We start from the raw sequence: 144,179 nt of genomic DNA on the forward strand, positions 1-144,179 counted from the left end.
AATTGTTAGGGGCGAACCCAATCTTGAACACAAACTTGAAATCAAAGGTTACCGCAAGGTTAAAATCTAAGTAGAGTGCAAACTTTAAATAGAAGTCGAACGCGAAGTAGAACTCAAAACAATTGTTAGTAAAACTTATACATACAAATAAAACATGTTAGTTAAACATGTTGTAAAACAGATAGATGTTAGGGTCAAACCCAATGTAGAACGCAAAGTTAAAATCAATGTACAACGTAAGCTTGAGCGCAAAATTGAAATTGAAGTTAAATATGAAGTTGAACAAAGTCGAACTCAAAACATTTGTTAGTCAAACTTATACATATAAGTAAAATATGTTGTAAAACAGAAAAATCGCAGCAAAACCGGTTACATACAATAGAAACATGTTATAAAATAGAAAAAAAATGTACATACCACGCAGGGAGTCCTCAGTCTTCTGTGTGGGAGTCCTGTTGTGATGCCAGACTTCTCTGAGTTCAGTTCCTTTGGTCCATCACTGAGTCAAAGCCGTGTGGAGTCAAAATTAAATGCGGAGTCAGACGCAAAGTTGAACTTGAAGTAGATCGCAAAATTAAAATCGAAGTTGAACGCAAAATCGAACTCGAGGTCGGATGTAAGGTCGAACTCCAAGATGAACGCAAAGTTGAAATAAAAGTTGAATGCAAATTTGAACACAGTCGAACTCAAAACAATCGTTAGTAAAACCTGATACACACAAGTAAAACATGTTATTGAAACATGTTAAACAGGAAAATGTTAGGGACGAATCAAATGTTGAAGGCAAAGTTATAATAAAATTAAAGAACTTTTAAAATAAGTTGAACGCAAAGTTGAAATGAAAGTCGAAATCGAAGTAGGAAGAAAATTTGAACACAAAGTCAAATTCAAAACAATCGTAAAACCTGAAACATTCAAGTAAAACCTGTTATAAAACAGAAAAATGTTAGTAAAACTTGATACATACAAGTAAAACATGTTAATGAAACACATAAAACAGGAAAATGTTATGGAAGAACCAAATGTTGAACGCAAAGTAGAAGACAAAGTTAAATGCGGAGTCCAACTCAAAGACACAAAGTCAGAGTTGAAGGAGAATGCAAAATTAAGTCGAACCTAAATCTGAACGCAAAATCGAACTCCAAGATGAACGCAAGGTCAAACTCAAAGTACTAAAAATCGAATGCAAATTTGAACACAGTGAAACTAAAAACAATTGTTGATACCAACAAGTAAAATATGTTTGTGAAACATGTAATAAACAGAAAAATGTTAGGGTAGATCAAAATGTAGAACGCAAACTTGAAATAGAAGTCGAAAGCAAAGTAGAAAAATGTCAGTAAAACCTGTTACATACAACAGAAACATGTTATAAAATAGAAATAAAAATGTACATACCCCCCAGGGAGTCCTCAGTCTTCTGTGTGGGAGTCCTGTTGTGATGCCAGACTTCTCTGAGTTCAGTTCCTTTGGTCCATCACTGAGTCAAAGCCGCGTGGAGTCAAAATTAAATGCGGAGTCGAACTCAAAGATGAACAAAAAGTCGAACTTGAAGTAAAACGCAAAATTAAAATCAAAGTCGAATGCAAATTTGACCACAGTTGAGCTTAAACAATTGTTTGTAAAAGCTGATAGACCTGTTCAGGGTCGAACCCAATGTAGAACGCAAACTTGAAAATTAAGTTGAACGCAAAGTTGAAATCCTGGATGAACACAAGATTGAACTCAAAGTAGAACGCAAAGTTGTAATGAAAGTTAAACGTGAAGTTGAACAGAAAGTCAAACTCAAACACAGGGCAAAGTCGAACTCTAAACAACAGTTAGTAAAACCTGATACACACAATTAAAACAGGTAAATGTTAGGATCAAACCCGATGTAGAACGCAAACTTGAAATCGAAGTTGAACACAAAGTTGAACACAAAATCGAACTCGAGGACGGATGTAAGGTCGAACTCCAAGATGAACGCAAAGCTGAAATAAAAGTTGAATGCAAATTTGAACACAGAACTCAAAACAATCGTTAGTACAACCTGATACACACAAGTAAAACATGTAAATGAAACATGGTAAACAGGAAAATGTTAGGGACGAATCAAATGTTGAAGGCAAAGTTAAAATCTAAGTAGAATACAAAGTTGAATGCGGAGTCAAACTCAAAGACGAACACAAAGTCGAACTTAGTCAAATGCAAAATCAAACTCAAGGATGAACGCAAACTTAAAATCGAAGTTGAAAACTTGATACATAGAAAATTGAATATGAAGTAGAACAGAAAGTCAAACTCAAACACAGTGCAAAGTCGAACTCGGAGTAGAACGCAAAGTAGAAATCAAAGTCGAACACAAAATTAAACACACAGTTGGGCTCAAGGATGAACGCAAAGTCAAACTCTAAGTAGGAAGAAAGTTTGAACACAAGTCGAGCTCAAAACAATAGTTAGTAAAACCTGATACACACAAGTTAATTATGTTGTAAAACAGAAACATTTTAGTAAAACATGTTATTTAAATATGTTATAAAACAAAAAAATGTTAGTAAAACCTGATAGACACAAGTAAAACATGTAAATGAAACATGTTAGACAGGTAAATGTTAGGGACGAACCCAATGTTAAAATCTAAGTAGAACGTAAAATTGATATCGAAGTCGAACCTAAAGCTGAACGCAAAATCGAACTCGAGGACGAACGCAAAGTTGAAATGAAAGTTGAATATGAAGTTGAACAGAAAGTCAAACTCACAACAATTGTTAGTAAAACATGATACAAATATGTAAAACCTGTTATAAAACAGGAAAATTATAGTAAAACCCCGATACACACAAGTAAAACATGTTAATGAAACATTTTAACAGGTAAATGTTAGGGACGAACCCAATGTTCCCAACGCAGCGCAAAGTCAAAGTTGAATTCAGAGTAAAACTCAAAGTTGACTACAAAGTCAGTTGGTGAGTTGAGTGAAACATGTTGTATAACAGACAAATGTTAGTGAAACCTGATACACATAAGTAAAACATGTTAGTGAAAGATATACAACAAAAAAGTTAGTAAACCTGAAACAAGTAAAACATGAAATAAAACAGTAAATTGTTATTAAAACCTGATACATCGACCTAACACATGTTATAAAACAGAATAATGTTAGTAAAACCGGACACATCCAAGTAAAACATGTTAGTGAAACATATTATAAAACAGACAAATGTTAGTAAAACCTGAAACATTGAAGTAAAACATGTTAGTGAAACATGCTATAAAACAGACAAATGTTAGTGAAACATGTTATAAAACAGACAAATGTTAGTGAAACAAGCTATAAAACAGACAAATGTTAGTGAAACCTGATATAAAACAGACAAATGTTAGTGAAACATGTTATAAAACAGACAAATGTTAGTGAAACATGCTATAAAACAGACAAATGTTAGTGAAACATGCTATAAAACAGACAAATGTTAGTGAAACCTGATATAAAACAGACAAATGTTAGTGAAACATGTTATAAAACAGACAAATGTTAGTGAAACAAGATATAAAACAGACAAATGTTAGTGAAACATGCTATAAAACAGACAAATGTTAGTGAAACATGTTATAAAACAGACAAATGTTAGTGAAACATGCTATAAAACAGACAAATGTTAGTGAAACATGCTATAAAACAGACAAATGTTAGTGAAACATGTTAAAAAACAGACAAATGTTAGTGAAACAAGCTATAAAACAGACAAATGTTAGTGAAACATGCTATAAAACAGACAAATGTTAGTAAAACCTGATATAAAACAGACAAATGTTAGTGAAACATGCTATAAAACAGACAAATGTTAGTGAAACATGTTAAAAAACAGACAAATGTTAGTGAAACAAGCTATAAAACAGACAAATGTTAGTGAAACATGCTATAAAACAGACAAATGTTAGTAAAACATGCTATAAAACAGACAAATGTTAGTAAAACCTGATATAAAACAGACAAATGTTAGTAAAACCTGATATAAAACAGACAAATGTTAGTGAAACCTGATATAAAACAGACAAATGTTAGTAAAACCTGATATAAAACAGACAAATGTTAGTGAAACCTGATATAAAACAGACAAATGTTAGTGAAACATGTTAAAAAACAGACAAATGTTAGTGAAACAAGCTATAAAACAGACAAATGTTAGTGAAACATGCTATAAAACAGACAAATGTTAGTGAAACCTGATATAAAACAGACAAATGTTAGTAAAACCTGATATAAAACAGACAGATGTTAGTGAAACATGCTATAAAACAGACAAATGTTAGTGAAACATGTTATAAAACAGACAAATGTTAGTGAAACCTGATATAAAACAGACAAATGTTAGTGAAACATGTTATAAAACAGACAAATGTTAGTGAAACATGCTATAAAACAGACAAATGTTAGTGAAACATGCTATAAAACAGACAAATGTTAGTGAAACACGCTATAAAACAGACAAATGTTAGTGAAACATGCTATAAAACAGACAAATGTTAGTGAAACACGCTATAAAACAGACAAATGTTAGTGAAACATGCTATAAAACAGACAAATGTTAGTGAAACATGCTATAAAACAGACAAATGTTAGTGAAACCTGATATAAAACAGACAAATGTTAGTGAAACATGTTATAAAACAGACAAATGTTAGTGAAACATGCTATAAAACAGACAAATGTTAGTGAAACATGCTATAAAACAGACAAATGTTAGTGAAACACGCTATAAAACAGACAAATGTTAGTGAAACATGCTATAAAACAGACAAATGTTAGTGAAACCTGATATAAAACAGACAAATGTTAGTGAAACATGCTATAAAACAGACAAATGTTAGTGAAACATGCTATAAAACAGACAAATGTTAGTGAAACACGCTATAAAACAGACAAATGTTAGTGAAACATGCTATAAAACAGACAAATGTTAGTGAAACCTGATATAAAACAGACAAATGTTAGTGAAACATGTAATAAAACAGACAAATGTTAGTGAAACCTGATATAAAACAGACAAATGTTAGTGAAACATGCTATAAAACAGACAAATGTTAGTTAAACATGCTATAAAACAGACAAATGTTAGTAAAACCTGATACATCCAAGTAAAACATGTTAGTGAAACATGTACAACGGAAAGTTAGTAAACCTGAAACAAGTAAAACATGAAATAAAACAGTAAATTGTTATTAAAACCTGATACATCGACCTAACACATATTATAAAACAGAATAATGTTAGTAAAACCAGACACATCCAAGTAAAACATGTTAGTGAAACATGCTATAAAACAGACAAATGTTAGTGAAACCTGATACATCCAAGTAAAACATGAAATAAAACAGTAAAATGTTATTAAAACCTGATACATCGACCTACCACATGTTATAAAACAGACAAATGTTAGTAAAACCAGATAATTATCAGTAAAACATGTTAAAATACAGAATAATGTTAGTAAAACCTGAAACATACAAGTAAAACATGTCAGTGAAACAGAATAATGTTAGTAAAACCTGAAACATACAAGTAAAACATGCTGTAAACCAGAAAAACATTAGTAAAACCTGTTGAACCATTGATTTGTGACCCTAACACCCAGGGAGTCCTTGGTCTTCTGAGCGAGTCCCTTTGTGATGCCACATTTACAGAGTTCCATCTCTTTGGAAGGGTTTTACATTGTGAGGTCATCATCTGAGGTATTTCGTTTCCTTAGCAACTACAAAAACAATATTTGAATGTCTACTTCTACAATGGTCAAATTAAATTAGACTCATGAGAAAAGCCATGCACCTTAACCACAGTTAAATATACCGATCAAGAATGAATGAGTGAATCAAATGCATCACTTTAGGAACAGATCTCTCTCTGTAAACTGAAGTGACTTGAAGCCGATGCCGCACAAATTATCAGAGATGCTGTATCTCTATGACACATTCGATTTTCAAGTTGGAAAATAGACCCAGGACCAGGTGAGAGATTAGATCTCCACACTGGCCTGGGAACACCTCAGGATCCCCCAGTTAGAGCTGGTTAATGTGGCCCGGGAAAGGGAAGTTTGGGGTCCCCTGCTAAAGCTGCTGCCCCCGCGACCCGACCCCGGATAAGCGGTTGAAGATGAGATGATGAAAATAAACATGTCTGAGCGCAAATCTAAATAAAATGCTTTAATTTTTATTTGCAGTTTCACTGTTCAATCACAGAAAAGAAAACACAACTGAAGAAATGGCCACAACATTCATACGGCATTTAAAAGCATACAACTATCAGGCAACTTCAACCATAATTTAAAGGGTTATTACCCAAACAATGTTGGCAATAGACTGAACACTAGACAAATACTGCACACATCGACCCCCAGTATGATAAAATATATGCTTTGCGTAAGTCCAAGTGGGACTAGGTTGTTTAATAAGTGCATCGGTTTTCAGCAGGTCATTCATTTCTGCATAGTTAGAGTATATTAAAAAGAGATTCAGAGCACAGAAAGCATGAAAGCACTACAGCAATAAAGTGTCCTCTGCTGCTTCTCCCTGACTATGTGAAAAACAATAATCACACAAACTTAAACGCAGGCTTGGCTGTAGCGTTAAGATTCAATGATGGTTTCAAACATCTTGATAAACACTTCCACAGCCCATTTTCGTGGCACGTCTCCTTTCCTTGGAGTGGTTTGTTTAGCTTAGATTATTAGATGACTATTAACTTCACCTCCTTTGGTGCAGACAGGGAGCATATCTTCACGTCTTACTCTATGAATTAAGGGTTTATTAAAACTAAACCAGAGTTGGTGATTGTTGGAACACTGTAAAGACAAACTCAAGATGTGTTCGCTGAGTGTTTTTGTTTCTGTCCAGTTTGAATGAAGTTTGTTTTCATGAGTTAAAAAGGTATTTAAAGCTAACATGGACTAATGTATGTTTGCATTTTTCTGTTTGATATGGAAAGTAAGCGTAAGAATGTCTTTGAAAGTTCAACGCATCTCCACGCTGACAGGGGATGGTAAGGTCGTCCCCAGCGATGCGCACACACCTGGGCGAGTATATTGGCAAACGCTGGTTGCTGGGCTGATGCTGGCTGGTTGGAAAATGTTTTAATATGTCGCCCAACTCCAATTTGGCTTGAACCAAACATCTTGGACGCTAAAGATTACTTTGTCACACTGCATGTGTTTGTGTCAGAGCTTGAGAGATGTGTGTGCAGACAGTTATATGAGCAGTATTTCAGGCTCTGGCACAGCGCAGTAGAGCATGAAGCCCATCTGGTCCACCTGGTCCTCTGATAAGCCTTTCAGCAGATTGACAGCAGGCTTAAAGTAACTGTGTAGCGCCCCTTGTTCGAGGTAGCCAATGAGCTCTGTGATACACTGCTGGAATCTCACGTCCAGGCTGTTCTCGGACCAGTCGCTCTCACTGTCACTGAGGTGCAGGATGAGATTGGCCAGAGGGGCGGCTGTGAGCGACCGCAGGGCGGGGTTCAGTCTGCAAACCGCCTTGAGGATTTTAAATGTGTGTCTGCGGTATCCGTTGTCAGCGGTGTCGAGCTGAGTCAAGCGCTGAGTCTCCCACGGGTAGAGAGACAGGTGCCAGGCGTTGACCCAGGGGGAGGTGAGCTCAGGCTGGGCGGTCAGGACCACGTCTACTTCCCTCAGCAGAGGCAGCATGGAGATGAACAGGGACTGATCACTGCTCACTGCCCCTTCTCCATTTCCAGGCCTGAAGAATCACAGCAGGTGAAAAGTTTATTAGAAAGAGCACGCACATCAAGTTTCTCACGCACAAATAAAAAGGTTGTTGGCATCGAACAGCCTCTATAAACCTCTAATAAATTATATTTGTTTACAATAAAAAATAACAGTTCAGTTCAGCTTTATGGAGAACAAAGTGTTTCTTTTCGCACCCTGTTTACCCAGAGGATTTGAAAGGGCTTTTTCTTTAATTCCCTTTTTGATACTTTTAAATGCAAGTCTGAGGGAAGGCTTTTACGCATCAGGGACACAGTTGAGCAACAGAGATAGATAACAGGTAACAGAACTGTTTTTGCATATGAACAGCAGCTTACCTGAAACTGAAATCAGAACCTTACATTAGTTAAAAGCTGCATTGACTTTTAAATATCTAGAACCTTTCACACAGATTATGCAACAGAGCCGCAATGCCGGCTTTGTTTATTCACACACAATTAAGCGAAGGCAGCTCAGTGTGTGATTTCACAAAGCAGGCGTATGCGCCAAGGGTGGATGCAATCTGATTTGCACCGTTAATCAACCACCGTTAATCGACTTGTGCATCATTATTGCACGGAGGCAGGGCACAAGGTGCAGCAGCCCCGAAACAAACAGGCTGTGTGAAAGAGGCTATTGTGTCCCCACTGCTCTCTTTACTTCAATGATAAATTATAAATACTAATCATAAAAAAACAAGCACTTCATCTTAACACCTGAAACAACACTGAAGAACAGACACACACCGAATCTCCAGTTTCAGCTCTGGTCCTCCCAGGACAGGTCTGACGAGACAGTCCATAGTGCTGCTGATGGACGGCCAGTTTATAGTTTCCATGACAGCTTTACTTAACATGTTGACAACAGCTTCTGCAGACAGGTAGCCGCCCACCAGGTGCCTACAAGACATAGGGACAGACTGGTTTTAGTGGATGGGTCATTTTCTCCAGTTGAATGTTGCTGTGTCTGTTACTGCTGCTTTGATGCACGTTTAAAAAAGGCTGGTGTGAAAGCGTCACATCTTTACGCTTATATTGTTTAACTCTCCTGCTCAGTGATTTAAAACTACATCAGTGAGTTAAAAGAGGCTGAACGGCGCCATAGATCTGTAGGATGAACTCTGTGGTTTCATCACTGTCACTTCTTATATTACACATTTCAATCTGATGTAATGGCAGTATAGAAAATACTGATTAAGACTTTTTTAAGAATCCTGTCTGTCAATGGCTGTAATGTAAATGAATGTAAACGTCGACTGATGGAAATATAATCAGCAACTCTACTTTTAGTCTCTTGATCATTTCAGTCATTTTTCTAAGCAAACAAATGAAAAAATGCCAAACATTCTCCGATTCCAGCCTCTCAAATTCGATGATTTGATGCTTTTCAGGATGTTAGGTGAAAAAAAACAACATTTGAATGTGTCACCTTCTGCCCTGCAAAGTTTTGATGAGCCTCAGAAAAACAATCAGTAGATTGATAGATAATTGTTATTTACAGGTCTAGGCACAATCATTTTCTTTCTACTTCTGCAATATTTATAGTGAAAAGCACACTTGATGATCGTTGATGCCGGTGAAGAAGACGAAGTACCAGAGTCCTGGATGTCTTATGCTGAAGGAGTTTATTTATACTTGATCAAGGACAGAAGAGTCGTCAACACTTATAAGTTTGTGAGGCCACCTCAATTCTAAGGCTCAAAGCTCAGATTCTTACATAGAAAGGTGGACCGAGGGGAGATGTGTTAACCAATTGGCTATAGTGTTACCCAGTGATGGTGAGCGTTACCATCTAACTCTACAGCTGTGTCTGCAATCTGCGTGAGATTGCAGACGCCAAGAGAAATCATGGCCTTGGCATGTTCCTCAGAGAGTTTAGGGCAGATAACTGACCCCAGCAGTAATCTAACAGAAAGTCTTGTAATTATAGCTTTCCATTATAACACAGAGGGATTGATCATTAGCTACACAAACTGTCTAGGGAAATAAAATTATTATTTATTATTACCAGTAATAATCTTCTAGTTGCACCAGCTGACCTGACTTATTTATACAGAAACACCTAAACGTTGCCTGACAAAAGAAAAACATCTTCTAAATCTGTGTGCGATCACCTGTCCCAGTAGCTGCGTCCCCTGGGGAAATATTCCAAATTGACCCGTCGGACCATCCAGTGCAGCGGGTGTGTGAGCAGCGTTTCCTCTCCCGGGATGAGACGCCACAGTGAGGCTTCGAGCTGTAGAGGCACCAGCAGACATGCATGGTCCGCACTGACCACCTAAACACACAAAAAATAAACCCGGGCGGTTTTCATCTAGAATACAAAATCACTGAAGGGGGGAAAAAAAGGAAATTATGTAAAAGTGTATTATCAGCCGGGAAAAGAGTACAGATTGTGTGTGTGTACCTGCAGGTCATCCAGTAGAGAACCTCCGAGGCTCATTTCTCCCAGGGGCATGTCAGGAAGACGGCTGTGCAGAAAGCCCTGGATCTCAGTGCAGATGTCCAGAGCTAGTGACTGAGCCGTCTGGATCTCATGTGGAGGCAGTGCTGCCCTCGTGTGATAGTAGTGCTGCAGTCGCTCCTGAACACATACAAACAGTATACATACAGTTTTCAAGTGATGCAGAGCTCAGGCAGAGCTATGTCCATGTAAGTGCATCCTTCAGAGAGACAACAATACTGTGTTGCTGAGGTAACAACTCTAACATGAAAGTAACAGGACAGTTTGGGAGTTTTTACACTACCACTGAGAATACACACACACACACACAGTCGTCTCTTGAGTAATAACATATTCAAAGTCATTTTGTGCCTCCAAGCAGACTTAAGAACTCTAACAGGATGATACTTTGCCAGTTAAGTTTGCTGCCAGGAGGAAAAGTAGTAAACAGCAGAGGAACAATACTGTGTGCGTTCTGTTTCTGCTGTTAAAGACGGTGATGAACAGTTTCATAGCGTTTTAAAGCTCTATCCATGGTAAAACATGACCGGATCCAAGAAGCTTCTGAAACAATGGATGCTGCCTGCCACGGAGAAATGCACCGCGGATTCTACTGTGGCACCTTTACAAAAACAAGTCATTTAAATCCCAATACCAGCCAAAAAAAATCCAATTTAATGCTTCCTTTCAGGTGTTCCTACACTTCCCAGTCAATTAAGATGTGCAGCTATTCATAAAAGATACCATTTGCATAAGCTTTATTTAAAAGCAAATCCCATTGTTTCAAATCCCCTCTTATGTCCAGTCATGCGCTTGCAGCCGCTGTACTAACATTTACCGAACAAGTAGTGTCATGTAACTCATACACAAAAATCCACAACATTTCTGCTTATGTGGATGTTCTGCACACTGACTCAAAGCCTTTTTCATGCTTGTTTGACTTCTTCTATACAGCCAGTGCACACAAGTACACAGTATTTTGATTATGCAGGGCTCTCGGGGGCTCTGTGCAGCCTAACCAGTGCATAACAATGCATATCCCCTAAGCACTGCGCTTTGCAAAACATGTTACACACGCATAAATGAATGAATGAGCCAACACTTACAGCAGCTGCTAAGACTGAATGCATAATCTACGCCTTCAGGAGGTGAAATGTCAGAGCGTACCTGCAAACTTAGGGCGCAGAGCTGGAGCCTCTTGGACTTTGACTCAGGTTCAGACTTAACCTCCTGAGAGGACGTCTCAGGTTGTTGGCACAGGTCAGCTGATTTAGAGAGAGGGTCACAATCAGGATTAGAATCTATTTTTTTTTAAGACACTTAAAGTCTTATATCTTGGCACAAAGATGTAATTTAGCAGTCAAATATTCAATGCCGTGTTGAACATGTCGACCCAAACTGACAGAACGTATTCGTGATATTTCTGTGTGTCTTATTTGCCAGTTGAACAGTTCAGTTGCTGAGATGTAGCACATACCTTTCTGCTGTCTGGCTGCTTTGGCAACGTGTTTCATCACCACGCCCTTTATGCCCTTCTTTATCAGTGTGGGGGAAGCAGAGACCAAACTCAACTCCTCCCAGCTCTCAGCCATCTTCTGCTCCACCTTTTCATCATCGGCTGCACGGCCCGCACGCTCGATCAGCTGCACACAAAACAATCGTCGTCACTATATGACTGAGAACACACTGTCTAAATATAGAGAACACACACTGCCCTAAAACTACAATCTACTGTACAAAGTTTACATTACTACTGACCGATGTCCAAATTCATTTTTCACTAACACCCTGCAATCCAGGGAGTAGTAGATTTGATTAAATTTCACTACCAAGCAAAAATCAACTTAAAATGTATAAAAATGTTAAATTTACCTAGTGTAGACAGGGTACTTTATTCAGGGTTCCTGCACATTTTCAAAATTCTGGACTTTTTCGGACTCAATTTTTTTTTAGACTTCTCAAAGGATTTTTCAGTCAATATTAAACATCTGAATACCAAATGTCAGATGCTTATTCCAATAAATGTTTTTAAAATCCAACTTTTAACACATATGTTCATTTCTGACTATGTATGACATTATGTTGCCAAGTGATTACAAGACATTTTACATACATGTTGTAGCTCATAGTGAATTACTCCAAACCGAGAAATGTTCAACGCACAGCATTTTATTCAAGCTAAATGCTCAAAGAGTACAATTAATAACTGTGACCCTGTGACCTCTACAGACAGGAACAGTAGGGACGCACAATTAACCAGGGAACTACAGCAGAGAACAGAAGTCTGTGCTTAATTGGCTTTAGATGACGTGAACATATTTGTAATCAATAAAAATAAATCATGAATAAATGTAGACGACACGTATGGAAAAAATTAAATAAATGAGAATCGCAGTCGCAAGGCGAACAGCAACCAAGGTAACCTGACACCATTCTACAGGCAGCTTGATTAGTGTCATATCATCTGCAGGTCGGCTTTGTTGCGTTAGTAAACTTGTTCTGATTTGTATATATTGATATTTTTTATTTGAGAAACTGAGCTAACAGTCATGAAACAACACAAACAAGTTTTTCAATACTTATCCAGACCTGGAAATTACTCAAATTAAATGCCATACTTTTAAATACTGCGTAGAAACCCTGTTTATTACAGGCAGCATTTTCGTTTTTGTCAACTTTAACTGATCACAGTAGCTGACAAACACACAATACTCTCAAGACTCAGAGTCGAGCTGTAAAATTCTGATTCAGACCCAACTTCTGGATTTAACGACTGCCCACATAGTTTGGTAATGCGTTCAACATTTGTAGTCTTAACTAGAAGTCGTTTTGTACGATATTCAACAAAAGATCCAGGATTAACTGACAATATATTTAGATGGACAGCTAAACATATGACTCGATGAACAGGATAGTGCTAGTGCATTAAAGATTCATGGAGAATCCACATCTTTACCGCTCTTTTCCCCCCGGGTCAGATTTTTATCAGTAATGAGTTCCTCCAAACCCAGATGAATGAAGAGTGCATGAACGATGCACTCATGTGTTACTAACAACCTCAAAACCACTCACCCGTTTCACTGCCAGTGTGGCAATTCCTAGCATGGCAGCCCCACCGACACCCAGAACCAGCCGGGCATTAGACAGCAGGAAGTCAATCACCATGGCGATGCCATCCTCTCCTCGCCTCCGACTGCCCTGGAAGTTCATTGCTTCCTTTTTTGGTGGTTAGCCTTGGGAACACATAACAGATTCAGGTAGGCAGAGAGTAACACACCACATGACTGTCAGGTAAAGGGAAACTTAACGCTACCTGCAGCTGTCTTTAGTTCTAGAAATGATGGGTTTGCAGCTGCACTTCCACATGAATGTCACACTTTATTTTACTTTTTTCTTTCACTCGTCACCTCTGTATGTCTGTAGTTTTCATTTGCATCAGCAGAGCCTCGGAGCATTAGTCAAGATCAATAAATATGTTTTAATCTTCCTTAGAACAACAAGCCTTTTACTAGTGAATCTGTCAAAACATAATAAATAAACCTTGTTATTACTTGTTATTGAATCACGGTGAAACCTTTGTTTCCACTGTGGACGCCTCATGCCCTTCATAGAAACAGACTGAATGCTTGTAAAGTGTAGTTTATGATTCACAGAAGACACAAAGAACATTTTCTGTTATTGATTGTTTTTGAATCTCATGCTGTTCAGGTTGTAACTCCCCTGTGAGGCTATTTTCTATACTGTGTTATAGAAATGTAAGTGAATTTTCCTATTAATTAGTATAATTTTCCCATTATTCATAACTTTGTTCACAACTTCAGTTTTGGGGAATCATGCCGCTCTATTGCCGTCTCTTATCGGCCTTTAACGCAGTGCATTCTGGGTCATCTTTTAGTCCTTTAACCACCATGATGATTCTCACTTATAGAAAGAGGAAGCTCACAGAATAATCATTGACATATATTCTCCTTATGGATAAGGGGAACCAGGCTGTTTCTCTTGGCTGCTCCTGTGCCAGAGAAGTTGACGGTAGACACTAGGTCTTTTTTTAAAAGGAGACTTTTTGACTTTTCAAAAGAGGAAATTCACAGCTGTAATTAATAACATTAACAACAATTCAGTTCCACTATAGGGCATCGTAGGCCTTTCCAGTGAGTTAATGTAGCCATTATTAATATCATTAATTATGCCTGATTTTCTTTCTGTGGCGCAGTTTTATGGGTAGAACAGCGACCTGTCGGACCTGTGATCGAGGGTAGTAGGAAGCTGTAGAAGTGGAGTATGTTTCAATGGTGAGGTTATTAATAATGGGAAGCATCATATGAATTTGCTTTGAGATAAATACTGTGCACAGATAATTTAAGCCTGCTCATTAGTGATCACTGTCAATATACATTAAATGCTTAGTTTGTACTTGAACGTGTGCAATGTGCTCATCATATTTAGCTCCAGGAATAGCCACAGGACATCACTCTCAACCATTTCAACAGATTATGAGTTACCTCTCTTGCCAGAGGTACAGGCTCCCAAGAATGTAGACATGCTCTATTTATAGACTCAGAACATGCCTGAGTCACACCGGCTGGGTCAAATATATAACAGCTTTGCTAGTCAAGTTACAGCACAACAAATGTCCGCAGCAAGTGCAGTACTGTGACACTTTCAACGTCAGGAGAGCGCAGTTTTCTCTTTGAGGTTAGTTATTTTACCGTCCGGTCAACCAAAGGACCCCTGATGTTGACAGATGTTGGTTGACTGATTATAGCTTCAAACTAATTCAGCAGCAGATAAAATTATACATCAGTCAGTTAATAATGTTATTAGCCGATATGTTGTTTGTTGTTTCTAGCAAACAGAGTTTATTCTACAATTTTAACTTGATGTATCTAATATTTAGTAATACAGTGAAAGAGTTGTAGCATGAGCCGCATCATACACCCCCAGGTTGTTACTATAAATGAGGGCACAGGCAGCCTCACTACATGGGACAGTTAAAAAGCAATCATATAGATCAGAGTTACTGCAGGGGGTTTGCCAATTTTTTCCAAAAACATATCTGAATATATACATATATATATATATACATTAACATGAATGCAACTTATTATTAGCAAAGATTAAATCAGTGAAAAACTAAATAAATACATTTACAAAACCTTGGTGATGTGGTGCAAGGTAGCCTTAACTAAGGAAGACATGCAGATACATCTGAGCTGAAGGATTCAATGTGCCTCCAAATGTATGTGTAACATTAACATATGATGTGTAAATATATGGATATGTTAATAATGATCATTGCATTATTTTAGTATTGTATGCAGCATACAAAGATGTGTGTATAGGGTCACCCTAGGTGTGAGGCCCAATTTAAAACAATATTTGTAGTGGGGGGTCCGTGATTCATCTCTCTTTCAGCTGAGGGGTCCTTGACCTAAAACATTAAAGACCCCTGATCCGGATAGAAATGCTTTGTTTGTACTGTTTTCTTTTGCGTCGTCTGACGTTCCTGCCTGTTAAAGGGAAGGTTTTCGTTGCCACTGTGTACTCAAAGGGGGTCTATCACTAATGTAAATCATAAAAGTCATAGAGGTCTATACGTACTCTATACGATAACTTTTGTTATGATTTGGCACTTTAAATAAAATTGTACTGAATTGTTTGTGGGCTACTGTGCTGATACTTATTAACTTACATATTAATTAATTAACATTATTGATGAATTAACATTATTACCTCACATTAGCTAAAGCTGCTGCCCCCGCGACCCGACCCCGGATAAGGGGTTGGAGATGAGATGAACTTACATAAGGGCACACCAGAATAAAAACACACTGACTTCCTACAATGTTTATTTTATTAGATAGATATAATTATGAATGTCACCCTTCAAAAAATACATTCAAAAAGCTGTAATTATAATTAAAGAGACTACCGGTAGGTTAAAACCTGTTTGATTCTGTTATTTGATTTTGCCATTTATTATTATTATTATTATTATTATCATTTATTTTATTTCATGTCAGTTATTTTTAGTTTATTACATAAAAAACATGCTACTACACCTTTGTGTTATGAAATGCTACTATTTCTTAACTGCTCTGATAAAACCATGTGTGTGGTGCTTTATAATATTTGTATGTGTTTCTCTTGGCCCACCGGAAGAATAGTCTTCATTACGGTGATGACTAATGGGGATCCTTAATAAACTAAACTGCCGACATGTTCAGCTTATTCATCTGCTGATTAACATGATTTCTGCTTGTGACGGTGACACCTCCTCTGCAGCGTCTACAGATGTGAACCGGGGGGGACGGGGGGGAACGGGTCCCTGGTCAGAGGTTAAGATTAAAAAACAGCAGCAACTCAGCTTAAGTTAAGATTTCTTTATCATGGTGAAGTAAGAAAGAAAGGAAATGTTTGTTGGTGATAGTTTTGTCCAGGAGGATCATTCTATTTCCTGTCTTTAGACTTTTTGATGTTAAGCTGATTCAACACTCTTGCAAGGTAAACGTTGCTTCTATTAATGTTACTAGCTAATAATAAGGTGGACTTTGCGGTAACGTAACTGACAAAGGCGATCTGACACCAAAAACAGTATTTAAGATGATTTTGAAAGAAGCTGATTTTTCTATTTACTTAACTCATGTTACTTGAATATAAGTAGCATTACACATCTCCCACATCTAAAGGAGTTAGTCTGTTTTTGTGTATTTCCCTTGTTCTTGACACTGACAGTCCCATGAGTATTTTTCTATACGGCATTTCCGAATGATTGTAAACAACAGGCGTCAAGATACTTTGGGGTGGCAGAATATGAGCAGCTTCAACTGACCCGAGGTGATCCAACCAGCTACTGTAAACAGTGTTACAGAGTTAAAAATGAGGTTTTGTTTTGTGGTTGCGACGCCTGAAATACAGCAAAAGGTGCAGGATTTGATCAATTTCCTTTAGAAAAAAGTAAATTTACCAGCGGGACCTGTGGGTGAGGAGGTTAACACGAGTGGACGTCATTAAAAGTAACAGTGCTACAGAGAAGATCGCAAGACCGCATGGTGGAGGAGGAGCCTCTTCTAACGGGGCAGACTGGGAACAAATCTCCATCATCGTGTTTGTGGAGACGTTTTCTCACAGAGACGAGATCTGAGTCTCCAGTCGGACAGTTTTGGGCTAAAGTCTATCAAACTTTCTGTTTGAGCTACAAATATAAATGCTGATGTAATGTTTTGGGTTAATTTAATAGAGATAAACTAAAGTCGAACTTCTTATCTTTGTAACTATCTATATATTATTTTAACGGCCTAATTTAGATTTGTGTTTACACGAGTCGTCAAAAGGACGCTAACACCGGTGAATTAGCCGTGTGCTCCTCTCGGCCCTAGCCTGACACCTCGGACTCCTCGCCGTAAACACTGGGAGCTGCTTATCGTCCAAATTAACATCAATGCTGTCAAAACATTCGGGACCATACTTCAGTCCTTCAAAATAAAATGACATGCTTTAACAGTGCCAAAATACACCGTAAAATCTTCTTCATTTCCATCTTTAATGTAAACCACCACCTGATCGTCGTCCAAACATTCTTACTACTTTATCTCATCAAGGTCACTTTCCTGTAATAATGACATGCTAATGTTCATGTACAAATATAAAATTTCACTTATAGATTCTTAAAAGTGTGTAAATAAATTTGACTTCCACTTCGGTGCAGATCATACAGTAATTCAAGCCATTTACTCTGGTGAAATGAGGGGTATGATTACTAGCGGTGAACGCGAAGAACGCTTTGGCTTTTGCCAACCCGCAAGAACGAATATTGTTGCTGTGATGTCACGGTGAATTGTCTTAAACCTTATTCATCTCCACTGCTTTCATTTTAGAGATCAGGGCAAGTTCAGCTGGAGGGTGACGCAGGGAGAGCCATCACTGCAGAGTTGCAGGTAGGTGCTTTTAGTTTGTTGAACATGATAAGAAGTGAACACAGTGTAATCTCGGAGCAGCAGGGGCGGTGTTGCAGTCGCTCTACCGCACCGTTATGACGAAAAGAGAGCTGAGCCGGAAGGCAAAGCTCTCGATCTACCGGTCAATCTTCGTTCCTACCCTCACCTATGGTCATGAAAGCTGGGTCATGACCGAAAGAACGAGGTCGCGGGTACAAGTGGCCGAAATGTGTTTTCTCAGGAGGGTGGCTGGAGTCTCCCTTAGAGAGAGGGTGAGAAGTTCAGCCATCCGTGAGGAACTCGGAGTAGAGCCGCTGCTCCTTTGCGTTGAAAGGAGCCAGTTGAGGTGGTTCAGGATCATCTAGTAAGGATGAACCCTGGGCGCCTTCCTAGGGAGGTGTTCCAGGCACGTCCAGCTGGGAGGAGGCCTCGGGGAAGACCCAGGACCAGGTGGAGAGATTAGATCTCCACTCTGGCCTGGGAACGCCTCAGGATCCCCCAGTTAGAGCTGGTTAATGTGGCCCGGGAAAGGGAAGTTTGGGGTCCCCTGCTAAAGCTACTGCCCCCGCGACCCGACCCCAGATAACAGGTTGAAGATGAGATAAGATTTCAATATGGCACTAGCTTTACCAGAAGTATTGTTCTATACCTTATTCTTCTTCAGAGATCAGATGAAGTTTTGCAGTGTAGTTAATTTATGACATATCTCTGTTCAAACTTTAACGGATCTGTCAGGTTTCTCATGTGTGTGTCCCCCTGAATATTAAACTCATTCCTACGCCCCTGGTGAGAGATGTGTGTAACGTGACAGGTAGCAACGTAACTATGAACGTAACACGATAAATGTCCATCTAGCTCATCTATTGACCAACTAAGTTAATGTTTGTCAGCAAGAAGAACAGCATCAAACAGGTGAACTGCTGCCAACTCCTGCGTCGGTTAACCGTTGGTGAAGCTAACCGGCTAACGTTAGTGACAGTTATCCCTCCACTACTGTTGAAATATACTCACCACTCACTGCGGAGACAAATATAACAGTCCGACTCCACACCATTAGTGTTTTAAAATTAAAATCCCTATTTAAATACACTTTAACGACTAAGTTTAAAGTGACTTTACACCATTCACGGACAAAGTAAATATAGCTCAACCACCTAGCTAACAGCTGTGCTTCTTCTTCGTCCCTTTTTAATTCCAGTTGGCATCCGTCGTTGAGGTGCAGCAGCGCCCCCAGGAGAACTTCAGGATCACAGACGAACTACACCAACAAGGTGCATTTAGCAGTGATGGACGGTACCGTTTACTCAAGAACTGAACCCTACTTAGAGGTTGATCATGGAGAATGAGCACAACACCGCCATCTAGTGTCTCAAGATCGTAGTTGCAACAACAAAATATTATTAAAAGCAGTCAGGTTGCCAGGTTGGAATGCTTGGCCTATACATACTGTGGTTTTTGCCCTTCTCCGGTCACTCAGCTGCTGAGACAAATAAGCAGCTGCAGGATTGACAAACTCGATCTCACCCAGTGCCAGGCTACAGTAGCTGCACCAAACAACAGACAAACCTGGCAACCAGCAATGTCCAACGCTATTGGCAGCTACAATGTAAACAGAACGTGACAGAAAGTCATTGACAAACAAAATGTAAATGTTAATTCAGACAAAATATATTTTTTTTATGGAAAAACAATACTTTCATTCTGTACCCCTCAAAACGCCCCGTGGGTGTATTATTTAAAAAAAAAATTTAAATACAGCTTTTAATAAAGATTCTACATATTCAACCTTTAGTTAAATATATATGAAGTAGATGTAAAGTAAAATTCACAGAAGATGAAATCAGATAAGTGAAATGTAGAGGAAATATATAAGATATATAAGCAGCGGTACAAACTGGTTTTCCTTTATCTTCTCCCTTTGAGTGAAAATCTCCACTTTATCAACATGAAACGTAAATTAACATTCATCGATGAAATCATTTCAAAGCCAAAACTCTAACAGCGTACCTTCCTGCTCAAAGTGGCCGACAAGACAAAATATTCCCCTTCTTCGGGAGTCTCCACTGAATTTAAATTGAATTCAGTGAAGGGCGTCTGAGCTTAGGCCGCTGATCTGTGAAATCCCCCCAGGATGAGTTCCTGTCTGAGTGGGGTGAGAAAAGACCCTGAATGATTTAGACGACACGGGCCTTCAAGAGGACAGAAAACCTGGAACATGCCGGAGTAATATACATTAGACCAGGGCTGCCCAACCCTACTCCTGGAGGGCCACTGTCCTGCATGTTTTAGGTTTCTCTCTGCTCCAACACACCTGAGTCTAATGCTCTGCTCGTTATCAAAGCAGCTGAAGCCCGTGACAGGTTTGAAAATCTTTAGACACAAGTGAAACCTAAAACATGCAGGACAGTGGCCCTCCAGGAGCGGGATTGGGCAGCCCTGCATTAGACTGTATTGGTTTCACAAAGCTGGACACACGCCATGTCACTGCTTCTCAAGCTCCAAACTTGAACAGAAAAGTCATTGGTTAAAGGGAATTTTTTTTCTAATTGAGAATTGTGGGGGAAAGAGAAACTCTGATACTGTGGAACATTATTTGCTTGATCCTTTAAAATAGGTCAACTTGAATATGAATCCAGATGGATCTTTAATAACATGAGTGACTTCTGCTGCTGCTGACGGAGAGGACACTCGGTGTGTTGGGGCGGCAGTAGTTCAGTCCATAGGTGACTTGGCAGGGAACCGGAGGGTCGCTGGTTCGAGTCCCTGGGTGGACCATGAATGGAGCGTGGACTGGTGGCTGGAGAGGTGCCAGTTCATCTTCTGGGCACTGCCGAGGTGCTGTTGAGCAAGGCACTGACCCCCAACTGCTCGTGGCACCGGTCACTGGCAGCCCCCTCGCTCTGACATCTCTCCATTAATTGCATGTATATAGGTTCTGTCTGTGCATGTGTGTGTATTTCGGGCCTGTGTGTGTGTAACATGAAAAAAAAAAAATAGAGTGAAAATTGAATTTCCCCATTGCAGGAAGAATAAAGGAATTCTTCTTCGTCTTGTTCTGAACAGCCAGCTTAGTTTAGGGACGACCCTGATTTAAAGGGGACATATCATGAAAAACCACTTCTTCATTGTGTGTGCACGTACAAAAAACTGTAAAGACAACCCAATAAGTTTTTATGGGCCGCTTAGGGCAGAAATAATGGGATTCAACAAGCCGTTAAGATTTGGCTCAGCTTCCTGTGTCACATGCAGGCCCATTAAAATATACCGCCCCCCTGATGCAGTGACTCAGTAGGTAAAGCTGCAGGTATGCACTGTTTATTCCAACTTCTGTCTTATTTGTGTCTCATTAGGTTATTGTACACACAGTATTGTGCATCTTTCATCTGTGGACATGTTGCTTCAGTGTTCAGCAGCAAAAATTACAGCATAATTAACTGTTATCGGCTGACATTGCTAACAATAGCTAGCCTGTTAAATATTACGCTTTTCCGAATTCAGAGGTTAATGTAACGCACCGCGAGCGTCTCCACCCACCGCTTGAGAAACACTTCTGCAAAGGTGCACCATGCAGTTAATCACAACAGGCTGCACAGAGAGTAAATACAGGTATACTCAGACAAAGTATGAAAAGATAACGTGTTTTTAGACCTTTAAAGTATGTAAAAGTGCTTTAGTAAAAAGTCAAAATACAAGTATGAATAATTTGTCCCCTTTAATGAATGTCAGGTCAACTCTGTGGAAAGGATTTCAGTTTTATTTCAGTCAGCCAGCACATTTTTAACAAAACGAATATTAAAGTGACCAGTAAAACCCATGAAGGCACCTCATGTGCCACCACTGTCCACATAGTTAGTGTCCCATTCTGTTTGAAGAGCTCCAGGATTTGCCTCTCGCATTTTATTTCTTTTAACTTTTAGTAACATGTTTCAAGTTGACCCCAAAGAAATTTAAGTCAAAAGCAACTGGACTTTGTTATTTGTGTAGGAAGACGTTTCACCTCTCAGAATTCATCAGTTCATGTACGCATCTGACCAGGCTGGGACTGGACCAGGACCAGGCTGGGACTGGACCAGGACCAGGCTGGGACTGGTCCAAATGTCTGATGTGAGGATCCAGGTGTTTAACCTCTAGTGAGGGCGTGCACAAGGCCGATAATGTCACTGGAACCCTTTGAGCTACAAGTGCCAACGACAGTCGTTGGTGGGAAGTTGGAAGTTTGAGGTAACCTCAAACAACAACTGTTCACAAATGACCTCCAGTGACGCCAACGACTGTCGTTTTTACCCAGTAGAGCACTAACGAAGTCGAAACCAACTTCCCTCAAAACGACTGTCACTTCGGCAGTCGTTGGCACTTGACATCATCGGCCTTGTGCACGTCCTCACTAGAGGTAGAACACCTGGATCTCCACACCAGACCTTTGGACCAGTCCCAGCCTGGTCCGATGCGTAAAGCCTCTTGGATGAGAGTAGAAACGTCTTTCAAGACAAACAACAAAGTCCAGTTGCTTTTGACTTACATTTCTTTGGGGTGACGGTGACCTTATGTTCTAGTTGACAACTGTAGTGTTTCAGAAGAACATGAACACAACTCGGCCTGCTTTTAGAAGGTAATTTCTCCTCTGAAGCGAGGTTATTTTTGTTCATGTGTAACTCCAGACTAACCCAGCGGAGGGCTAATAAGTACCTCTGCCAAAAATGGCTGACTGGGAGCAAGAAAACGTATCCGTGTGTACGCAGCAAATGGCAAGGACAAATACATCTGGAGAATTGTTTCTTTTCAGCCAGCGTGTTTAGACACAAGTTAAACAAGACACAATGGGGTTGGTTTAGTCCTGACTGACCCAAATATCACCCGGTTTAAATGAGGAAACGTTTTGATTTAATACAGAACAGCAATAACATTGCATCTGTCTCTAGATAAGGTAAAGCAACTTCAAACTTTAACAGGAGTGTAAAGTAAAAGAAGGCCTGAGTTATTCACCACTCCATAAAACACCAGTTTAGTTGAACTTATTGTGACCGTACAGCTGAATCAAACCAAAACATAGAAAGCATGGCCGCACATCTGCCGGTTGCTTCTTCGGCTTAAACTGCATCAGGAAGGCCGACGTGAACGAAGGTCTGGGATGGCACAGTAAAGGGAAGGATCAGAAATGTAGGTGAAAAAACCCCAAAATGTTTCTTTCTGCATAAAAGTTCCCCAATCAAAGACTATACAAATGTATTGTACATTATAACAAGTTAGATTACAGCTCAGGTTCTCTTTTGTACAAGTCCATACATACATCTCTCTTTTAGCTCTTAGCTCGGTCTGTACATCTTGGTTACAAAAAATACATGCCATTCAGAAGTATCTATGGACATAGAAACAAGAAACGTTCAATTAAAGGTAATTTAACAACAGAGCCCGACTGTATTAAGTAACTTGAGGTTCTGTACTGAGTAGCAGAGACGCCAGCTTCATCTGCCAGAAACAAATAATGCACTCAAACCGATCCAAATCAAAAAACGCAGACAACATGATGACTGCTCCTTGTGCCAGACTCAAACTGGAGCGACAAAATGATGACCGACGAAAGAATGGTACAATATTGAAATACATAAAAGAACGGCTATATTTGTGTGTGTGCACGTGTGTGACGGAGGGAGTGCTCAGTGGCGTCTCATTTTGACTTTGCGTCCCGAACTCTCCCGGTGTTTGTCGGAGTCTTGACCGCGTCTCCAGTAGTTCTCTGAGCTGATGCTGTGGCGACGGTGACGGGAGTGTGACGGATGTCTGTTCTCCTCTTTATCCATCTCCAGGACTCTCGGCCTGGTGGAGGACACACATTGAGATCCCAAGTCAGATTTCAATCCTCATTTATCCCATGATAATTCATTTCAAACAGTTTCATTAAAGCAATTTACGACCAATTTGACAATAAACTAAACATAAAAAAAGAGTGCGTTTGCTCTGCGTGTCCCAGCGGCAACCGCATGGCTGTTTTGTTGGTTCTATTATCATGAACTGCGTGATGTTACGGCGAGAGGCATTCAGTAAAATATTAAAAAAAACTAAATGTTACTGATTATTTTGAGATTTGAGCCAAATTAGGTCAGAAAAAAATCGTAAAAAATCCCATTTGCCACGTTTTAACATTTTTAAGACCTTTGAAAGTTTGATTTAGGACATTTAAATAACGGCCTTGTTTTTAGATTAGATAATTCGATGACTTTTAAGACTTTTTAAGGATCCGCGGGAGCCCTGACAACGGACTTCTTTCTGTTAAAGTTATTGCCTTTTTGTCATTAGCTGACATTAAAGTGTAATTCCGGCACAAATTCATACCATAGTCTTTTTTGGCACTTACATACATCGAATAAGCCATCGAGACAGTTTTTTTCATGTAACAACTGTTAATGGAGAAATCCCGGACAGTCGCTTACAGCCAGACGTGGCTAACACTGATTAGCTTGGGGCAGTACGGTGAAGGCTTTAAAACGACTTTTTTAACCACTAATACTGCTCAAAATAACACCAAACCTCTGCAGCAGCATGAGAAGAGTCCTTACACATTAAACGAAGCACCAACAATGTAGTTAGTGAACCCGGAGTTTATTAAAAGAGTGTTTTGAAGACTTACCAACTGGCCCCTGTACCAGCTCCTCTCATAGTGAAGTCCATTCAAGTCAGATTACCAAAGTCTATCACGACTCTACTGGATTGCTCCGTTAATAGTTGTTACACTTGATGTATGCAAGTGCTGAAAAAGACCCTGGGATGATTTTTGTGCCGGAATTACACTTTTAGTCAAAGTTCCTCATGGCTTCATTCAAACATGACGGCACATTTACAAGAGCATGAAAGGGAGGAGAGAGTTAAAAACATTACATTAGTGAGAAAGACGAGTTCTTTCACAGGCTGCATTACTGGTGGATTTTTAATTATTTTGCCTTTGAAGTGTTAATTAATGATCATTGTGGGCTTGAGGGACACTCGCCACCACTTCCATCAGCAAATCCAATGACACATTCTCACCGTTTAACATTATTAGAGCGAAGCCCGACAGAACAAAAAGCATCGACTGAACACGAACGTTGAGTTGGGACTCTTTTTAAAAACCCTATTCGCTCCTGTGTTGAATGTAACATTTAGCTAGATGTTAATTTATTTATCTATCCACTCAGTATGAATGAAATAAGGTAAAAAGAGACTGTTGGTCAGATTATTACTGTGGTTGTACTTTTATTATTTCCTGCCCTGGTTCTACTCCATAGTTTTAGATCTGATCTGAAAAGATTGCACTTCTCAACTTCACGCGTAAACTTCATTTACCTCGTGCCTTTATGTTTTACCCTTTTAATCCAGGTCTGCATCATTAAAATGGGTAAAATATCCCTTAAATTGCATTCAATTTAGACATGTAGAAAGTGCTGTTGGGACTTTTACATAAAAGTGAGCTGGGTACTCATTCAGACATGAAACTGACATGTTCAACTGCCGTCAGATTCCTGTCTGTCAGAGAATTGATTTCAAAATACTTATGTTGGTTTACAAAGCACTGAAAGGTTTAGGACCCAAATACATTTTAGATCTTCTGCTCAGCTTAGACCAATCCAGACCTATCAGATCCTCTGGGACAGGTCTGCTCTGTGTCCCAGAGTCAGGACTAAACATGGGACAGGTCTGCTTCGTGTCCCCAGAGTCAGGACTTAACATAGGGCAGGTCTGCTCTGTGTCCCCAGAGTCAGGACTAACCATGGGACAGGTCTGCTCTGTGTCCCCAGAGTCAGGACTAAACATGGGACAGGTCTGCTCTGTGTCCCCAGAGTCAGGACTTAACATGGGACAGGTCTGCTCTGTGTCCCCAGAGTCAGGACTTAACATGGGACAGGTCTGCTCTGTGTCCCCAGAGTTAAAACTAAACATGGGACAGGTCTGCTCTGTGTCCCCAGAGTCAGGACTAAACATGGGACAGGTCTGCTTCGTGTCCCCAGAGTCAGGACTTAACATAGGGCAGGTCTGCTCTGTGTCCCCAGAGTCAGGACTAACCATGGGACAGGTCTGCTCTGTGTCCCCAGAGTCAGGACTAAACATGGGACAGGTCTGCTCTGTGTCCCCAGAGTCAGGACTTAACATGGGACAGGTCTGCTCTGTGTCCCCAGAGTCAGGACTTAACATGGGACAGGTCTGCTCTGTGTCCCCAGAGTTAAAACTAAACATGGGACAGGTCTGCTCTGTGTCCCCAGAGTCAGGACTAAACATGGGACAGGTCTGCTCTGTGTCCCCAGAGTCAGGACTAAACATGGGACAGGTCTGCTCTATGTCCCCAGAGTCAGGACTAAACATGGGACAGGTCTGCTCTGTGTCACCAGAGTCAGGACTAAACATGGGACAGGTCTGCTCTGTGTCCCCAGAGTCAGGACTAAACATGGGACAGGTCTGCTCTGTGTCCCCAGAGTCAGGACTAAACATGGGACAGGTCTGCTCTGTGTCCCCAGAGTCAGGACTAAACATGGGACAGGTCTGCTCTGTGTCCCCAGAGTCAGGACTAAACATGGGACAGGTCTGCTCTGTGTCCCCAGAGTCAGGACTAAACATGGGACAGGTCTGCTCTGTGTCCCCAGAGTCAGGACTAAACACGAGACAGGTCTGCTCTGTGTCCCCAGAGTCAGAACTAAACATGGAGAAGCAGCGTTCAGTTTTTATGCTCCACAAATCTGGAACAAACTTCCAGAAAACTGCAGGTCGACTGCAACTCTGAGTTCTTTTAAATCAAGACTGAAGGCTTTTCTGTTTGCCGCCTCTTTTCAGTAAACTCCACTGTAACTTCTGTGACTGTAACCATCTTTTATATGTTTTAAATTACCTCTTATGCGTTTTAAACCTTTTATGTATTTGTTTTTCCCAGTGCTTTTAATGTTTTATGTAAAGCACTTTGAATTACCTTGTTGTTGAATTGTGCTATACAAATAAACGTGCCCTGCCTAACAACGCAGAGTAATCCACCAGGAATAAGCGCTTAAACTGGGGCGGCCTGGAGCTCACCTGGTAGAACGGGCGCCCCACACACAGAGGCCTTCGGTCAACTCTGACCTGCAGCCCTTTGATGCACCTCTTTCTCTCTCATTCCCTATAAACTTTCAACTGTTTTGTCAAATAAAGGCGTAAAAAGCCATTAAAATAATCTGAAACATGCGCTACGACATATCTGACTGGCCAGCGCAGACCTTTGCTGGATGAAGTTTCTGCAAAAACGTGAACGAGCTCAACGTGTATTTTGGAGGGACCAACCTGGGGGTGTCATTTGTCTCAGCCCTCTGAGTTGGTATCTCTGAATGTCAACATGACTTCAATCAGATGAATGAGAGGGCTCCATTTTTTAACACAGGGCTGATACCACTGTGGACCTAGCTGATCTAATCATCATCATGACATGTCATTGCAAGAGAACAATGTGGTTTCTGAGGTGAAATGGAGAGGGTCAACTGGAAACTGGAGGGGACAAAATGAAATGTGACGCTACTCTTTTCGACCACAGCTGCGTGTTTAGGGGTTGTGCGTGGTGTTGCTGACAGTGTTGGTATTACGTCTCAGTTTCTGGGTTTCCCTGAAGCGTAATAAGGCTACCATGTCTTCCAAAGTGTAACAATGTTCCTCTGACGTTGAAGTGGCTCTTTCTATCAGGCGCAACTATCCTCAGGCCTGTTTTTCAGATTGATCGACCCCCTGACTGTCCTAAGAACCCTTTCAGGTCAGGTGCTCAGGTTTCCACAGGACCTGGACCCACACGGACCTCTTCTCCTGTATGTGGGTGTTTACCTGTGAGCAGCATCAGGCTCCGCTCTACGATGAGAATGAGAGCGTTTGGCTTTCAGAGGAGCAGGTCTCTCTATGGGAGAAGATTTTAACGGGCTGTCAGAGTCCAGTCGAGGAGCATCTGGTCTGGTCCTGGCAAACACAGGAGGGAGAACAAACTGTTTAAAGGCCAGATTTCACACTGACAATTACTTTTTAGATGATAGGATGATGCCTCACTTTCTAAGGATGATAACTGCACGCCTCTCCTTGATGTCCTGGGGCCTGATGCAATGGGTGATTTCGTCAGCAGCGTAGCCACTGAGAGAGAAAGAGACAACGTCAGTCACACAAGAAACAAGCAATGAAACCGATGCATGACAGCAAACACAGGCATAGTCACCTGAGTACTGTGACGCTCCCTCTCCTCACAGGCAGGACAAACACCGGCTCTGAAACCCGGATCGGTTTGAACTGGAAGCGGCAGCCGAAGCAAAGCGCGCTGTCACTGAAGAAGGACACTGAAACGATGGGGCGTGCAAAGATGTGCAGGGGGTCCACATGTGACACAATGCAGCCACCTGGTTGATAATCATTGATGACTGCACTGTTCACAAACCCTTCTGGGACCACTCCACTGGACACCAGGCGCTTGATCACCAGCTCGTGGACCCAGCGTGGGATGTCATCCACCTCTCCTTTGCGGTACAGCCTCTCCTGACCCGGTCCACGCTTCTCCAGTTGGGATCCATACGTGTACCCCTCCCCAAAGAAGTACTTGTTGCGGAGGGGCGCCCTGTCCACGGTGTGCTCCCGGTAGAGTCCGGCCTCTGCTTTGGCCACCACGTCGTCGATCTTCTCCTCGATGAGGGCGCACTCCTCCGGTGTGAAGATGCTCTTCTGCAGGGTGCTGCTCCTCACCCGGCTGGCCTCCTGCTCCCGGTGGTCCGCGCTGTCATCGCTGTGTTCATACTCGTCGTCGTCGGACTCTCGGAATTTGCGCTTCGGGGCTTTCCCGCTGCCGTTACTCGTCCCGTCCGCGTATTTGTTCCTGAGCTCGTCCCGGTGAGGAGTCATGGACTTCAGCTTCTCCCTCAGGTCAGAGTATCCGCTGGCTGCCATGTCAACCAAAACAACGTGACGACTGAAGCGTTAGTGCGACGTGAGCTTAACAGTTAGCACGCATCAGCGCTGCATGTCAGCACTGCTACTGACTGTTGAATGTGACGGACGCGTACAAACAAGCGGAGCTGCGATAAACGTCGACACGACAACACCAACGATGCAGCTATCCGAGCTACTTGGCTACAGGCTAAGCTAGCTTGAGCTAACCTGGCTTGGTCTGTCCGTTGCCGACTGGAAATACCGACAAACCACGCGGCAGCATCTCACGTGCCCCCGTTAGATTCCTTTACCTCCACGAGTCCGGTGATAACATTGTTTTGTTCACCACGCGCTCAGTTACACCACCGTAAACCGCGACACCACGGTAAAAAAGAGGCTGAAAATAAACTCGTGTAACCTGCTACGGATCCGCGCATGCGCAGTGGTGGCCGGGCTGGGAGGGACCGGTCACGTGACCTGAACGGAAGACACGCGTCCATTTTTGGGAGCCCTGAGGGCACGCGCAAGACGACTCGGGCTAATTTTGTCCTTTTGTCCCACTAACCTCAGGATTATTATAAAGTGTTATTTATGGTGGTGAGGCCTAATTATAAATTATATATACTATATAATAATAATAAATAGTCTTTATTTATATACAGTATTTAATTCATATTTACTTGCTGTGAAAAATGTGCAAATATTGTTCACAGGTTTTATGAGATTTGTAATTTGTAATGTAGTTATGTGTAAATAAATTAATAAAACATTTATATACTTACCTACCGTGGAAATATAAATATTGTTATAAGTTCAAATAAAATATATATATTTATTGTTTTAAGTTTTATGCAGGGTTTGTCCAGAATTGCTTGAATTTTAATGTGTTTCCAAGCTTTGATAAGTGCTGGAATTTGGGATAAAGTATTTGAAAAGTGCATGAATTTGGGATAAAGTATTTGAAAAGTGCTTGAATTTGGGATAAAGTATTTGAAAAGTGCTTAAATTTGGGATAAAGTATTTGATAAGTGCTTGAATTTGGGATAAAGTATTTGATAAGTGCATGAATTTGGGATAAAGTATTTGATAAGTGCATGAATTTGGGATAAAGTATTTGAAAAGTGCTTGAATTTGGTATAAAGTATTTGAAAAGTGCTTGAATTTGGTATAAAGTATTTGAAAAGTGCTTGAATTTGGGATAAAGTATTTGATAAGTGCTGGAATTTGAGATAAAGTATTTGAAAAGTGCTTGAATTTGGGATAAAGTATTTGAAAAGTGCTTGAATTTGGGATAAAGTATTTGAAAAGTGCTTAAATTTGGGATAAAGTATTTGAAAAGTGCTTGAATTTGGGATAAAGTATTTGAAAAGTGCTTAAATTTGGGATAAAGTATTTGAAAAGTGCTTGAATTTGGGATAAAGTATTTGAAAAGTGCTTAAATTTGGGATAAAGTATTTGATAAGTGCTTGAATTTGGGATAAAGTATTTGATAAGTGCTTGAAACTGCATCTGCATTTCTTTCACAACAAAAAGCTGTAGAATAGAAATGTAATTTAATAACTTATCCTTCTGGTGTTACAAAACATACTTTTAGTTGTTTATAGCATAAATGTCATTTATCGTGATTAAAAAAAGAGTGAAATAATCATTTTCAATATGTATGTATTTGTAGAAATATGGTGTTTAACACAGCTGTGAGGTGCTGGAGGAGCTTGAATTTGACCTTTGAAAAGTTGTAAGAACCCTGTTTATTAAGTTGCTGCTGATTTAGTCCCACTAACCTCTGGTCTTTATTATAGTGGTATTTATTGTGGTTATGCCTATCTAATGATATAATAATAATAATCCTTATTTATAATAATAGTCCTTATTTATATACAGTATTTAATTCATATTTACTTCTTGTGAAAATATTGTTCACAGGTTTTATGAGATTTTCATTCATAATATAGAATTATGTAAATAAATAAATAAATAAATAAAACATTTATAAATGTATTTACCTTCTGTGTAAAATGTGAAAATATATTTATTTATATATTACCATACTTTGGAAATTGTGCAAATATTGTTCACAGGTTTTTTGAGATTTTTCATTTGTAATGTAGTTTTGTACTGAAACAACTAAAACAAATACATATCTTTATTATATTCACTGCTTAATATAATATCTTTACAAAACGGGTGTTTTAAGCACAAATCTTTACATTTGTGCATTTAACGGTTTCATCCTGTAGAGACAAACCGTCAGGACGCTTATTTAGACAAATGTAAATCTAACTGCTGTGCACTGAACATGATTTATTTATAATTTAGATCTAAAATGATCGGTCAATTAATCAATTAGTCGATTCAGTGTAAATTATTCAGCAACTGTTTTGTTTTTTGCTCGTAATTTATCATAATTTCTGTTTTATATGATTGTTTTTATTGAATACTTTTGGGTTTTTAACCGTTATTCAGGACGTTTCCTTGGGCTCTGTGGAATTAATGGTCTTGTTTTTGGCCTTTTTACTTTTTTGACATTATTATGCCAAACAATAAATCGATTAATCAGGAAAATAATCTACACATTAATTAAAAAAATAAATAAAATGCCAAAAATTTAAATTTACCAAAAAATAAAATGACATTTAAATTGCTTGTTTGGTTCAATAAACGCCCCAAACACAAATATATTCAATGAAATATCAATAATGACAAAGACAAACAGACAATATTCAGATTTTTACAAGTTTGGTGAAGAGATTTGAAACCAACTAAATCACACATTTTTACTATTTTCAGACATTTCATAGATTATTAACCAGTTAGCTGTTGAATGCAAAAACAAGCAATGATGAAAGGATAGTTACCTGCAGTCCTGCCTGAGACACTCGTCATTAAAATAAATGTTTTAGGTGCTTTGTTGTTTTTTATTTTAGATCGGCTCCAGCCCCCCCCGACCCCGACAGGGACAAGCGGTTGAAGATGAATGAATGAATCTATCAAAACATTCACTCGTGCCATTTTATACTGATACCTCTGTCATGTGTGACGACGGAGGATACACGGAGGAGGGGACCCAAATGCAGACACGGAACTCAGGAGACGGTATTAACAAATGTAATAAAACTAATTTACAAAAGTTGCACTAACACAAAGGAAAAACACGAAGAGAACTGATACAAACTGATACGATGAATGGACACAAGGGGACAGGTACACAGGGAGACATCAGGGTATGTTGAGGGTATGATCCGGCACCGAGTGAGGCTCAGTACCGGGTTAATATACAGAGTGGCAGGTGATCAATGTTAACAAGGATCACCTGCCAGGAAAACAAACTCAAAACCAGAGAACAGAAAGGGAGCACATACAGAAAAACACCGACAGAGGGAGACAAAAACAACGATTAAAAAGGAGAGGCAGAGACTGTCCAGAACCAATCACAACAACCTCTTTCTACCAAATACTTGTTTAATAATTGTAACCACTCATTGCACAAGTGCTCATATCTCTCGCTTTAAAATAGTTTATTTTATTTTCATAAAATATTCTTTACAAAAAAATGGATGCATTAATATTGGTTGAATACAGTTGTGTACACTATCATCATTATTTCTTTTATTACAGTAAACAGAATCAATAAAAAAATAAAAAACATGTTGAGTTATAAAACTTTGTGATGACACGGCACGGCCTGACGCCTCCTCACTGTTCATTTACAGTTTCTGTACATTTGAAAACATCTTTAATATGAATCAATTAACACTACGGCAGTAAGTGCAGTTATAAAGGTGTCAACCTGAAGGAAACGTTACGTAATATTGACTTTTCAGTGCCTTCAGGGTGCATTTTGTTCAGTTAATGCAGTCTAATAATCAAGTTAAAGTGAATCTGACTTCAGGTACATTTAAGATTCACATATAATATTAGAACACCTGAAGGACAGAAGAGGTAGGTTATTTATAAGGGTTTCCTCTACATGTGTGTGTGTGTGTGTGCTTACAATAAAACATGAGTTATAACAAGGTGATTTCGCTGGGTGGCAGGGTGAGTCTCCTCTCCCGCGCTGACATCATGTTTTGCACCTGCATGGCGATGACTCGACACAACTCCAGGCCCTGCGGACACACACCGCCGACGTGAGCACAGAAATGTAGCACTGAAAACGATCGTGTGTGGCCTCTCAGTGTCCTTGTCTGTGTTTGCGTAATACCTGCTCCAGCTGCAGCTGAATGACCCGCTGTGTGTTCATGTCCCCCAGGGTGAGGTCTACATACGGGTAACTTGTCCCAGCACTGGGCCTCTGGGTGCGGCTGGATTGTACCTCCACCAGGGGGACCAACGCCATACGCTCCTGCACCACAGAGACCACACATTATAACACACGACTGTCTGGTGAACTGTGTGACTCTACTTCTGGGCTCACGTTTCAGTCATGATGAGCTGCGTCATATGAGTGCATGACGACTGTGAATGTGTGTGAATGTGTGTGTGTTTCCTCACGTGTGTATTTTTGTGCAGGAAGTGGAGTCCGTGTTGACTGACAGCAACAATACAGGGGGCGTAGAAGGTGGTGGAGCTGCTGCTGTGGATGTAGAAGAACGAGGAGCCGAACATGGGGAACGCACTGATCAGCCCTGCACGCACAAAGACACAGAAGTTAACAGGAGTGAGTGCAGATTGTCACATTTCTACTCTCTGAAGAGGCTTCACATGAAGTTTGAACTTTTTTAAAAGGGGCAATTCACAGCTTTAAATCATCAAGTTCAGTTTATTCATTATGAGGAGTCTGGGAATAATGTTGTATAATATCTTCTGTGGCTCTAGTGGAACTTTGTCAAGTCTGCACAGAATCTCGGCTTGTTACACATGTAGAGAAAACAGGTTAAAACCGACCAGTTTCGCCAAAATCACAGTTTTCCTCCTCAAAGTATAATTCTGGCGTAAAATCATCCCATGGTCTTTTTCCGCACTTACATACATCAAATAAACCATAGAGACAGTTTTTTCTTGTATAAACTATTAACAGAGAAATCCCAGAGAGTCGCTGACGTGGCTAACACAGATTAGTTCGGGGCAGCACAGTGAAGGCATTAAAACGTCTTTTTTAACCACTAATACTTAAATTAACACCAAACCTCTGCAGTAGCATGAGAAGAGTCCTTATACATAAAACAAAGAACCAACAATGTAGTAAGTGAACACAGAGTTTATTAAAAGAGTGTTTTGAAAGACTTACCTACTGGCCCAGGTACCAGCTCCTCTCATAGTAAAGTCCATTCAAGTTGATTACCAAAGTCAATCCAAAAGGAAGGAGCCCATTGGTGCTTTGTTTTATGTGTAGGGACTCTTCTCATGCTGCTGCAGAGGTTTGCTGTTATTTTGAGCAGTATTAGTGGTTAAATAAGACGCTTTAATGCCTTCTCTGTACTGCCCCGAGCTAATCAGTGTTAGCCACGTCCCACTGTAAGCAACTCTCCCGGATTTCTCCTTTAATAGTTTATAAACTGTGTATGTATGTAGGTGCTGAAAAGGACCATGGGATGATTTTATCAATTACACTTTAATGTGAACAGGAGCTCTTACCCAGGAACTGTGCTCTGGCCTGGTGCGGGTTCAGGGTCTGCACTTGCTGCATGTGCTGCGTCACCATGGTAACCCACTGCTGGGGTGGCTGCTTTTTGAAAAGCGGTGCGGCGATGTACTCTGATAATTCATGTCTGGAGGAGAGAAGAAGATACAGGAGTCCGCTTCAGTCAGTGATTTCTCAGTGAGCCGTTTCTGTTCTGCTGTCGGCTGAGGTTGTGTGTGTGTGTGTGTGTGTGTGTGTGTGTGTATATAGAAACGGTGATAACAGTAGGACACAAGTTTTTACAGCTGAGAAATGTCACACACTTTAAACACAAAAACTACTGACTGCATTCTCTCTTTAACAGTGAGTTTCTGCCTGTACAGTTGTTGAACATCAGTGCTAAATGGAAAATTTGTGTAGTTGATGTTTTGTATTACATATAAATAATAAAATATACAACATTTAACAACATAACAGGCACTTTAATCTAATGTGCCCAAACAAAGACACCGTTTAAAGTTGATTTTCCTAAAATATTCCACCTGCAGGTTAAATGAATTTTCATGGAGAAATTTATGCTAATGTCGCTTTTATATTTTGGCCGTGGTAAATGTTAAAATAAAATTGTTGTTAATATGGAAATAGGGGAGGTCAAATGCATCCTGAATGGATAAAAAGTGTGAATATTTACTTAGAAAAGAGAGAATAATTGCTAGAAGAATCCAGAGGCTAAAAGGAAGCAAACAAAGACAAATGGGGAAGAGCTACTGGAGCAAATTAAAAGTACGGCGGCAGTTTATTAAAACACGTTGGGCTGAATGGAAATCTTTGATGAAGTGGATAAAATGTGGTTTGTGAATGTTTGCATATGGTAAATTAACTTGTATAGCACATTTCTAGTCTTCTGACCACTTAAGGTGGTTTTACACTACTTGGCACACACGCACACACACACACACACACGCACGCGCACACACACACGCACACACACACACACACACACACACACACAGTCACACAAACAATGGCAGATCTTCCAATTAGTGGACGACCACCTGCTCTATTGCCACGTATGTATGTTTTATATTGAGCACTGTATTATTGCATGACACTGCATGAAATTAATGTATTTATGTCAATTAATTATCTGTATTAGTGACACATAATTTTATTTCTCTATTTTTTCAATATTCTTGTTCCAATCACAACTATTCACTTTTTATGATAAGCGTTTGTTCTGCTACACACTAAAAATGTGGTGAAATAAGGGCAATGACCCCAGCAGTATGACTGATACAGTGAAATGGAAGACAATAAGACAATAATACAATATAAAGATAATCTGTGAGACTATTTTACCCCTTGATGACTAAAAGTAGAGGCTGTATTGTCAAACATTGTTTGCTCACATGCTGGGGATGAAGATGATGTCTTTGGCTCTGTGCTGCAAAGCTGCCAGTTTGGTGATCTGATGGAACTGTTGATCGCTCACTTTTCCATGTGGAAGAACATTTAGCAGGCCTTTACGGTAGTCTGGCAGGATCTGAATACGCACACAACAGTTACATACGCAGGAAACATACTGTATACTGTGTGTGTGTGTGTGTGTGTAACACCACCTGTCGTACCTGGTTGTAGTGCATGGCCACAGAGAGCTCATTCTCAAACCTGAGCGGTTGAGTCCAGACGACTCGTCTGAACCAGAAGCTGTAGTTGGTGTCGACTAACTCTGCCTCTGTTGCAACATCCAGGATGTACTCGTGTTTGTTCAGAGGACGCACACTCTGACCTGGACACGCCAACATACACGTTATGTCATTTATTACACAACTTAACTTAACCTACACAGCTAAAGTATTAGTGATTGTGAGGATTCAGTATCAGTATGTGACGGTTATTAGCAAACACTAGTTACAATCTCACAGTCAATTAAAACTAATTGGCATAAATTCCCTGAAAAGTCTGTTAATACTTGTGTAGCCACATGTTGTGCGAGCTGCTGTGCTTCTGAAAATCATGAGTGATAGCAGTTGCCAGCTGTTATCATGTGAATACATTTAATGCTAAGGGAAGAAAACAACAACAGAATGGAAAGAGTCCTGTGTGAGCGCTTCAAGGGACGAAATCAGCGTCGGAGCTTTCGGCGTCGAAAATCTAATTAGACAGAAGCAGCAGGAGCGTTGTGCACAGTTGAAAAAGCAAAAAGGAGCTTTGTCTTCATTTTATGAGAAAATATAAATAGGCAAGTTCCTTTGAAAATGGTTAGAAAGAGTTATGAACTATGTATTTATTCACTAATGGGATGAACTGCAAATGTTTGACAATTTGTGTTTTTAAATACATCAATATAGATACACAGTGTTCATTAACATCTTAGTAAATAATAAAGAGAACAAATATATTGTATATTGCACTGTTACTGGCAGAGATAGTGGTTAGTGGATTTGCTTTACTGACAGTGACGAGAAGAAGACTTTGTTCGCTAATACAACGGTTCGAGAGTGTGAGAGAAGCAGACGTCTGTGAGCGAGCGCACCTCTGTTGGTGACTAAAAATATGGCATATTCTTCCATGGCCTCCAGTTTGTGTAAACCCATCTCATAACACAGCTCCTCAATCACTTCCAAGGCAACCTGAAAAACACGACAACATTAAAACGCATGCAATATTACAGCCCTCTCCTCATGGACGCCACTGGTGCTGAACTGCTAACAGTGGCTGAACACTTACAGAGCAAGTTTTGATTTTCACGTGACGTTCGATGCCTCCAGGAAAGAGAATCAGTTGACGTTTTGAGCTGCGTCCCGCCTGAGGAAGTACAAACACACACTGGTATAGTTTATATACTGTACACACAATGGACATGTTGGAAAATGGCCGATACTTTCAAGACCATAACACTCATAAACTCAAATATGTGCTGTACGGCTTTGAGATATTTGTCTTTCAAATTTTACGGCATCAGTTTATAAAATATGATTGTTGTTAAACTACACAAGAATATATAAAGTAGTTAAAGGATAAGGATGGTGATAGTACTTTTATTGTCAAAATGTCCTATGAAAAGAACAAAACCATCACATTTTTATCCGGTCTGTGATCCTCGGCCCAGAGCCCACTGGTGTCTAAATAAATCTTTTAAAAGCCACTTACATCGTGCACTTGTTGGGGGATGTTTCCAGGCTGCAGTGCCCATGTTCTTTGTAGTGAAATGACAGTCAGTGCAACAGTGTGGCTCCTTAATGTATTTTAATTTTTTAGACTTCAATGGAGCTTTGTGGCACAGAGGGAGAAGCTTTGGATACACAGACGGTACTTGTTGGTTTTGGTCTTTCCATGAGATGTTAACAATTAGCCTTGCCCTTCAAAATTAACTGTAATATGACCGGCTACCACATTCACTTGCTGCTCAGTACATAACCTATACAACAACATATTACATACTGTATCTATAATATTGAGAAATAAAATGAGGCACTGACCATCACAGCCTTAAGCTCCATGCTGTTGGGTGAAACAGTACGGCCTCCGTACTGGAACGTCTTCTTCAGGTTCTGCTCACATGCTTTGGCGATACCTAGCACATTGAAAGAATACATTACATATTGGTGGCGTTGGTAATGTGTACAGCAGATTTACACTTGGTGATAGTGTGTGTGTTTTTTTTTACCCTGATACTGAGCCCCAGCGCTGCGGGAAGCCTGCTGCAGGTACTTCATCAGGAAGGGCTTGAGGACTTCAGAGCAGCGATGGAAAGCAGTCAGGATGTACAGCAGCCTCCAGCCTCGTTGGCAGCTATCACTGTACGACACAAATACAGATACGCTCAAGATGACAGGCTCAGGAAAGGAAGGGGAGCGTAGTGTGGGGCGGTTTGTTGAGTGTGCGTTGAGGGGAAAGCAGACTCACGGTTTGGAGCTTGTGTTAGCCGTAAGCTGTTTGAGGAGTTGGCAGTAAGCCTCATCCCTCATCAAGGTGAACTCGCCTATGAGCTGAGGGGAGGACACACACACACACACACACACACACACACACACACACACACACACACACACACACACACACACACACACACACACACACACACACACACACACACACACACACACACACACACACACACACACACACACACACACACACACACACACACACACACACACACACACACACACACACACACAGATTAGTAACTATTGAAGACGAAATAGCAGACTAAAAAATCGAAACAATTGTTTGTACTTACCTTCAGGAAAGTGCTGACCACTTCCTGCTCTGTCGATCCTCTTGACTGAGAGTCGCCCATGAAACGCATCACCGCTGCACAAATTACACAACCAGGACACACACACAGGTCAACAATCTGTTAGTATTAAATAGGTTTAATTCTATCTTTTTTGTTCCAACTGACCCTTTTTCCCAGCAGATATTTTGAATGCTGTGCATGCTCACTCACTGACATGGCCTAAGGGGCTAATTAATGGACTGGAGCCGTTGTTACTTTGATTATTTATACCTGCTTTGTCAGGTCAAAATGTCTGCTGTGAAAAGGGTATATAGGGAAAGTGAATTTTGTGGTCAGGGCTCACATAACACAAAACAAAAATAGCACTATCAACGACAAATCAACACAACAGAGCCAGAGCAGAGAAATGGAAATGTATACAAAGTGCACATGTACAAGAGTGCAAGGAGTGCAGTCAGAGCGCTGTTTGTTATTAAGCATATCAATGCCCCGAAATCCCTGAAATAACATCCTGGAGGCAAAAGCTCAAACTCCTTCAGGAGCGGATGATCCTGGCAGTCATATAGCATTTTCCATTTGAAGGTCCTGCCTGTAATAAGTTGAAGAGCTCGCACTGACACCTTGGAAATCTTAATTAATCTTTTAACCCTTTTTATACATTGATCTATATATTGCTGCTTATTTATTTAATAAGGATGTTGATGCCACTGATATTTCTGTCATTAATGTATTGTCCAATCTGTGTCTATATACTCCATGTTGTACTTCGATGCAGCAACGTACACTGTGTGCCCATGATCGCATCGTATCTTATCTTACTGGCTGCTTTATCAAGATTTTAACAATAGCAGCACTTGGAATCTGATACAAGAGCGTCTCATTTTAACAGAAGTTGGATCGGCGCCCAGGTGTAATAAGAGTAAAGCAACGAGATGATGCAATTAAAAGGAAAGATGAGAGAAGGTGAGAACTTACACAGGAAGAGATCAGCTGCCACTCTGTTCATGGCCGGGTCCGTAAACTCTATCAGAGACTCGTTCAGAGGAATCTGCAAAGGAGAAAAGTCACTACGTAGAACATAGCCTGTGAATGTTCTCATTCGTCCAGGTCATTGTTATCCTCAAAGCAATTTCAGTCAAAAGCAACTGGACTTGGTTATTTGTCTAGGAAGACGTCCCAGGCTGGGACTGGTCCAACTAACTGGATAATACCTGGATCTCACACCAGTTAGTTGGTCCAGTCCCAGCCTGGTCCTGGTCCTGGTCAGATGCGTACATGAACTGATGAAGCCTCTTGGATGAGAGGTGAAACGTCTTTCAAGACAAATAACCAGTCCAGTTTCTTTTGACTGAAATTGCTTTGAGGATATGTAGAATATACATCATGAGAAGATAGAGTGCTAAGATGATTTGAGTTATTGGAAGACGAAAGGCACCTTAGAGAACTTTATCATCTCAGACGGTTCTCTGGAGTCTCTCTTCTTGCTTTTGTTCCTCAGGGAATCTCTGAAAACACAAATCAGTCACAAAGTGACGCTTTTAGAGTCAAACAGTGTTTGTTACTTCAGTAAAAGTAGCAAAACCACACTAAACAAATACTCCCTTATAAGTAAAAGTGCTGCATTCAATATTTAATTGAAAAAAATTACAAAAGCTTTGACACAAACCTTATTCAAATGTTCTCATTATGCAGATCTGTGTCTGTCAGTATCTTAGTATTTTAATATTCAACTTTAATAAGTAAATAGAAACTATAGCTGTTAAAGTAATGTAGTGGAACAAAAACTACAATGTGTCACCCAAAATGTATTGGAGGAAAAGTATCATTCAGTAATAATAATAATAAAAAAAATACATTTGATTTATTACATAGTCCTTTAAAATACACTCAAATCTGCTAAACACAAAACAAACACAGAAACAGTCAAATAAATAAAGTATACCAAACTATAAATAATGGATCACTGATTAAAGTGGATTTAAACGGGTGGTTTTGAAAGAAGGGAGTGAGGCACAATGTGTTGGGGGAGAGAGTTCCCTCGTCCCCTCAGGTCCGGGGGTGAGGTGTGTTGTGGGTTGGGATATATCGGTCCAGGAGGTCATTGAGGATTCTTTGTAAAGTACCTCAACATCGTACTTATGAACAGTACTTAGGATCTGATATAATCTCTGTGTGAGGTTCTTCAGTGTGTTTGTGAGGACTTCAGTGTGTGTGTGTGCACTTTTCTTTCTGTGTCTCACCCCTTCACGTTGTCTCCCTGTCTGAAGTACTTCCTGGCGAACTCCAACATGTCATATTTACTGTCCTGCAGGATCATCTCATCCAGATCTCCTTCAGCAAAGCCGTCGAACGAATCCCTCTGAAAGTAAAATGTAAAGCACTCTCACTCGCAAGATCACTTTTACGGACTGAAAGGGAAAAATACTGTATGTGAGTGTCTGTGTACCTCAATCGTTTGATCTATCTCATGTGCAGCCATGGTGGATGCCACAGCAACAGCGATGGCTGATGATACAGCAAACTGTCCTGCTCCTCCTCGAGGTTCTGCCTTACGGTCCAATGGCTGCAACAGGAAGTCAGGGGGAGCGACGGGATGGACGCACTCGGCCGGGAACGCACCGGAGCGGCCGAACACAGCACCAAACTTCCAACCTGAAACACAGCGCAGAGGGATTATAGCACCCAGTCATTCAAAAGCACACACATACACAAGAGCTGTGTGCCTCTAAACAACCGATCTGCTGTAAGTCCTGATCCTTATCTCCCTCTCCTCTAACAGCAGGTCAGCTTTTCATTCACACAAAGTCAGATCTGTATCTGCATGCTTATCTTTCTCATTTACAAGGCCTGCCTCCCCCTCCCCGCTACGGTGATAACCTGCCACAAAATACAGCCTTCAGCCTTATTATAGATACTACACACACAGGGACTTCTGTCTCGTGAGGACTTCCTTTTGACTCACGTTAATTTCCTGCAGTTACCCTAACCTTAGACAACCACCAATGCTAACCCCAAACCTTGTCATAACCTTCATGTTGATCTTTTATTAACCCTAAAATTACTAAAAGCTGAACTAGTAATTACCTTTGTAATAACAGGGCATAAAATTACTCCATGTAATGTGGAAGGAGTCTCTCGTTGTGATGAACCCACAAAGTGTTCAGTTCCCCTCAGCTTTAGTGTCTTTCAGCTCATTGTTTTTTTTTTTTAATCCACATCTTTACTGTTTTCTTTTTCACAGCTTTCATCAACTTCATTGCCAGCAGCAGCGACAGCACGCAGCTGAGGAACAATACGTCCCGCCCCCCTGCAAGACACTCTGACAGCACTGAGCGGCTCCTTCAGCAACTGGCTGCCTGACCCGCGATGTGCAAAGGAGAGATAATGCAAGTACAAATGCAACATCAATGTACACTAACTGTGCAATATCTCCTCTGTGCAGCCTGCCAGTCTGTTGTACTGTTAACTCTAAGTACTTGTTAATTATTACTATTACGATTAACCTTTTACTCTTTACATATTTATTATATCTTGCATTTTTTTAGTGACACTTGTGTTATTTGCACTATCCTCTTTGCTGCTGTAACACTGAACCTTTCCCCACTGAGGGACTAATAAAGGATAATCTTATTTGATCTGTTCACCAAGAAAAAGCTCAGATAAACTCACTGTAAGCGACCTGCTCAGCACCAAACAGCCGACAGATAAAGTTAAGAACTAGCTGGTGAACATAGAGGAAAATTTAGCAGGTATGTCAGTTGGTGGAGACCAAAACAGAGCTTAAAAGGAGAGTGGGTATTTTACTTATTTTCATCAGTTCGCCAGAAACACAACTTCCACTGGATGTGTAAGTATGCAAATATTTGCTAACATGCTAACTTTAGTTTGGTGATGTATTAGCAACTTGTTCTGCTGCACCAAAGTGGGGACAAGCTTTTTATCCCCACAATGTGATGCAAGAACTCACAAACACAAGCTGTCCTCCCAACACCCCTTGAGTTTTTAATACTTATGTAATGAGGCGCAGATCTTACATTCACATTTAATACGATTAAAGTTCACATCTTTAGAAAAGCAGCATTTTATCTGATTAAAGATGATAACAGATCTCAGTGGATTGTGTGGTGGAGAATGGATTCAAATTCAGAAAGAAATGACCACAGTGTGCTCTGTGGGGTTCATTTAAGGACGGTCGTGAAGTCCAAATGTCCGAACAAAAAATTAATACAATGCGGTAAACTACAAAAATGTGTGTGAAAGCACACACTGAGTTTGTCTCATCCAACATCTGTTTAACAAAACATGACTTCTCCTCATCTGCCATCTCATTTCATCTTTCGTATCCTCAAGAAATGAATCAATAAATCAATAATTTTCAAATTGCATCGCCATCTTCCATCTGAAAAACAATCTTCTGATACAATATTGAATTTCAAAGAGAGCTGTGGGAACCGTCGACATCACTGCACCGATTTTTTCTTTGCCTTAAGACACCATCACGCCTCCAGGGACACAGACACAGTCCAGGATAGTAAATCTCTCAAGAGCTGTCAGAATGAGTTGTTGCTTTGTTTATTTTGAGGCCCAGGCCATGACGCGAACACCTGGTTATCAAATGCAAAAAGGTGGAGTTTATAGATCTGATTTAGGTTTAGATAAAAAAATAATGAACACTCACCAAAGTCTTGGGTGTCTCTTTTCAGCTCCTCCAAAAATACGACCTTTTTCCTCACCACACAGCCGTAACTGTGACCTGCAGGACACACACACACACACGCACGCACAGACACGCACACGCACACACACAGATGCTCGGATCATAGATTCACTCATTAGATAACAGGGTTTTTACTCCATGTACCTCCGTGTCTCACCCTTTTCCAGCCCGTCCATAACCTGCAGCCTGATGACGTCACCTTTGTGAAAACTGAGCATTGAGCGGTCGTCTGTCACAAAGTTTCGCTCTGCAATCACATAATCTGAGTCCTGCAACCAAGAAAGACACAAGTGGATTCTCTCACACTGCGACGTTACTGTTATCTTGCATGTACAGTATGATATATAACTGATGTTTACCCGTTACCTCTATTTTTGCTTCAGTCACTGTTTTTCTACATCTTTCATAAAATGTACAGAAAAGGTTTTTTCTTTAGATTCAGTGTGTGAGGATGATGTTGAGTAACTGAGATAAAATCACCACTTTAATGGCGCCAGTGATGATTAAAGTAGAGCTGCAACTAATTATTATTTCATTAATATAATGAATATAATGATTATCGATTAATCTGTCGATTATTCTCTTGATTAATGGATTAGTTGTTTGGTCTAAAAATGACAGAAAATAGTGAAAAATGTCAGCCAGTGCTTCCCAAAGCCCAAGATGACGTCCTCAAATGTCTTGTTTGTCCATAAGTCAAAGATATTCAGTTTACTGTCATAATGGAGGAAAGAAACCAGAAATATTTACATTTTAGAAGCTGGAATTGTCAATTTTTTTCCTAAAAAAATGACTCAAAACGATTAAATGATTAATAAGTCCTTTTTCCTGTTTACCTGTAACTGTTTAGGTTTCATCATGACAGGAAATGTACATCATTACCACCCACGACGCTGGTATTGGTTTCACCGTGTGAGTCTGTGTGTGTGTGTGTGTGTGTGTGTGTGTGTTACCATGGCAAAACGTGGTCCTAGAGACACCTACTGTAGCAGTTACTACAACAGAAGTGGTTTTGAGTGGCTATGTGTTCATATGTCTGTCTGTCTGTGGTCAGATTGTGTCACTGTTAAACTTTACAGGTGTGTAGTTGAGATGAAAAATCAAGACGGAGTTCAAAGATGGGTGTAGTCCGAGCACGGGCGCCAGACGTAAGGGGCAAGGAAGAAGTGAACAGACCATTGCGTAACAACTTATCACCTCTGGCCCAATCTGGCATCACGACCGGTGTGATCCCTTCATAAGATGATCTCTAGTTAACATGTTTATGACAAGGTTGAAGCCCTGATTCATAAACTTTGTACAAATGGAAACATTGCATCAGTTCATGCAGGACACAGAGGTCATAATCATCTGACACCTCGCTGCTTTAATTATTGTTTCTATATAAGTCCCACACCAGTCACAGCCCGTCCTCACACAAGGCAGTTCATTTAAAATATGACTTTTCCATCACTGATCTCAACTACACCGTTACACACACTACTGCTGCTGCTGCTGCTGCTGCTGCTGCTGCTGCTGGCAAAGCTTCGCCTCCTCCACCACAGCCTCCACCTTCCTATTTCAGAGTCCTAACATGTCTCAAAGATTAAAATGGATTGCAGTGTCGTGCTTTGGGCTCACTCTTGTACACCCATTGGGGCTTTCTGCAATGCGCTCGCTGTCTTCTTAGCAATACAGGGAGCGCATTGTGTATTGAGTGTGTGTGTCTGTTTGTGTGTGTGTGTGTGTGTGCTTGTGTGTGCCGTACCTTTTTGATCTCATTGATGAAGGTGTCTATGAGATGTTTGACTTGCGGGGCCTTGGCTGAGAACAGGATCAGTTTCTCGTTGGTCAGATTGAACTCCAGCATGTTCTCAGAGGGGATGGTTACAAACAGGATGTCTGCGTAGCTGCAGGAGACACAGTGCAAAAGGTGAAATGATTCAGGAAAGTGAAATATAAACAGTAGAAGCTCCTAGCTATTATATAAAACAAAGCTACAGAATTAGGAGAAATAGTGATCAAGTATGAATAATGATGAAATGAAACAATTCAGCCAAGCCAAAGTGCTTTAAATAAAACATCACAGAGCAAAGAAAAACTGTTTTCAAATAAGTGATTATTCAATAGGGTGTTTGAACTACCTACATGCTAAAAGTGCTAAATTAATATCATAAATTATCATAAAAGCAAAGTGTTTTCTATAATTAATGAGAATCCATTATTTATGTTATTTTGTTTGTAAAGATTTCACTCTAATGAGAACTTCTACTGTGAAAGCAGTGTTGTTGTCCACGTTGTGATCCAGTAGAAAGGTGATTTTACTTTCTGACTTATAAGGATGTAGTTCTTTTATGTTTGTGTGTTGATCCAAAGGCCTGAGCAAAAACAGCTCCTTGACTTATACATTGGCTGATATTAGCCTCTTTAGCGTATATGGCAGCTGATTAGTAACAATAACACCCAATATGAGTATTATATCGCCTCAAAAATCAATCTTATCCTGTATAGTTAAAAGAAAAGCAGAGGAAAGTCAAGATCATAGACCATTTGTTATATTTGTCTGTGATTTACAGCTCACCTGACACTGACTCTCAACTGTTAAACACATATATCTTTATCTCTGAACAAGATAAAGGAAATGCCAATAAGAATTTGAAGACCTAGACATAAAAACCCCGCACGTACGTGTAGGGTCTCAGGACTCTGAAGTAGTCTGGAGCTGCGGCGCTGCTTTTTACGGTCTTCAACAGCTTTATACCGCTGTGGGACACGGACAACACCTGCACACCTGTTCCTACACTACCCTGCAAACACACGAACGCACACACACACACAGACACACACACACAGGTTCAATAAAATGAAAATAACACACAGTAATCATTGTCTCTGTACCACCCTTACCGATGCAGGGAAGAGACGAGAGAAGTATATTTCCCAGGTTTCCCTGGCAGCCGTCACAATTGTTTTCTTCACATGCTCCTGCACCGGATCCATATTCTGTTCAACCCCGTGTTTAGCTGTCGTTCACACAAACAGACACACAAACTCATGAACGTCAGCGAGATGTGTTTGGATTACAGCATACGGCCTAAATAAATGTCTGCAGGAAGAACAGACAGACTACCGAAAAGAGCCTTCATTTTCTGCCTTTCATCCCGGGTGATGCGAACACACGCCTCTGACAGAGTGTCGTTCACTATCTGCAGGAGACAACAGAGGAGACGAGAGGTGATGTTAGAAAGGATTTAGTTTGATCTTTCTATGATTTAATAAGAGACAATAAGATAGAAATAAGATAAGACAATGGGCCCCCGGGCACACGACATGCAAAGACCCCCTCATCTTTCCTACACAGGAGCAACAGACAAACCTTATTTTTGCCTCTTTGTGGTTGTTTTGTGTGTCTTTGTGGTCTTTTTGTGTGTCTTTGTGGTCTTTTTGTGTCTCATTGTGAGTCTTTGTGGTCTTTTTGTGTCTTTGTGGTTGTTTTGTGTGTCTTTGTGGTCTTTTTGTGTGTCTTTGTGGTCTTTTTGTGTCTCATTGTGAGTCTTTGTGGTCTTTTTGTGTCTCTGTGGTTGTTTGTGTGTCTTTCTGGTTGTTTAATGTCTCTTTGAGGTCTTTTTGTGTCTCATTGTTGTTTGTTTAATGTCTCTTTGTGGTCTTTTTGTGTCTCATTGTTGTTTGTTTGATGTCTCTTTGTGGTCTTTTTGTGTCTCATTGTTGTTGTTTGTGTCTCTTTGTGGTCTTTTTGTGACTCATTGTGTGTTGTTGTGGTCTTTTTGTGTCTCATTGTTGTTTGTTTAATGTCTCTTTGTGGTCTTTTTGTGTCTCATTGTTGTTTGTTTAATGTCTCTTTGTGGTCTTTTTGTGTCTCATTGTTGTTTGTTTGATGTCTCTTTGTGGTCTTTTTGTGTCTCATTGTTGTTGTTTGTGTCTCTTTGTGGTCTTTTTGTGACTCATTGTGTGTTGTTGTGGTCTTTTTGTGTCTCATTGTTGTTTGTTTAATGTCTCTTTGTGGTCTTTTTGTGTCTCATTGTTGTTTGTTTAATGTCTCTTTGTGGTCTTTTTGTGTCTTGTTGTTGTTAATGTCTCTTTGTGGTCTTTTTGTGTCTCATTGTGTGTCTTTGTGGTCTTTTTGTGTCTGTTTATAGTCATTTGTGTTTCTTTGGGGTCATTTTGCATCTCTTCATGATTGATCATGTGTCTCCCTCAGTGACATTTTTAGGTGAAGTAAGGGGGGCCCTGACACTTCAATCCATGGATGTGAGGTTTAAAAGGTGAATGAATGAATTAAGCATCTAATTAAATGTAGATTAAAAACAAATGCATTTATCTGCTGATGCTACCTCCATTCATCATGCATTAAGTCTAAAGTCGTACCATCTCTTCACTTACCTGTTTGAAAATGAGGTCGAGCACCAGAGGATTGTTGAAGCTGTCTTTGGGATAAAAAACCTGCAAAAGCAAAAAAAAATTCTCACAGCAGCATAGAATACAAACATTTTGACAGTGGATCATGAAGTTTGTGTTTGTGTGTCTGTGCATGCACACACCTCCTTCCTGAGGTACAGTTTCCAGGGAACATTGGTGTAGGTGTAGTGCTCTTCATTGGTTCTCTGGTGAAGTTGTGTCTGGATGGTTTCAGTCTCCACAGGTAGCTCTCTGGAAACTGCAACAAATAGAAGAAGAAGAAGAATTACTTTATTAATCCCGCAAGGGGAAATTCAATTTTTTCACTCTGTTATTATTCATGTTACACACACAGGCCGGAAATACACACACATGCACAAACAGGACCTATATACAATTAATGGAGAGATGTCAGAGCGAGGGGGCTGCCAATAGCTCAGCACCCAGAGCAGTTGGGGGTTTGATGCATGGAGATGAACTGGCACCTCTCCAGCCACCAGTCCACACTCCATTCATGGTCCACACAGGGACTCGAACAGGCGACCCTCCAGTTTCCAGCCAAGTCACCTATGGACTGAGCTACTACCGCCCATAGGACACATTACATTTTAGTTTCACCTTGTGGCAGTGGGGTGTGGTTAAGGTGTCGACTGCTGGAGGAGAGGGAGGAGTGGCTCAGCCGGTGATCAGACAGCTGGGCAGAATCAGGTAATCAGTCAGCTACATAAGCATGTTTGTAACCTGGTTCTGCCTCTTGCAGTAGGCTGGGTCCTGTGAGAGGACCCGAGCGGCGACGACCCAGAAAGAGGCAGCGGACACCTGACCACGGCCGTCAGAGGGACGGCTGCTCGTTTGTGTAGTTTGTTTTATGTTGAGGAACGTTGGGGAAAGCCCGGAATAAACGGTTAACCACCGACAACGCTGTCTCTCCCTCATTTCCCGTCTGTCCTGTGAGCAGTGAGGCTCACATCTGGCGCCTGAACAGGGACATGACGGAAGCCCAAAGTCCGCTGTCGCTGGCCCTCCAGCACCTCGCCGCGATGCAGGAGAGCACCACCGCTCTCCAGCAGCAGCAGTCCCGTGCCCTGGCCGACATCGTGGCGGCCCAGAGGGAAGATCGTGCTCTCCTGCAGGAGCTGCTGCAGCGCCCGGCCACCCAGCCCGACCCGGAGCCCAGTCGCGGCCGGCCTCCGCCTGTTGCCCTTCAACGGATGACAGCAGAGGATGATCCGGAGGCGTTCCTGGACATCTTCGAGGGCACGGCGGAGGCGTGCGGGTGGCCGGAGGAGGAGAGGGCGGTCCGGCTTCTCCCCCTTCTTACCGGCGTGGCGCAGCTGGCCGCGCACAGCCTGCCGGCGGCCTCTCGCCACGACTTTACCCACCTGAAGAGAGCCATCCTGGACCGGCTGGGCAGTACGCCAGAGGGACACCGGCGGCGGTTCAGGGGGCTCTCTTTTGAGGAAGCCGGCCGCCCCTTCGCCTTCGCGCAGCGGCTCCTCGATGCAGCGAGGCGCTGGCTCCAGCCGGGGACCCACTCCGCCGAGGACGTCGTTGGACAGGTGGCGCTGGAGCAGTTTATCGCCGGCTTACCCTCGTCCACCGCCAACTGGGTCCAGTGCCACCGTCCCCCCACCATCGAGGCAGCGATCGTCCTCGCGGAGGACCATCTCTCCCTTCCCCGGCGGAGCATGAGGGAGGAGGCCAGGCCAGCGGCGATCTCCGCGGGCCGTCCCACCCCGGCCCCGAGGAGGAGATTCCCGGCGGCCGCTGCACCGCACCCTGCCCCGCACACACACACACACCCGGAGCCCGGTCCGCTCTGGCCCACTAATAACACACTGCCTTCTGTTCCGCAGGGCCCAGCCTACGTGTCTGATCGACCGGCACCCCGGGGGGTTCCTCAGACGCCAGGGCAGGGGTGCTGGCGGTGTGGGCAGCCCGGCCATCTCCGGGCGGAGTGCCCCCTCATGGAGGTGGGGCAAGTGGTGCGGGTTGCGGGACCGCCAGCTCCCTCCCCCGGTTCGGAAGGGACGTACCGTATACCGGTATGTATACAGGGGGGTACACACCAAGCTCTGCTAGACTCTGGTTGTGAACAGACCATGATCCACCAGCGCTTGGTTCGACCGGGGGCTTTGCTAGAGGCATCGTGGGTGAAGGTGAGGTGTGTGCATGGGGATATTCACGATTATCCGGTGGTGGCTCTAGAAATTCTTTTTAGAGGGAAAAAGCATAGAGTTAGGGCTGGAGTTAGCACTCGCCTCACGCACCCTCTAATCTTGGGCACGAATTGGCCGGGGTTTGCTAGCCTAGCAGGGGAAACTATGAGGGTGCGGTCACGTACGTCAGGGAAATGCGGGTGGTGTGCCGTGCTTAGTGGTGAGACGGGGGTGCCGCATCCCGACGCCGTCGGGGGGGGCGTGGGGCCGGCGGGGCCAGCACGGCTGGCTCCGGGGGCCCTGCAGATAGCCCCCATGGAAGATTTTCCACTTGAGCAGTCTCGGGATGAGACCCTCCGTCATGCCTTTAACCAAGTGATGAAAATTGATGGTTGCCAGGTCCACCCTAACACAGCACTCACTCACCCATATTTTATTGTCATTAGGGACAGGTTATACAGAGCGAGTCGTGACGTTCGAACAGGCGAAGAACTCACCCAGTTGTTGGTGCCCAAAAGCCGTCGGGAAACAATTTTCCAGGCGGCTCATCATAACCCCATGGCGGGCCACCTAGGCTATGACAAAACACTGAACCGGATCATGGCCCGATTTTATTGGCCGGGCATTCGCGCAGATGTAAGTCGGTGGTGTGCATCATGCCGCGAATGTCAGTTAGTCAATCCGCCGGCCACCCCAAAAGCGCCGTTGCGCCCACTACCACTAATGGAGGTCCCATTTGATAGAATTGCCATGGACCTCATCGGGCCATTAGACCGGAGTGCACGGGGATATCGCTTTGTGTTAGTCCTAGTGGACTATGCAACCCGATATCCCGAGGCGGTGCCTCTGCGCAATATCTCTGCAAAGAGTGTTGCACAGGCACTGTTTCAAGTTATCTCCCGAGTTGGGATCCCGAAAGAGATCCTGACTGATCAGGGCACATCCTTTATGTCACGTACACTACGCGAACTATACGAATTACTGGGCATCCGTTCAATCCGGACTAGTGTGTACCATCCCCAGACCGACGGCCTGGTGGAGCGGTTTAACAAAACGCTAAAGAACATGATTCGTAAGTTCGTGCACGAGGATAGCCGTAATTGGGATAAATGGTTGGACCCTCTGTTGTTTGCAGTGCGGGAGGTTCCCCAGGCCTCCACGGGATTTTCTCCCTTTGAACTCCTGTTCGGCCGAAAACCACGGGGTGTCTTGGACCTGGTCAAGGAAAACTGGGAGGCGGGTCCAAGCACCAGCAAGAACGAGGTGCAGCACGTCCTGGACCTGCGAGCAAAACTCCACTCACTGGGTCAGTTATCACGGGAGAATTTGCTCCAGGCCCAGGAACGTCAGCAGCGTCTGTACAACAGAGGGGCAAAACTTAGACAGTTTTCACCGGGAGATAAAGTGCTTGTATTGCTACCATCATCTAGCTCCAAATTGCTCGCCAAGTGGCAAGGGCCCTTTGTGGTCACACGGCGAGTGGGGGATGTTGACTATGAGGTTGTGCGTTCAGACAGGGGCGGAGCAACACAGGTTTACCACCTCAACCTCCTTAAAGCCTGGAGGGAGGTGACTGCTGTGTCTCTGGCTACTACGGTGATCGAGAGAGATGAGTTGGGGCCGGAGGTGGCAAAATCAAACTATTCAGCACCGGTCCCCTTTGATGACCATCTCTCACCGAGCCAGAGAGCAGATGTGGCCTCGTTGCAGCAGCGTTTTGCTGATGTGTTCTCGCCCCTGCCAGGACGCACAGGCCTCATACACCACCACATAGAAACACCCCCAGGGGTGACCGTGCGTTCACGACCCTATCGGCTGCCAGAACACAAGAGGAAAATTGTTCTGGCGGAGCTTCAGGCCATGTTGGAGATGGGGGTAATAGAAGAGTCCAACAGTGACTGGTGTTGCCCCATTGTGCTGGTTCGCAAGTCTGATGGGTCAATACGGTTCTGTGTGGACTATCGCAGGGTCAATGAGGTGTCCAAATTCGATGCCTATCCAATGCCCCGGGTCGACGAACTCCTGGATCGGCTGGGCACGGCTCGCTTTTTCACGACACTGGATTTGACCAAGGGCTACTGGCAGATTCCCCTGTCGCTGGAGTCCAGGGAAAAGACGGCCTTCTCCACTCCGTACGGTTTGTACCAGTTTGTCACACTTCCGTTCGGGCTGTTCGGGGCCCCAGCTACTTTCCAGCGCCTCATGGACCGGGTACTGCGGCCTCACTCTGCATATGCTGCGGCCTACTTGGATGATGTAATCATTCATAGTGAGTCCTGGGAGCAGCATATGCAGCAGGTGGGGGCGGTGCTCGAGTCTCTGAGGAAGGCGGGGCTCACGGCCAACCCGAAGAAGTGTGCGGTTGGACGGAGGGAGGTACGGTATTTGGGGTACCACTTGGGGGGCGGGCAGGTGCGGCCACAGGTGCAAAAGACCGCAGCAGTTGCGGCCTGCCCAACACCCAAGACAAAAAAAGAGGTCAGGAGGTTTCTGGGGCTGGCCGGTTACTATAGGAGGTTCATTCCGGCCTTTTCAGAGCTGACCAGCCCCCTCACCGACCTGACCCGAAAGGGTGCCTCAGATCCGGTCCAGTGGACGGAGCCGTGTCAGCTGGCGTTTGAGAGGGTGAAGCCTCCGTTCCTGTGGTCGCCGCCACCTAGAGGTCTGTATTGGTCTGTACTGGTATTGGTCTGTATTGCATTGCTTTGTACTGTCTACGTCACCTACACATACGCATGCGCAGCGTCGTTTGAATTCGTTTGAATTCACCGGGTTTCCCGCCACCTCGGCTCCGGAAAGTATTGTTTTTAACTTAATTAATCGATTTCATATTTGCAATCACTCGTGCCCAGCTTCTATTGTATTAATTTCTTCAACCGATCGACCGAAGCATTTAACGATCGGGCCTGTGGTTGCCTCTGATCACACCGGAGAAGTAAAACACGGAAGTCGTGACGCCGAATCGCACTAGCGAGGCGCCAATTTTTAAACATTTCTTCAACTCAGCGGGATCTAAAAACAACTGGTGAAGTGGGCTGCCTGCCCAGGAGTAAAAAGGGATCTCCCGGAACTTTCGGCCCAAAGGCCGTAACGTAATTTCATTTAACTCTCCTACCTGTGACGGTACTGTGCCCCGGGGTGACGGATCCACAGCACAGACTGCACAGGCTGCGACATGATGGCTGTGTGCGAGTCCTGTCTCCCCACGCTCTCAAAGCTGAGGGAGAACGTCTCTGGACTGAAGGCTGACCTCATGGAGAAGAACAAAATCCTCCTGGAATTTTCCAACGTCGCCTCAACTCAGGCGAAGTTCCTCGCCCATCTTAAGGCTTCCGGCGCTGGTGACCGTACCATGACGGCTGCCGACAACACCACCCTGCCATGGACTGGCTCCATCACCACCGGAACTTCGGCACCAACACTCACCGAGTCCCGCTGGCAGCAACAGGGTGCCAGGCCCAAGTCATCGGCGCCCTCCTCCTCCTGCCTTCTCCCCGCGGAGTGGCAGTGCTCAGCCAGGGAGAACGGAGTCGCGGCCCCGGGCCTGGTGAGCTCAACTCCACTCAAGCCGAGGGAACCCTGGTCGAGGGTGAACAGGGGCACTGGGGCTCGCCGATCTCTCCCCCTTCCGCCTCCGGATCTACCACTGGATAACAGGTTTGACGTCCTAAGCCTGCAGGAGTTTCCCCCGCTCGGTGCGCGCACCAGCTCGACTCCGGCATCCGCCCACAGAGTCAGTCGTGGCTCTCGCCGACCCAGGAGCCGGGGTCCGCTCGCCCAAACCAACCCCCCTGCTCCGCCCCGGTTAGGAGCAGCCGCGAGGCAGCGCATTTCCCCTCCCGTGCTGGTTGTCGGAACCTCGATGGTCAGACACGTGAGGGTGCGCTGCGGCCAGACTTTCTGCTACCCTGGAGCCCGCGTCAGGGACGTTGAGTGCTCCGCCCTCCAGCTGTGTTCACAACACAGGTCGGCCTCCACGCTGGTGATGCAAGCCGGCACCAACGACTTGAAGAAACGCCAGTCCGAGGTCCTCAAGCAGGACTTCAGGTCCATGGTGGACCACCTGCTGAACACAGGGAAGCGTGTGATCATCTCCGGCCCGCTTCCCCCGCCCCGTTTTGGTGACGTCATGTACAGCCGCCTCCGCCAGCTTCACCTGTGGCTTAAAGGACACTGCCTGGGGAAGGGCATTCCATTCGTGGATAACTTCACGACTTTTTTTAGAAGACCCAAGCTTTTTAGACGCGACGGCCTGCACCCTAACCAAGAAGGGTCAAGACTTTTGTCTGCAAACATTGACCTGACTATCGAGTCCTGCACCTCCACCACCTCCTGACAAAAACCCAGTGTTGGGATCAGGATGCAGAGTCAGAGTTTAATTCACCTCTCTGCGCTGCCCATACCGCAAGCACACAGCAAGCATAGCTGCAGTCTTACACAACTCTCCGCGAGCTCTGTGGATCACTTTACAGCTCAGTATCCTATACAAACGCTGTGTGCCCCACGATCATCTACATTAATTAAATCAAAAATGAACAGAAGAGGAGCTATACAGAAAAACTTGATGCAAATCAACACCAAATCTGCGATAATGCAACAAAATCAGAGAATAAAATGTGGACTTTTAAACATCAGATCTCTGTCATCTAAAGCTGTATTAATAAATGATCTGATATCAGATAACCATATTGATGTTCTCTGTCTGACTGAAACCTGGCTGCGTCCCGAAGAATATGTTAGCCTAAATGAATCCACTCCTCCCAGTCATATTAATACTCATATTCCTCGAGGCAGTAGACGAGGAGGAGGCGTCGCAGCGATTTATGACTCAGGCCTATTAATAAACCCTAAACCTAAACTAAATTATAATTCATTTGAAAGTCTTGTTCTTAGTCTTTCACATTCAACCTGGAAAACTGTGCAGCCGATTATACTCGTTATAGTGTACCGGGCTCCCGGTCCCTACTCTGAATTTCTGTCTGAATTCTCAGAGTTTCTATCAAATTTAGTCCTTAAATCTGACAAAGTAATCATTGTAGGAGATTTTAATATTCACGTTGATGTTGTTAATAGCCTTAGTACTGCGTTTATCTCTCTATTAGATTCGATTGGTTTTAGTCAGTGTATACATGAACCTACTCACTGTTTTAATCACACCCTCGACCTTGTTTTGGCTTATGGTGTGGAAATCAATGACTTAATAGTCTTTTCACAGAATCCTATTTTATCAGACCATTATTTAATAACTTTTGAATTCATATTACAGGACTACTCACCTCTGGGCAAAAGTTTCTACACTAGATGTTTATCTGATAGTGCTGTAACTAAATTTAAGGAAGCGATTCCATCTGCATTTACTTTAATGCCTTATCCTAATATTCAAGAGTCCTGCACTAACGTTTGTCTCTCTGAAATTGACCATTTTGTTGACAGTGTTGCTTGCTCACTAAGAAAAACACTCGACTCTGTTGCTCCGTTAAAAAAGAAGAAAATAAAACAGAGGAAGTTAGCTCCGTGGTATAACTCACAAACCCGTGAACTAAAACAAATATCGCGAAAATTAGAAAGTAAATGGCGCTCTACTAAATTGGAGGAATCTCACTTAGCTTGGCATGAAAGTCTAAAGACATATAGGAAGGCCCTCCGTAATGCCAGAGCTGCCTATTACTCATCTTTAATAGAGGAGAATAAGAACAATCCTAGATTTCTTTTCAGCACTGTAGCCAGGCTGACAGAGAGCCACAGCTCTATTGAGCCATGTATTCCTATAACCCTCAGTAGTAACGACTTCATGACCTTCTTTAATGACAAAATTATAACTATTCGAGACAAAATCAACTCGCTTGGCACCAATCTTTCATCAAACCCAGGAACCTTAGAAACAACTGTACGACCTGATATATTTTTGGGCTGCTTTTCTCCGGTCGACCTTAACAAATTAAACTCTACTATTTCAGCATCAAAACCTTCTACTTGTCTCCTAGACTCTATTCCAACCAGGTTACTCAAAGAAGTGTTACCTTTAGTTGACACTCCTGTATTAGATATGATTAACATGTCTTTATCAGCAGGTTATGTACCACAGTCTTTTAAAGTAGCTGTAATTAAACCTCTTCTTAAAAAGCCCAGTCTTGATCCTGAGGTTCTAGCCAACTATAGACCTATATCTAACCTTCCTTTTCTCTCTAAGATCCTCGAGAAATTAGTTGCCAATCAGTTGTGCGACTTTCTACATAATAATGAGTTACTTGAGGACTTCCAGTCAGGATTTAGAGCAAATCATAGCACTGAGACAGCACTGATAAAAATTACCAACGACCTTCTAATAGCTTCAGACAAAGGACTTGTCTCTGTGCTTGTCTTACTAGATCTTAGTGCTGCCTTCGACACTATTGACCATCACATCCTGCTACACAGACTGGAGCATCTGATCGGCATTAAAGGAACCGCACTGAGCTGGTTTAAGTCATATTTATCAGATAGATCTCAGTTTGTACATGTTAACGACAAATCCTCCATGCACACTAAAGTTAGTTACGGAGTCCCACAGGGCTCTGTCCTTGGACCGATTCTATTCTCCTTATATATGCTTCCCTTAGGAAATATTATAAGGAAGCACTCCATACATTTTCATTGTTATGCTGATGATACACAATTATATTTATCGATCAAACCAGATGAAACCCATCAGGTAGATAAACTTCAAATGTGCATTAAGGAAATAAAAAGCTGGATGACCTGCAATTTTCTGATGTTAAACTCAGATAAAACTGAAGTTATTGTACTTGGCCCTGAAGGCCTCCGAAACTCAATAGCTACAGACATTGTTACTCTGGATGATGTTGTGTTGTCCTCCAGCACCACAGTAAGGAATCTGGGTGTTATCTTTGATCAGGATATGTCCTTCGATTCCCACATAAAACTAACAACAAGGACTGCATATTTTCACCTGCGTAATATTGCAAAAATTAGGAACATTATGTCTCAGAAAGATGCAGAAAAACTAGTCCATGCATTTGTTACTTCTAGGCTGGACTATTGCAATTCCTTATTATCAGGCTGCTCCAATAAGTCTGTTAAGAGTCTCCAGTTGGTACAAAATGCTGCAGCTCGTGTACTAACTAAAACAAACCGAAGAGAACATATTTCTCCTGTATTAGCTTCTCTGCACTGGCTACCTGTAAAATCTAGAATAGACTTTAAAATCCTTCTCCTTACCTATAAAGCTCTTACTGGTCTGGCCCCGTCGTATCTTAAAGAGCTCATAGTACCGTATCACCCAACTCGATCACTGCGCTCAGAAAATGCAGGGCTACTTGTCGTTCCTAGAGTCTCCAAAAATAGAAGGGGAGGCAGAGCCTTTAGCTACCAAGCTCCTCTCTTGTGGAACCAACTCCCAAGTGTTATTCGGGAGGCAGACACTGTCCCCATATTTAAGAGTAAACTTAAAACTTTCCTTTTTGATAAAGCTTACAGCTAGGGCTTACGAGCTCTCAGCTGTTTTGCTGTTGTTATTCTTAAAGCTGCGTCCGTTCAGTTTAATGATGCTGCTATAAGCCTAGTCTGCAAGGGGAAATATTACCTTTCCTAATACTCTGAGATTCTCTCCTCTCTATGTCATTCATGTCTCATCAATGCATGTTATTAATTCAACTTCTTCCCCGGAGTTGTTTGTGCTTTGTCATCTCCGAGGTCTCTGCTGATCGTGGTGGTGCCTACTGCCGTAGTCCTGTGGGTCACTGCTGATTTTGGTAGAGCCTGCTGCCTTGGTCCTGTATATCAGGCCCCTGCTGATGGGGGTGGTGCCTGCTGCAGTGGTCCTGTGCGCTAGTCTCTGCTGGTGCTGGTGGTGCCTGCTGCCCTGGTCCTGTGTGTAGGTCTCTGCTGACAGTGGTAGTGCCTGCTGCCTTGGTCCTGTGTATCAGGTTCCTGCTGATGGGGGTGCTGCCTGCTGCCCTGTTCCTGCGCGCACGTCTCGGCTGATGGTGGTGATGCCTGTTGCTGTGGTCCTGTGGTCCTGTATGAAGGTCTCTGCCGATGGTGTTAGTGCCTGCTGCTGTTGACCTGATTGTTGGTCTCTGCTGATCGTGGTGGTGCTTGCTGCCGTGGTCCTGTGTGCTGGTCCCTGCTGATGGTGGTGATGCCTGCTGCCCTGGTCCTGTGTGCAGGTCTCTGCTGATCGTGGTGGTGCCTACTGACGCTTCCTGCTACTTCAATAACTATTAGTCATTTATTCTGTCACTACTTTTATAAATTATAAAATCTGTAGCCATAAAAACACCATCAGTGGTATGTCTTGCTGTATCGTAGCTGCTATTGCCCCTACTCATCATTTTGTCATAATTATTTTCATTTTCATGTTCTGTCACCTTGGATGTGCGTGTTCCTGCTGTTCTGCTATGCAGACTGCCATAACATGTGGGTCATGTTCACATTACTATAGATATTGTTATAGTTACTGTTACTCGCTGGCTGCTTGCATCTCTGGAAGTGTGTCAGTCTCTCTGTCTTTTGTCTATCTTTGTGTTTCTCTCTTTCTCTCTCCTTTTCTTCCTCCCCAACCGGTCAAGACAGATGACCGTCCTCCACAGAGCTGGGTCTGTCCGACGTTCCTGCCTGTTATAGGGAAGGTTTTCGTTGCCACCGTACTCTATGGGGGAATTGTTGGGTCTTTACCTACTCTGTAAAGTGTCCTGAGATAACTTTGGTTATGATTTGACACTATAAATAAAATTGAATTGAAATTGAATTGAATTGAATTGAAGCGAGCCCTCTGTGGGAAGCCACTCTTATACACTCCTAACTTTTCTCTCCCTTTCATCCTGCAGACCGATGCCTCGAACAGTGGGCTGGGGGCCGTTTTGTCCCAGGAGGTGGAGGGGATCGACCGCCCCGTACTGTACATTAGCCGAAAGCTGGCTCAGCGGGAGGTGAACTACAGTACGGTGGAAAAGGAGTGCCTCGCCATACGGTGGGCGGTCGGGGCCCTCCGCTACTACCTCCTGGGGCGCTCATTCACCCTCTGGTCGGACCATGCCCCGCTCCAATGGCTCCACCGCATGAAAGATGCCAACGCGCGGATCACTCGCTGGTATCTGGCATTACAGCCTTTCCGGTTCAAGGTGATCCATAGGCCGGGTAACCGCATGGTCGTGGCTGACTTTCTCTCCCGCTCCGCGGAGGGGGGGGGGAGTGGGCTTGCGGCCGGTGGGATCCCGGCCTAAGTCGGGCGGTGGGGGTATGTGGCAGTGGGGTGTGGTTAAGGTGTCGACTGCTGGAGGAGAGGGAGGAGTGGCTCAGCCGGTGATCAGACAGCTGGGCAGAATCAGGTAATCAGTCAGCTACATAAGCATGTTTGTAACCTGGTTCTGCCTCTTGCAGTAGGCTGGGTCCTGTGAGAGGACCCGAGCGGCGACGACCCAGAAAGAGGCAGCGGACACCTGACCACGGCCGTCAGAGGGACGGCTGCTCGTTTGTGTAGTTTGTTTTATGTTGAGGAACGTTGGGGAAAGCCCGGAATAAACGGTTAACCACCGACAACGCTGTCTCTCCCTCATTTCCCGTCTGTCCTGTGAGCAGTGAGGCTCACACACCTATTTAACGTCCTTATTTGGACAAAACTGCGCTAAGTGAGCATGTTAACGATCTCTTGCTCCACTCTTTTACACTCAAATTCCCATAAGACGACAGGATGCATTTTCAGAATCTGCATATCAGTAGTATCATATGGTCGTGGTGATTCAGTGTGTCTCTGCACTTCTTTACTCCTGACCATGTCTGGAACTTCCTTATTGTTAACAAATAGGCCTGTAGTACGTCAACAAGTTACTCAATACAGTAGTTAACATCAAGGCAGAATTTACGCTGAATAATGCGAGATGTCCTCTGACAAAATGGGGTAAAAATTTTGATTTTGCTCTCTGCTACATCCTGCACAGGAGTGACTAATCATAAGGAGACAATTTTTACACATAAGCTCTCACCATCTACACGCTGGAAAGCTACTAAGTGAGTTTTGGTTGAAGTAAAACCTGCAGAGCTATGCCTCCAATTAGGCAAATTAGGCTATGCTCTGTCTTGTTTGTATTTCTTTAAACCAATCACGGTTGTCTTGGGCTGAGCAAAGCGGACAGTGCCCTTTGATGGATTGATAGCAGAGGGCCTAACATTTGGCCACACGCCTGACATCAGAGCAGACTTTTGTCCTGTAAAATGTTCAATGTTTAACTGTTCAATAAGCAAGAAATCCACAACAGACGTTTAACTAAGATGTGGCCTTGTCTGTATTGGAATATGTGTTAATATAAGTGTATACTTGAGTGAGTGTGAGTACCTGGAGGAGGTATGGGAAGAGGGTGATCAGGTGCTCTTGTCTTCATGCTCTTGGTGGGTTTAAATCCTGTGTCTTTCACTGCAGACGCAGATGGTGCGGCGGCCACAGGACGTTTGGGCTAGATAGACACAAAAAACGTAACCCTGCATGAATGATTTCTAGCATTGTTTAATATTGCATTTGTTCTGTATAAACTCATTGTTTTTAGGCATATGTGTGTGTGTGTGTGTGTGCGCGTGTGTGTGTGTTTGTGTGTGTGTGTACCTGTGGAGCAGGGGGGTTGTCCATCTGTGGTTTGAGAATCTGTAAAGCTTCATCACGAGGGGTCTGCTTCCTCTTAAACTTCCCCTCTGGTCTACTACACAGTGTCAACATCACACATTACAGTTCGCAGATTTTTCTCAACAACAAATGTATTGTACTGTATAATCTGGGCTTATTGTGTCTATCTTTTTCATTTTAAACAGTCATGTTTTTAAATACTTTTCATTATCTTTATTGTAAATTTGAATTGTTAGATCTCACCTCTTGTCAGCTGGCAGTGGGGCTCCTGGTGGAGGTGGGGAGTTGTACCTATTGATGATGTCTTTGAAAAAAATAATATAAACCATGTGAGAATTACATTGATGTGTCTGTTAGAAATCAAGAAATAAATAAATTAATTTAATTTACATTCATGTGACATAGACATTTTTTAATCTTTTTAAATTCAGATACCTTTGATATCTTGGCTGGGGAAGATGTGATCTTTTGTCTGAGCCGTGTACTTCACCACCTCTCCAGCAGGGGGCGGATGAGATGTAACCACTGGGGCTAAAGCAAACGCACACAAACACACACACACACACACACACACACACACACACACACACACACACACACACACACACACACACACACACACACACACACACACACACACACACACACACACACACACACACACACACACACACACACACACACACACACACACACACACACACAAAAAGGCAATAAGGAGTGATTCTCTCTTGTGTGAAACTCTTAAATAAGAGTTCTAGTTAAACGGACTGAAGGGACTTTCTCTCTCTCTTCTCTTACCAAACTTCCTGACTGGTGTATCCTTGTTTATGGGGATCCCCGGAGCCTTCCTCCGAGAGACGCTGTCCTTACCTGACTGAACCTGAAAAGGCCACACAGACAGGACAGAGTTTCCAGACACAACATTTTGTCTCTTGAGATATTTGTTGCAGCCCGGAGAATGTCAGAGCAGAAAAATAGAATGGGATAGAATTACTTTATTGATCCCGAGCTGGGAGATTGCAGAAGGACGTTACTGTTTGAACGCAGCGCATTTCTGTTGTTACAGATAATAGAAATGTGTGAGCTGCAATTCAAGATGGTTATTTGAATTCCGTCGTGTGCAAGGATTGTTGTGTTTTTGAATGTTTTTGTAAAGTTTGATGGACAATTTAATGTCATGTTGCATTGAGCTGCACCCTAATGTTCAGTTTTGTCACATCTGGAATCATTAAAGCGATTCAAATAAAAAACAAGAAATCTGGATTGTGCATCTCAGCATCATATGATTCACGTGGCTGAAAAATACATTTAAATATTGAATGATTGTTGCGTATTAAAGCAATTATATTATATTACTACTTATTCACCACTGACCGACTTACTGAACTAAAACTAAGGGCACATCCTGCAACACCTCTCAGTCTTGTTCGACTTCTGTCTGGAGATTTTTGGGGGATTTTTTCCATCCCACTGGCTGATTTCAAGCTTAACTTCTATTCAGTGAGGTCTGTCACTGATGCTGTGTGTGCTTTTGTATGTTTATTTTTCTTGACTCAGGTCTCTCTGACAAAGAGGATCTTTATCTAAACAAGGCTACCTCATAACATAAAGGTTATGCATATTTTTCATTCACTTTCAAGTACACTTGCTTTTCCCTTTTTAAACAATTTTTACTCATCCTGACTGCGCTGTGCTTATTTTTAGTGCAAACAAACCACTGTCTCTTTCGATGAAAGGAAAGTGCATCTTTTTTTGTTCATAGAATTTTTCCTGGGGAAACGTTGTTCTTTGTTGTTGGAATTTACAATAACAACAAAAACATCTTTCATGACTTAAAAAAAGTACTGAATCCTTATGTAATATGTCAGTTTGGACTGTTACCTCACATATCTCAGAGTTACTGACCCGTGCTGCAGCGTTAGCTTTAGGCAGTGCGGACTCAGTTTTGGTGGAGCTCTGCTGAGGGTTGGATGTGGGTCGGAGGCCCAGAGGCTGAGACTGGGGCTCTGCAGGAGGCTGAGCTTGAAGGTGCGATGGAGTTTGTTCCAGTCGAGCAGGGGGAGAATGGGGATGCCTGGATGGGATGTCTGCTGCAGCGTAGGGAGTTGGAGTGAAGTTAGCGTAGGGGCTGGGTGGGATATTAGCGTATGGACTCGGGGGTATGACAGCGTATGGGCTGGCAAGAGCGTACGGGCTGGGAGGGTGGTGGAGCAGGGGGCTCATGGGAGGGCTTGTGATTGGGGAGGTGGGGGGGCTGGTGACTGGGCTGCCGACCATGGCCATGGCCTGCATGGTCATCTGCTGAGCCTGAGAAACAAGACAATGACGCATTGATTCCAAAACAAGAGTGCTGGAACTAATCAACAGACCCAGAACCAGACGGAGGGTTTACCATGATGATGGCCTGCTGGTTCATGATCGCCTGCTGCTGCTGGGCCAAAGCAGCCTGCTGTGCATCTGGAGGAGAGAGGAGGAGAAACAGTAAACAGGAAGGAGGAATGAAAATCATGTTTGATGAGGTTTTTGTCTCATATTCCTATTCACACTTGATACGAACCAGGTGTTACAGGTGCCACCGCAGCAACTGGGGGCGACATCACGCCTCCCACAGGTAGGACTCTTACAGCTGTAGACACACAAACACGAACACACACATCAAATTTCACAATTTGAAATGTTTGTTTTGTTACACTTGCAAATCATTTATGGAGATATTGATGTACTTGAATTTAGTGTAAAACTCCAAAGTTCATACAATAAAACAAAGAGACTACTCCACAGCATGAACACTATTTACTGCTAACTGTGTTGGATTTCATAGATGGAAAAATTAAGTTGTGCCACACAGCATCTGCAAAAATGTGTTTCAATATCCACTAAAGAGTAAACCATTGTTTATTAAATGTTAAACAGTGAATGAGTGAACAAGGGAGGGATTTCGGACAGAGTCTGTGTTTTTGACTGACCCCCAGGTGGAGGAGGAGGGCCGCTTGACTGCCCTTCCTGTTTCCACCCTCCTCCAACTCCCCCAGCCCCCTTCATCCTGCTGGACAGTCCTGCAGCTGATTCTACTTCCTGTGAAGACAGACGGACAGACAGGTTTTAGAACCGGACATCAGATTACAACATGAATGCATCAAAAAACACAAAGGAAGTTAAAGAAATACTCAACCAAAAATCCACCGAATACTGAATAAGAAACAACTAACAAGAAGTTGCAGTAGAGAAATATAAAATACGTTTAAATCAGTGATGGCATTACATACTTACCAACTATAAAATATGTCTTGGTCTGTTTAAAAATATAGTTCAAATTGGTAACGTCTCTGTGTCAGACTTTCCTTTTTTTCCTCTGTGCTTTTCCTTAGGGATCGCCACTGAGGTGCCAGTAGAATTACTTTATACACTTTTAAGAATCTACAGGTGGAATTTCATATTTATACGTGGGCTTTTACATGTCTAATAGTATAATAAAGTGACTTTGATGAGAGAAAGCAGTAAGAATGTTTGGGCTCAGGGGGTGTTTTACATGTCTGAATGGTGACATAATCACCATATATCAAGACATTTTGAACTCTCAAATATCAGCCTACGTTGGGCTACAGTTTGTAGTACAGTTTGTAATCCTGTTCGTTTTTATCTTTGATAGTTAGTTCCTGATTAAAATCACTTTCTGATCATTTTAAAATTAAATTCATTCATCTGTTTTCAGTTAAATGACAGAGGGTATTTGTAGAATACCACACGTATCTTCCTTAAATAGAGATATCAGCACTGAAACGACATGGTAAGATATCAAAACATTTCAAAGGAGACCCAGCACTGCCTCTGACAGGTGTGTAGTTTGCTCCTTCAGAGGGGATTGTAGCTGTATTCAGCCTGTATTTACCGCAGTTATAATAGTCTAATGGAAAGCCAGAGTCTCGACTCAACTAAACCACTCCAGCAGCAGAGTTTAGTCCTCTGCGGCTGATCTGTGTGTTCAGTTTTCTGTCACTTCACTAACAAATCACTTAAAATACTGTACTCTAGTGGAGGTTTTGGGCTATGAGGAGGCGGAAACATCACATGGAAGTACTGACTACAACTACTGTCAGGGCTGCCTTTTAAGCCAACAGGTGAATTATTTGAAGGATATATTTTTGGTGGAGGATTCCTTTGTTAGAGAGACGTACAAAAAGATAAAAAACGACTTGTGCAATCAAAAGCACTTTTTGAAAGTCAGATCAGAGGAGTCCCCTTCATTTGTGCGGCGGTTCCGTCAGAAATCAGCCACTGGCCCATAAATCCACAGTGGTGTGTGTGTTTGTAGGCCATGTCTCATTAAATAGTAAGTCCTTCATTTGCCAGAGTGTCAGTTCCTAGTAAGCAGATCCCTGCGTTGCCTGGGTGGGAAATCACCGTGGCAATCTAGTCGCCGTGACAGTTACGGTAACTGGGTAACGTAATAGGTTGTTGGGCGGGAGAGGTCTGTAGAACACATCTGATACATGCTAATTCCTGTCAGCCACATCCGATAGCACGGCTAACATTCAGCACGTCGCCGTCCCAGCTGAGGACTGATAGATCCAACATGGCCAGCATTCACTGCACCACTGCCCAGACCAAACACGTACAGATTTAACTCAATCAAAAATCAGCAGATGTTATTACAAGTGTAGTTTTCATGACTAGAGGTGTTCTGATACAACTTTCTCCTTCCCGATATAAAATTCCAATACTTGAACTTGTGTATTGGCCGATTCATACAGAGAATGAATGCCACAGAACTTTCTTTTCTTATCTACTTTGACCGTCAGAAAAAACATAATTTTCGGTGCTAAATTACATTGGAACATGTCGCCTATACCAATACCAGCATTTCCGGCAGTATCAAAGCCATTTCTGTGAAGTATAACATTTGTGGTGGTTAATGCTTCATAAATGAGCTGAAAGAGGTGTTTTTTATTGCTGCCCAGACTAAGCAGAGAGCAGTGATCTATTTATTAGCAAGTCAAACTTACAACAAACTCGACATCTTTGCCATCTGGTCGATAAACAGCGAGGTTAGGTTTAGGTAATGATCTCTGGATTACAGACAAAACAACTTATCTGAAATAAGGGCTGCAAATTATAACAAGTATTATTCAATTTGAGGCTTTCTCTTCAGCTCCGTGGGACAAATCTTTCTTGCTAAATACTATAAATATGGGACCCATACTTGGACCATATGTTCCCCGAGCGATTAGTGAGTAATTAGAGTAAAAGCTCAGCTCTGTAGAAACCACTGCATTTGTACTGTTCATATGTGTAGAGACAAGTTTGTCATGTAATTGTGACTGTTATTCATCGATAAGAAGCTTGTTCCCTTCCTTTAATTTATTCTATTACAGTATTATGTATATGCAGAGTTTCCTCTAGGATTTGTTTCAGCAGCGGGGGCAGGTAAACACCATTTAAGTTTCCTCGGGTTAATGAGCTTTTATTGTGAAAATTAAGAAGAAAGAAACGGAGCTATCTTCCACGGTTGACACAGTTGAAAGTAAAATATTTATCTGCCTGATCCATGGATGAATGAGGTCTAGTAGCAGATCTCTGTATTGTTGTCTTATAGTCCTCATAAGGAAAGAAATAATGTAATTGGTTGATTCTTTTTTGCAGTGTGAAAGTTTAAACAACCCTGACCTTGAACCGATGTGTCTTCACTGTCAAATTAAAATCCCCCGCAGGGGCGTGTAATTGTGACTTAATGACATTTCATAAAATTCAGAAGCAGCAGTGGCAATAATTTTGATAGAAAAATATATAAAATGTACATCGAAAACCCTGATATGATATTTATTATCATTACTTTTTATCTATTTACGGCTCATCTTCTTCCCTACCTTTGACCACACACAACAGAGCTTTACACAGCCTGTTCAGTAACCGTAAACATTAACAGTAACAGTAAATGGCTGACAGAGGAATCCCCGCTCAGGAGGTCAAGTGTGTCACTGTGAGAGTTATGTAACTTACTCCAGTTCCCTCAGACAGAACAGGGTCAAACAGGCTGTCGAGATAACGATCCATTCCTCTCTGAGGCTCCAAGTCTGTGAGAGGAGAGGAAAGCACTTCATCGTTTACTGTGATCAAAGTCAATATGCGTCATGTGTTCATGCTTAAATGTGTACCTTGTCCAGCATAGCTGGGTATGGCTGAAAATATGCTATCGTCCCTCCGGTCAAAGCCACCACCCAACAGGCTTCTGTAAAACAATAAGAACAAAACAATTGCCGCCTCTTCATCAGTACGTAAAAACAGCTGTGCTGGATACTTAAGTAAAAGTACATTATCTGCAAAAATGGACTTAAAGTATTAAAAGTAAAAGCACCTGGCCCTCGAGACTGATGAATAATCATATATAACATTAGTAGATTGTTAATATTAATGCATCAGGACATGAGTGACATTTAACTTGCAGCTGATGGAGATAGAGCTAGTTTTTACTAAATCAAATATACAGTAGTTGGGTAGTTCAGTTCAGTGGTCAATGAATTGTTGTGAGATGATTAACGGGGTAGCAAAGAAGAAAATAAAACTTCTGCTACACACAACTGTACTAAGTTTGGGGAATTTCATTTGATGTAAAATACTGGATCATTTCACCTCTTTGGGCCTCAAACAGTTATTTAATTGACACCGTCTGAGAGGTTCAGATGGTAAATGGCTTTTTGGAGGAACTGCTAACGTCACAAAGGGGTCTCATGTAGACACGCCTTTTTGTAAGGGGCTTTGTATTGAATTTTATAAGCTTATGATATGTTTCTGAAGCTTAAATTTGAAAAGTAGTAACTAGTAACAGCTGCTAAATAAATGCAGTTGGGTAAAAAGTAAACTATTTCCCTCTGGAATGTAGTGGAAATACTTACAGTAATATGACTTAATTATAAAGTAGCATAAAATGGAAGTACTCCAAAGTATGTATGTATGTAGTTGTATGTTCTAAGTGACCGTTTGTCTCACATGCTGGCATTAGGCCGCACTCTGGTTGGTTCCTGTGCAGAGATGATGAAGTAGCTGCTGTGTTTGGGGAAGTCAGCAGGAAGCTCAAGGTCCGACATCAAATCCAGAACATAGTCGGAGCCCTCCAGCTCCACCCACTGAGCCGGCTCCTTCAGCAGCACCGACCAGCCTCCACGGCCCTCCACCACACCCCTGCACACGCACACAAAATACAATAATGCACACAAATATGGTCACATCTAAACATCTCCTTTAGTTTCTAGTTTTCAACTTTTCTCTGTAAGCCCATCATGTACTGGGTGAGATAATACCTGTGATGTAAAATGTCTTTGGCCATTTCTTCTCCTGTTGTCCAGGAGTGTAGCGGACATAGGAAGGACACACCTGCAGGAGAAAAGACAACATTTTAGATTAAAAAAAAGAAAAATAGCCTCTGACATGTGGTTTGTTTGTTTTTCATTTCATATCTGACTATGAATAAGTTCCTCTAACTGTATCATTAAAACAAAGTTGATAGCACTCTCCCCTTTCTGCCTATGAGGACTTACACAGACACCAGCATCAACAAACAGACACAAACAAAGCCAGTGAAGCAGAGTGGCTATCAGGTGTTGTCTAATCCTCAGCAGAGTTGCCAAAAGGCCAGAGAACAGATTAGCTGGATGAAAGGAGGAAATGAGAGACAGATAACTCCGCCGTGCTGGATAGAGCACACACTGACTGAGCTCAGGATGAAGTAAAGGTGGGTCAACAACAGGGGGGCAAAATCATTTGTGTTGATATTGACACATGTTGCTGAACTGTATTTATTATAGCTATCTGTATATTTAAGCGTTGTGTAGTGTTGCAACCTGTGATTTGGACCAATCATAACACATTTACTCAAGTATAAGACACTAAATTTCATCAGACAAATGCAAAAAAAGTATTTAAATAAAACACAGTTCTCTGTTGCAGGAGAGCAGAAGGTTAAACTCAATTACAGTTAAACTCACACAATTACAGTTATACTTGTTTAATTTAACTTTATCTATTTTATTTTTACTACAGATGCAGATGGTGGTCCAGTGTCTTGCTTAAGGGCACTTAACTGCAAACGTTGAGTAAAGAGTTCACTTTGTGCTCTTGTTTCTATCCATCTAGAATTATACAGTTACTTCTAAATATAAAATCATCTTAAGTCGACTCAAGGCCTCACGTGTTACTTGTGTGTGTGTTCTCACCATCGAAACAGTGTACGTGCAGAACAGTGTGAGCTCTCTTGCGATTGGCGGTCCACTCCAGTAGACACGGCGGGTACGTTCGGACATACTCTGGTCCGACATTCAACCGCTGCAAGGCTTGAAGCAGACGGTGCTGACACACACAGTCGTAGCCCTCAGGCCCGTAGTCAGACACAAACCTGCATCAGCAGCAACGAGTACAAAGAAGGATTAAAACTGGCAAAAAATAACTGAAATCATGCACAAAGATCACAGGCATGCACAGAGAAGCTGGTAATAAATATACTGTAAAATGATTGCATAGTCTTTTCTATGTACAGTCAAGAAAACATAGCTCTGTTTCTTACTTCAGCAAGTACTTGACGAGCCTTTGAGAGGGAAGGAAGGCAGAGAGACACGAGGACAAGAGAAGCCAACCCCGCTCTGAATTCAAAATGTTAGGATTCCTCCACACCTGACGGAGGTGAAAACGTAGAAAATAAAATAACCAATTCGGTCTTTTTTGGGCTTTGATTTCTATCAAACCGCACTGGCTACAACAAACGACCTGTGCCTCACCTGGTTGGCTACCTGAGCCAGGATCTCATCTCTCAGGCTTGGATTGGAAAGTCCTCTCTGAATAATGTAGTTCCCAAACAGATTCTCCTGAGCTCCATTCAAGTTTGGATCACCCATAAATCTTAGTATCTATCAAAAGCAAAGATATTTTCAAATTACACCAATATACAGTAGGTTATAAAGCTTCCACTTTATGCTTAGGCTAGCTTGATATATATATCACTGTGTCTTAATACTTGACTTTGTGTTTACATGTATTAAGCATTGTACATGTGAAAAAACAAAAGCAAGCTTATGATTTGCACATTTCACATCAAGGTTCTCCAAAATTATACTACCAGAGATTTTAAGAGCTTTTAACTGACAAACATGATGTTAAAATCGAGGTTCAAAGATAAAAAAAATATACATCGTCACATGTGGTTTTATTACATATTTGTAGATTGACTAAAGTCGTGTTTCCATTAAACACTTTCGGTATAGTACCTTTAGAACAGTACGTCAGCCTTACGGACATATACGGAAACACTAGATCTGTTTTTTATTCTACTGCAGACAGTTCTCTTAAGAAACCGAGAGAGAAACAAACTGAAAAACCTTGCATTGCTCATTGTTACACAAAGCCCTCGCTGTATTTTCCTCTGCACCAACATCTGCACCAATCAACGGACTGCAGTGTTTGTAGTTCCACCTTTTAGAGCCGGATCAGTGAGCTAGGTACCGCAGCAGAGGTGAAAAAAGTTGACAGAACGGGACAGCTCTGTTGGTACCATCCACAACTTTTGATAATTGAAACTCAAAAATAACAGTTCATATGCGTAACAAACTGAACTGAACCAGACTGCTCAGTGGAAGCAAGGCTATACTATCCCAAATGGCTAATCGTATTTAAAATGTCAAGATTAAGCTACAGGACCTGTTCGTTTGTGTGGGTTTAATGCTGATAAGCAGTTGACTTGAGGGTCCTGGATGCTGGATTTACCCAGCAGCGTAAGAATGCAAAATGTACCAGAATGAAAACGTTCAGAGCCCCTTGTTTCAGCTCCTCATCCATTCGAATCAGTGAACTCTCCAGCGGGGCTGTCAGCATCCCAAACAATGGCTCCTATAACACACACGCAAACACATACACGGATGGAGCGCTGCGACAACACTGTCCTCCTGGGTCCAGTCAAGTTCCCCAATTTATGTTTTATTCATGTGCCCACACAGTTTCATGCATACATTTACTGTGGTTGTGTTTTTTTGTGTGTGTGTGTGTGTGTGTGTTTACTCTAAATATGGCCCGGATGTAGTGTGTCATGAGGTAGTTGTTGATATCCAGGGGCAGGGTCAGCTGGGGTTCAACCTGAACCTTTGGAGCCTGAACCACTGCCAAGCAGTCAGAATGCAGCTCTTCACCACCTGTACAGCAGACGCAGACACACACACACACACACACACACACACACACACACACACACACACACACACACACACACACACACACACACACACACACACACACACACACACACACACACACACACACACACACACACACACACACACACACACACACACACACACACACACACACACACACACACCACCACCACCACCACAGAAAGCTCGATAGTAAATATCGTTGAGGTGGAACACATCTGTTGATGGAAGTTTATTTGTAACACGAACTGACTGCGGATCAGTGTGTTGTATATATATATATATATATGGGTGTGTGTGTGTGTGTGTGTGCGTGCGTGCACCTGAGACTGCCTGTAGCAGAACTGCCAGCTCAGAAGGGATAGGCAGCGTTGTCACATTCACCACTTCTCTGTTGATGCGATCCTGCACAGATTGCAAACACACATACACAAACACGTTTCTTACACAGTGATGCTTCATCTTCATCGTTTTCTCTTCGCCCCCTCAGACGCTTTCACTTTATTACATCCTCACTCACCTCCTCTGCCTTCCGTGCAGGCTCCACCACTGTCTGACAGAAAGACAACAGTATCACACTTCACACATTTGTTCATTTTCTCAGTCAATTTTTCAAACATAAATCCTGCAAATGACAAAGACACAGTGTGCATACCCTCATGTAACGCTGGCGGTTGACAATGAGCCGCACGACGGAGCGGAGCCTGATGAGGTGTTTCCTCCTCAGAGCAACCTTTTTTCTGCTCAGGAAAAGTATTAACAATGAAAGATGGTTTATTATTAAAGACAGAAACAGAGAGGAGAGAAAAAGTAAAAGAATGTCGTGAAGGAGTTGGCACGTCTGGCGTTTTGATCCAATGTTAATCACTGTAATCAGAACAGACAGCACAATTGTGTTGCAAGATTTGTGTTAATCAGACTTACAGATTTAGTTGTAATTTCAGTGCAAGTTAATTCCCCGTTAATTTACGTGACCAGTGACCCCTAAAGTATCATTACAGTTACACAATGTTTGACCTTGGTTTTACTGCCATTATGGAGTCTACATTAAGCCAGTAAATGACTTTTTACACATTCCACTAAAACGCAAATTGGCATCACGTCTCCAGGTTGTGTCAAGAGAAATCTATCACCTTAGACGGATGAGCACGACCTGATTCCTCTGCCCCCGTCTCCTCACATGAAGGACAAAAGAAGAAGGCTGTCTGTGATGAGCTTTCACCTGTTTGGCTCTGTGAAACCAAACACTGAAGCCTAAATTGCCAAAGTCAAGAAACTCCAGACTCAGGACCGGACACGATGCTGCTCATTAAAGAAAGCTTAAGCTTCAAAGATTTAACTTCCAGGAGGAGACCGATGATACAAGTGGTTTTCAACCCAAGTACTGGGACCAAGGATGATTCAAAAAATGAATTGTTTATTTTTCTGTTCTTCCTTCTATTTTGAAATCAACTGTAAGTGTGCAAGGTAGTACGGAAGCTATCCGAGGAAATGTGTGATGTCTGTATTTAAGCTGTATTAAGCTGAAATTTCCTAAAAAGGATTTTTAAAGGATCGATCTATCAAAGATTAAATAAATCAACCAAAGAAACACTTTATATGAAGACTACATCTAGAGAGCATTATGAGGACCTTCATAGTGAATTATAATGCATTCATAACTACACTCAGAAACACACATAATTCTTTCAGACGAACTTTATCAACATTCATAAAACATTATCGATGTAACTTTCAATTAATTATAAGTTCAACAGTCATATAGATGTGGTCTTCTATAGCTGAGCTGCTCTCCACTCTGTGCAGCCTGTATGTAAGTTGACCTCAGGTGAACATTACCTGGTCACGTAGCCTCTGCAGCGAGTTTGGAACAGCATCACACGTCGCCGCAACTTGGCAAAGTTCTTTCGAACAAAAGCTGCGCGGGTGTATCTCTGCAGTGTCATGGCAGCGATATTTAACACTCGGTCACGCTTCCCCTCCAACAGCTGATACAGCTCCTCTTTTAGGAAAATCTAACACGCACACACACACACACACACACACACACACACACACACACACACACACACACACACACACACACACACACACACACACACACACACACACACACACACACAGGGATCATAGATTCACTCGTTAGATGACAGGGTTTTTTACTGCACGTTTGACCTACATGTGAATGTTACTGAGAGAGCTCACCTTACTGACTCCCAGCTGATACGAGCCACTCTTGACTGGACCGAGCTTGTGGAGCATGATGACGCAGTTTTCTCCGTCCGCAGATGGAGGATCCTTCAGGCACAGCAGGGCTTTATACCTGTGCATGCCCACACACACACACACACATACACACACAGTGAATGTGAACAAGGATCAGTGAAGCTCCAAATCTGCAACATGTGTCCTCACTAAGTGAATGTAAAACTTTATATTGACTGATTCTGATGCTAAATGGGAGTCTGATTCTGTTTTGGTAGTTTTGGTGTGAATTTAGTTGACTGTAGATGTTGGACTCGCACACTATAATAATACTCTATGATACTGTAAGTCAGACTCCTTTGGCAGCCAGTGGGTCAGGTGCTGTGAGATCAATTGGTTTCGGGTGCTTTCCTACTGCAGGAGCTGGCATGTGCCAGATGGCTAATTCAGCATGAAGAAATTGGTGTGTGAACTGTACTCTGGCCAGAAAAAGCCAAGAATTCAAGCAATTTCAACAAGCTAAAGGAAATAAAGCTGGGCAGGAGGCCGAGATAGGCTGTGCAATACTTAAGCTTACATGGCTCAATTAGAGCTTACATTTCCATTTAAAGGATGATTGGTAAGTAACCAACCTTTTCAGGAAGCTGTGAAAGTGCAGTCTGATTGGATAACCTTCCTTCCTGATATGGATGGTCTCGATGATGCCAGAGTAATGTAGCTGAGTGTTGACCAGCTCCATGTCAAACACTCTTGGCTCCTACGTGCACATAAACATACACATGATGATAATACTCATGAGCTGTATGTTACAAATGCAAAAACCAACACTGCAAACCTGCACACGTCATCCAACTTGCAAATATACCTTATGATGGTTTGGCTTGATGCATCGCACAAAATAAGGGTTACACCTGTCACAGATAGATGAGAACGAACGGATGGATAGATGAATGTATGGTTTGATAAAGGCTTTGTTCATTAGTCCAACGCAAGGAAGTCAACTTTCCTACTGAGAGGAAATTAAGGAAAACCAACTAAGTAATAAATCGGTACTAGAGCATGACATGGTTGTACAATTGAAGCTACATACTGACAGTTTCAGACTGTTTTCATCTTTAGACACACGACTGAGCTTGATTTAAGCAAATAAAATCCATCTTCTCAAGATAAATGGCTCCTACGTACACTGACATTGGAGGCTTATAAGACTGCCAGAACTAATCTGATCTTGTATCAGTTTAGTCTGTTGGTGCATCACAACAAATTGCTCAGTACTCATTTTCTATTTACACACAAGGCCATAACACAGCGTGTGTCGCTCCCTGTTCCGCTCATTCCTTAGTCCCCACACTCTCTGTGTCTTGCAGTAGCTCTCAGTATCTGACAGGTGCAATGTCACACAAGTAGGAACAGTTTACAGTTGATGTATGAGGGCACCATTTTACAGTTAAAATCTGGACACTTAAATGAGTTGGAGGAAGGCAATTCTAACACAAATCAGTGGCAAATAGGGAACATTTGTTAACACAACTTTACCATTTTCCACTGATGTTATAAAGGTGTGTTAAGAGGTTTTCACATCGTTCTAAATGTTACATGTTTTACTCAAACCTTTCGATCTTCTCCAGCAGCTCCTGTAGGCTGCTCTGGAACTTTGCGCTGACCGTGTGGGCCTGAAAACGACGAGCCGCACTGCTGCGCCGCTGCTGAGACCCGGACTCCGAGTGCTTTAAGAAGAGGCTGGATACCATCTGTACACACACACACACACACACACACACACACACACACACACACACACACACACACACACACACACACACACACACACACACACACACACACACACACACACACACACACACACACACACACAAAAAATTCTCAACCCAAAACAATAATTACTAAAAAGATACTTGTATATTCATTAACAGGAAAGTAAAGTCAAAACACACATTGTGCCACACAACCGCAATACAAGATGATGAGAAACAATCATGGTATTTAAAACATAAAACATAACTGAAGATCACTTGAGGAATAAAACACGAGGAATACTGTAAAAACAGTAAAAGAGAGTAAGTCATAATAATAAAAAGTGCATTTGAAAATCTCACTCTGTTCCTGCTCTGGATGAAGAGGTCTAAAACATCCTGCCGCACGGTGTCGAAGTTCTTATCCAAGAATTTGTGCACCTGCACATAAAATCATTAGAAAAGTGTTAAAACCAAATTCAACAGTATACAAACAAAAGTGTAACATTTATCATTAGCATATCATTAACCCAATATGGCGTATTTAAGAGTATTAGACGGACAAATCTGCCAAACGAGAAAATGCTCAATATTCTTCACTTGTTACGTATTTAATCCACGTTAAAAGGAGCCAGTTGAGGTGGTTCGGGCATCTAGTAAGGATGTCCCCTGGGCGCCTCCCTAGGGAGGTGTTTCAGGCACATCCAGCTGGAAAGAGGCCTTGGGAAGACCCAGGACCAGCGGGAGAGATTAGATCTCCACACTGGCCGGGGATCCCCCAGTTAGAGCTGGTTAATGTGGCCCGGGAAAGGGAAGTTTGGGGTCCCCTGCTAAAGCTGCTGTCCCCGCGACCCGACCCTCGATAAGCGGATGAAGATTGCACTAAAGCTCAAATAATAAAAAACACAGTACTTTTTGTCACATATTAAATCAACACAGGAGTTTACAAAAATAGGATTTACCATGTAGTTATTTTATGTAGACTATTTATTTATTGAATCACCAGAAAGTATACTTTATCATGATATATATGGTTATCAAGACAAGAAATTGTCTATATGGGTCATCCCTAATATCAAGGTTTGATAACACAAGAAGCAGAATGCATCTTTGTAAAAAATTTACTAAATTACTAAAAATGGATCTTCCGAGACAATAGACGGACAAAAAAATAAAGATAGTTTTCTTTTCTTTTGTAAAACACTGTAAAATGTTTCACATAAAAAAAAACCTAAAAAGAACTTTCTGGAAAAAAATAAAAAAATAAAAAAATAAATGTACCTGGTATGTGACTTTCCCAGCAAAGTGTTTCAGGGTGAACTCTGGCAGTGGCATCTTTGGCCTGGCATATAGCGGGTTGTTTCCATGGTGATAGTGGCACTTCTGAAGGAAGGTGTGGTCTGTTGCCTAGCGATGATTGGAGACAGTTAACGGTTGGTGAGCCGCGGAAACTAAATCTCTACAGCACGGACACATGTTCAGCAGATTGCTTTAGTCAGTTACTCGTGTAACGCCGTGATCATATTTCATTCTGAGACACTTCATAATACGTTTATCTATCTTTCACATTAGGAGCCCCGGGAATAATGATAACGGCAGGTAGGCAATTAAGTGAGCATGTGGGACAGTTTGGTATCGATCTGGCTACAATACACCTTCTCTCCTGGTTTATGAGGAATCCATAAGTGAGATGTGTTTTAAACTCAATTTATTTTCTAACCTGAGGTATGAAATATTTGAATCATGTTATTGTCAGATGTTTTTCCACAATACACCAAAATAATGTAAGATATCAAAATTTCTAATCTAACTTAATTTGAAGTGCACATGCACATGCCAGAGGAGTCTGTGGTTTAATTAAGTACCTATCTTATATCCATGTATCAGCCACATTTATTATTCATTGTGGTAATTTCCTATAACTTTGGGAATGAATACTTTAGATGTACCTGAGGGAAACCGCACTGGTCGTCCAGTATGCGCAGTATCCCGTGAGGCTTAGCAGCGATGAGGTCGAGACAGGCCTGGTTGTGGCTGAAGGGCTGCTGCTGCCACTGGATCTGCTCCCGCATGTACTCCTCCTACACACACAGCACAAGAGTTCATCGGGTTGGTGTGTACAAAACTCTTTTGACTGCACTGTTGGTTGTTTCCAGTTTTCACTTCAGCTGAAGTATTGCTGTGTCCAGATTTAATGACCTCGTGGGTTTATGAGAGCTTTTCTCAAATGAGTCACGTTACAAACAAAGCCGTGTATATAATAATAATTGAACTCTAGATTAAAAGGTTTTAAAACCCTATTGAATCCTTTCTTTCCTCTTAACTAAAAACTATGATAATGTTTGGTTCGGTCTGTTAGATGTATAGATAAGCATTGATTTGGTGATGTGCAGTCCAAAAGATCTCAATGTATGCCTTAGAAAAGTATTCTTAAAGGTTACATTTAACTGTTGTTTCAACAGCATTGCAATCAATGTGCTTACTGTACATGCACGCATGAAACAAGGTTACTCAACTGTAATAACTTGGCAACAGCAGATCTGCGTTTACTGCACACGCGGAAGGTTCGTAATCAGATTCCTTCCTTACCCAGAACCTATTTTAAGCTACGATACACTGAACATGACTTTTTGTGCATGAGTGTGTGTCAGGGGCTTTGGCCCGATAGGGTGCGGTGACAGGGTCTGTATTGAGTTTGTTTGAATCTGTGGACTTTTTGTCAATTTCAGTTTTAGTTTGACTTTGAATAAAATTAGTTTTGAATGTGAGGATGCATCGATTTGTGTAACAATCTTTTAAAAGTATGACGCGTATACAGCATATGGCCAAGAAGAGAAATCTTTCTGGGGAAAGTTTCTCTAATGCCATCGCTCTTGGGTTGAAAAATCCGATTTCTGTAGAGCGCCAACTGTATCCCAACTGACTGCATTTAAACACACTGAATTACTATATTGCAAATCACAGTTATACCTACGTAGTTGTTTTGTATGCTTTTCTTTCACACTTAGATTTCCATCTAGACTTTGACTGGTTTTAACTTATCTTTTTGCAGACCCATCCTCTATGGGATAATACAATTATGTGAATTAAAGCATGAACTTATAGTTCCCTGACCTGCTCCTCCTGGAAGATGACTCTGTTAAAGAAGAACTGCAAAGTTTCATTGGCATAGTTGATGCACAGCTGCTCAAAACTGTTCACCTGTAGCTCCTGGAGGGTCAGGAGAGGAGACATTAAGGAGTTAAGTTAACACAGGTTAGCTCAGATGCATCAATATCGTCAAGCTCGATCATTCTTCAGCTTGACCTCAAATCCATAAATGTCCAATATGGAGATGGAGAGGGATTCGTTGCGAGGGTAGACCCGTCCGTTGATGCGCTCTGTCAGCCAACTAAACAGCAGCGAGTACAGGATCTTGGCAACGGCATCTCTATGAAAAACACACAATAAGGTTTCTATGGAAACAGAAAACCCGGTTCCTATGGAAACAGAGGACATCTGAAAAATCTCTCCCCCAGCTCTGACGTCCTTTGTCCTCACATGCCTCTGCCAAAGATTGGAAGAGAGTATCAAAGACGTTTCACTCCCTCTCAGAAGTCTCCTGGTATGATTTTTTTTTTTAAAGGAGGACAGTAAAAGCCTCAAACAAGACTGTCAGATAGACTTTTATTTCAGGTTATTCCGTGCAGAAGTATGTGCATACTATTTAATTTAACAGATACTATACTCAGACTCACTCACCTGGCATCTACAGCACTCTCCACTGTGAGTGGAGTGAAGATCTTCTCCCTTACTGTATCCTGGGGAATCAAACACATCTGTTATCTGAAAACATCTCTAATTGTTATAATATAATTACCTATATCAATGTTTGTGTGTGTGTGTGTGTGTGTGTGTGTGTGTGTGTGAGGGTTCTGCTCACTGTCAGTTTAAAGGTGACTGACTTCTGCAGGCCGTCAGGTGAAATCTGCAGCAGCTCAGCTACCACCCTGATCTCCTGCGCGCTCACCACCGACGCAACCTCCTGACCCTCAGCCTGCAGGGACGCGCACACGTACGGAGGCATACGCATGAATTATTACCATCATCTATCAACATCATCATTATCACTCAGCCGTGAAACTAAATTAATTTATGTGGCCTATTTGTGAGCGTGCGTGTGTGTGTGTGTGTGTGACAGAGAGACCTGGTGTGGCTGGAAGTAGACGTTCCCCAGATGAAGGACAGAGGACAGCAGTCTGTAGATGCCGTTTTGCTCCTCCGGGGTGAAACACAGGATGTCCATGGCACTCAGCAGACGCCTGAAGTCCTCAGCATCATCTTTGCCCTCTATGGTACAATCCCCTCCCTGCACACACACACACCCACACACACACTGTTATCAACAGCAACATACTTACCCCAAGCCTGATTAATCAAAGCTCTAATTAGGAGGTATTTATCGGCAGCTGGAAGTCTTATTTTCAGACCTGTGGGAATTCAACTTCTCACCTTGACGCAGTGGTGAAGGGTGTGTTCGTACATTGGACATCACTGCTGGGTGTGGTTACTGGTGCAACAGAGCAGAAGCTTCTGACTTACACTTTTAACCACAGAGGGCAGTGAAACACTACTTTTTCAGCCTGGTGTTACATTAGCATACAAAGAAATAAGCCACATGTGCTTGTAGTAGTTACCACCACCAATAACAATGTAATTAGTCATGGATCTTTTATCAGCATTGGCATGAGCAAAATGTTGCTTTGGGTTTCATCACTTCTTATGAAGCGGTACACAGAAAACCAAGAGGGCAAACTGTCTCAACGTTGGCAACAAAGTGTGCATGAACAGGCTTGCTTCACATTGCCAGACTGGCTACACCAGCTTATCATTCTGGGACAGAATGATCACAATTGTCTTGCGCGACGTTGAGATTGATAGCTGAGATAGTGAAAGTGGAGGAGAAAGCCTGAATCTGGCATCTTCCCAGCACTGTACATAGGGTGAGACCAGTGGCGGCTGCTGGTCTTTAAAGGAGGGGAAACTCACTAGGCGTCTTTTCTAGGGACTTGACCAGTGTCCTCTCAATAGCCAGCAGAGCCAGGCTGCTTAAACTGCCTTGGCCTAGCTGAAGCTGCTGCGCCAGGCTACTGTGAAGTGTTACCGCCTGAGAGTAAAAAAACGCAGAGTGACAGAACAGAGTTGCCAAACACAACACTAGTCGTTTTAACACAGACAAAGTCTCTGGGGATCAGTAAAGTCTCCTGATCAGTTCAGAACAACGGGATGAAAAATAGCGGGACAAAGCCCAGCCTTTATCCAATGCCCGCCCAGAAAAATTCAGGAGAGTTGCTAATAGTAACTTATTCTGCTCAAACAAACACCAAACCTCTGCAGTAGCATGATAAGAGTCCCTACACATAAAACGAAGCCCCAACAACCTAGTTAGTGAACCTGGAGTTTATTAAAAGAGTGTTTTGAAAGACTTGGCCCGTGTACCAGCTCCTCTCATAGTAAAGTCCATTCAAGTCGATTATCAAAGTCAATCCAAAAGGAAGGAGCCCATTGGTGCTTTGTTTTATGTGCAGGGACTCTTCTCATGCTGCTGCAGAGGTTTGGTGTTATTTTCAGCAGTATTAGTGGTTAAAAAAGACGTTTTAATGCCTTCGCCGTACTGCAACGAGCTAATCAGTGTTAGCCACGTCCGGCTGTTAGCGACTCTCCCGGATTTCTTTGTTAATAGTTGTTACACGGAAAAAAACTGTCTCAATGGCTTATTTGATGTATGTAAGAGCCGAAAAAGATCATGGGACGATTTTGCCCTATAATTACACTTTAAGGGGTAATAACCACTGCTGAAAAGCAATACAAAAATCAGGAATTCAGTCATTAAAGGTTCATCACCATTCATCACTGAATATATATCTTATATAAAGAGTCTGCAAAGGTCCCTCACTCTGTATTTGGGAACCACAATGAGTTTTATGTTTGTGCCATGAATCATTTTGTAGAATAAATGGGACATTTTCAGAAAATTGACATCTCATTTGTTAATGTGATTGCAATTGATTACAGTGACCACCCCTTCTCTGTGCTCTGTTTGTGTGTGTGTGTGTGTAGCAATGTGCAGTTCATATTTCTATGAGCACCTGATTCAGATAGTAGTAAGTCTCGGCTTCCTGCAGATACAGTGGGCGCTTCTCATGAGGAGGAAGACCTGCCAACATCTCATAGAAGATGTGATAGTTCCTCTCCGATTTGGCCTGCGGATGAAAACACACACACAAACACGTGGCCACATGACATACCTAAACCAACTATCATGTGCACACTTAGGCATACACATCTAAAAAAGCTCTTCAGCTTAGAGCTGTTGTGGCAGATCTACTGAAATGGAAATAATGCTGTAGAAAAGACAAATGGATGGATGAATGACTGATGAACAGACCGGGCTGTATAACAATAGAGTGCAGCATGTTGGACACCTCTCATGCTTTCTTCCTCTACAATCTCCTCTTTCTCACAATGACTCATTGGTAAGAGGACTCCACCTGACCTGCTGCGTGTGTGTGTGTGTGTGAGCTTTTTTCACCTGAAAGACAATGCGGGACTTCTCCAGCAGGTACTGAGACGTTATGGCACCGCTGATTACACCCCTTTAAATGACACACACACACACACACACACACACACACACACACACACACACACACACACACACACACACACACACACACACACACACACACACACACACACACACACACACACACACACACACACACACACACACACACACACACACACACAGTAAGACCGAGTTAAACAACAGGTCATGCATGTGTAATGTCCTTGGATCTTCTTTGTACTCTACTCATCTGACCGTGTTACTGGGACATGTTAGCATATTCTCCACTAAGCCCAGTGTGTGTACTCTTGTCGACAAACGTCTGATCAGTTTTCAGTGGTAATCTTGCTTATTCTAAGCCATGACATACAGCAACAATAGAAACACATCTCTAGAGCTACAGTCAATTGTAGTCTGATATCATGGGATCATCTAGCTTCCTCTACTTTTCTGGACTTAGAAGCCCTGAAAACTCCAAATCGTTGCTGATATTTTTTGAGCTGATTATAGTTAGACGTTGTTACCACTCACTCCTCCATGTAGATCTGCGTGTATTTGCCAAAGCGTGACGAGTTGTCATTGCGCACGGTTTTGGCATTTCCAAAAGACTCCAACAGGGGCGTGGCCTCCAGGATCTGACCAATCACAAAGACAGAAATGTTGGCTACATTCAACAAGAATGATGGTTGTCATTAGAGCAAAAACAAGGGGAGAAACACTTTACCTCTATCTGATGGGAGACGGTAAAGAAGAAAGGAAAACAATAACAGCATTAACTTTAACGAGCACAGTGTGACGGCACACATGTACAGATAGCTACGTGATAAATTGTACCTGTTGTGTGACGTTGCATTTGTGGTGTATGGCTGTCAGGTAACGCAGAATCAGTTTAGTCGCTTCAGTCTTTCCTGACCCGCTTTCTCCGCTGTCATAGCAAAAATAGGTAGCACAAGTCTTTTACAGGACTTCTAAAGTACGTTACACAATATGGACAGAGTTATAGAAATGCTCCAAAAATAGGCGTTAAAAAAACCAAACACTCAACGAGCATTTCACGGTTTAAAAGACAGCTTTAAGTTTTAGAGTTTTGTTCAAGTGCTGCTAGTTAAAATAAACATTGAATTCACATGCCTGTCTGAAACAGCTAATCATACCTGATCACAATACATTGGTCCTTTTTGGCATCCATCATGGTGGTATAGGAGAGATTAGCAATGGCAAAAAGATGTCTGCAACACAACACAACATTTTTAATGAAAAGAAAATCACATTTGTATGCCTATTGGTTGTGTATATGGCTGTGTGTCTGTGTGTGTGTGTGTGTGTGTGTGTGTGTGTGTGTGTGTGTGTGTGTGTGTGGCTGTGTGTGTGTTGTGAAGTGGTAGTAAAATCCATAACCATACTCTCCCTTGACAACCAATCAGCAGCAGTGTAATATAAGCTTCTTACTAACACCTGAGAGTGCTGGCATTTACACCCGTATTTACCATTTTACTGTATCTCAGAGCACAGCTTACAACCCATGCACATGGATGTAGTACAACAGTGTAATCACACACGGGAACACAGCCTCAAAGGTTACAGTTAAAGGTTAGAGAGTTTTGTTGGTGTATTCTGTTTAAAACTAGAAAGCACTCAGAGGGCCTAGACCTCCACTGAGGCTGCACATCATCTGAATTGGTTATTTAATATTTAAGAGAAAAAGGTTCAGATATTTTTGTGAACAAAAAAAAGGCTTAACTTGGGATGTTATAAAAAGTATGTTCTCCGAATCAAATATGAATCACTCTTTCTTTGGCCAGTGTCCGAACTTTCCATCATATTGCATAGAAATGTGATAACACATTTCAAGATTCCCTGCTTACCAACAGATGATGGACAAACCAGACTAAAAACAAAATCTCCTTGCTGGAGGTAATAGGGAGCCAACAGCCCACACACACTCTCCCAGGTCTTACGGAGGGTTGTCACACAGGCCGTGGCCCTCATACTGCAGCACCATGTCTGTGCCGTAAATGTTGAGCAGCTTGTAGGGATTCACAGACACGAGGATGCTGCCTATGTAGGTCTGTGTGGAAGAGAGAGTGACAAAGAAAGGAAAGCGGATGACTGAATGTAGCAGGCAGTGTCCGTGACATTTGATGATATTAGTTCTACTAACATCTAATTTGCATATTAGAAATGAAGCGTACATATACGAGCTCCTGATCGTAGCGCTTCTTCAGGTTCATCAGAACTGTGGTCTCATTCAGTTCACTGAAATTAAACACACAGAGCACATATTGCCACACTGCACTGCAGCACGCTTCCCACACTCACTTTGACATCCAATATTAATTACTTTTCAGTGACATTCAAGATGTCAAAATCAGACATCAGAGAGAGTTGTTGCTTGGCAGCATGTCAGCTTCTGTTGGAATGTCACAACCATCAATTGCAGAGGATTCCTCAGAGTGGGAGGACACCTATTTGGGTGTTGCATTTCATAAAAAATGCTTAACATAGGTAATGCTAGGGATTGTTTTTTTTCTGAACACCACAAATTTTAAAGCCCTACAGCCACACTGGGACACACACACACACAAATACACACCCACCCACACACACACACATACACGCTTGGAAGTGTGGGACATGACTCTGGGTTTGTTTGTTAATATTGAATTCTGCTTACGGCAGCTGTGTCATGTCCTCCATTCCTTCTGCCCAGCGTTTCACCCTGTGGCCTGTTGTGGGCATGCTTAGGACAGAGTAGATCTGGACACACACACATAATAGTATGTAATTAGTCCAACTCTAGCATTCAACACTGTCCATGCTTGAGGGATATTATCGGCTGATGCAGGGCTGATACGAAATGAGCAGAAATAGCTTATAGAATTAAACAAATTAATAAAAACAAAATTTAGCTACCTTGTCATACCAGCTTTGACCAGCTACTCTATCTCTGTCAGGAGTCCAGTTTGTGTCCTGCGGCTGTCCGTCCACAAACCGAGGTGTTGGTGAATATCCTTCTAACACCCCGTCTTCTCTGTACATGGACCACTTTGACAGATTCTGGACCGTCCCATGCGGTAAAACCCTCTCAGCTGCCCAAACGTCTTCTCCTCCTTCCCCGCCTTCACGGGCATTCCTGGCCCAGTGTCCTGATCGTGGCCCATAGGGAGGAACCACAGCATAGCGGTTATCCTCACCCTGCAGGCCTGTTGGCACCCTGTATGAGGCATAGCGAAGCTGCTGGTTTTGGACAGCTTCAGACAGTTTTGGGTTGTGGAACCGACGTGTGAGAACAGAGCGATCCGACAGCCTGTGGAACAAGGACGGTTTCTCTTCAAACAAGAACATGTAACACAGGATTGTACAGCATTGATGGAAATATGACATTGAAATTGTATTTTGTGGAATTTTGTCATTGTGATATAAATGACAATTCATGCTGCTTTTCTACAAATAGTGGGTTTCCACTGCAGGAGCTTTACCAGGGGACCCAAACACTTTAGAGATAATCTATGTTTCAAGCGAAAAATCAGGGAGTAAATTTAGTTCCTGTACAATAGTTGAAGTAAAGTAAAAGTAAAAAAAACAAAAACAAAGTGAGTTAACCTCTGGCGGCTCCTAGAGGTGAATACGATTGGATCAAGTTGAGAGAATGGACCCCGGCGGAGAGGCTACGTCCATTTTTTATACAGTCTATGGTTGAAGCTTGATTTTTCTACAAGTAATTCTGTGAAACACCTGGACAAGCCGAGGTCTCAGGTCATTCTCTGTCCTAGTATATTGCGTCCCCTACTGTACCTGTAATTGGCACCACGGAGGTCCTCATTCCGCAGCGCAGACTTAAGGTTGGGAGTGGTGGGTTTGGGTGCGCCTGACAATACAGAGTTTTCTGATAGATTATAGAGACTTGAAGACCGAAGTGCCTGGTTTTGCCTTAGAGCAGCTGAAAGGTTCGGAGTGGAGGGCTTCTGGCCAGGGATAACCAGGGAACCATCAGGGAGCTGGTATGATGCACCACGAAGGCTCTCATTCATTAGAGCCTAAAAGGAAGATACCAGATAGTTATTCAAGGTTATAATCACATTTAGCAATATTGTGCAAATTATTGTTGTCAAATTGTAGAATTCAAAGGTCTTTCATGGCTAAAATGCGGTTTGATTTTCAAACCAAGACCCTGACTGACTTACTGAAAAAAGAGCCTATACAACAAACAGGTGATAAAGCACAGCTAAATTAAGGTACATGTATCGAGTACACACTTTAGACAGGTCAGGAGCAAGTGGTTTCCGTGGGTCAATGATAATGGTTCCATCAGGCAGGGTGAAGGACACACCCTTTAGGTAGGGATTCTGCAGAGCGGCTGTCAGATTGGGGCTCTTTGGTTTCCTTGGGTCCACTATAATCGTTCCATCTGGAAGGGTGTATGAAGCTCCTTTCAAGGCTGCGTTATTGAGGGCCTAAGTATTACAAGAGCTGGTTTCAGTTAAGGTAAGCCAAAGAGGTTAAACAAGTGCAATTCAATGAATCATCAGTAGAATTAAAGCAGCAGCTTAGTATATTTGATTAACAATTATTACAAGTATTAGCCAAACAAGAGCTACATCAAGTTGTGGAAACTATTTCAAATTCCTATCCCTCATCCCAAGTCCTACCATATGGAAAAGGGAGTATTGACTAATTGATCAACAACAGGTAAAGTGAAATAAAGGGGAAACATACAACACCAAAGAGTCTGAACCCCAAACTCACCTTAGCTAAGTTTGGTGACATAGGTATGTTGGGGTCATGAACTCCTTCTGGTAGTGTGAAAGAGGCGCCCCGCAGGCCAGAGTTTTGAAGGGCGCTTGAGAGGTTTGGAGAAAGAGGTTTCCGTGGATCAATGATGATAGTACCATCAGGCAGGGTGTAAGATGCACTTTTCAGGTAAGGGTTCTGAAGTGCTGCTGCAAGGTTTGGAGACTTCTGTTTCCTGGGGTCAATCACAATCGTACCATCGGGGAGAGAATAGGAGACTTCACGCAGAGCTGGGTTGTTTAGGGCTTTAGTCAGGTTTGGGGAAATGGGTTGCTGAATGAACAGAAACAGCAGAGTGAGAAAAATATTCGTCAGCTATCAAGTGATACTTTACGGATTCTAATCCAGGTCTGTGTCATGGCAACGTGAGCATCGAAAGTTTGCCGTTTCACAGGGACTTCCACCACAGAGACAGGCAAAACACTATTCATCTGAACACACTGCACACACTACCACGACACAGACCATGAATAAAATGAGTAAAGTATACCCCTAACTAATTCATGGTATCAATAGTAAAGAGAGAGAAGACAGGAATATAATAATAAGAGGTTCATGAATCATGTTTTACTTGCTGTCTCGGGTCTATGATGGTTCCGTCAGGGAGAGTATATGAAGCAGTCTTGACATTCTGGTTCTGAAGAGCTCTGGAAAGGTTAGGAGACATGGGCCTCTGGGGGACACGTGGGTCCTGTGTGGGTGGGGATTGGGGAGTAATACAGGATAGTACAACGATAATTAAACAATTGTTGTTGTTCCGTGTGTAGACAGAATCACACGTGGTTGTATAGTTATTTTAACAAATTGCTTTTTTACCCACCCTGATAACTGATCCATCAGGCAAGGTGTAAGAGGCTCCCCGAACTTGTGGGTTTTGCAAGGCATGGCCAAGCAACGGAGAAGACGGTGAGCTTGCATATGGTGACACCAAGGTTCCATCAGGCAGCCTGTACGATGCCTGCATCAACTGTGGGTTTTGTAGGGCACTTCCTAACATAGGTGAAGAGGGACGTGGGGGTCCATATGGGGACCGTCTGAGTTGCACAGGCGTCTGATAAGATGCTTGGCGGAGGTTTGGGTTCTGTTGAAGAGCTTTATGGAGCTGAGGCCCAGCTGGTGCATAAGGGTTATGGCGTTGCATCATAGGGGATCTTAAAGATGAGACATTCTGCATATTAGACCGGTTCTGAAGGGCATCATGAAGCAGTGGTGATGGCCCAGGCTCAGAAATATAATCATACGGGGTAACAACAGTTGGTCCATATGGTGAACGGAGCGGTGGAGTCTGATATGAAGCCACACCTCTTAGTGCCTGACCATGTCTCATGGCTCCAGAGAGCATTGGAGATGAAGGTAAAGATGGGCCATATGGGGACTGAGGCCTTTGAAGAGGGGATACATATGAGGCTTCTCTCAGTGCCTGGTTTTGCAGAGCTCCAGACAACATTGGGGAAGAGCGGGGTATAGGCTGTTCATAAGGGGACATTGGCCTTTGTAAGGGAGAGGCATAAGATGCACCCTGTATAGCTTGATTCTGCAGAGCCCGAGACAGCATGGGAGAAGAAGGGGCCATAGGCTGTTCATAAGGGGACATTGGCCTTTGTAAAGGAGAGACATAAGATGCATCCTGTAAAGCTTGATTCTGCAGAGCCCGAGACAGCATGGGAGAAGAAGGGGCCATAGGCTGCTCATAAGGGGACATTGGCCTTTGTAAAGGAGAGACATAAGATGCATCCTGTAAAGCTTGATTCTGCAGAGCCCGAGACAGCATGGGAGATGAAGGGGCCATAGGCTGCTCATAAGGGGACATTGGTCTCTGCAGTGAGGAAACATAGGACGCATCCCGAATTACCTGATTTTGCATCGCTCCAGAAAGCATAGGGGATGAGGGGGCATAAGATTCTCCATACTCTATGAACATCTCACCCATGTCTACCATCTGGGCTGGTTCTGGGCCAAAGCGTTGGGATGCAGGATGTGGCATGTGTTTAAGGGAGGGCTGCGGAGAGGCAGGAGGCATCCTTCTTATAGACTGCTGGGACATGAGGGGACGTCCTCGAGCCACAGGGCGAGAAGGAAATCGTCCAGATTCTCTCCTCCCCAGGGGAGCACGGTGGACCATGTGAGGGGAGTGAAAAGGGGAGGAAAGGAGGGAGGAGTCCACTGTGAGAACAGAAGACCTATTGCTTCGTAAAGATGGACGGAATGGACGCACATTCTGGGTGGGTGGGGGCACCGGACGCCCTCGTAGACCCATAGGCGATGGCCTGACAGTACCTAAGGGAACATTTCCCCCCATTCTAGGCCGTGCTATTGGTGTGGGGTCCCTGAGCAGCCGAGTTGAGCGACGAGAAAGGGTTGGAGATGATAGAGCAGGCCGGGGCCCTGTCGGGGACAAACTGCGACGAGATAGTGGGGGAGAGGGAGATGGTCTTCTACTGAGCTGTGGAGAGTGAGGGGGAGATGCACGACCAGGGGAGAGGGGAGGGGAGAGTGGACCATGTAGCTTCCTCCCTGCAAACGGGCTGCGGGCTAAAGTGGGTGAGGCTGGGGGACTTCGCCTCCTAATGGAAACACGGGGTGAGGAAGGTGGCGAACGCTGTCTCATTGACGCTCTGGGTGAGTGTGGAGGACTTCGCCGGATCATGGAGGCACGGGGAGAATGAGGGGGTGATGGTCCCCGAGCCATGGGAGATGGTGATCTCTGAGGTTGCATTCTATGACGGGCACGGGGGGAGGCCATGGGGGAGGGAGGAAGTGAGATTTGTCTTGACATTACAGAGGGGGGTCTTTGAGCATTAATAAACCCACCCCTCATGGATGGTTGCGGGGAAGGGCTGCGTCTCTGTGGAAGCATAGGAAGAGGTACTGGGGAAGCCATGGCAGAGGGATGGTGCTGCATCTGTGGGGAGGGCATGATGACAGAGCGGCGAGATGGAGTCGGAGACGGTTGTAGGCGCCGCGCAGAAAGGGGAGACATATTAGCTTGCTTAATAATCATTGCAGTTGGAGTAGGGATCACTGAGCCATAACCCTGTTGCTGTGGCATCATCATTGGGTCTGTCAGCATCTGCTGCTGGAAAAACACAACAAAAAATATGTGTAGGATAAACTGAGAAAATTTGGTGAAAATTTATGGTGCTACAATTAAAATACTACTGTCCACTTCTACATCTGCTCTACAAATAAATGGGTTTGTGGACCACATATCAAGAATGCAATTCATTGTTGTTACTGTAAAGTGCGGAAGAACACATAAAAAGGCACTTTAGCAGAGAAATGGCATTGTTAGTTTCGGCAAAAAACAGTGTTATTTGTAAAAACTGCATTAAGTGACCACCCTTCCAAGCTTCTCACTTCACACCAACATTGTGTCTTGCAGCTACAGTACAAAACCCAGATGAGCACAAGAAGCACAGCGTCTGTTTTGATAATATTTTACTATACTAACAGCTGAGGCTCACAAGCAATCATCTGCACCTGGGTAGCAGTTGGCCGCTGCAGTGAGCTGGATGTCAAAAATATGTGCGGTGTCAAAAAATAAATCAAAAGAAATACCCAGTGCCAACAGGAATTTGTCTAACACTGTGTTTCCTCAACCATTTTGTTGCCAAGCCATGTGTCACTTGTTGTAGATATGTCGTTTGGAAAAAGAGCAAGTCTTACATTAGCTGCTGATGATAAAGGTCTAATCAAGCTAATAGAGATGTTTGTTATTTCAACATTACTAATCTGCAAGAGTAGCACTGATTGAGTGCCAAGTATGTATTCCTGTGGAAATCTATAGGGGTTAAAAAGGCATAAATGTGCTCTGATCTGCTCACGCTGGCTCTCGTCTGGTCGGGTAAACATTTACATAACATCCACGTGCACAACAGGCAAACAACAACAAACATGTCGGACTATTTCCATCAGTCCACTCCCTCTTGTGCCTTTGTGGCCTTGTAATCTATTGTAATTTGCAGCAATAGCTCGACCTCCTCGTCTGTCCAGACAAAATAGTTTGTCTTACTTCACTTCTTCGCCATGTTTAGGTTTTCGACTGTAGGCTTTTTCGCGCTACTAGGGAGAGTAGTAGAAGGGAGTTACTACGTATGTGCGAGCTCTTGGTGGTGTTGTTGTGTGGCAGTGCTTCATAGGTCCACCTTCTGTAGCTACCTGGCGTGCATTCTATATCGAATTTCACACACTTTTGCGTCCCCGTATACATGCAGATTCCCCCCAAAAGATGCTTGTCTAAATATAGAATAAAAAGTGAAAACGTAATGCCACTTTTGCGTTTTCTGTCAAGATTGTCTCTGTCTAAACAGGGTCTTAATTATATCACAGAAATATGTTTGGTATTTACTCCAGTATATCTATCACTCATTGTCTAGTGCTATATTTTTAGATTTTACTACCTGAAGGTTAACAATGTGGGAGGACATTTACTTAGTTGTTAGATACGCTTTGGCTCTCTGTCTAGGGTGGGAATCAGGAATTACAGGCTGTTTAACTCAAGCTGGTTACTTGGAGGGGCAGTTGATGTGTGCTGTCTAGAATATATGGGCTGTAGGATCAGGTTGAAAGTTGACAAAGTTAACCATAGTGTTAACGAATATGGTTATACAACATCAATGACACAACAAAGCTAGAAATACCTGAGGTGAAATCATTTGTGGAGACATCATCTGTTGCTGCGGCAACATCATCTGCTCTTGTGGTAACATCATTTGTTGTGACATCATCTGCTGCTGTGGTGACATAATTTGCTGAGGCATCATCTGTTGTTGCGGTGACATACTTTGTTGCTGTGGTGACATCATCTGTGATGGCATCATTTGGCCAGCCATACTCTGTTCTTGTAACATCATCTGCTGCTGTGGTGACATAATCTGTGATGGCATCATTTGGGCAGACATAATCTGTTCTTGTTGTAACATCATCTGCTGCTGTGGTGACATTAACTGTGGGGGCATCATCATTTGTTCTTGAGGGGACAACATAGTTTGTTGTTGAGAAAACATTTGTTCTTGAGGATACGACATCATTTGTTGCTGTGGTGATATTCCCATTTGTTGCTGTATTGACATCATGTCACCAAGTTGACCTGATGCAAGAGGATACTGGTCTTCATACTGGATTTCTGACATGTTTTCAAATTCTGGATCAGGTGGCAAAGTAGGTGGAGGCTGCAGGGGCACATCTAGACGCTCTTTCCCAAATAGGCGCACTTGAGGTCTTGGAACTCTAAATGTCATCTCCCCTCCCTGAACTCCACCGGTATCATCCCCATATTGATCATACTGGTCTGCATACTGCTCCCCATACAGGCCCTGTACCTGATCCATCCCTTGCCCTCCAAAGCCGAAGACCTGCTGGCCTCCTTGTTGGAGTCCGATGGCCTGCTGGGAGCTGTAGTCTTGGTAGGCCAGGCCAGGATCATTATAAGTAAGTTGATGTTCTGGTGGAAATCCCCCTTGCATTCCCATAGTTGCTGCATAAGGGTCCTCATAAAAACCTGACTGTCCGTTGTCATAGTAACCCCCTTGTCCATCACCATAGTAAACTTCTTGACCAGTTTCATCATAATAACCCTGAGTCCGAGGGTCAAGGAATCCATTTACCTCTCCACCATACACTTGGTCTTCACCCATTAGTGCATAGTAGTCAAGACTCTCGTCCCCATACATTGCCATTGCCTGTTGTTGCTGGTGACCATAGTAATCAGCTTCCTGGTTGTTATAGTAGCCTTGGGTAGAGGGATAAGGGTTATAGTAGTCCCCCATGCCATCCTCATTAAGACCACCTTCATAATATGCTGCATTCGGATCATAAAGTCCTTCTTCCTCATAGTAACCCATGTCTCCATAGTCTGCTGCCCCTGCTCCATTGGCATAGTAACCAAACTGGCCCTCACTTCCATATGCTGCAGTTGCCTCATCTCCATAATGACTAAAGCCATTATGATATCCTCCATAACCTTTCTGGCGCGCTGAATGTCGCTGATCATATCCATAAGCCTCCTCCCCATGCTCATAACCATCGTTATGGTAACCTTGAATATAACCTCGGGAGCTGGCTTGTCGGTTATGAGCTCTATGTCCACCCCAGCCATGATGTCCTGCGTTTCCTTGCATTTTAGTGGACAGGAAGCGCTTGGTCAGCCAGTTAGTTGTTGCCGCAACCTTACCCAGCAACGCACTCGTGTTCTTGAATTCCTCAGGAGGCCCATCACTATTTTTTTTTCCAAATAAGTTTTTGAAAAAGCCCCCCTTTTTTTTTTCGTTCCCTCCGAGACGAAGTAACATATAGGTTGGCTTCTTCCCATCATTTGCCTTCTCTTTTGCCTCCTTCTCTTTTTTTATCTTTTTGCTGGCCTTAAACCTCATCATGAATCGAGAGGTGTTCTTCAGCATGGACTTGCGGCGTTTCTTCTTAGCAAGGCGGTTCTTTCTCTTTCCCAACCCGAGAAATAGACGTGATGTACTTTTCAGCTTCTTCCTGCTGTTCCTGCGCCTCTTGAAGCCAGAAAACTTCATGAACATCCTGGACATGTTTTTCAGACCTTTCTTAGGGATTTCCTTTGCGGGAAGCTGCGGATCTTCCTCCTTCTTTTTGCCTTTCTTCTTCTTTGCATCAGCATCAGATTTTCCTCCCTTGTGGTGGCGGCCATCTTTAGATTTCTTTTTAGATCTGTTGTAATTCTCCTCGTCCTCATCCTCCTCTTCTTCCTCTTCATCCTCCTCATCATCCTCTTCTGAGTCCCCATGTCTAGACTTCCCCTTCTTCCCTTTAGCCCCCTTGCCTCCTCCTCGCCCCTTCCCTCTCCTGTCATCCTCTTCTGAGTCTTCCTCCTCTTCATCCTCTTCTTCACTCAACTCTTCCTCGTCACTCAGGAGCTCCTCCTCTTCCTCCTCGGACTCCACTTTCTTACCTTTCCCTTTGTCTTTTCCTTTCTTTCCATCATCTTTACCCTCCTTTCCCTTCTTCCCCCCTTTCTTATCATCCTTCCCCCCTTTCTTATCATCCTTTCCACCTTTCTTATCATCTTTGCTGGATTTCTTGTCATCCTTCCCTTTCTTTTCCTCCTCTTTCTTTTTTTCTGGTTCAGGTTTTCCACCTTTCTTTGCGTCCTTCTTGGGGTCTTTCTTGGGCATTTTCACGAGTGGCTAGGAGCACACCATGCCCTCTCTTCAGAATGCAATGCTGTTAACCTTCAAACACACAAACATAAAAATAATAAATGCACACTGTAGGGAAGGTAAAATTGCACTTTGAGTTTAAAATGAAGAAAATATGATGTGAAATGATCAGGAGTCTGACCTTTAAAAAGATTCCTTGGTTTAGATTTGCCTGGTTGACTTTGGGCCGGGACTATATGCAGGTTTTGTGGGACGACAGGTCCACCTGGCCAAAGCAGTTCTACACTGCCCAAATCTGGTCCCCATGAAGGCTCCTGTCCAGACATTCATAGTTAAATATCAGCACTATTAACCCCCCACAACATAGATACATGTATACTATAAAAAATAACTCTAGCATTGACACACCAAGTAGTCAAGCAAACTCTGATCTTTATATCACTTAACATTCAGGAACTGTTAAAAGATATTTACCAAAATTATTCACATCAGTGCTAATGTCTTAGCACCACAGACACAGTTTTATATGCTTCAGTGGTGTCTCAAACTCCTACACAGCTTGCTACCAAACAATCTCAAAGGCCTATACAGGGATCTCAAACTCCTGACTAAACCCTGCTTATAATTCTATTTTTGCAAACTACTCAATATCTAGTCCGACTCTTAAGGAGCTATACAATCCCTACCAAGACATTACCAATCTCTCCCCATTAATGTCTAGCTCTGTTAAAGGCTTTAAGGTCAAAGGGTTGAATGGGTCGGAAATCTAAACACTTTCTATTTATCGAATTGTTTGAATAACTGTTTATGAATGCATAGCCTTAACTCTAATGAAGCTGAACCTCACTGCAAACTCTTACAAAAGCGATTTTTCCCTGTGTTGGTTTTTACTAATTTCCCACACAGTATGATCCCTGCAGCATTTGTGTTCTGCAGAACTGGATACAAAAAAAAACACACACAAACAAAACATGCAGCTCAAGCTCTACCCTCTCTGTGGTCCAGTCTTCTAGAGTTGTAGACAAACTCTTGTGGTAGTGTCAGCACACTCATCCACCAAGACAGCTTCCCATTATAATCACCTCCAAATTCAATGACAAGCACTACAGAAGAGCGAGTGTGGTAGTTGCCAGAATCTCTGCAGTCTTCAAATGTGTTGTGTTCTTGCAGTAGATCTCTTCTTTAGCGGTAAACAACAAAAAAACTCCAGGACAAAGTCTTTAGGTCACACTCTGTTCTGCCTTTGACCTACTCCGTCCTCTGTTGCTCACTACAACACAGCCCCTCACTCAACACAGCACTCTGTTCACACTGCCCTCCTCAGAGTGTGTGACAGCTAGTGTGTGTGCACGAGTAAGAGTGTGTGTGTGTGTGTGTGGGGGAAAGAGAGAAGGGCAGATGGGATGCCTGTTTGTGTGTACCTGTGTGCGTTTGCATGTGTATGTGTTTGAGTGCAATTGAAGAGTTCCTTGTGGCGGGTTGTAGAAGGAGTCTTAATTTGTCAACTGGCTCTACAGGTGAAACTCGAGAGCGCTGGGTGGCTGAGGGGGCGGAGCATAAATAATACAAAAGGTACAGCGAGAGAAAGAGAAAGAAAGAGAAAGACATGGGATGCAGAAGATAAGACTGAATGGCAGTAAGATGTCATCAAATCTACACATATCCAGTGATGAAAAAACTCATATGTCTGTATCATTAATGTGTTGCATGTAACTTTAATGCATGAGAGAAGTATACACACCTTTACACCTTCTGACCTACTCCTCCTCCTTTTTAACATCTTCTGTAAGTTGTATGCATGTGAGCGAAGATAACGAGACGCATCAATATAAGAAATATTATATTTTACATCATCAATATGAGTAATTCAGGCAGCCACCAACCTACAGTACTTTCAAATATGTAACAGAAGGAGAAGGAGCAGAGGCAAGAGAAACACCCACTTGTATTGTATATATATGACGTCTTCGCTCGGGGTATCAATAACAGAGGAATGACTCTCTCAAACACACACACTCAGACATACACACACACACACAGAGCCAGTGAAGGATCGGTAACAGGGCTGTGATTATTAGTGCCATCAACCAAATTATTCCGCTTCCAGAGGGAAGGGGTCGGATTGCCAGATCTGTCCTGTTACAGAGTATAGGTGTTGGGTTGCCAGATCCTGATCTTTTGGTCTTGGTGTGTAAGTCTATCTGATCATTACGAACCATCAAAAAGCACATGTAGTGGGTCAGCGTGCATGTGCGAACAGTGTGTTTATGCAGTTATGTCTTTGAGTGGGTGCATTAAAAAGACTGAGAGCGTCATAAAAGTGTATTTTTTCCCTGGATTTCCCTCGGTTTGTCTCTAACCGTACATCTGCCTTTGAAGCAGAATGAAAAGACGCTATCAAATGTGAAAAGCTCTGAGTAGCAGCCAGTCGCCCTCTTCCTAAAGCAATCGCTGCTGGCAGGTGGTCCTCCATCTTTTGATAGAATTTGTAGAGGAGAGACAACACAGAGGGACTGGGATTCAAGCCCGGGAGAGAAAAGCAGACTTATGATAGAAGTGGACTTGATGAGGCTCATCAAAAGCATTCAGGTCCTGAGGGGGAGCAGACAGTAGACCATCTTTGTCACTTTATACACACACACACACACACACACACACACACACACACACACACACACACACACACACACACACACACACACACACACACACACACACACACACACACACACACACACACACACACACACACACACACACACACACACACACACACACACACACACACACACACACACACACACACACAGCAATCTGCTGCTATCTAGTGGACCAGCACAACACCTGCAGCACTCCTAATAGGTTGGAGTTGGTCGGATCAGGTAGGTTTACAGGCCTGCAGCAGGTGTAAAGCTCGCACAACAGAAAGCAATTAGCTAAGGATTTTAAGGTCTGGTATGATTTAATGTAGTCTCATAATGAGTGGAAATGAGATATATTAGTTAGTCTAACTCCGGGATAAACATTTATCTTGAAGGAAGCTAGAGTATTAAAGTGAGCAGGCAAAGTGACAGACTGAACAGTTTATGTGTGGACCAAAGGGGGATGGAGGACTGAGTGTACCCTCAAAACCTACCTTTCCTCCGGCACACCCACACTGGAGCTCCGTAGTCACGTTTCGCCATCATTTTAACTCCACTTATAGGTGGAAAAATAAAATAAAAAAGCAACAAAACATTTAAACAATTCCTATTTACATTTTCCTTTTTTAACCACTCTCACAGTTGCTCGCCTCTGCTGCTCCTCTGGCGGGGCTCAGAGCAGCAGGGGTCGGTGAGTAGAGAGGGAAAAGTGTGCCACCACCGGGAGGAGGATGAATATTTAACGACCGCTATTCTTCGGTGACCGGCCGGGGGTTTGAGTTCCACACACTCCGGTGAGGACTGATGAGCACCGCGGGTGGGCAGTGTCGGTCATAGGCTACACGGTCCTGAGGTAGATAGTGATAGATAAACAAGGTGGGTAAAGTTAAGAAAGATTAAATTAAATATTATTTACTTGTGGTTATAATATTAGTAGATAAGTTAATTACTTTATGCTGCCCTTTTCGCCTAACGGTCGAAATAACCCAGTTTAAATCGGCAGTTAATTAACGTTAGCTAGTTTAACTAGTCCGCCCTCTAACGGGCTTTTCTATTGGTCGGTTTATTCCTCTCTAAGATAAACCGACCAATAGAAATGCCCGAAGCACACACTCACAGAACTGGCGCTAACTAGCTTAACTGTGTCACAAGACAGTTTTCGGCTAAATTCTATCAAACTTCCTGTTTAACCTCCAAATGTAAATGATTGTATAATGTCTAGAGTTGATTTAATGGTGTTAAACTAAAGTCTAACTTTTTATCTTTCTAACCACATATTGTTTTAACGGCCCAATTTAGCTTTGCGTTTACGAGAGAGGTCAAAAGGAAGCTAACACCGGTGAGGTAACCGTGTGCTCCTCTCGGCCCTCGCCGTAATAACTGGGAGCTGCTGGTTGTCCAAATTAGCATTGATGCTGCCACAATATCCATAACAATACTACAGTCCTTCACAATAAAATGGCTTTAACAGCTCAAAAATAAACCGTAAAGTCTAATTAATTTCCATTTTTAATGTAAAACACCACCTGCAGCGTCGCCCAAACGTTCTTCCTGCTTTCTGTCATCAACGTGACTTTATTTTACTAATTTGACATATAAATGTTCATGTACAATTATGAAACTTAACTTGTAGATTATTATAAGCGTGTGAATTAATTCCCCTCGCACTTCGGTGGATTTACCCATTAAAAGCGACACGAAAAGACCGGAAACTGCGGTGGACCGGATCCGTCCGCACAGGGCTAATACCAGCGTACGTTGTCCGACTGGTGATACATTCCTGACTATTTAGAGGTGAGTTAGCTGACCTTATTCAGCCTTAACATTACATATAAAAAAGTTTTCCCTCCACTACCTTGCTTGAGGTTTAGAGTATAGTTAGGAGACATTTGTAGACATTTGACATGTTCTCTCATCCGGGCCGAGCACAAACTGGAAAGTGCCGTGATGAGAGGGCTCGGTGAATGGCGCATGACGGATGAAGGTGAGAGCTCCAACAAGAAAACGTGCATTTAACAGTCTCCACATGAGCAGTCCTTCTGTTGCCCGCCAGATGGACCCGCCCGACAACAAACAAACAGCAGAGCGCCACAAACTGCTGCATCTCCACTGGATTCACTCCATAACCCAGACGACCTTGCCGTCTCCCCCACATGACCGGCTGGCTGCCCGTTTCAGAACAGGTTTAGGCTTTGATACTGAACCAACCAGTGACGTGCAGTGAGGGTTGGGGCTGGGGAGGCACTGACTCACAAGTCAGATTTACAAACATACAGTAGGATGTCAATAGGATAGGATGAGAGAATAGGAGCGAATAGGATGCTGAAAACCATTTTAAAACACCAGAGCCTCTGTATATTGCAGTATATCTTACCTTTACTTGTACACGACTTCTCGCTTTGACTGAAAGTCCAGCTTTGAAAAATGTCTTAGTTTAGAAATCAAATCCTCCATTTTCAGGGGGAGAAATGACAGCTTGTCCTAAGCTCTACAGCGTCGCACAGCACACTTCTGTGTTTACTTTTTGCACACAGGTCAGAGTTCACCGTGACCTGCTGGCTATCAGGCTGCTCACTATCGCCGCCTAACTTGAGGCAGAGGTACTGCCTGCCTCAAGCCAAGCATTTTCCCTGTGGATTTATGTCTTATTAAGATGTAAATATTACACACATACGTAAAAAACATTACTGAACACCATGGAAAAGAAGACGTATGCTTTTATTACATAAAAGTGTCCTCAACCATCATATTGGAAACATAAACAGAAATGGGAACAAGCACGCGCAGAGGGCACACGATCAATCCAGTTTGTGAGTGATTGCGCAATCTGGAGGGAGGCACGGCTGTCCGTGCCTCACCTCTCGTCTCCGAAGAGACTCCGTTTATTTAAATAGGAAATACAGAATTTTCTGCCATTTTTACTATAAAAACGGTCAAAATACATTAAGAGCCACACCAAAATCATAGTCCAGAGGGCAAATATTAATACTTGTTATTTTATTATTTCGTTTCTTTTTCCTCTCATGATGACAGGGGAGGCACAGCCTCACCTGCCTCCCCTGACTGCACGTCACTGGAACCAACTGTGGAGAGCCTCCATGCAAGACCCTTCTTTTATTATGTTTTTAAGAAAAACAAGCCTTTGGCAACGTTTGGGCTATTTTTAGCTCTTTTCCTAAAACACTGATTTACATAGACTTCCACCAATAGGCACATTTGTAATGTTTTAGTATTAATTCATAGCCCACTGTTACTGTTGACATTCTGCAGCTGACAGCCGGAGTCTTTGGTCAGTGCATGAGGCTCTCCAACCAGCCAGCTTGTTTTCCCAACTAAAACCAGGTCACTGCTTTTATTTTTTTTTACTGTCAGCCACATAATAATAATAATAAGGCTACTACTTCTGCTATTACTTAAAAAGAGGCTTGAAAAATACAACTACTGATGTGCAATTAGATGATCCAAAACTCCCCCTCTCTCTCTTAGTCATACCATGAATTAGAATAAATTAGTGTTTCCCAATAGGGGGGGGGGCAAGACTCCTTTCAGGGGTTGTGAAAAGATAAACAGGATAGGATAGCAGGAAAAAATATATATTTTAAGCACGAAAGTTTTTTCTGACTCTCTTTGTTTCTAGATCGCTGGATCATTTTACTTTATTCATGTGAAAAAATATTGAAATGGACAAAGCACAACTTGTACTGTATATGTATGCAACCTGTGGCAAGGGGTAGCAGCTAGAGAGGGCTTCATTTTAAGGGGTGAGGAGCCAAAAAAGAGTGAGAACCACTGGAGGAGATTTATGATAGCTGAGCGCATCACTGTGTCTCTTTCTGTCTGTGGTTCTGTTGTAATCTTACAGAGATACAGGGTAGTGGCTATTTTAGTCTCTGGGGAAGCAAGCCTTACCTGAATTATTTGGATTTATTGACGGCAGTGTTGCAACCAGGAGTTGCTGCTCGAAATTGTGTCCCCCTGACAACAGCTTGCTCAGGGCACCAAAACAGTAAATATATAATGCTTGGCATGTTAGAGGGCCCCTGTCCAGCTCTGGGCTCTGCAAATCATTCAAGGAAATAGCTTCATCTGGCAGGCACAAGCTACTTTTTTTCCAACAACATATACAGTGAAGCCTTGTGTCAGGAAAGTGGTGATATTTTCTGCAGGTAAAAATGTTGAAATAGGTGTCGAGCTAGACCTGCGCCTGGAAAAGGAAATATCAGAGGAGCGAAATGTCAGATAATTGGAGCAAAGCGTTAAATTGCAGGTGGCCTAAACTTGGAAAAAATGCAAATACTGGTTATGTGACGACAGAGCCCCTGCTCGCTCCCTCTGAGATTTACGCGGGTGCAGTTGTCAGCTTTCCCACTACCAAGCTCTGCTGGTCCGACAGCAGGCAACAGATCAGTGAGCAGATCACCAACATAATTTTTTCCTCCTGGAGGAGTCAGCTGAGTCTGGAGCTGGAACAGCTGCTTGGAGACACCCAGTCTCTGCAGCAGGTCAGGAGGTGGCTGTAGAAAGCTCCCATTGGGACGGGAAGACCTGTGCATGTGTGTCTTTGTCCGTACGTTTAAGATAGCAAGAGAGAGAAAATTCAGATAGATAGACAGATAAACAGTTTTGGAAAGACAGAAAAACAGCTGGGTACCATCTATCCACATCCACTTAACAGAGTATGGGCTGGATAGTGGAAGAGAGTGTGGCTGCTGGAGTAGCGAGAGCCCCGCTGTGTGTCCATCAGTTTCAGATAATCCCTGCTGCTCCTGAAGTGTCCTTGAGTCATATTTTGAACCCCTTCCCGTTCAGAGACACACCTGACTGCTGTCGGTGTGCTGCTGCCAAACTACAGTGAATTTGTTTTTCCTGTCACTCACAAAAATGCCACTTTTGTGCATCTGTCTTTTACCCACAGTCCAGCTTATGCCAGCCAAACACCTGAGAAGCAATGGTACACAACCGGCTGAATCCACATCCCACTCTTGCACCTGCTCCAAGATGGCTATAGTAAGGGTTTGTTTTCTTATGTTTCTTTATTTGTCTGTGTGTAAGAGAGATGGTTTATGTTAGTTGACAATGACAAATGACTTTAAAAAGGAAAAGAAGCTGCATTTGTTGAGTATTAGAACATCAGAGGAGTGTACAGCAGCAAATTGTATTTATGGACTTGCATATTGAATTAAAGGGGCCTTATTGGACAGAAATGTAAACAGTTGTATCAGGGGAAGTTGCACAACACTTCAAAGTGCTGTAAAGAGCAACACATGACATTAATCCAAATATGAACAAGAGAAAGTCAACAAACCCTGCCTTTATCATGTGTATGACTAAATTAAAAAAACAAACATCTCCAATTGTGTGGACCCAAGGAAAATATCTTTATACTCTTCTACGTTAGCCTAGTACCAAACACCTGCACTATAAATCTAGTCAATAACACGTCATATGCAGCACAATTCACATATAAAACATTGAGCATGTGATAGTCACTTTGCATACAAAACATACAAGTATGTGGTATGAAGTCTGGTTCGGATTCTCAGGGGATATGTAATATATGGACAATATGCTGCATATATGATGTATCTGCACAACACATATGATATTAAACTGCCTTACAGAACACAGAAATGTGGTAAGTGGCATAAAATACAATTATGAAGCTACAATTGTGTCAGAATGGGCATACATTAAAAAAAAACTTTGAAAAATGACCACATTGAGCTGAAAATATTCTACATAAAAAAAGAAAATGTATTTCCCAATGATACAATACTGGAGAAATTATGATATTTATTGCAAGTATTCGGAAACATGTTACATAACCACAATGTCACTGGTTCAATTCCAGATATTACACTGTTCAATGATGCTAAAACAATATAGCAATGACATTCTTACAGATTTTGCTTTAGTTTTTGTAGGGGTAGTTTTAATCACCAAATGATCACACAAAGATGCACTACAGGGCATCTTGTGATGGGATTGCACCAGCTGTGTAAGGTGGTGGGGCTACGACCTCTTCCCTACCTCTTACCCCCCTATTTCCGGCGCCTTTGCTGGGACCACACCCATCTTTGAACTTGGCCTCTATTTTTCTTTCAAATACAAACCTGTAATGTTTTGTGACTGTATCTTACACTGTTATCTAGCCTGGGGTGTTGAGTGCGAGGACAAGTTCCCTTTCCTACTTCCGGCCCCCTCGATGAGATCACACCTATTTTGTTGTTGGCCTTCATTTTGATCTCAACAACACACATGTAAAGTTTCATGACTATCCTGCATGGTTAAGACGCTGTTGTGGTGACAAAACCTGTCCACAGGCATAATGTGGCACCCGGTGCCTCTGTGGTAGTCCCTGCAACTCATTTTGCCATGATGATACACACACACGCACACGCACACGCACACGCACACACACACAGACTCACAAGGTGATAACACTACCAGTGTTGCTGTTACGGCTGGTAAGAGTATAAATCTGTGCCAACATTATAGGGTTTTATTTCACACCAGTAGCTTGTTGAAGTGCTGCAGGCTCGGGGGGATAAATGAAATGATGAGTCATTTTGTCTTGACATTGAGCATCAGGAACCTACATAATATCTAGAGGTATGGGAGGGGATGAGAGTATACTGAGAGCGCAGTAGATATATAGGGGACGTTCAGTAGGTTTAACATTAATGTTATTTTTCTATGATTGATTGATTATAGTACTTGTATACAGATACAAATGCAAGTGAAGCACAAAGTGGCAGTATTTGTATTCCCTCAAGCTTTCAAAAATGCACTTTCATTTATTAAAAAAAAAAAAGATCTGTGGCATTTCTTCACATTCAAAACATTTATTAGATCACATGAGCCAGGATGTGAGAGCCTTTCCTTAAATGGCTGTTAAACATCACAATGCAGCTTAAAGCATGTAACGTCTCTGTTCCTCCTGGGTGTTTTGAAAAGAACAGTCTGAAGATTTTGCTTAGCTGTGCTTTAGATCCACTCCACTCGAGTATATGAGAGCAAAGGGGCAACAAAAATTAAATCATCATGTTGTTTTTTGCACAGCAGGTGATTATTTGATCATCAGCAACCACGTGGTTCTGAGATCCTGCTTTCATGTTGGGATGGTGCTGTGGAACAGAGATAACACCTGTTCTGGCATTCAAAAACACAGAAATGGAATTTATATGAAAGCTGATGCATCTCATAAGCCTGTTAGATGACACCAAATTACAATCTCAGATACTTTTAAAGAGAGGAAAGCGTGTAGTCCGCACATAGTTGATACTTTCCTATTTAGAAACAAAGCTGAGACACGGGGCAGGGGGAACACCTGCGGCCTAAGACTTGCCAGGCTTTTTTTTGGGACTAACTGTGCTACAATTTGAGACATTTATTCACATTATACCTGACATGTGGAAGACGTACAGCTGCAATTTATCAAACTGCTTTCTCTTGCTTTCTGCATACTGATGCTCTGTGAGCAGGCAACTTCTACAGATTCATATTCAGAGGGGCTGGGTTCACCAGACCTGCCGTAACCCCCACACTTACGCAGTGGAGACATTGAAACACACTATCACACTTACGCAGTGGAGACATTGAAACACACTATTAGATTATGCAATATCTTTGTAGACCATACGTCTACAAAGATATTGCATAATCTATATTTTAAATAGAACGTTTTAAATACTCTTGACATTTTAATAACTTTAGTGGGTGATGAATTTTAATGTGAAATTTAACATTTGGGTGAAAATGATGTTGTATTTAACCTTAACGGCCTGCAGTAAAAACAAGAAGGATGTAATGTTATCCTCCAGAGCTCTTTAGAAGCTCCTACCTCACGGTGAAGAAGCTGCAAATACCACACGCAGCATAAACACTTTTGGTTGGAAGAATACCTAAAACAAAACTCAACCCTTCACCTGAATTTGTTTTATGGTTTCATGCTTGTTATATTTACTTAAATAATGTATTAGCCAAAAGATGCTGTAGTCCATAGACAGTCAACTAAAGGTTGAATAAAGATTGAAAATCAATTCCCAGGAGGAACTGGAGGACATGGATGACTGAACTACTGTGCTTACTCTTCTCTTACCACAACCTGGACCCGCTTAAGCAGTGAAGGGGTAGATGAATGGATGAAAATCCGTATAGCAGTACATTTGTTGACTAAAATGGATTTTGCCATTGTTGGCAAGAGTAATATTGGTTTCCATGCTCTCTGCCCCTACATTTTGAAGCTTCAAAATTTAGGTCATCACTGTAACAGATCTGAATAGAGACCCTGAGGCTAAATCAGCAGGTAGGAGTAGTTGTACAAAAGCAAGCTTTACTAAATAGATATAGGTCAGCAACAGGTTGGCAGTCAGCGGAGAAAAAGAAGACCAGGAAGGGAGATTAAAAACTAGCTGGGTTCATATTCACTAAAACAGACAAGAAGGGTGCAGTAGCTCAGTCCATAGGTGACTTGGCTGGGAACTGGAGGGTCGCCGGTTTAAGTCCCTGTGTGGACCATGAATGGAGCGTGGACTGGTGGCTGGAGAGTTGCCAGTTCATCTCTTGGGCACTGCCAAGGTGCTGTTGAGCAAAGCACTGAACCCCCACCTGTCACTGGCAGCCCCCTTGCTCAAACATCTCTCCATCAATTGCATGTATATAGGTCCTGTCTGTGCGTGTGTGTATTTCAGGTGTGTGTGTAAAATGAATATCAATAATAGAGTGAAAATCAAATTTCCCCGTTGCGGGACTAATAAAGGAATTCTTCTTCTTTAATAGACAATCTAGAAATGACCAGAATTACTGGGCAGGTAAACTGTGGGGCTGAAGTGGTAATGAGGGCCGGGTTGTTGGACAGGTTGAGATGGGTCGACTGGAAAGGGAGAGAGCAGTGTTTAAAATCACAGCAGAATATTCTTAAACTGTACTACATTACTCTTGTTGGCTTGGCCTCCACACTCTGCCCCTTATGTCAGCGGTTCCTAAACCTAAGACTGCCGCAGCCCAATTTTAAATGTGGCCTGTCGCAACTTGATCAACACAAGAGACTTAGATGAAGTATTTCCTGATTTATTTTTTTATTTAATAGGCAGAGCAGTTCTATGCAGTTTAAGAATAATCCATCCACATACATGTAACACTTTGTAAAGCCACAAATGTAATCCAATGATGAGATAAGATATGTTCCTTAAAATAGGTCCAATAAATGAAGAATAACACATAATGGAAATCCCATGGCTTTTGTTTTATTATTATTTTATTTCTTGTTGTAATTGCCCCTGTAATTGTACTTGCTGCCCACCAGCAGTACCTTCATGGCCCATCAGGGGGCTGCGGCCTACACCTCATTACCGATACTAGTACCCGCACCTTGACTTTGATACCAACTCGCTCAACTTCAGTCGCTTATCCAGGGTCAGGTCGTGGGGGCAGCAGCTCCAGCACATACCAGTTTTATAAAATCCAGTTGCAGAAATAAAAAATATTTATTCTTATCTTTCAGTTCCGTTACAACGACAGTATGAGACACACACTGTAGTTAAGCCTCTCAAATTACAACAATACATCTTGGTACAAGCGTGCTGCAAGCTTATGGGCTCACTGACGCTGATGAGATTTACTCATTAAGGATTGATATTTGATATTGAATGGCAAAGGCATTTTTTGATACGTGATACTATGGAGACAATTCAGTCAGTGCCTAAAAGTATTGAAGTTTGGTACCCAGCCCTAGTTTCCACTGACGCAGATCTGGATTAAGGCCCAGAGGCAATCGCAGCAAAAGCAGGTTACACTAGTGGAGGATATATAGGTCAGCAACAGGTATGCACAGTCAGAAGAGGTGAACAAGACCAGAAGGGACCAGGCAGGCAGACAATATTCCAAAAACTAGATGTGGTAAGTGTCAGTCTGATACAGGAACTAAGGGTGCAATAAGCAATCTGGAAAGTAACTGGAATTACAAGGGAGGTAAACATATGGTGGGGTGATGGGGTAGCAAAGTATGATTATCAGGGATTGACTTATATGGATTTTTTTAGGGCTTATGTCGATACCAATTATCTTTTTCATCAGCCTTAACCGATGACAGATACGGACTGTCGATTTTCTTGAGCGGATATTTGGAGCCAATACAACTTTTGCTCCCTCAATTTACATCATAATAAATACACAATGATGATAACAAATGTTACGAGTCTCAATTATTTTAAAAAAGGAACATTTACTGAACTTAAAAAAAGGCATCTCCTTCAACACGGAGCTGCTTGTGAACGCCTGTCTGTAAATAATGCCGGGAAAAAACTATTGTTGAACGCAGCAGCCCGCACGATACATTCATTCATCTTCAACCGCTTATCCCGGGGTCGGGGTCACTGGAACCGATCCCAGCTGACATCGGGCGTGAGGCGGGGTACACTCTGGACAGGACGCCAGTCTATCGCAGGGCACATAGAGACGTACAGAGACAGACAACCATTCACACCTAAGGGCAATTCTTAGAGTAATCAATTAACCCCTGCACGCAGACACGGGGAGAACATGCAAACTTCACACAGAAGGGCCCAGGCTGGGATGCGAACCGGGAACCTTCTTGCTGTGAGGCGACAGTGCTAACCACTACACGCACCAATAAAACTAAACACAAATATCGGCCGATAATATCAGCCGGCCGATGTATCATCTATCACTAATGATTATGCAGGCACAAAGAGGGAAACTGGTGGACAGGTGGAGGAGGAATTGCAGTGTGTCAATACACTGCACTGTTTCTTCAATTTTACAGCCTTGAAATTTAAGTATCAGTATGAAAATTCTGGAGTGAGACCCAGAAGCAGAATCAATAGGTATGAGTAGCAAGAAAAGAAGAAGATTTTAGCAGTCAAAAGGCAGGATATAGGTCGGAAACAGGTTGGCAGCCAGTGGGGGCGAACAGAACCGAGGGACCAGGCAGGCTGCCAAACGTCCAAAATCTAGCTGAGGTCAAAGTCTCAAAATTGGGTTTTGTTTGTTAGAAGCTGAAGAAAACTGGCCTTGTGAATGTGATACTATAATTTTTTTCGAATCGTGAATTTGATGATAGATGAGGTCGGTGCATGTTGGTGCATGATGTTTTTTCATGGAAGATATCGTGAAATGTATATTGAATATATTCTGTGCATGTTGGCTCACAGTGACGTGGCTTCCTGAGACACTGAAATATGTCTGAATGTGATAAACTGAATTATTAATCAGATAAAGATGATTACCAGATGATATTATGGATATAGAAAGTACCAAAGTGATGAAAAAGCAGATCTACAATCAGATTTTTAACACAGGGCTGCAAAGGTAGAACAACAGGGAAGAAAAATCAGTTTTGCGTTGGTCTTATTAAGGACTTTCTTCTTTTGGTCAGGTATTAATGGAGGTTTTGAGTACCGTTCTTTTATACTAGTATTGTATCAAAGTTGGATCAAAGGCTTTAGATGCACTCCTATTAAATGCAGTGCTTAGTGTCAGTTGTTCTTTTATCTGTTTCAAATGGCCTTGTGTTCTGATTTGTACAGACTCTCTTTGATTTCTCAGTTGACTCTTGTATATTTATTAGTCATATATACATTTCTATTTAAAGCAACTAAACAATAGTTTGAAGGGGAGAACCGTGGACCAGTGATGCACTGAAACCCCCCCACATCCAACTCACTCTATGAGAAAGGCATTGGTCTCTCTCGGCTCACTGCTGCCCTTCAGGTCCCAATTGGCAACTCATGATGGTCAGTCCACCTACGCCTCTGAGCGTTATTGCCAGAGGCAGTAATGTACATGCAACAACAATCAGGATACAGAGGAGAGGGAGCCACCACATGTATTTCTTTAGCAAATTTACATATACATGATTGATTAGCATTAGCATTTTGTGAAAGCCGCAACACTTTCACTATTTTTTTCTGTCTCGCATGCTCCCCCTCCGCCCTCCGTGGGGAGAGCAAATGATTAGGTGTTGCCAGGAGCAGCTGGAGAAAGTCAGAGATAAAGTCAAGACACAGCTGGAGTGAGTTCACCTCATTTAGGCATGATACATTCACTTGTTCACGCACTCACAGACACATTTCCGCATATGTTGCAGTTTCACATGTGAATTCAGCCAAACCAATGACTTAATTGCTGTGTATATTCTGTGTGGGTGTGTGAGTGTGCGGAAATCAGCATGTTTAACAAGAGCGTTTACCAGCAGTGAGAGCAGCCCTCCAGTGACAGGATGTGGCTGTTAGAAACTTGTCAGATACGGGGTTGAGTTTCTAGTGGAAAATGTTTTAGGAATAACATTACAACTGTCCCAGTTATCTCCAATTTTGAGGCAATGCCCACTTTAAGCCTGGCACTTTCAAGCCTGTGCTGCAAGGGCACTTACTAAGATTATTGATCTTTGGCTGAATCCAAACCTCCGGACTTCACTGCACTTGCAGACGCGTGGACTTTGTAGGCACGTCTTTACTGTGAGTGCTGAGGGCTGTCTAAATCCACAAATCATCCAGTCCCACAAGGGGCTTCAAGCAGACTTTCTGCAGATTTCCAGAGAGTCTGCTCGGAGCGCAGACTTCACCCTTCACTGATTTAATTACCCACAATTCATTACAGTACAGACGTGACGTTGTAGTTTTTTCCAACTGCTGATAAAAATTGCAAAATGAACTTGTCATGAATTAGTAAAAATTATTACTGTTTGAAAATGTTACTTGGATAATGTAGGCCAGAAATAATACTTAACCACATCATGGTACAGACACACTGTAGAAGAAGACTATGGAGGTCATCAGCATGCATTTTATTGTTGCGGCCTGCCTTATAAAAGATGTGCAACGTAATGCCAAGTATATACGTACATGGCCGAAAAACAACAGGCAAGCTCTGCAGCGATCACTGTGTACGTGATTGCAGTTGTCGCTCAAATGAGCACTGAGTGAAGCTGACTCGAGGCCCATCTATCAGCGACTTTGCAGTCCACCGCCCTCGCAGACTTGATGTGATGACAGTGAACACATCACAATGCTTCTGACTGGATAAATATCTACAATTATAGCATTGTCAGAGATTGAACAAGAACCACTGCTCCATCAGCTGCTGCCCTGATCTTAACCAAATGGGTTCATCAAGGCGCTGTCAGAAATCTCTGCCAATTTACTATATAGTGCCCCATATTTACTGTCCACCATTTTATTTGAGTGTCAGAATTGAGTGTGCAAATTTCTATACTACTTTGTAGTGCCTTTCAACAGTCTCAAAATTACGGTTGACGATGATGACGACGATATGAAGTGTATAAAAATCTCAATTCAGTGCTCACCATTGAGTAAACCATTGAGTGTCCATTATATAGGGCAGGGGTGTCAAACTCATTTGAGTTCATGGGTCACATTCAGCCCAATTAGATCTCAAGTGGGCCAGACCAGTAAAACCACTCCAGCCAGATCTGATCTGCCACAGGGTTTCTCATTATCCTGTCGTTTGTCAGGGCACACCATTTCTGCAACCTTCAAACTCTTCAAACTCACCCTCAGAGTTTGGCTTTTCTGGTGGTGCACCACTAATCTCTGGGCTATAACGGACGGCTATTTCCTCATACTTGACAACAATTAATTTATCTTCTCCGTTGTCAGTTGTCCTCGCAGGTTTATTGTATTTTTCGCCACGATGAGTCTGATAGTGGCGCTGAATATTCCTTTGACACTGAAAGGTGCTGTGAACACACGACAGCACACTGGCTTCTCATATACCTCTCTAAAGCCTGTGAATATTCTCAATCGTCCAGGTCATCGTTATCCTCAAAGCAATTTCAGTCAAAAGCAACTGGACTTGGTTGTTTGTCTAGGAAGACGTTTCACCTCTCATCCAAGAGGCTTCATCAGTTCATGTACGCATCTGACCAGGACCAGGCTGGGACTGGACCAGGACCAGGCTAGGACTGGACCAGGACCAGGCTGGGACTGGCCCAACTAACTGGTGTGGAGATCCAGGTATTTAACCTCTCACAAGGCCGATGATGTCACTGAGACCCTTTGTGCTCCAAGTGCCAACGACCGTCGTTAGAGTGACAGTCGTGTGTGGGAAGAAACCAACTTCCCACAAACGGCGGTTGCTTTTGACTGAAATTGCTTTGAGGATACCTCTCTAAAGAAAAAGCAACTGATTCATTTTTCTTGTCCACTCTTCTCCTCTTTGACAAAGACATTTTCCATCAGTAGCTCCTGCAAGAGCAGTAGCCTTCACTTGACAGTGTTGACAGTGTCACATAGCCTGTATGTAAGCATGTGGGGTCTATTCCCGTGTTTCTGTAGACAAGTCAACAGCAAATGAATTACTTCTCTGCAATTTGCACACTTTGCAATGACATCCAGTTGGCCGGATTGACACTTTGGGGCGCCGGTTCTGGCTCACGGGCCATTCAGTTGACACCCCTGATATTGGGAGTAGTTAATGAGTGAACAAGGGAATGATTTCAGAAACAATCCAAGTCCAAAATGTGTGTGTTTACTACTCCACACAAACAATTACACGCACATTTAGTCATGTGAACAGTATCTTAGGTTTTAATTTTTCACTGTTTTCAGTCATAACCAGTGACTTTTATCTTTATTGTCAAAGAGATTGGAGCCACAATGTGACAGTCATTATTGTGCCGGGTATGGCGTAAAGAGGATAATATTGGCCAGTGGGCATCAAAGTACAAAGTGTCATAGAAATTACACAGCAGGTGACAAACACGTTGCTTTCCATGGGAGACAAATAGTCCCATTGCAATCATGTTTACAGTATGTGGCCTTCACTGATCGCATTGACCATTCCATATGTGCCAAGAGAATACTACAGTGTCACCTTACAAAGATGTATGTGTGTGTGTGTGTGTGTGTGTGTGTTTGTCTGTATGTGTGAGTGGAAGACTGCATGAGGTACCAACCCAACTTTCCCCCTTGTCGGTCCTTTAGGAGACGCAGCAGATGGACAATATCCTCGCAGAGCTCGAGTTTCCTCATTCAGGAGAAAAACGGCCCAAAAACCAGACTGCATGAGATTAGAAAATGACCAAACAGAGACTCAGGCTAAGACAGAGTCGCACACAAACAGATGCACACAAACACATTCAGTGTGAGGGCCCATTTGAGCAAATTACTTTTTACTTTAAAAAATAAATTATGCAGTGGATAAATAATCGAACAGAAATGCTATTTTTATAATCATAATTATTCATGTTTAATCAAGAACCTTATAGTTGCAAAATTATTTCATTAATAGGAAAAAAATATAGACTTATTATGTCATAATAAATATAACCCCACGGACTTCTGCCATATATTGTTAGTGATTGCCAGCAGGCTGCATTGTGACGTTATACAATTTTTCTCTGTTTATTTTTTAATCTTTTTTTCTGTTTTAATTATTTATATTAAAGATTTAAAGCGTACTCACAGGTTGATGCACAACCGTTATCTCGAATGCACCACACACGCATAATTGAAGGACTACATCACACCATGCTGTAAATACAACTGCAGATCATTTATTCCCATCCCGATCTCCAAAAGCCTCCCACTGGCCCCAACCCCCCACCGGCCATGAATGAAAAGGTAATAAAAAAAATGATATACATACATGCATCTTCCCAGCTTCTACAGATTGATCCACACGCAGACTTATCTATATTCATGTATGCATGCAGATGTGTCGTGTATACATCATCCATAGTTATCTACACATGCAAACATACTCTATATAGATGTACAGTGTCTCTGGGGACAAGGAAACCCCAACATTACTATTATTACTACATCACATCCCAAAGCAATTTCAGTCAAAAGCATCACATCATTTATTTTAGTTAAAATGTAACAGTTTTTTTTAAACTGCATTTTTTAGGTGTATCGGAGATACAGACAGGCGTCCACAAGCAGCTCCATGTTGTTGGAGACGCCTTTTTCAAGTTCTTGATTATTAAATGCTTTCAGTTCAATTAATTTATTTAATTTAATTTTCAAGCAATTAATATCCTGGTCAGATATTAGTTTGTTACTCAGCTAAAAGTTTATGCTTTTATTTGCCTCGTCTTGTATTGTTTTACCCTCACATCAAACTATTACACAGCATCAAGTGACCCTCAGTTCACCATAAAACCTCTTCTCCTGTTTTATAACTCTGTAACTCTGTGCACCGAAGACTAAAGTCCGTTTGTTAGAGAACATGTGACTGTGCAGAAGTTAACTAAATGCTTGCCCTATGATTACAAACTGCCTACCAAACTAAATAAACTCTGAAGTTTTATGTAGGAAACAACAACAATGTCACCATTCATCTGTTTGCTATATGCATTGAGGTCGAAAGGTCACACCCATATTAACTATCAAGTGTAAACTACTGTATAAAGAACACTGAAGTGTGTGTGGGAGAGTTACCAACATTAAAAGCTTCACAGCACTGCATAAACAAATTGTAAGCTAGAACTAACCCAAAGGTGGCTTTGAGTATTTTTGTTTAGATGTCTGTCCCACTCTGGGCGCAAAAGCATCCCAGCCATGTAGGATTGAATGAAATGTTAAAGGTGTGTAGTTAAGTTCAAAATGAAGACTGAGTTCAAAGATGGGTGTGGAATTACCAATAGTGGCAGAAGACACACCCACACACGCAGACACGCTCCTGGCCAGATTTGCTATAGCGGCTGGTGTGGTCTCTAGTTTATGTTTATGTCCCCTAAAATGTCTGACTATTCATGTTCTACTGCTGCATGTAGATGTCTGTGCACTTCTCTAGTATCTGAGATTCAAACGTACCCCAGACAAACTTGATTTGGTATGACACAGAATTGAAAGCCAAACGCTGTTTAATATGCAAAAGCCATACAATAAACCTGAAACCTTCAATAAAAGTCAACTACATTTACAATTCTGATGCGTCTGCTAGTCGCTGATTCTGGTGCAGGTCAGTCTCCTCATCTCAGTTTGTGTCTGACTAACGTTGGTTTCAGACAAGGCGCCCAAAACTAACATTGGCGCCGAAAGTAAACAGGCACTTCCATCTTCTGTGTGAACCCAGTGTGAGGCTCAAACATGCAACTGAATCTCTCCAATTCTAGTTTCTAGTCACTTTAATGTGGGGAAACCCATGTTAAACAAAATATTAATGATAGCAGAGTACTTTAACAAACTTTAAAAGTAATAACGTCTCCATGGATGGAAAATGATGACAGTATTTCAGGGTTAACAGTTCAATCCAATCCAATATCTTTGCCTCCAGTTCCATCAGGTACTTAATTCTCAATTATTATTTTTTTACTCTTTAAATAATTTCTCCTTCTGAGACTTTCAAAATACGAGAGCTGAGTCCCTCTGGTTCTTTTCGTACTCACAGAGGAGCCAATAACTGATCATTGTGCTCTTTATTACCCCGATATGCTGATGCCTACATCCTACCACAACATTCCCCACCACCAGGATAAAGACTCCATCAGCAGTTGGATGATGGCCAAGCTGGGAGTTTATGCTATTGTCTGATTATTGGATTCATCCCCATAATCGGGCATTATCCTCAGATAAAGCCTGTCCAAATCTAATCTATGTTTAATCAACAACACTAAATGTTTAAGCTACTCTGCTGATTGAAATCATTACAGGTACTTTTTGTTTTTCAGTTGTCGAGTTGTTTGTGTTAATGGAAAACAAGTGGAACGAGTGTGCTTGTGGCTTTTAGCTCCTAAAAGGGGGGAACCACAAAAATACATCATTGAAGTGGCATAGCTCAGCGGTAAATGTTTGCAGGTTCGCATGTTCAATCCCACTAACATTGAAAAACAAAATTCACAGTTCACAGTTTGTCCAAGCCTGTCATCGCAGACTAATGGCATGCAGACCAAAATACTTCTGGACGCAATTAGATAGACCTACAACCAATCAGAGCAACAAAAACGACCTAGCGTGAGTCTGGGCGGTGCTGGGCCCGTTTTGAAGCAGGGAAAAAATGGCGGCTAATCTTGATTCATTCTTGATAAACAGTGTCTGGTTTGACAGACTGATCTGAGTTCTGTGGGCATGATACATTGGATGGCGAACACAGTTACGTTCTGTAACTACGTACTGTAACTACATTAAATCATGAAGCTCCTCCGTCAATCATCATCTTAAACACGCCCCACATGAGATGAACGGTCCTGACTGATCCATTGAGGGACAATTCCGAATGTCGGAATGGGAGGGGTGGCAGACTGATCTACCAGAGCAAATGAAACATCAGCTCAACAGATCCATCTGGTTTCCAATCAAAGCTTTTCCCAGATTGAACAGCTAAAATGTTCTGTCAAACCTTTAAACATGTCAGTAAATCTAGAGGTCATACTGTGAGATCCCATCTGAAAATGAACAATCTTTTTTGTCTTTGCCTACAACATATTTAATGCCTCCTCTGGCTACGCTGATAATAGAAAGGCCATAAAAAGTTACAGCCTAGAGATGAGCCATTTTAAACTGTTCTGTTGACTGGGCCAATTAGTTTGATTTGGCCACAGCCTCCAACATTAAAACGCTCTATTGCACCAACTTCTTAGCTTAGCTTCTTCAACAGTGCCCTCAGTACCCAGCGTGCACTCTGAGCAACCCAAAAATGTAACACCCTGAATATATAAATGGGATTTCCTGTAGCACTGTGACTTTCCAAGCTGTCAAAATGGGTACCGGAGTGTGCCCTGGTGCTTTAAGTGCAAATTAACCAACACAGTCTAAATGTGTACCTCCCCAGATCAACTGGATGACATCATTTCTGCATATTTGTGTGTGTGTGTGTGTTGTGTGTTTGCTACTCGAGGTGGGTCACATTGAGTATGTGTACCCTCTACTTTTCTGTGTGCAATTCTGATGCCATGTTGCAGCAGTAGTTGAATACCTGGAGTAAAGGCTTCATGAAACCTGCAGGTTAGTTCCTGAGTGTCAGTGGAATAGTTTGAACGTTTGGAAAATATACTCATTCATTTAATAACAATCATACTATTTAAATATCTGTACAGCAATTGTGAAGCTGTAGCTGAAAAACTTAGCACATCGGGGAAATCCTGAGAAAAAATAAGAAAACCTACCGACCATCTTAATATTTAACACATTGTATTTTGTTTGTGCAAATCCGGGAACAAACTATGAGTAAAAACATCAATTTGTGGTTATATTCCAGACAATTTCATTCACCTTTTATTTCATTTACATTTCTGGCCAGGTGCGCTAACTCCTTTCAGTCTCCATAGGTTGGTTGCCGCGCATTATCAAGGAGACCCCAAGGCAGGAAGAAGTAATCTGGAACATACCCAACATGGCGATTTTACGCTTTGGTTTATTAATGGCTGTAGAAATGCGTTCATCACCATTGCACAGAGCCATGCTAGCCGTTTCCCTCAGTTTCCAGTCTTTGTGCTAAGCTAACCGGTGGCTGCAGCTTCAAAAAGCAAATGAGCGTATTTAAACAAAATTCACAATATGTCTTTAACACGAGTGTTGCATTTCTCTGTGTATTCATGCATATTTCTCTCAATTGTTTTATGACAACCCCAGGCTGAACCCTTTTATATGCATGGACATTTTGCATGCATGAATTTGCAAAGTCAAGTTAACTAAGTCCAATTCTCGTAATGTATAATAATATATTTGGCCCTAAATGTATTCAAACAATGAATTATTCAAAACCCTAATCTTGCCTGTGCGGACTAACTTAAAATACTCCAAAAATGCTGTGCCTTATTAATGAAGAAATTTTCATATTTAAGTATATTTAGTTCAACTATTTTGGCCAAAAGAGGTCCTGTTTTTAATGTTTAAATTAAGACTGACTATTTTCACAAAGAGCTGTCTCACTAAGCTTCAAAACTTCCTAAATCCTTTCTTGCAGTTAATTATCAAATTATTGACTGACCTTTTCAAGCTAAGGATAATTGCTAGTTTGGCCAAGTGAAAAAGACCCAGCAGTGCATCACTCTCAACTAATTGATTTGGCGGCTGCACTCGTGAACTTTTCACTGTGATCAGCACTGTGACAGGAAGTAATCACCTATCCGTTTTTTTGAGATGACTGGTTTTCAAAGGCGCTTATACATTTGAATGGGGTTGTGATTTCACTAAGTAGACCCCTGAGAGTCAGCCTAAAGCTCGCCTGAGATCTAACCACTACATACTGCCCCTGTCTGGCTGTAGGTAGCAGTGCCGTCTGTGGGAGAGCTCATTCCAGGTCACCCACTCTTTGTGGGCGAGAGAGCGAGAGAGGGTGGAGAGTGCAAGAGAGGGAGGGAGACAAAGTAAAAACGACAGACTAGAGAGAGAGAGAATATCTATAACTCGGTAAATGCCAGCTATCACACCGTTCTGTTCCAGATAGAGAGCCTTGAATAAATGTCTGTTTATTTTGTTGCCATTTATTGACGGAGTGATTCATTTCCTGAGTCTATATAAAGCCATGTACTGTAGCTACAATGCAATGCCTTTGCTCTGGCAGTGCATCAGTCGGAGAAAAGAAAATGAAGAGTCAAGATCATTGTATATAAAGACATTTATCTTGTATGCTCATCATACTTTCATCAGAGTGAATGCAACCCACCTACTTTTCTTTACCAAGCAGCTTACTTCCAGTTGCATAGAAACATTGCAGTGAATCATACTTTTGTGGATTTCTATTGTGTTTGCCTGTCAATCACATTCCTGGTGATTGTCAGATACGCCTGAGAGTGTGCTGGTATGAAGATGCCAATGCATTTTCAAAAACTGGTCCAGTCTGTTGCTACCAGTACTGCTGTGAGGTAGCTGACCGTGTGAGCGTGACCGGGTAATCAGGATTATGGACATGGTGTAACTGCCTCAAAATGTAAAAAAAAAGCATAAAATCCACAATGCTATTCTGGACAACCCATACAAATTGATATTTAAAATACAACCCAAAGTATGCCATCAGGTCTAGTTGTCATGGAAACAATGTGCTTCTTACTAAAAAGATTTTTAAGCAAAGTTGACAGTTACAGGCTTTAATGCACTATGCTTCAGTTAGCCGTGCAGCTAATTAGCAGCGTTTGCTTTAAAAGATTTCCTTATTAGTTTCATCAGCAGCATGCTGGCTGCAGCAGGGCTGCGCGTGCTGGGTAGGATGTGATCAGTGGGGCACTGTACTGTACATCGGTCTGTGAATGAGTGGCTGGCATCCTGTTGCAGTTAGCGTGGCCAGTTGTTTCTGAATGGGGACTTTTGGAGTCCAGCACAGTTCGCAAAACACAAACCATATGTATCTGGGTTGCGTGGCTTGCGCCTGTGCCAAAACAAAAGTGGTGACACTCTGAAAAAGTCAGTTACCATGGATACAAAATTGCCCACATCATTTTTGTCAGAAGCCTTGTGTAATCGTTTTCTCTTCCCTGTAATTTATTTATATATTTATTCATTTATTTGTTTATTTATCTATCTATCCATCTAGAGTTTGTCTGTGAGCCTGCCTGTCGGTTTCATAGTTGGAGCTGCTTTAATTTCAGTTTCCTTTTACGCTGATTCACTCCAGGAATATTGGAGTACTGGGCTTTAACTATTAACCGAACATTAGTGTAATGAGCGCTTGTCTGTAATAATTACAAAGACAAATAATAAAATACTTAGCACATTGTTGACGCCAGTGATAATTGGCCTCCCTTGTTTTTCAAATATTTTATAATATGATATGAGCTTTTAGCAACAGCCTCGTGAAATTTAATCAGACAGCAGAAATGAAGAGGTAAAGGCAGCCGGCTCTTCGGGGATTTTGGATGCTGGGAGCCAGATTTGAACCTGAGCTGAGTGTCTGCATGTGTGAGAGTGTCTGGCATCGTCTCTGCATCACGACATGCCCGGGTAACTTCTGTTCAACGTGCTGTCGGCCCATGAAAGATGTATGACGACTGAGCCCAGCGGTTATAAATCAGTTATAATAACAGAGACGCATTTTCAGAGAACTCCAACACCGTGATTGTCTACAAACTGGGCACAGCTGACTCAATAATCAGTCCAAGTGTTGTGCTGTGTGCACCAGATGAATGCATACGAAATGAGAGCGTATATGCGCCACCAGAATCCTGAAAAAGGTCAAGTCCCAGAAATTACTACAGGGAGGTATGCAGGCATGCAAACCCTTGAATGACATTATATTTACAGAAAAGGACAGCTTTTAAAAGCTTATTTACGGTGGCCTGGAGGAATGTATGATTATATTTCCTTGGAAACAGCTTAATGTTTAAATATAGAAAAAGACAAGATTAGCCATACTCTATTGGGTCTCATTGTTGGTGAACAGTCTAAAAAGTAAAGCCACTGTAAACCGCATTGCATGGCATTCTCTGCACTTCCCAAAGGGGTGTCCTGGGTTCAGCCTGTCCCAACAGGACGCCTCTAATGGGTAAATAGCAGCAGGAGGAGATGGTGGTGGGTGGGACGGTAGAAAGAAAGGCTGCGCTATTATATTTGGAACCCCAGGAATTTTTCCTCAAAAGAAAAGTAGACCACCATCCCCTCCTCCTGCTGTCTGTCTCCCTGTCTTTCATGTCTCCGTTACGCAAGCGTCTGTTTCTTTTATTCCAAGCCTCGGAGGCTAGGGCTCTGACGGAGGAGGATAGAGGACCTCAACAGGTGGAGATTTTTATTCTAGGGATAGAGGAGGAGGAGGTGGAGGAGGAAGAGGAGGGAAGTGAAGTGTTCCTTAATAATAAGCCCTCTGGTCTTCTTAGCTGTGCTGTTTTTTTTGTTTTTTTATGCTTCAAAGTGTAACTGGGCTCATGACAGCCAGTCCTAGTAGCTCCCCGGCCTGCTTACATGACCCCATGCACCATCTGTCTGCAGTGGGACTCCATGGGAACACTCAGAGGGAGAAAGCAGAGAGAGGCATGGAGGGAGGAGGGGGTTTGTCAGCTCTCCCAGAGGACCCCCTGTGCTGCAGTTTTGATCTGCTAATTATGTTTAATTGAGGCTGTGTAATTCACTAGCGTTGGCTCTATTTTCCCTTATCTCATCGTAGCTTTTAACAAACCCTGGCGCTGGTGAGGGAACATGACACATCAGCAGCAATAAACGTTTCGGTGCAGTCATTTTGAAGGAATCAGTCTTTTAATTTTGGAAGGGGGGGGGGGGGGTGTATTAGATTGGTTTACAACAGTTGAGCGGATATTGAAATGTTTTATCTGTGCGCAGTGGATGCTCTGAGGAGCGGAAGCGCGACGCGGTGACTTGTTTGACGCCGAGGCAATCGTCACGGCACAGCACACACACACACGCGCACACACGCACACACACACACACACGGAGAAAGAGATCCTCGCACAAAAGGGAAGGCTGTCCTCATTCACCGTTCACACTCATACCTACAAAAAGTAACGCACTATTATGCACCAAGTCATAAACGACGAATGATGGTGTGCGCCATTCCTCTCTGTGCGCCTTCTTTTTTGGGGAGAAGACACGTCAGGTGAAGCGACACGCAGAGAGACAGACAGTCAGTCAGACAGTCAGACAGACGGACAGACAGTGAAGACGTCAGTTTTAACGAACTGTGAAGTTGGAGTCGCTTTTTTTTTTTTTTTTGGAGGGCTAGACGTGGCGAAATGTCCCCACCGCGCGCCCTCGCAACTCGCCACATATCTTTTTGATGCTTTATAATAGGAAGATGAAGTCAGCCCTCCTTCCCCCCCCTTCACCACACCATCATCCTCGCATTCAGTCCCGCTGCCCATATGTTTAATTAACTAGGCTGATGTGTAAGTACCTTCAGCCAGCGAAGCGTGGGCGGTCGGGCTGCGGGGTAAAGAGACTGCCGGAGAATATTTCCTGATTTCTCTGCGTCCGTGCGCTCGTTCGGCTGCCGGCGCATCACCTCCGTCGTGCGGCGCAGAAAGCTACAAAAATAACTCGACCCATTTAAACTTGTTCCGAATTGTTCAGTGTGTTTTTTTTTTTTTTTTTGCTTTGGGAGTGCGGTGCTCGTGCGGAGAGCGCGCGAGGGGGAAAAGGAGAGGGTGAGTTAGAAAAAGAGTAAGGGAGAAAGTGTGCGTGTGTGGATATATATATATATATACGCGTGTGTGTGTGCGTTTTGATGTTATTTGTGACGGAATCCCCCCTTCAGTCTCCAAGAATCCGCGAGTGGTGCGAGGAGGAGGAGGAGGAGGAGGAGGAGGACAGGAGAGGAGGAGGCGCGCGGACCTGTCCACGAGCCACTGCGGAACGCGCGGGGCTGCCGCTGGAGATTCCGAACCAACGATTATTTTGGATTCTGAGTCTCACTGATCCCCGCACCTCAACGGCTCTTTTCGCCCCCTCTCTTTCCCCCGCCGGTGAATGGACGGTGTTTGACATCTTAACCGAGAGGAATACTACCTATCTACCGGGGGGGGTGAAGTGCTGGTGGAGGGGGGGAGGTCTTCAGAGGCAGACAGGTGGATTTATCCTTGTGGTGGTGCGTTTTTGGGGGGACTGGATGGAGGAGAAATTGATGGATTAATTTGACGGAGGAGAGTCGTATGTGATTCCCACTCCTGCCGAGGGCACCCGAATGGAGTAACAGGCTGCAATGTCATCTCCACCTGGCCGCCTGGAGAGATGTGTCACGGGAATGGGGTGAGTTGGATTAATTGGTGTTTTTTTTTTTTACTTATGTCTGAGAACTAACTCTCCTCTCGGAGGTGACGCGGATACTGAGACGCAATTGTCGGGGTTCAGCGGTTTAATATCTGCCGCACACTCACTCTCCTCTCAAAGTGGAGCAGCGGCGGGGTGGTGGGGTGGCTGGTTTGTGTTCCTCACCCCGCTCCTTCGTTCGTCCGAGTCCCCGACACACAACCTGCTGCATGCCCTACATAGACGAGCCCGGCACCGGAGAGAGGAGCGTGAGGGGAATATTTGCCAAGGAGCCACAGGCTGTTTTTAACGCGCTCTCTCTCCCTCTCTGACACAAGCGCGCGCGCACGCACATGCACACACACACACACACACACACACACACACACACACACACACACACACACACACACACACACACACACACACACACACACACAGTACCATTTTGTCTTCCTCACCGTCCTACCTTTGAATTTAACTTGTGTTTTCGTCACAAGCTCTCTATCCAGTAAGCTCCGTCTCCGCGTCCCCAAAAGAGGCACACACACACGCGCGCACGCACTTGTGCTCCGACATACACTAACATAAAAGACAGCACGCGCACAGAAACGCTTGCGCACACGAATAGACACGCTTACGCACACGCACACAAGCACTTGGCCTGAGCTGGTATTTGATCCAAATCAAACTGTTAAAATCACGAGTCACGAGGAATATAACGACACGGGGTAATAATGTTAGAGCGCATATAGCAGTCAAATTCAACAAGTCTGCCCTTCCGAGGGGTGCAATACAACGAGCCATATCATATTCTATATATGTTCTGTTTTTATTTTCAGATCAAGTTTGAACACTTTTCCTCTGGTTTCACTGACGCTGTGAGAAGGAACCAAAATGCCAGCAAACGGACAGGTCATGGTGGCTGCCTGCACGGGCCCTCAGACCACGGCAGTAAAACTCAACATTCATCGCACGGACTCCGAAGAAGAAGGCGCAAAACCTCCGCGACCGCAAACCTGCCGCAGCCACACTTTGTGACACCGAAGGTAAGGAGCGCGGCCGCTGTCAGCGATCAGGGGGCAGAGAGACACACGGTCGGAGCGGCTCAGGCGGGCCGCCGCGTGACGCTAAGCGGCGCTGTTGCATCACATTATCCCCGGCTACTGATGAGAGGCCGTGTAATGAATTCATATCTCAAATTACAGTTTTCAGGCTTTGAATGCAGTCACGTTGTAGAAACACATTTTCTTCCGTTTTCATCCCGCTTCCCGTGCCAAGTCTGACACACGAAGTGTCTTTTCCTCCTCTCAGGGACATGGAAGCCATCACACACACACACACACACACACACACACACACACACACACACACACACACACACACACACAGATGTTACATGGGGGGTAACTACAGTATAAGAATCTGACATATAAAGCCATAATTCCCATAATTCTCCATCGGACTAATCATTCCTGGTGTCAAAGGAACAGCCCTCGCTTTAATGTTAAATATTGTGTGTGTGTGTGTGTGTGTGTGTGTGTGTGTGTGTGTGTGTAAATTTATCATGATGATTAAGGCCATATCCTTCATGCCACACCAGACTCACTGTGCAGTTGTAGAAGTGGAGAGAGTCAGCGGATGTGCTCAGCAGTGGGCCTAGCCTATTTTCTTGAATAGTGGGATGACACAAAAGGAGATCAACTCTGTAGGGCATAAACGCACCAGAGTGGGAGCAGCGAATGTCGGGAGCAGTTGCCGTCTTCATTAATATGAATATCTTGTGCAAAGCTGTAATAAATTCTGGGTGTGATGTCATAACACCTTTAAAACCGTTACAGTATTTTATAGTAGGCCTACTTTTCTATTTGCTTTCTCTTTGTCGTCGGGACTCCAGAGAGTGTTTCCCGCTCAGTTGGGCATTGTATCTTCATCTCTCGCAGTCTGCTATTAAGCAACTACTGAAATGAAGCCAAACAGAAAAAGCATCAAAATGAAAAAATCTCAGTGATGCATACAATATTCTCCCACAATATAGTCCCATCTTGGCTCCAGCATGACAGTGTTGAAATTATGTCGAGATGCATCTCACTGAGGTGTTCACTGAACCGTCCCTATTGTTTGTAAAGCAGGTATGCTGTGGTTCACAATTCCTTCTCTCGGAGCAGCTTGTCAGTGTAGCCAGAAGTGCGACTGTGCTGTTCAGTGTCTCTGCAGTTGAAGCCATTTAATCCCTCACATTAAAGGAGCTGCTCTCAACATGTTATTGTGCCGCCTTTAACACAATGACCCTCTTGAGATTATCTTGATGGCACCTGAGTGCGACTGGTGGTATCACACAGGCATTCTCGTGCTCATAACGAAGATCCAAAAATTCTCCCACTTGGTTCGGCTTAATACAATTTTCTTATTAAAATCTTTTTTTTTAAAAGAGCATATTGAGAGAGGTTTCTCGCGGATACAAGGCTGCAAATCAGACTGCTCTGTGTCATCCTGTGTTTTGATTTTTAATTGTGTGCGAGACATTTTTAGAGCTGCAGCCCAAAATTAGCCCAAAATCTACATTTGCCTGCAAGTGAGGGAAGGTTCAGAGAGCATTTATGCAGAAGTCCCTTTCTTTTTCATTAAAGATACATACAGTAGTGTTTTACCTCCTTTAGTCAGAAGTAAAGTGCAACACTGTGACATAGTCTCAAAGAATAGCGTATCAACAGAGTAGATTCACCTTAAGAGTGTGTGTTTGATCATAATTACTGAGAATATTGCTCTGGTACCTTCAGGTTATTTTATGGTACTGGTTGTTTTTCACAGCTCGGTCAGATGCATTTGAGTCACAAATACTAGAATAAAACCTACTTCAACTCTTTACGCCCCATCCCATTTTTCTCTTCCTTTATCCGTGAACATAGAGAAGATTTTAGGTAGGAGTAGACACACAAGATTGCAACCTAGAGCTTATGAAGAATAATTATAAAGAGGCTTAAAAAAGAGAAAAGCCAAAGAACCTGTGGGTGGAATATGCACCTTCCTGCCCTGCATTGTAGCTGTATTTGTCCTGAAGGAGGTATTGACATATCCTGAGATAAGAGCTACAGCAAATAATCCTCCTTATCGGCACAGTATTTTTGGTTGGAGCTCGCTATCCGCCCGAAGTTGACAAACTGCATGTTGGAAAATAAGGTTTCTGGTGATTTAGTTCTGCATAGAATATTAAGAGCCAAACCGTGTGCAGCCACCAAGCCTCTGGCGGGGCCTCTAGCTTCAGCTGTCATCTGCTGAGTGAGTACTTTCTTTAAAGTCAATTAAACCTGCTACTGTGCCTGTACTCCGTTGGGCCAGATAATCTTGTCCTGACTACATCCAGCACCAAAATTTGGTTACACTTGTCTTCCAGTGGCATGCAAATTGAACACATTTTCTCATCCCCTGTTAGAAGAATTTAAAAAACGGATGCCCTGCCTCTACAGTTTCCGCCCTTTTACACAATCCCAGGTCAAATGCCACTCACATGAGGCTTGCTCGAGAGGATGAAAATGAGCGTTTTCATTTCCCTGTTCCTAGCAATTACCAGTGAAAAGGACTGAGTGACATGTGATAATGACTCATTTGAACCCCGCTGATCTTCTGTATACTGATGTGTGATAGTGCAGTGTCAGACACAAGTTAATAACCCAAAAGCCTCTTAAGAACGTGCTCTGTTTAATCATTTAATCAAAACACAGTTGGTGGTCTCATTTAATGAGTTAGTGAGCCATAGTGATATTAAGTAGGGTTTGACTAATACAGGTTTTTGAACGTATATTCATTCAGTAGGGCATACGTATATATATATATAACGTATGCCCTACTGAATAAAGTCGGGCAGTCAATGTGCTGTGATGATACCCTACTCCTGCAAATTTGTAAGCTTTCAGTGTTTTACATGATTTAAATGTAGAAAACAGATAAGTAGGCCGGTTTGCATGCTGGTTAAGTAAAATTCACTACGTGGTCCCATGGGAGGGCGTATAAATAGCATGCCACTTTTCATGACTTTCATGACTTTTCGCGTGCATGTCTATGCATATTAAGCTTTTCGCGTGTCATTTAACGCCCGTAGTTCCCCAGGGTTAGGGGTTAGGGTTAGGGTTAGGGTTAGGACATTTCACGCCCGTTATTTCAGCCATCCTTCACATGAAATATTGATTTAAAAACAACCCTCTGACAGAAAGCTCCACCACTTCGTATTTCTCCGCCACCTTGCGGTGGGTTTTCCCTCAATGACATTTGTGCGTCAAATGACAACGCCATCTCTGCACTATACAAGTCAATTGAGGCTACATGGCGTGAAATGACACGCAAAAATCATGAAATGCATTGTAATTATACGCGAGATGGCTTGAGAGAAATAGCGTGTCATTCACACGCCTTTTGGTGAGACCAGGCTGAAATTCATTACTAAGATTTTCCCCGGATTTACCGTTATATTGAGCAGTGGTTGCAGCCTTACAGTCATACAGCTTGCACACTAACACCTTGGATAACAGTTATTCAAGGGGCCTATGACTCAGTGTTTCTAGCTCATACTAACCTGCATCAGTGTATCTTTACTGTGTGTTTTTTAAGTGTTTCCAGAAGTTTAAGAGTCCAGAGAGATCTTATCCAGCTCCAGCTCAACTTTAATGATAAGATTTAAGTAATCGGATTGAAATAGATCTCAACAATTTTTTTTTTTTTCAAAGCGGACATGTAAGAATTTTTGCTGTTTCTCCGACTAGGATTTTGGAAATCAAATTCTGCTTTTAATCAATCTTTAGATTCATATCTGTGTTTTTCATGACTCAAAGGCAGACAGTTTTGATGCTGAAAACAGGATAATCTTGATCCTACTTGAGAGGTGGTTTCAGGCTGGATTTAGAGGCATGACAAGCATAATAGAGCTGTAACCAAGGCATTGCCTCCTATACGTCTGGAATATAAATTAAAAGCAGCATTTCATGTTTCTATTTAAATCAACAAATCTGTCAAAACATTCATATATCCCAAATGCCTCTGTTGCAGATGGTTGGACCAGATGGATGGTCGATGTAAATGGCCTTTTCCACTTTTGTTAGGTTATTATATTACCATATTCTTTTATTTCAATGTATCACTTTGCAGAATAGCTGTTTTGTATTGATTATGTTAGCAATTTAGTGACACTTTGTTGCCTTTAAGGTGTTATTCAGTGTGCAGTATACTCAATGGCATTTTCATTTTGTTCACACCGATCGTTTTTGGCCTCGTAGATTATTGTTATTGATGTCATTAACAGACGTGGTCATCAGGGTTAAAGAGATGTCATTTATTAAAGTCATTTATGGCTTTATTGAGCTGTATTGGCATTTAGTCAGACGACTAACAAAGTCTATAGGTCTCAGGCTCAACTCACACTGACAATTAATTTGGGTAACGCTCCAACAGAAATATCTGAAGATGTTGTAGCATTACAGCTTAGTCATTTCAACAATTTATTTGAGGCCCAAATGTGTTGTTAGGCATGTTTATTATCCTTGTCAAACAAAACAACGACTGCTGTGTATTGAAGGGCAGGTAGCACACATTGGGTTTGTCCATTCACTGTAAAAAAATAATGGACGTTGTCACTGTGACGTTCCCCGTTTTGATGCCAGGAGATTGCCATTTGGCTGTCGTCATCTTGGTATTTTGGAGAAAGAAGTGACCATATTTGGACAAGAGGGCTGAGCAGGGGGGGCCGCTACACAAATGACGTTTCGTTGGTGCTTCTCTAAACTAAACTCTAAAGAGGGAAACTTACAGATTTTCAATCGACATCTGGACTAGCTGGTTGAAAATGGACCGTTTCCCTTAAGTTACCAGCTAACGATAGTGCTAGCTTGTCAGCTTGGTTAGCAAGGTGCAAACACCCAATGCTGTTCAGAGCGTTTCAATCAACTATGATGACGTGAAAACACACTGTGAGGGGGTCAAAATCCGGATCGACAGGTCATAGTGTAGCTCCACCCTAAAGTATGTTGCTTTATCGTCTATTTTACTCTAAATGAGACAATAATTTTTAAAATTAACATCAAGCTGTATTCAGCAAGATTTTAAACGAGAGATTGAGATCATAAACTCATTAATTAAATGTTTACTGAGATAATAAATCAAGTGAGAAGTAGGGTAATTTTCTTATTGAATTCGATACAATCTGACTACTTTTGCTAGCCAGTCGCCCCCTGCTGGACATTAGAAAGAGTGCAGGTTTATGGCACTGGCTTCACTTTTTCAGAACAGGAGGCTACATTCATTATTTTTTTACAGTCTATGGGTTTGCCAAAGCCTTCTCACTTAAAACAGCTGCCTATTAAAGTGCTGCAGGAATGAGGATTTTTGTAGGCCATCTCAGAAGTCAGCATCGTCCTGGTTCCCTCGTCAAAAAGTCAATGGGATTTCCTCCATTGCAGTTTGGATTATAGCAGAAAATAAGCTCTGTGGTGAACAAAAGTTTACGATACTTTGATACATGTTTCGTTCAGAAAGATAATCTTCACAAATTAACACCACTTTCATGTTTTTTAAAGCATAAATTCCAACGTAAGACTATAAACAAACTACACCACTGTCGCATGACTACGACGTCACCACTGCCTGCTTCCAAGAGATCGTGCTTATTTGGCATGATGACTTTTGACAACCTCTGTAGTCTCATTTAGCCACATGTTAGCAACATCCTTTTTCCAGACATGTTAAAGCTTCAAAAATAAAGAGTGGGGTATTTACTGATGTATTTTTTGTTGTATAAAACATGAAAAACTGACCTCTCTGACATCTAGCCAAATACCCATTCAAAAAAATCTTTAGACCTCGAGACAAGGGAACCAGAAGTGCAAAAATGCTAACTCATTTCTGGGGTTTAGGACTCATTCCCGCAGCACTCTATTGTGGCTGGAAATGGGGTTAATGAGAGTGGCGAGACTGAACAAAAACTGTAAATCTGCGGTCCAGAAAATCAAAAACAATGGCAGCTACTAAAACACGCCACATCGCTGAGAGGAACTGCAAGAGTTGTGTGATAATTCTGTGCTTTTATCACTACAAGAAACACTTTTAACATTTTATATACAGTAGTAATTTGATCCATTATTAATATAAAAAGCTTGATTAGCACTGCTGTTTCTTTTTAAAAGTAAATAACCCCCTTATTGATCATCAGTGGTCATAAAAAAGAAGCATGCAGATGTGCTCGACTTTGATGTCAGTATTCATCTTTCTGTGGAGAGCTTAAGGCTTTCAAGATGGTGGCTGTTTCATTTTGGATTGTAACCCCCCACTGTGTCTATTTGAATAGTGTGCTTTTGAATTAGCTTGATTAGTATTAAACACAACATGTGGCTTTAAAGTGAGAACATTTCCAGCTTCCTTGGAGGCTTAGTTGTTACCTTAAATGACGGCATTTGCACTTTGTCTGGGGGTTTTTCTAAGCTCAAAAAGAGGCTTAGGAGGTGCCTCGGTACGGCCGGTCTGGTCCTGTCATTTTGGCCAACTTAACACCCAAAACCCATATTCCAATTTTATGCTTTTTCAGACACCAGATTTGGGCTCAGACTGATATAAAACTGTCCTAGTTAAGGCATTCTTTAGCATTTTAAATCCCATTTAATTCAGTTTTCCGTGGCCATGAGAAACAGATCAGTCGCATAAATGTATCAGCGCTATTTCACCACTTTATTTGTCTCCAGCAGTGATCATTATAAGTGGTCTGATTCTAGGAAATATGATTTTCACTCAATTTCATGTTCTACATATGTTAAGGAACAATTAGCTCAATGTGTTACCGAGATGATTAATACATTTTTCCAATGAATCTGACGTAATTATACCAGAGGCGATAATGAATGTAGGGTAGGGCTTTCTCTAAACAATGGTGCTATGAAGCCGCACAATAATATAATGTGTAGCACTGTTTCCGAAAGAGGTTGGACAAAGAATAGTTATTGTAATTCTCTTGATAAGCCAGCAGCTACATTACAAAAAAGAAAGTCTGGCAATGTGTGCTCAGTACTAAGTGTGCCAATGATGTTCAAGTCCATAAGGAATTTCATCATTCAGCTTCAGAACAAGTAAGAACAAGCATTATTATCGAGCATTGTTGTGAAAATAGAAGTTCCTCAAAGACCCGTTGTGTGTACTGAATTATAATCAGAAACTCATCTTGTTGAAAGAGTGTTGATAAAAACAGTGGCTAAAACAACTGAAGACTGACTTTTAAAACTGTCGTGTGTTACGGGGAAAATGATGATTCTAGAGCTCCGGGCTAAAAACACTTGTAAATATATGGATGTAGTCTCCATGAAGGCTGGGCTTCTGGTTTCTGAAGAGCCAAAGTGAAGCCCAAGGTCACCGCCGTCACCATCTTGGCAGAGCATGAAGTCGCCTTAGGGTCTTTGCACACCAAGTCCGCTCTTTTTTGTCCGAAATTGACACTCGTTTAAAACAACCTCACATTGCTGTTGACCACTCAGAGCCACCACACATCCAAACGTCATCAAAAAAACCTGTCTCTCATCTTCTCCCAGCACAAAACACTTTACGACAAAAACATGCAGAATATAAAGTATAATTTCATCACTCAGATTATAGTCTTTCAACAGGTCAGTTGGTGATATTCAGGTGGATAATGATAAGGAGGGGGATGAAATAGAGGATGAGGACAACACTCAGACAGAGAGGGAGAGCAACAATGTATGGATGGAGACAGAGAGGGAGGACAGCTCAGCCTCTTCAGGTAGCCGCGGTGCCAAATGCAAAACGCAGGCAGCGTGTAGCAGCCAGGTTCCTCCAGTGGAGACAGGAAGTGAGAGAGAAGAAGTGAGAGACAAGGCAACAGCATTTTGTCTCATATCTCACATTTTTGCAACAGATATAATGATACAATGTATTGGACTGGATGTATTGTGCAGGGTTTCTTTGTGTAACGATTTCCTTTAGACACTTAAAAAACATTTAAAAATATGCACTCAATGTGCAAAGAGCTTAACACTCTGCTAACCCAAAAATGGTCGGAGAAGTGGAGCATGGATGGAGTTAAGGGTAGCCAAATGAAGTTTACAGTCTCTGCTAGCTGCCTGTGACGGCACCCACCTGTCACTCAAAGAGGCCATCCCTTAATTATGCATCACTTAAGCCTTTATATAATTTAAACGGGTGAGTTATTCAAAAATTCACCCCCTGTACAGTTGTCAAGAACAGGGAAATTAGCTATAGAGATCATAATGTTTTTTGTACCAGGCTGTAAACATGTTTATTTCTGCTAGAAAGTTGGGCATTTTAACATGGAGCTTTATGGGCATTGACTCACTTTTGGAGCCAGCCTCAAGTGGCCATTAAAGGAACTGCAGTCCCTATATACTTCTATTAAAGTTTATGAAGCATTGAGCCTGAACACTATACTTACATTACATACCCTGCAATTGACACTATAAAAGTTGGTGTTTGCTGCAGTCAAACGGAAGTGATTAAAGTGATTTTTTAAATTACTTTACATTTTTTGAAGAAACATTTTTTTTTGTTCTCTTTGAAAGAATGCCCGTTTACTTTTCAAGCCTCATGGATGGCTGTTATTTGCTGCAAGACAGGGACATAAGGTAAACTACTGCACAAGCCTAAAACTTTGGCAAAAGCCTCTCAGGTACATTTTTTCTTGTGAATCCAGAAAAAATGAATACAGCATTTCATCATGGCCCATTTAGCCCATGAAAGTTGCTGACTGGCTGCATGCACGGAAAAAGTCTCTTCGGGCTTCCGATTGAGAGTATGCATGTTAGAGACTTCCTCTGGCCATGCCAGCTGACTTCCTGATTAGAAAAATGTTTTTAGGACCAGTGTGCTTGTTAAGTATCTTTAAGTGCCGTGTTGTCTCAATTTATCTGATCAGGCAAATTGAGAAATTATGCAAATTAGGTAGGCAGAGCAGGCAGACTTATCAACAATCATGCCTCCAGGTGTGCTCTGGCTAGCTTTATGGTACTCCAACTATGCGTTCAATGAGCATTTATAACAGTGGCGATTGCTCTAAGACTGCAACGGAAGCTCAGATTCCCCTAAAAAAAAAGTGGTGAAATATGTACTGCTGTGTACATTTCATTGACTAAATACGCGCTAGAAAGCCTTCATCTTCTGTTCAGAATCAGCTACTCATCACAGGTAACCGGCGCAACTTCTTCTCATTCATCCCACAGCGCTTTACACAGTCCGACGCTCAGCTTCTACTGACTTGCATGGGGAAGCGTTTCCTCAGCAACTTTACTGATCCCCAGCGATTTTGTCTTTGTTATAAACGACTAGCGTTGTGTTTGGCGACTCTATTCTGTCACTCTGCAATTTCATTCCCCCAACGAGCAGCTGCAGCTGCGGAGCTTCTCCCCCTGTCACTCACACTCACAGGAAGTCACACTTCACAGTAGCCTGGCGCAGCAGCTCCAGCTGGGCCAAGGCAGTTTAAGCAGCCTGGCTCTGCTGGCCATTGAGAGGACACTGGTCAAGTCCCTTGAAAAGACGCCTAGTTCGTACGGAAAAGGTCACAGATCATTTTCTTGAAAAGGAACGAAGGGTAGAATTTACATTTAAATAAACAAACACATTTATGATGTAGGCTGGAAAAATTAGCCTCCCCTCCTTGAAAGACCAGCAGACGCCGGTGATTTATACTTATCCAGATACAGAGTCAGTTCCTGATGTAGGCTTACATTGGGCCTTGCTGATCATTTTGGAAACCATTTAAACCCTTAAAGCTGATTGACTATTTAGCTTACAACAAACCTAGCCTACCTAACGATGTTAATGTGCACCGTTTCTTTGCTGTCCTGTGCAGCGAGCCAAGGTGTTCAGATTATTCATTTGTTCATGCTTGAAGACTCTGGCTTGGAAGCTAAGGTTCGCTGCCATGCATCTGCTCCTTTTTGTCAGCCTGTCACCCACAATAATCGTCATGCCAATGATGGAGTGAATGTGGAATAAGATGTTTTGATTGGGTACATGCAAATATGTCCCCCACCTATACAGCTGAATATCCAGGAGCATACCTTTAGGTAGATGTAGACATGTTCTTGAGGAAATTACAAAACTTGAAATCCCCATTTTGGGTGAGGGAGAGTAATTTAAGAGTTGTTAGAGATTGTTTCTTCTAAAGAAAGGAATGTTTCCAAGATAAAGATGTGTGATCCGTTATTGATTCAGTAAAAGCCCCCCATGCTTTTGTCTCTTCTCACTGAGACCGCTGTTACTCAGGGTTTTTGCCTCAGTTAAAGGCCTCTCATGTCTCTAATTTGTACAAACACAGCACCCGGGAAACATCCTGGAGCACTGACTCTGCTTTTATTGATTCTGCTGGTGAATTTTTTTCCTGTTATTTATCCGTTTGTGAGGCAAAGTGTACCCTGTGTGATATAAAAGTGATATAAAAGTGATCTTTATTATTTCAATTATATAATGTTGGTGCTCAAGTAGATTTTAATTCTCACACCCAAGTGCACCACTTTTTCGAGAATATGCTGCGTACCAGGGAGAATCACACTGATTTGATAAGTATGTAAACAAAAATGAAAACCTGCATTTATAAAGTTGGTTTCTTACTATAAAACACAATATTTGCACATGATTAAATAAAGTTTAACATGGTAATCAACCTTTGTAAACATGACAAATGTAAAAACAACCAAATAACAGTCACATTAATGGACAGTTGATTCTGTGCACCTGAATACATGAAAAGGAAATTTCCAACAAAGCAACTGAGGTTTATTTTTGCCATGGATATAGTCAAGTGTTTAAAGCATCGTCAAATTAAATGATACAGCTATCTGCTTAAAGTCTTCCACATGTGGTAATATTTTTTTTAACCAGATTTCCACATCAAAAGGACCTCGTTCACTCCATGATTTAGTGTGTCAGCATCCAGTCAGTTTACATTAGTTTTTTTTCTGCATGATCTTGTAGCAGGCAGGCGGCGAGATGCAGAGGCCAAAAATATTCCCAAAGCATCCACAAATCATCCAAAATATATTACCCCAGGTGTAATGCTCCAGTCCACACTGGCGACAGGTTGTGTCTCAGCCAGACAGGGCATCTGGTGGTGTGGGAACATTTGAAGCCTCTGTCTCCTCCTGCCAGGTCCAATTTTTAACAGCAATAAGCAACACATCAAACAACGCAAGCTGATCAGACACCGTTAGCCAGAGATGTATGATCAAAGATAGATTACATGTTGGAGTCCTTTGGAAAGCTGCTATCAAATGTATGCCAACATAAATTATTTTATCGTATAATATTTCAGACATCATATCTGTAAAATTGCTGGCTTCATCTGTCTGTTTTCCGTTTGTGGCTGTGTGAGTCTGTGCGTGCCATTATGGCAAAATTATGGTCCTGGAGACGTCTACTTCTACTACACCTGTGTATATTTTTGACTGTATCACGACCTTTTCATGAACAATGGGGTCCCCGCCTATAAGCTTGTCTAGCTTCCTTTGGGAGACCCATTCACTCTACCCAATTAACTTTGTAATACCAACTGTATTATATTCTATTAAGTTTGAAGGGGTATTTGTGAATAAACTAAACTAAAGTAAAACTAAAACTTCTGTAGCAGGAACTACCGAAGAGTATTTTCACAAAAAATTACAAGTGTGTAGTTGAGATCAAAATAAAAGCTGAGTTTGAAAATGGGTGGGATCTGAGCAAGAGGGACAGAAGCAAGCGAGTAGAAAGTTGGGAAGGGTCCCTGGCCCTTCCTTTGTACGCCCCTGGCCCAATAACAGATGGACAGATTAAACATGCAGTCACAAAACTTTACAGGTGTTGGTGAGATAAAAACAAAGGGCAAGTGCAAAGATGGGTGCGGCCCGAGCAACGGCAGTGGAAGCAGAGGGGAATAGGAAGTAGGTTGTTTTTGCAGTAACACAACATTTTCATTATAGAAAGAGTCACGGTGGTGTCACAGCTGGAGAACAGTCAGGATACAGAAATAATGATTAAGTGTTCTCAGGTCTCCCAGAGGCATCCTCAGTGATGGATTTCAAGATGTATTTTGCCCTTTAATTTTTATTAAATGACAATCGTAAGCACAAGGACCGCTCGCCGCCACTTCTCAGTATTAAGTCCCCTGATGTGTTTTCACATAAGATCAAAATTTATGAGATACATAATTCTGCCGTAAGGTCTGGTGATCTTTTGATTTTTTTCCTTAGTACTTTTACCCTTTACAACTTTTTGTCTTTTGTCTACTGAGATGTTACCCTAATGTTTATCCCATGGTTTACTTGATTACGATATATATCAATATCATGGTATTAAACTACATATATCATGAGACAGGAATTTATCCATTGGCGAAAAGTTGTGACAGACATGAAGCTGGCAGCACATTTACAAGATAATGTGCTCGTCTGAAAGGGAAAATAACACGCTACACGGAATAGGTTTCTTCCCCGAGCAGTAAAAACCGCACTTTTAAATACAGTTAGTTGTACAAGCGTAAGTCTTTCATCCATGACGGATAAGAACAGGAGCAGCTCAAATGTGCAGTATATAAGTCACTTGTTATGGTGCACAACAGAGGTTGAACCCAAAAGCACGACTCGACTCAGGGGATTCAGTTAAAGGTGATATTTATTGTGATCCGGTGACAATACCACGGTGCAGGAAGAAGTAATGGCGTGCAAGGAGGGGTCTCTGGGTTCCACGAAGAGTGCTGGTGGTGCTGGGGGAAAACGTGGTGATCTCCCCTCGTAATGGCGGAGAGGCGTTTCAACGCGGGCTGCAACGTGCAGGTCGGAAGCTTTCCCAAGATGGAGGTCGGGTGGCTGTAGTGAGCGGCAGTGGCAGGAGGAGACGAACAAGCACGAAAGCAAGCAGGCAGGCGAGCAAGCAGGATTAACTGGACAGAGAAATCAAACGAAGAAGAAATGCTACACAAGCGACAACACTCAAGAGATAACTAAAGGCCGGTGTCCAACTAGGTACCGCTGAGGCTGAGAGTATGAACTGGCAACGAGTGGCGGGAAATCCGGAGGTTATATGGAGAGGTTGATTAGTGGGATGAGATGCACCTGGCTCCACCTGTTAAAGAGAGAAAACCGCGCCCATGCACAACACTGACAGGGAAGGGGAGAGACGAGGATCAAAAACATATACAGAGCAGACACAATGGAGAGGAGGGACTGCCAAGATGCAGATCATGACATCACTCAGTTATTAGCTGTTTCTCATTCTATGTGCATGAAGCAGGAACAAAGTCATAGCAATACTTTTATATCCTCAACTTATTACATCCATATGTAGTTTTGAAGAGACATTTGGTGGATTAATAAATGTCTCCACCTTCGTCAATAATAGATCGTCCAAGAGAGTGGTGCACTTGTCATGCATTAAAATGAGTACAATTTCAGGTTTTGGTTAAAAATTAAAAGGAGAATTTATTCCATCATAACTTGAGACTGTCTAACAAAGCTTACCGATGATTGTCTACAACTGCCGTGTGTCATTTTAATGTTTCAGGTCCTTTTCAATAATTGAAAGCTAGAAAAATCACATCGTATATTCATAAGGATGGCCCAGTCTTAGCTCATCGTACTGTGCCACGTTCTTCCAGGCAACACACAGTAGGACCCAGTTTAGGGTCCGCTACGCGTTTAACACAGTTTTTAATTAATAATGGTTTACTGCAAAAAAGTTTAGACGAAGAAGAAGAAGAAGAAGAAGAATTCCTATATTCATCCCGCAATGGGGAAATTCAATTTTCACTCTATTTTTTCATGTTACACACACACAGGCCCTAAAATACACACACATGCACAGACAGGACCTATATACATGCAACTAATGGAGAGATGTTAGAGCGAGGGGGCTGCCAGTGAGCGGCGCCCCGAGCAGTTGGGGGTTCGGTGCCTTGCTCAACAGCACCTCGGCAATGCCCAGGAGATGAACTGGCACCTCCCCAGCCACCAGTCCACGCTCCATTCATGGTCCACACATGGACTCTGACCAGCGACCCTCCGGTTCCCAGCCTAGTCACCTGTGGACTGAGTTACTGCTGCCCCCAAACATGTAAACAAACAAATACTCCAAATGTTTGCAAAGAATTCTCTGACTTGCTATCTGGTTAATTACATCCATTTATTCAATTCAATTCAATTCAATTTTATTTATAGTGTCAAATCATAACAAAAGTTATCTCAGGACACTTTACAGAGTAGGTAAAGACCACACTCAATGACTTATTTATGATTTACATAGACCCAACAATTCCTCTGTAGAGTACAGTGGCAACGAAAACCTTCCCTATAACAGGCAGGAACGTCAGACAGACCCAGCTCTGTGGAGGACGGCCATCTGTCTTGACCGGTTGGGGAGGAAGAAAAGGAGAGAGAAAGAGAGAAAAGACACACAGATGGACAGAGAGAGACAGACACACTTCCAGAGATGCAAGCAAAGCCTAACAGTAACTATAATATTTATAGTAATGTGAATATAACGTATATATTAAGGCAGTTAATACAACAGAATAGTAGAAACAAGCACAGCTAAGGTGACAGAATATGAAAATGATAATAATTATGGTGGCAAACATGATCAATGATGAGTAGTGGCAATAGCAGCTACGATACAGCTACAAATTTTATAGTTTATTAAACTAGTGATAGTATATATGAGTAACAGTGACAATAGCAGCAGGAAGCGTCATGTAGGACCATAGTAGCAAGCACCACCACGATCAGCAGAGACCTGCGAGACGACAAAGCACAAACAGCTCCGGGGAAGAAGCTGAATCAGTAACATGCATTGATGGGACATGAATGATTCAGACAGAGAGGAGAGAAGCTCAGAGTATCAGGAAAAGTATTATCCCCCGGCAGACTAGGCCTATAGCAGCATAATTAAGCAGAATAAAGTCTCATCGTAAGCCCTAGCTGTAAGCTTTATCAAAAAGGAAAGTTTTAAGTTTACTCTTAAATATGGGGACAGTGTCTGCCTCCCGAATAACATTTGGGAGTTTGTTCCACAGGAGAGGAGCTTGGTAGCTGAAGGCTCTGCCTCCCATTCTACTTTTGGAGACTCTAGGAACGACGAGTAGCCCTGCATTCTCAGAGCGCAGAGATCTAGTTGGGTGATACGGTACTATGAGCTCTTTAAGATACGACGGAGCCTGACCAATAAGAGCTTTGTACGTAAGGAGAAGGATTTTAAATTCTATTCTAGATTTTACAGGTAGCCAGTGCAGAGAAGCTAATACAGGAGAAATATGTTCTCTTCTATTTGTTTTAGTTAGTACACGAGCTGCAGCATTTTGGACCAACTGGAGACTCTTAACAGACTTATTGGAGCAGCCTGATAATAAGGAATTGCAATAGTCCAGCCTAGAAGTAACAAATGCATGAACAAGTTTCTCTGCATCTTTCTGAGACACAATGTTCCTAATTTTTGCAATATTACGCAGGTGAAAATATGCAGTCCTTGTTGTTAGTTTTATGTGAGAATCGAAGGACATATCCTGATCAAAAATAACACCCAGATTCCTTACTGTGGTGCTGGAGGACAACATTACATCATCCAGAGTAACAATGTCTTTAGCTATTGAATTTCGGAGGCCTTTGGGGCCAAGTACAATAATTTCAGTTTTGTCTGAGTTTAACATCAGAAAATTGCAGGTCATCCAGCTTTTTATTTCCTTAATGCACATTTGAAGTTTATCTAACTGATGGGTTTCTTCTGGTTTGATCGACAAATATAATTGTGTATCATCAGCATAACAATGAAAGTTAATGGAGTGCTTCCTTATAATATTTCCTAAGGGAAGCATATATAAGGTGAAAAGAATCGGTCCAAGGACAGAACCCTGTGGGACTCCGTGACTAACTTTAGTGTGCATGGAGGATTTGTCATTAACATGTACAAACTGAGATCTATCTGATAAATATGACTTAAACCAGCTCAGTGCGGTTCCTTTAATGCCGATCAGATGCTCTAGTCTGTGTAGCAGGATGTGATGGTCAATAGTTTCGAAGGCAGCACTAAGATCTAGTAAGACAAGTACAGAGACAAGTCCTTTGTCTGAAGCTATTAGAAGGTCGTTAGTAATTTTCACCAGTGCTGTCTCAGTGCTATGATTTGCTCTAAATCCTGACTGGAAATCCTCAAATAACTCATTATTATGTAAAAAGTCACACAACTGATTGGCAACTAATTTCTCGAGGATCTTAGAGAGAAAAGGAAGGTTAGATATAGGTCTATAGTTGGCTAGTACCTCAGGATCAAGACTGGGCTTTTTAAGAAGAGGTTTAATTACAGCTACTTTAAAAGACATTGGTACATAACCTGCTGATAAAGACATGTTAATCATATCTAATACAGGAGTGCTAATTAAAGGTAACACTTCTTTAAGTAACCTAGTTGGAATAGAGTCTAGAAGACAAGTAGAAGGTTTTGATGCTGAAATAGTAGAGGTTAATTTGTTAAGGTCGACTGTAGAAAAGCAGTCCAAGAATATATCAGGTCGTACAGTTTGTAAGGTTCCTGGGTTCGATGAAAGATTGGTGCCAAGCGAGTTGATTTTGTCCCTTATAGTTATAATTTTGTCATTAAAGAAGGTCATGAAGTCGTTACTGCTGAGGGTTATAGGAATACATGGCTCAATAGAGCTGTGGCTCTCTGTCAGCCTGGCTACAGTGCTGAAAAGAAATCTAGGATTGTTCTTATTCTCCTCTATTAAAGATGAGTAATATGCTGCTCTGGCATTACGGAGGTCCTTCCTATAGGTTTTAAGACTTTCTTGCCAAACTAAGTGAGATTCCTCCAGTTTAGTGGAGCGCCATTTACTTTCCAACTTTCGCGATATTTGTTTTAATTCACGGGTTTGTGAGTTATACCACGGAGCTAACTTCCTCTGTTTTATTATCTTCTTTTTTAAAGGAGCAACAGAGTCAAGTGTTGTTCTTAGAGAGCCTGCAGCACTTTCAACAAGGTGATCAATTTCAGAGAAACTAACGTTAGTGCAGGAGTCTTGAATATTAGGATGAGGCATTAAAGTAAATGCAGATGGAATCGCTTCCTTAAATTTAGTTATAGCACTATCAGATAAACATCTGGTGTAGACACTTTTACCCAGTGGTGAGTAGTCCTGTAATATGAATTCAAAAGTTATTAAATAATGGTCTGATAAAATAGGATTCTGTGGAAAGACTATTAAGTCATCAATTTCCACACCATAAACCAAAACAAGGTCGAGGGTGTGATTAAAACAGTGAGTAGGTTTATGTATACTCTGACTAAAACCAATCGAATCTAATAGAGAGATAAACGCGATACTGAGACTATTATTATCGCTGTCCACATGAATATTAAAATCACCTACAATTATTACTTTGTCGGATTTAAGGACTAAATTTGACAGAAACTCTGAGAATTCGGACAGAAATTCAGAGTACGGACCAGGAGCACGGTACACTATAACAAATATAATTGGCTGCACAGTTTTCCAGGTTGAATGTGAAAGACTAAGAACAAGACTTTCAAATGAATCATAATTTAGTTTAGGTTTAGGGTTTATTAATAGGCCTGAATTATAAATAGCTGCAACGCCTCCTCCTCGACCACTGCCTCGAGAAATATGAGTATTAATATGACTGGGAGGAGTGGATTCATTTAGGCTAACATATTCTTCGGGACGCAGCCAGGTTTCGGTCAGACAGAGTAAATCAATATGGTTGTCTGATATCAGATCGTTTACTAATACAGCTTTAGATGAGAGAGATCTAATGTTTAAAAGTCCACATTTTATTTTCTGATATTGTTGCATTGTCGCAGATTTTGCGTTGATTTGTATCAAGTTTTTCTTTGTAGCTCCTCTTCTGTTCATTTTTGATCTGTTTAATTTAAATGATCGTGGGGCAGACAGTGTTTGTATACTAAACTGAGCTGGAAAATGCTCCACAGGGAGCGCAGAGAGGTGTGTAAGACTGCCACTCTGCTTCCTGGGCACCTGCGATAAGGGCAGCGCAGAGAGGTGTATTAAACTGCGACTCTGCTTCCTGATCCCAACACTGGGTTGTCATGGTTTTAGACCGCTAACAACTGCGTCCAGGTTCTTAGATATGAGAGCGGCACCCTCCAAAGTAGGATGAATACCATCTCTCCTAATAAGACCAGGTTTTCCCCAGAAAGACTGCCAATTATCTACGAAGCCCACATCATTTACCGGGCACCATCCAGACAGCCAGCGACGGAATGATGACATGCGGCTATACATGTCATCGCAAGTCAAGTTGGGCAGGGGACCAGAGAAAATTACGGAGTCCGACATAGTTTTTGCATAAGAACACACCGACTCCACATTAATTTTAGTGACCTCCGATTGACGTAATCGGGTGTCATTACCGCCGACGTGAATAACAATCCTACCATATTTAAGTCTATCCCTAGCCAGAAGTTTCAAATAGGATTCAATGTCGCCCGCTCTGGCCCCTGGGATGCATTTTACTATTGTCCCTGGTGTCACTAAGTTCACGTTTCTCAAAATGGAGCTGCCAATAACCAGTGTTGTTTTCTCAGCAGGCGTGTCACTGAGTGGAGAAAACTTGTTTGAAACGTGAACGGGTGGATGGTTAACCATGGGCTTCGATTTAGAACTATGCTTTCCTCTCACAGTCACCCAGGAGGACCCTGGCTGCTCAGGGATTGCCGGGGGAGGGCTAGCAGGAGCTAACGCTACACTATGTGGCTTCGCACCGGCTAAAGTTGTAGGTGGCTGGCTAGCTACTGTAGCGTAAGACTGAGCTTCCATGGTGCGGAGCCGTGCCTCTATCTCACTGAGCCTCGCCTCCAGCGCTACAAATACACTACACCTATTACACTTACCATTATCACTAAAGGAGGCAGAGGAGTAGCTAAACATACGACACTCCGAGCAAGAGAGAGCAGGAGAGAGAGCGGGGGAAGCCATCACCAGCCGTGAAGCTAACTGCTAAGCTAAAGTGGCTAACAGCGTGTAACGATTAATTAGCCAGAAAGCGGCTGAAAGAAGGAGAGCTGTGAGTGCTTGAGTAGAACTAGTGGATGTTTAAATGTTAAGCGGTAGTTAGCCGCTGTGGTGAATATTATAGCAAAAACAGTTGAATTTAGCGAATTTATCTTGTCGCTGCCCCAACAATGCAGTGAGTATTTGACTAATACATTTTTTGTGTTTTATATCATTACATAAACGCAAACATGTGCACCATAGGCTTCATAAGTAGTCCTCCTTCACATCCTAAATGCAGTTGGGTGCAATTCTAATGTAAAATCTGGGAGCTTATCAAAAACAATACATCCTCTCTCCATCTCTCCGAGGTCAGAACTTTCTTGCCTGAATGATTATACACCTCCACACCTTGGCATGGCTTCATAATAACTTTATTTTCAGCTCTCTTTCCCCTTTGCTTACCCCACCCTCACCTTTTGCCTTTTAGTTTCCTCTGCGTTATATTTCTTTGGCTTCACATCCTGCTGCTGCTGCTGCTGCTGCTGCTGCTGCTGCTGCTGCACAAAAACACAAACCCTCAAAGTCAAACACATAGACACAGATGAGACGTGCACAAAAACACAGTTACAAAAACACACATAGCAGTCCCCCGATGAATGAGGGAGTGCGTCCTTTCTGGTGTTTGGCATTGTCCTTGTTTATTCATATTTATTACAAATGAAATATGAATGACAACTCTTGTAGACATATTCTCTTTGCCTGGTTTCACACATACCACAAGCATCCAAAAAAAAAAGAAGATAAAATCGGCCAAAAGTGTTTCCCCCAAACACATGTACACACATTTCTCCGCAATGGTGAAATTTTGATGTGGAAAAAGGCTGCTGGGCTGTTAAAAGACTGTGTCTAGCAGGAAGGCGGTTTATCGAGGACAAACACTTGGAACTCACATCAATGTTAAACAAATAAAAATGTGATATTTCAAACAAGACCTTTCCGCCATACTCCGCTGTTGAATTGAGACAAACATTTGTATTTTGCAATTGACTGTTTGAGTGGGTGGAGAATAACGCACACCGTGCTTTAGTTAATGCAGAGCAATCTCTGGAGAATGGAAACCTTGATGCTCCCAGGTCAGGAAAGACACATTTAAGTATATGATGTGGAAGTGCACCTGTATTAAGATTATTCAGAGAGGATGCACTGAAATTGCTTTGAACTGAAACTCATTTCTTAGTTCATTTAGTAGCTGTAGTAGAGGAAAAATGGCTTTGGTATTCACGGATGATGAACGTGTACTGTTGTTGTGCCTACAAATTGTTCTAGTCCTATAATGCAATATAGGTTTGCTAAAGTGCAGGGAGTAATTTGATTCAATATCAAATATTTCTGGTGTTTGGTTTATTGACAGCCTTTCTCATGCATTTATAAAATAAAACACAAGACTTTTATCAGGGACAGGAGGACAATGAAGTCCCGGACTTATTTCCATCGATGTCCCAGGTGCTTTCACAGCTAATCGACATTCATATGATAACAACAGGCATTTCATATCTTATAGAAAAGATAGATTCAAGTTTAGAAAAATTAATCATATGAACAAACAATCAATATATTGTTTCAAGGAGCAGGTTTGGTAAAACATACAACTGACGCCCATAAAAGAAATCACATCACAAAAGACAGTTTAAGATTTCAAAACAGGATGTATTCTATTATATCCAGGAATACTATCTAGGGTTCATATCTTTTCTTAAAATAATAAGTAGCTGGGAACCTTTCCATGTAAAACCCTGTGTTTAATTAAAAATGAGGTGCTCTGTCCTCCCCTGGAAGCCTGTGCAAAGAGAACTGACACCTTCCTACATGACTCCAAGCTTTAAAGGGACAGTTCAAGTGTGGCTGTTCGAGGTACTTATCCACAGTCCGTGCGATACCATTACAGGGTTTCGTGCAGAAAATTTGTTAGTTAAGGTGTTGGGGTGTGGTTTGCCGGTCTGACCTTGGGGGAATTGGTGGTCCTGTTTGTGCGATATAGACTACAGTCTCTGTAGTACATTGAACAACTATTCATTAAAAACTCAATATTACATAATATTAAATGATGATAGATAGCCTGAGGACATTCAAACACCGGATTGGAATCTCAGCCTCCCCCTGGCGGCTTATTGGGAAAATGCGTAAGTGTGACGCAGTGGGACAGGTGTGTTCTGGGTAGTGTATACAAAAGTATAGTGTGGTGATCAGTCTGAGACCCTGGCCACACGAGAACGCGTTTTTCTATAAACTCACATTTTTAACACCGGTTAGGCCGACCATCCACACGCAGCCGGCTTTATCGGAGCCTGAAAAAGGTCTTTACTGTAACCAGGTCTCAGAGTGGGAATATTTATTGTCGTCTCGACAGCAAAGCCACATACTCTGTCAACGATGCCGTCATCGCCACACCTCGGACCTCTAACCCCCGTGGCGTCACATAACAACAACAACAGTGCTGCCGCGTGGAGAGAGACACGGACCCACAGACTGAACTGGACTCTGAGCCACATGCATGGGAATGAATTAGGCCCACCATATATTTCTCCCTTTTCCCTGATGGTCTGAATAAGATTGCTAGTAGCTTTTTATAAATAAAGTTGCCAAGAAGGTCGCAAAAAGTAGCGAGACAGTGCCAGCCTCTGAGTGCTTTGGGACGGGGAAGAGGCTCACAGTAGCACCCGCTGTTTGTTGAGATCAGTTACTACAGAGTGATTCGTGCATCAGAGTCCAAAACACCACTAAAGGCCCGGTACTTTGAGCAGCCGCCCAAAGTAAAGAGGCTGAAGGCCCTCGAGGCTCACGGTTTGGAATAAAAAGGTAGAAAACAGGACAGGGTAACTCGGTGAATATCACTCAAAACATTTTTTAAAAATGTCTTTTTTGGAAGATGTCAGTTAGGGCGGCATGCACGTGTTACTTAGGCAGCTATCTAAGCTATAAAGTGCTGCGTTAAAAAACCCTGCAGTAAATGAGGGTTAGAACAAGCAGCGGATATCTCAGTGGAGCTCCGATGCTCCCATGTGTGAAAGCCAAACACCAGTTATTTGCACACGCTGCCCACACTGCCATACCGCAAAGCTGGAAACAAATCGACTTCAGGCTAGCTTAAATAAAAATATTTATTGGCCAAAATGTAATCTAGTACAAAAATACTCTTAAAACCAATTAAACAGCTATGACAGAATATTCCTTATCTATGTTTTCTTAAACATGCAGCTACGGTCTAAGAGAAGACTTATAAACATGTTCTACACAAAAAGCGATGCTAAGGTAGACATTAGTTACAAGAAATAAGGGCAACTTTTTATATATTTCTGTAAAAAATGGAATCACTTGACACATTTTGTCACATAATTAAAACTGAAGTTCAAAGCAATAACTACACAGTACTGTCACTAGAATACGTAAGTGCAATATTTCAAGTAATACCCTTTTGAGCAGTTACAAGTGATTAGATGCTAAAGGACAGCTGGATGGATGTTAGTCTGTCAGAGTCCGAGACATTTATTCAAACCAATTA

General features: G+C 42.4%; 4 protein-coding genes across 4 annotated transcripts in view; 1 reads left to right on the top strand and 3 right to left on the bottom strand.

Moving 5' to 3' along the window:
• Positions 1–6,203: 6,203 nt before the first annotated feature.
• mief2 (mitochondrial elongation factor 2) lies at positions 6,204–19,268 on the bottom strand. The gene is made up of 8 exons (XM_083938257.1): positions 19,130–19,268; positions 13,254–13,414; positions 11,659–11,824; positions 11,349–11,446; positions 10,146–10,322; positions 9,853–10,016; positions 8,486–8,638; positions 6,204–7,731 (listed from the first exon to the last, which is right to left on the bottom strand). The coding sequence occupies exons 2-8, from the start codon at positions 13,389–13,391 to the stop codon at positions 7,224–7,226; spliced, it is 1,404 nt and encodes a 467-aa protein (XP_083794383.1). The 5' UTR covers positions 13,392–13,414; positions 19,130–19,268; the 3' UTR covers positions 6,204–7,223.
• Positions 19,269–21,841: 2,573 nt separating this feature from the next.
• On the bottom strand, positions 21,842–29,421 carry alkbh5 (alkB homolog 5, RNA demethylase). The gene is made up of 4 exons (XM_083923867.1): positions 28,302–29,421; positions 28,139–28,219; positions 27,923–28,051; positions 21,842–23,932 (listed from the first exon to the last, which is right to left on the bottom strand). The coding sequence occupies exons 1-4, from the start codon at positions 29,018–29,020 to the stop codon at positions 23,773–23,775; spliced, it is 1,089 nt and encodes a 362-aa protein (XP_083779993.1). The 5' UTR covers positions 29,021–29,421; the 3' UTR covers positions 21,842–23,772.
• A 3,438-nt stretch (positions 29,422–32,859) lies between these two features.
• On the bottom strand, positions 32,860–93,383 carry myo15ab (myosin XVAb; the record flags this gene model as incomplete). Its single annotated transcript, XM_083936684.1, has 73 exons — positions 32,860–33,108; positions 33,204–33,344; positions 33,494–33,627; positions 34,577–34,710; positions 35,972–36,105; positions 36,191–36,351; positions 37,099–37,195; positions 37,293–37,370; positions 38,045–38,139; positions 38,233–38,363; positions 38,472–38,554; positions 38,809–38,882; positions 39,784–39,856; positions 40,244–40,313; positions 41,049–41,167; positions 41,255–41,460; positions 43,487–43,561; positions 43,683–43,794; positions 45,273–45,414; positions 46,193–46,311; positions 46,412–46,527; positions 46,635–46,710; positions 47,906–47,965; positions 48,064–48,179; positions 60,413–60,530; positions 60,677–60,770; positions 60,938–60,998; positions 61,130–61,225; positions 61,496–61,577; positions 62,603–63,004; positions 63,090–63,154; positions 63,255–63,323; positions 63,664–63,772; positions 66,695–66,768; positions 66,850–66,923; positions 67,682–67,873; positions 67,993–68,065; positions 68,905–69,083; positions 69,252–69,358; positions 69,463–69,591; positions 70,472–70,567; positions 70,736–70,866; positions 71,211–71,292; positions 71,408–71,440; positions 71,543–71,627; positions 72,727–72,902; positions 73,093–73,210; positions 73,725–73,849; positions 73,958–74,003; positions 74,704–74,843; positions 75,210–75,287; positions 76,128–76,253; positions 76,796–76,927; positions 77,961–78,056; positions 78,153–78,276; positions 78,588–78,646; positions 78,769–78,882; positions 79,033–79,194; positions 80,975–81,088; positions 81,418–81,481; positions 81,985–82,088; positions 82,288–82,378; positions 82,608–82,682; positions 83,412–83,521; positions 83,646–83,709; positions 84,128–84,210; positions 84,367–84,760; positions 85,249–85,490; positions 85,710–85,907; positions 86,200–86,517; positions 86,816–86,935; positions 87,065–89,320; positions 90,885–93,383. 73 exons carry the CDS (start codon positions 93,381–93,383, stop codon positions 33,007–33,009), a joined length of 13,227 nt encoding a protein of 4,408 aa, XP_083792810.1. The 3' UTR covers positions 32,860–33,006.
• A 27,114-nt stretch (positions 93,384–120,497) lies between these two features.
• Positions 120,498–144,179, top strand: part of grin2ab (glutamate receptor, ionotropic, N-methyl D-aspartate 2A, b) — a gene marked incomplete at its 3' end in the record, with an annotated part of 112,306 nt that continues 88,624 nt past the window's right edge. Inside the window, exons 1-2 of the mRNA XM_083925982.1 lie at positions 120,498–120,627; positions 121,470–121,676. Of these exons, the coding sequence (XP_083782108.1) occupies positions 120,610–120,627; positions 121,470–121,676 (225 nt within the window). The 5' untranslated portion in view covers positions 120,498–120,609. The remainder of the gene's footprint in view (positions 120,628–121,469; positions 121,677–144,179) is intronic.

This window comes from Echiichthys vipera, assembly GCF_963691815.1.
Source record: "Echiichthys vipera genome assembly, chromosome: 2".
NCBI lineage: Eukaryota > Metazoa > Chordata > Actinopteri > Perciformes > Trachinidae > Echiichthys > Echiichthys vipera.

Coding starts and splice junctions, on each gene's coding strand:
- mief2 (XM_083938257.1), bottom strand. CDS start 13,391: ATGAACTTCCAGGGCAGTCGGAGGCGAGGAGAGGATGGCATCGCCATG. Junction 11,825..13,253: donor CCACACTGGCAGTGAAACGG/GTGAGTGGTTTT, acceptor TTTTGTGTGCAG/CTGATCGAGCGTGCGGGCCG. Junction 10,017..10,145: donor CTCTACTGGATGACCTGCAG/GTACACACACAC, acceptor TTGTGTGTTTAG/GTGGTCAGTGCGGACCATGC.
- alkbh5 (XM_083923867.1), bottom strand. CDS start 29,020: ATGGCAGCCAGCGGATACTCTGACCTGAGGGAGAAGCTGAAGTCCATG. Junction 28,220..28,301: donor GGGAGCGTCACAGTACTCAG/GTGACTATGCCT, acceptor TTTCTCTCTCAG/TGGCTACGCTGCTGACGAAA. Junction 28,052..28,138: donor GCAGTTATCATCCTTAGAAA/GTGAGGCATCAT, acceptor TGTGTTTGCCAG/GACCAGACCAGATGCTCCTC.